Raw genomic sequence first — 134,108 nt, 5'->3', positions numbered from 1 at the left:
TGCTTAACCCACTTCTTTCAGTGAAGAAATTTTTCCTAATATCCAAACTGAACCCCCCCAGTGCAGTGTGTGGCCATTTCCTTTTGTCTTGTTACCTGGGAGGAGAGACTGGTCCCCATGTTGCCACAACCTCCTCTCAGGGAGTTGCAGAGCCTCCTTTTCTCCAGGCTGATCATCCCCAGCTCCCTTGGCTGCTCCTCACAGGATTTATCCTCTAGACCCTTCACCAGCTCTGTTGCCCTTCTCTAAACACAAAATACTCGGCATCATTTTGGACTTAAAGGAACTCCATGGCTGCCTTCTGCCATAAATCCTCATGGAGAATGTTCTGCTCTATCAGGAACATAGGTTATGTCTTCTCAAGCCATTTTTAATTCTTTTGAATAAGCCAGCTCTGCTACCCTGGTGTAAAGATGTACTTATTCCCAGGTTTAAGCCTGGAGCTTCTCTTCTATTCTCTGTAACATTTTCCTAAAGGAACAATCAGTGGTGATGAAACTAAAGATATGTTGAAATCAGGCATTGGCCCAGACATGCTGTATCTTCTAGTTTTAGTTTTCTATTTATACATTATGTGTTGTATCCTTTACACTTAAAGAGCTTGATTCACTTTTTTTGTTGCTTGAAAATCTTAAAAATTAAATTTGAAATGGCAATCTAGGGACTCAGTGACTTGCAAGTCTAGTATGTTATTCTTCCATTATATTCAGCACTGCCTGTATTTTCTTCCAAGAGCACTATAGCTTGTTAAGTTTCAGTGTGCTCATTTTAAATAAGGTTTCCTTTAGAAATCATTGTTCTAGGGAACTGTGGTTTTCAAAAGGAAAAAGGAAAGGACACCCCATATGATACTAATTTTCAGAGCAATTTTATTCTGCATTCATTTAAATCTGCAGATTTAAAAATTGCCTTTAAATAAATCAATTTGTGCCCTCTTACTCCTATGACAATCTGGTCTTACAAGCTAAATCAGGTTGGTCATAAACCTCACTCCAGTCATATGGGAGGTGCATGTAAACACACATACCTAAAACTTCCTGGAGCACCAATGCATGACTTTCTACGGGAAGAAGGGCAATGGTGGACATAATTTCTCCATATTGTTTTAATTGCATTGCATTTAGTCCTGTTATTTTTAGGTCTGTCCACAAAGTAATTATACAAATTTCTGCTGCAGGCCTCCCAGAACATGAGAATTCATCTTTCTACTCACCAGGGACCGAATCTGTCTCTGGTTGCCAAAGCCAGCTGTCTCATTGAGGTGAACAGGGCAAGCACTTGCTCACACCGTGCCCGAGCTCAGCAGCAGGTAAGCGAGGTAAGCGAGGCACCGACGTGGCAGGACAGCAATCTGTGTACGGGCAGCCCCGACCATCGGCTGCCAGCGAGATAAAGGCGGCGGGCCCTCCCGTGCTGGGTGGGAATGGTTCAGCTGAGGACACTGTGCCATGCCAAGTGAGCAGCTGCCTGGGAAGGCCACCGGCCTCGCAGCGAGCTGGCAGCTCTTGGGCAGCACATGTGCTCTGGTGGGCCGGAGGCGACTGCAGCGGGCAGGGAAGGCAGTGGGTGCCTGATACGGGGCAGGACGGACCCTCTTCCTGCCCGGGAGCTGTGTGCACACCTGCTATCGCGGCTGCGAAGGCACCAGCCAAGGGCTGCCCTCGACCCTGCGTGACCGCGGCACGGCCATCGCTGGGGTTGCGGATCCGCGCAGCCGGGCAGAGCCCTCCCGAGGAGCAGCTGGAGCTGATCCACCACAGCCGCGACTGCTGTGGGGCACAGACCGCAGGGCCTTGCCGAGGTGCCTGTCTAGGCCTGTCGCGGACGAAAGTGCCCGAGGCACAGCCCGACGGCCGGAGCCCCTGGAGAAGAAGGAGCCGAGGCTCAAGGTCCGGCCGAGCCCGGGAGAGGGAGCCGGAGCCCCGCTGCCAGCCCGGCCGGCGGCCGCCGGTCCAGCCGAGCGCGGGGCCACGTGCGCGGGCGGCGCCGGGCGCGGGGCAGCGGCGCCACCTGGCGGGCGCGGCGGGGACTGCGTTGGGCCGGGCCCGGCGGCGCCGCCGCAGCCGCGGGTACGGGGAGCGCCAGGCCCGGGCCGGCGGCAGTAGCGGTGTTTACGGGGCGCGGCGGGCGCCGCAGGCGGTGGGGTGCGGCGGACACGGGTGGGCAATATGCACAGATGGACGGAAAGAACGGCGGTGCTGCCCCATCAAAGAGGCCTGGCGGGCGCCTGAGCAGCCAGGCGGTAGCGTGGCCGAGTGGTCTAAGGCGCTGGATTTAGGCTCCAGTCATTTCGATGGCGTGGGTTCGAATCCCACCGCTGCCAAGCTTATTTTGTCCCCGCCGCGGCGGCTCCTTTTCTCCACCCGCACAGCGGGAAGGCGGGAGCCGCCGGCGGGGGCGGCCCGGGGCCGGCACGGTGCGAGCGGCACTGCCCGGGCCGGGCACCGCGCTTCGCGGACACTGCTGGGGCTGCTGGGGGTTGTCGCCACAGACATTAAAATCAATATTAGAAAGTTATGATATATGAACGAGGGAAAAGGGATTATCCACTGTGTGAGTCTCTTGATTTAAGAATGAAACGAGAAACACTGTAATTTTTCAGGCGTTCTGCTTTTCCCGGCTGCTTTTGGGTTACATCAACCCGACCCTCGGGCATGGCACGTGGGTTTTGCGGCCAGCCCTGGACTGAGGGGAGGTGGCAGTGTCCACACCCTCTCCAGAATTCTCAAATCCATCCATGATTACTCCCTTCCAGACTACGATTTCTCAAGCTTTCATCCCTAATCCTTTCCCAAACTCTCTACTGGTCGCATCTTACTCTTGGTTGTTCCCTCTCCATGTTATAGGTTAGAAAGATGCAGATGGGAAGGAGATTTCTCTGATAAATTCCCACCACGAGTGGTGGTTAGGAAGGAGCTGGAGCCTCCCCGACCGTGCTTTCGGTCCATTTTAGCTGAACAGTAATGTGAAAAGCACATTGTTCACTTCAGCTGCTGCAGAGATTTGCTCAGTACAACTGCTGTACTTAAGAAAGTTAGTGCCAAAAAAGACTTGTGCTTTAAGTTCAGCTGAGGAGCAACCGAACTGTGTTACTTGTTGCCCTTAACTACAGGAGGTGAAAGAAGCTGTGCAAAGAGATGTGTAACCCATAGTGGCAGATTCCTCTACTGTGACATAAATACACTTAACTAATGTAACTTACTTAATAACTTCCAATTTAACTAAAATACCCAGTTTTGACCTGTGAAAAACCCTACCAGCATGTACCCACAGCTCTTCACCAGGGCAGGGCAGGGAGCAGTTCTGGGACATTGCACAGAGGCACAGCACGGAATTCAGCAATGTTTCAAGTACTTTTATTTTCCCTTAGATGTGGTGCTAGAGCTAATTCATGAAATCACACAATGTGAAGTCTCTGTAGGCCTGGTGTGTGTTATTTGCAGTAATATGTTCTGTCTGTGCCTTTGCTTGTTCCTCTGTTCTCCAAGGTAGTGAGCCATGACAGAAGCTGTGGTCAGTCTTTCTCCTTATTTCAGCCATTTTTCTTCGCTAGTGAAGCACTGCAGGCTGTCTGCAGCTCTTGTTCTTTCTGCAGGTTCTCATTTACTTCAGCAATCAATTTGGAAAGTTGTTGTTTTGGTTTGAAATAAAGGCAACAATCTTGACTCTGGTTATGTTTCAGTGATTTGGCAATTATTCTTTACTGTATTTTAATTTATCAGGTCCAGCCACTCATCTGTTATGATTTTGTTTGTAAATTTAAAAGTAGCTGCCTGTTTGTTGCACTGTGCCAATTACTGTTGTGGAGGTTAGAATGATCTGGGTAGCAATATTGTGACCACGCAGTTTATGCAGGTCAGTGTCGTCTTTCTTTTAAAAAATGCGAAACTGAAAGGCTACAAAGTTTTAAAGAAAGAAGCAACAAAATTAAAATAACAATTAAAGTAAGGAAAACATTGAAGAAGAGTTGGTAATTCGAGGGTTGTTGTCTGGATTTTATGTAGTGGTCCACAGAATCAGCAAAATCATACTTCAGTGGGCGGTACCCCAGCTGAGCTCGTGCCTTGTCAATTCGAAATGTGTGAGTTACAGAAATGTTCTGTACCTACAGAGCAAAAGAGTCAACATACAAAAGTATGACTTAACAGGCAACTGGAACAAACTGCAAATGGTAGCAAAGACACAGTTAAAGGAAATGTAAAATACAAAAATCCCCACAACATTCTATCAATGTCCCATGAGTATTGCACACATTATTTTTAAAATTGTCCACTCAAAAGGAGATTCTTGTAAGCACAAAGAGACATTAAAAGATGCAAAGTAGAATCTGTAAAAGTCCACGAAAAATGTTCTGCAGATGTTCTCTTGCTTAGGTACTCAAAGAGGCAGATCAAAGCCATCTTGTAGTTGCCTAAAGGCCCAGCCAAGTCATACAGGATACTGACCCTTGGAAGAGAGGAGCTGAAGAAGCCTCTCCTAGATTGCAAGCATAAGCTCTTTTCAAAAATCATGACAACCAAGCACAATATATTGCCTAAATGGGACACAGTGCATGTATTTGCCCTGGAAACTGGAGGCTGAAGTAGCACTGCGTGGATTTTACTTTCTTCTGACTTAAAGTCTCCCTCATATTAACATGTATGGATCCCATGGGAATTAAGGAAAGTTTACAAACATAGACTTTACCTCATTTCTGGTCAGCAGTGGGGGCAGATCAACAACTGGTCTCAGAATCGCATGAAGATGTTCCATGAATGTGGCTGCATAACAAAAGATTTGGACTTGAGGTATGAACAGTAAATTGCTTTGCCATTGTGACTGTGACATATCTCACACTGTAAATGCTCATGAAGGACAATCACAGACCTGAGAGCTCAGGGCAGCATTACTAACACCATCAGGACTACTTGCTCACAAGTTGATCTTAATTATTGTACTTGTGGGAAAAGGGAAAAGGTTGGGTGCAGATCTAGTGAAAAAGCCATGAGGCTTCATAAAAAATATGGCAACAGAGAACTCAGTTGAATTCTGTTTGATCTGCACAGGGGGGTTGATTCTGGAGAAAGCAAGACATTTACCTGTGCAGCAAAAGAGTTACTCCAGCATAATTCATGAAATCATGGAGTTTTACATTTTATTTTTTGTATCATTAACTTCACAAAGTTATACATGTTTGGTTCTACATAAACCCTGTTTAGTGGGACTTGAATAAGAGATCATTCTGGTTTCAACATACTGCACAGAGGTGAATTTTACACTGCTGAACACTAGGTGAGCACACAGCATATTATTTTTATACATGAACATGAAAATTGTGGGCAAATAAAATAAAACAATAGTATATTACAGTTAGGAATGAGGGTAGCATGAACAGGTAAAAGAAATGTGGATAAATTATTTTACCTGATGCATAGACTAAGCAAGTAGGAATATGTATCCATGGCTTACTGCAACCTAATCTTTCAAACTGAAAAAGATTTAAAAAACAATGAAAACTGCAAAAACTTCAAACAAGTTTTGAAGTTTCAATATAGAAGATCTTTATAGAAATATTTATTATTAAAACAGAAGAAGAATGTCATGGCTCTTAGTATTTACTATTTTTAATTTTTAAGGAGATGCCAGTTAAATGTCACCCACCAATACTATGTCATTTCTGTATTTTGAAAGAAGGAAAAAAATTATAATAATTAATCTAAATGTCATGGTGTGCTGATACCTAATTTAACATCAGGATGTGTTTGTGGTTTTGAGCCCATCATTAACAACAACATGGTAGTTTGAAAAGAATGAACAGATGAATATTTAAGACATATTTTTTTGCCCACCCAAAATGCCCATTATTCCCATCTGCATGCCCCAAAAATGAAGACAATAGCAGTTCAGGACAGGGTGCTGGTGTAGATGGTCCTTTGGTATCAGGGAAGACAGTTGCTTTAATGTAGTATTTTGGGCTTTGTCACAGTGCTAATCACACTGAAATTCAAGCAGGAATTAAACCCACATTAAGAGATTTCCATGTGGAAATCTCACACCCAAAGCAAACATAAAAAATGTAGCATGCACACGAAAGTTGGAGTTGCATACAGTTAAAGAAATGAATGTACTTGGAGATCAGTATTGCACGTACAAGTGGAGTTAGCCATTCAAAAAGGTTGGATTTTTCTCCATCATGAATGAAGTACACCTGGCCACTCTGTTAAAGAGGTAGAGAAGAGACAAGTCAGTAAAAATAATACTGCATATATATTAACTTCTCTTTTTTTCTCTCACCCCTTATGAATAGCTTAAAAATAATACAGCAGCGTCAAATATGAGTGGATGCACACACAAGTCACCAACTCTGCTCGTGGTTCACTCAGTTGCGCTGTTATGTGCAGCGGAATTGGTGAGCAGTGGTTTGTGTGATTAGCATGCCTTAGATTAAATGGTTTATTAGAGATGTGCCTGTTCAGAGTGGCTGTGTGGACTGTGCAGAGACACCACTGGAGCCAGTGCTGGATCTCACTGGTGCTGCTGAGGGTGGGACATGTTCTGCTCTGGGTCTGGTTAAGGCTTGCTGGACTCCACAAGATTCCTGTGTAGCCAAGGTCTATGTTCCTGCTTTCCTTTTGCTTTCAGGGTTTTAGAAAAAGTAATTTAATCTACTTTGAACCCCTTTCTAATATACTCCCAGGACAATGCTTCTAGGTGATTAAAAGCCTGTATTTTCAAGGAAGAAAACAGTTGTAACTTTTTGAAAGCAGTGAGCCCAAATGAAACGTGCCTCTGTTGGCACATGATATGGGAAGAACTGACCACCACAGTTCAAAACATTAAATCTGTACAGGGGAACAGTATGAATCTGCCTGAACTTCCAGTTTCATTTCCAACACAGCAAGCATTCTTTTCTCATCTTCCAGAAATTACAAATATTGCATTTTAAAAATGCAAAGATGGAGATATTCTTACAGAACTGAATATTCCATCTCGTACCCAACACCAACAGCCAACACTGTGTCCCATCCCACATTGCTCATAGCATGTTTATCAGCTGAAAACACAGTCAACAATGTAAGCTGAAGGACAATAATTACTGCAGTGGTTACTATAGCAAAGGATACAGTGGCAGGATCCACTGTCAAGTGAGATCTGTAGTGGTTTTACTGTGTACTTACAGCTATGTAGTTCTTTTCAGGGGTGAGAGCTTCAGCAGCTAGAATATGAGCTTGTACAAAATTCTCTACATGTATCCAGTTCATTTTAACACTAGGGTCCGCAAAATTGAAGCTAAGTAGCCTTCTCTCAATAATCTTCTGTAGATATAAACAAACATGAAACCATAACAAAATGGGTTTTAGAATGAGGTAAGGTGTACTTTCTTGTCCAGCTGAATGTAGGTTTAGCTCTACTTTAAAAATGAAATAAATAATAATCTATTATTTCCTGAAAGCAGTGTATAACTTTGTATTACACTAATTCTTTTAAAATAACTGCCTCACAGAATTCTCTAGGGATCATGTTCTAAATGTCATCTGTTGGCCCTGCAGTTTAAAAGCAAGTGAAAAAGAGTAAAATGTGAACACCTCAGCTGCTGCCCTTCAGTAACCTGTGGTACCAGAGGGTGTTTCCAACTCTGGAATCTGCTTCATTGGACAGTGAAAGCTGTTAATAGTTGAGACTGGAAATAAGATATTTTGCTGTATCTCTTTTCATTAATATTTAAAACCATTTGGTGTAAGTTGCATGTAAACAGACATTTAAAATATCATGGATTGGCCTGAATCTTACAGTAATTAAATTATAAACCTGGATTTTCATGTGTTTGTATTTAACTAAAAGGCTTTTTAAATCTTTTAAATTACATCTTTGCAGATCTAATGCTTGTTAAAAAACTTTATAATATCCTCAGCAGTTGATTGAATTGTTGAATTGCTACCCAGTAAGATAAGTCAATTTATAATACAAGTAAGTGATGCTCCTTTCAGCTTTTTACCCATATCAAAGAAAACTTTGCTGATTAAAAAATACAAATTACATACTGCCAGCCTTGGCAAGTGTCTCTGCTCTTCTGGTCCATAGATTCCTGGTGGGCGAAGAACACACGTATAGAGTATTCCACCTCCTAGAAAATGGGGTAAGATCATTCTTATGAGACCTTCACATCTCTACATTGTATCTTTCCTTCTATGAAGGGCTGCGGCAGAGCTTACTCTAAATACATTTCACTACCTTAAAAAACAATACATACCAGAAGGTGCTGCATTAGTAGCTAGATATTAAGATGGGAGAATCAGAGCATGCAAAATAGCAAGGTAAGATTCAAAGAAGTCCTGCAAGCATAGTTGTATTCTAGAAAATACCAGATATTTAAAAATCTCTTTATAATCAGTCCCTTGTCCCTGTGCCAGAGCAGTAAATGGATGTGGTGATGAGTTTGCTGGAGTGAGCAGGTTGCTCAGAAATATATGGGATAGTGGAATGAAACCAACTAATCCCACACAAAATTATTGATGGGAAGCAGTGACCTGTTAGTAGTACAAGGCAGAGCCCAAAGGCTCCCTCAACAGCAGGTGCAGCTCCCACTGGAGTGAGATAGAAGCTCTTGACAATTTCAGTGGGATCATAAAAATCAAATCTTCCCATGTACATCAGTTGGCTGCTTCATCATCAGCTAATAACTGTTCTTAATGGTACTTGTAAACATGTAAAATACTCAGTCCTGCTGTGGCACAGGATCAAAATGGGATTTTTGGAACACTGACTGGTTCTATTTCATTGACAAATGCAGAACTGAGTATTGGTCCTGAAATTAGGAGGGGCTTTGACCTGAAGAGCTGCTAAGGAAATAAAAGGGGGAAAGAAACCCTTTTCTTATTTTAAACAAAATAATTTTGTTGGGATGGAGTTCCCATAATCGACTTTATCTCTTATAGCCCTCTGCAAGTATCAAGTGAAGAGTCTTTTCTGTAAGTTGTCCACAGCTAAATTTAGCTCAGTATCACTTGGTCACACAGAATCATGTTGCACTTTACATTAATTTGTTTTGCACTGGCAGTTATAGTATCTCACAGGTAAGTTTAAGTATTCAAGTGTATAACTGACTTCCTCAACATGGAAAACTTTGGGAAGCACTAATAAATAATTCCAGGCTTTAGGCTCAGGTAGCTACTTCAGATTTTAATAAATAACTTGAGGGGGTGTGTGGTATGTAATAATTTAATCAGCATTTGTGTTTTACTTCTGTTGCATGAGACAGTGACATTAAAGAATTATTTTTGTTTAATTTATAGCTGTCTTATTATAATTTTTCATTCACATACTGAACTTACTGCTATCATGCTAAAACCTTTTGCAAACATTGTGGGAACTTAAAGCAAATTAAAAGTAATTTTAAAATGAAAATATTTTAATTTGTTAGAGGGGGTTTGGTAACTTAATTTCCTAACTGCTAGGCAGTCTTGTCCTCTAAGGATTGATACAGGACACTGGATTTTGGGGAAGAACAAGAAGAGGAGGAGTAAATTCTACTATGAATTCATGCTCAGACAAAAGTACCTTCTAGTGAAGATCCATTAGCTGCTAGTACCATTTGTTCTGCAATTGATTTGGTTCTGGAATAATGGTCAACGAGCTACAGAGAAAAAGCAAATACATTTGTATCTGTTCCTGAAACGAGGGGACAGAGAGGCATCTCTATTCATTAGTTTTTACTTAGCAGATAGCAACAAATACCTCAAAATACAGAAGCTGTGGGGTATTAGGTTCGGGGTAAAACACATGAATATTTTAAGGTAAGGAAGCATTTTTGTGTATGCAAATCTGGTTAATTAATTTCAGCACATTTGAGAAGCAATAAATATATGTATGCTTTGAGTGATGCCAGGAATGTAATCGATCACTACTTTGTAATCGGGATTTCTTCTTCGGGTAACGGAAAAGTCAAAAGCCAAATTTTGAAGTCGTTGCACTTGGTCTGAAGTATCCTGCTCACTTCCATGTGACATTGTCCCAGAGAAAATATTTTTAATAACATTTTAAATAATATTCTTATTTTATCTCCATCTCTACTTCTTGAAAGACTGAGAAGTACTTGATGGAGAGAGGAGGGACACAAAAAACAGCTGTGTATGCAAAGCAGCCAGAAGCCTTTTTTAATTAAAAGCAATAAAACTATATAAAAATAGGCTACTTTTGTAGATCACCTCTACCTTGAATATGTATCATCCTCTAAGGGAAAACCAGAAAAATCATGTAGATAATAAATAGCTAAAGAGGCACCAAGCCATAAAACAGAATCCTCATGTCCAGATGGAATATCCCCGATATTAATGCAGCACTGTGGGAATTATTTTCCAAAATCAAGGCCTTAATAGGAAAAACCAAAACATATACTTTGATGTACATAAAACTGATGTGCCAAGGTTGTGAACAGCATCTTCAAAGAGTGTAAAGAGTTTTCTTTTTTCTTTCATAGAATCACAGAACGGTTTGGTTTGAAAGGGACTTCAGCTGTCATCTCATTCCAACCCACTCTTCTTTGGGCAGGGACAACCCCAACTAGACCAGATTGTTCAAACTCTTATCCCACCTGGCCTTTCTTGTGCCTGGATGCTTGCATCAAGTAAAACACTGTCATAAAAACTCAGGCTTTTACAGAAACATGGAAGTAAACAGAGGAATTTGAAAATACATTGCAACAAAATACCTTGTCAATTGGGAAATACGGCAAAGATTCCTCATCCCCGTCTTCAATAGGAAGCCCTCCAAACACCACATTCACAGAGCTGGTGTAGACCAGCCGAGGGATGTTTTGTTGTTTGCAGGCTGCAGCAATATAGAAAAGTCAATTACTTTAATGGAAAAATATACTGGAAAAAAGTTTGTGTGACTTTTTTTTTAAGAAACTGTCAAATCTTGAAAGAGAAAATCCTTCCATTCTGTGACTGGGTGAGTTGAAATGCAGAGCATATTGAAAGGGGAGACATCAGTGAAGAAGCAAGTGCTTTACTCTGTGGCACATCCTAAGCTGGGTGCCAGTGCTGTGCCTCAGGAGAGCTCCTCCAGCCTGCTGGGCAATCAGGACAGAAGTCCTGCTTCAGTGGCTGCCCACTGCCCATGGACAAGGTGTTAGCAAGCAGCTTAACTGCTACAACATACACAGGGAATTGGTTAACTCATTACATGGATACAGATTCCAACATCAGACAAACAAGGTGTTGAAAAGCTGAAGTAGTTGGGGAAGTACAGCACTGGCTCTCAAATCATACCTTGTGGCAGAATTGAGCATAACTGCTCACCTCCATGATGCGTTTCCTCATTTTCTGCCAACAATGTCAAGTACTTGGTAATAGAGTGTGCCAAAAAGGCAAACTGGCTTTCTCTAAATGGGATATGATGTTTGATATGCTGTACTAACACCCAATAGCACAGTTAAATACCTACCATTGAGAATGAATCTTGTTCCATTAATGTTTACAGTTTCAATCTCTTTTTTATGCAACTAGGAAAAGAAAAAAAAATGTGAATTTTTTAGTAATAATACATATTCAGTTCAATAGGGGAATATTATAAATGTCCCCAAATGAACATAATTTAGTGGTTTGATTATTAAAAATGCCATTTAGACTGCTGTTTCAGACTTAAAGAAGTCTAATCATTATTTTTAAACTATACCTGTATTTTTCTTGTATATTTTCAGACTAGTCTGCTTGAAGCAAAGAAAATTGTGGTGCTTCTAAAAATATATGTCCAGTTATTATATATCTTGTGGCAGTATGTTAAATATCTGTGTTTCAGTAGCACTTCAGTGACCAGTTGCCTCTAACCAGAGCAATTCCAATTATGCATTGCTCAGTGGCAAACAACTTTGAGTGAGCTGTTCTATCCAGACAGGGTAATTACTAAAGTTCCTCTTATTAAATAAAATAAAAAAAGGGGTGTGGATGTGTGTGTGTGTGTGTGTGTGTGTGTGTGTGTGTGCTTGTAATTATAAAACTGTGACTCAGAGTCCTACATCAAGTGCATCCGTAAAGCTTTTTATTCAATGGCAAACAATTAAAGACTTGAAATATTGTTATTGTTGTAATTCAGATATATGAAATAATTTATAATTTAGTTAAGGTTTTATTCCTTCTAGTGACCTTACACCATGTGATCCATGTGAAGGTTTAGGGAAGAATTAGGATTTTGGAGGGAACCAGCCTCCCATGTCCTTCCTTTTGTCTTCACAGTATTTCCAAATTTTCAATGCCATTTCCATCTCAAACACCTTCCTCGGTGTTTGAGGTGCTGGTGGAACCTCTAAAAGTGAGGTTCTCTCTAAAGACAGAGCTCTGCAAGCAGCCTGCTTGCAGCTGGCACTCCAGTTTGCACAGAGTAGTTTACCAAAAGACCAGGGCAATATGAAAAGATGAACTGTCTTGCAGTGTTACAGCATTGAAGTCTCTCACCCTCAGTGTGGGCAGTGATGCAGAAAAAACCAAAACTATGTGGACTCACCTGCTCTGTTCCTGACATTCCATATGAAGCTACGTGAAACACACAGTCAGCCCCTTCACAGGCTGCCAGTATGGCACTGTAATCCCTGATATCTGTCTGTAATACACAAGGAAAGATATTTGGACATGAAATCAAAGCTGCAGGTGAACATTTATCATACAGCGGTTTCATACAGAATAAATTCATATATATAATCCATGAATAGAACTGTTCTTGCTGTATAAGTATGCTGGGACTCAAAACTGGGCACACCTCACTACTTGCTGATAATTATACTTTTCTTCCATAGAACCCAAAGGAATTTAAAGATATTCATTAAGGTTCACAATAGTCCTGTGTTTATTCTACAGGTGGTTAAACTAAGGCCTAGATTGAAGGCAGGATCCTGAGGAGTCTGGAGAGGAACTGCTCTGTGCATTACAGCTTTTGCTGGTTTCCTCTTTTCAGATATACTAAAATCCATTCACCAAAACTCATGTGGGATGTTCACACAGTCAAAAAGATTACTGAAATCTGAAATAACTGGCAATTAGGTATTTGGATTCTGTGAAAACTAACAAGACATTATGGAAAAGGAAAATGGACTAACTGTTGGGAAAATATTATTTATCATACCTGGCTCCACACTACTCCAGTGGGAATCGCCCACAAAGGCTTGTGTATGTCACACAGAACAACAGAAGCTCCTATGTTGGCGAGAGCACATCCCAGCTTGTATCCACAGTAGCCACCACCTCCTGTCACCACAGCTTTCATACTGACTTTATTGAGTGCTCCAGCATTTTTGTCGTCTTTGAAGTCAGAGGTTCGGCGATAGGGTGTTTCTACTCCACTCATTTTTGGTTTTGTGTCCGTGAAACACTGCTCAGCACTACCAGATATATGTAACAATTCCTTCTACATGGTGAAAATTACTCCACAGCACTCCTGGATGCAGACAATTACAGGGAATTTCATGTTGACAAGAGCTATTCACAGCAGAAAAATCTGACTTTAATGCAGCCTGTTTAAGAGAGATAAAGACAAAAGCAAACCAAAATTTACAGTCCCCAGTTTACTGCCAAGACAAACATCTGAGAGAAGTGGTATTTCCAGCTTCTTTCTAAGTACCAGCAGCTAAACATAGATTAAGAATACACTACGTTGTTATCACTGGCAGTGCTGGAGTTGAGATAGATGAGGATTTCAGGAGGGAAGAGGGATGCTTGATCCTTATGTTATAACTTTAGAAGGTGTATCAGAGAACAAGGCTATCAAATCCCTCGCTTTCGAGGGGAACTCGAATAAAATAGCTGCTATATTATAGAAAAGGTTAATAACTGCATTAAGAAAAAAGTAACAGCGAATCACTTATTTCCTGAACATGGAGGTTCTTGCCCTTCCAGGGGTTCCTCACCGGCAGTGAGGAGGCGCATTTCAGAGGCTGTGGCTATCGACTCCCTCCGACACCCCCGTCCCTGTCCCGGCCGTAATTAAACATTCAAAGCTACCCGAGCCCCGCCGGAGCTCTCTGCATCTCACTTGCAAATCGGCCTGGCGGCAGCGCAGGGACTCGTGCTGGGGCCGGGCCCCGGCCGTGCCCCGGCCTCGGGCGGCTCCGTTGGGCTCGTTGGGTCCGCGGGGCGGCCGCGGGAGCCGCTCCGGGCAGGAGCGCCCGGCCCGGCCCCGCCACAGCCTCTGCAGCAGCCCCGCAGCATCTCTGACATCCCACCGCACCCCCAGGCTCCCACAGCACCCCCAGGCTCCCACAGCACCCCTAGGTCCCACTCATCTGGCAGCAGATTTGGGATTGCACAGCTGAGATATTGCTCATCCCATAGCATCCCTGGGATTCTGCTCATCACACAGCATCCTTGTAGCCCACACCATCCTAGGGATCCCACGGCATGTCCTGGTATTCCTGGGTTGCCAGAGCATCCCTGGGATCCCAGAGCATCCTATGGTTCTTACCTCCAAGTGTCTTCACACAGCTGTGACTGCTGCACAAAAGCATCCTGTCAGTAGTGAGGGCTCCGGCCACACGGAGGTACCTGTTGAACAGGTTGTTCAGGAAAAAAACACCACCTCCTGCCTACTGGTTGGACAGTCGGCGGTGGGACTGCACCGACTCATGGCTCACAGGCATGCAGAACTTCTAAGACACCTGCAAAACAGCAGGAGTTCCCAAAGAGGCACGAAAAAACAAATGGGCACTAAGGTCCCTTTCCACCTGAGCCTCCCTGTGGTCATTTGAGCCTGGGAGGATGTGAAAAGGGTCAGGAGCTGCAGAACTTCGGTTACTCATTCCAGGCAAAAGTTAAAGCTTTGAACACATTTATCTCTTTTGTTACAGCTGTGCTATGTCTGAACATTCATATTAAATTTTAATCACTTAAAGACCCACTGCAGTTATGTTAGAGTAGGAGTAACTCAAACAAGAGCCAGCTTAAACCGAGACTCAGACAGAAATAAGAGAGCTGGCTATTTCCAGATGGTAATGAGGATTGTTTTAAAATCCCAAATACTAAATCTGTAAGAAAGATAAATCAATGTACTGAAGCCAGTTATTGTTAATCAGTGCTGCTATAACAGTGATGTAAAAAAGCATCCTACCCAAAATAACAAACCACAGGTTTGGTGTTACAGGACTGAAATGATGGGACTCCATGGGGATTTACAACCACAAAGCCAGTGAATTCCTTGGTTAGTCCTTACTGAGGAGCATCCAAATGAGGCCAGAGCTTGCACTCTTGTGAAAAGTGTTGGTGCAATCCAGGATGCATCCTGAGCTATTAGTCCAATAAAAGTGATATGAAAGATTTATAAATAACTAATTTAGAACCAAATTGAATGTTTGCATGCAGCTAAAATGCTTTCATTTGGAAGTAACTTTACACTTGTGGTTTTCTATTCTGCATTTCTAAGGAGTAAAGGCTTCCACAGTACTGCCTGTTTGCAGCACTTGCTGGCTCAGCTGCAGCTCTGTAGTGATAAATTGTGAATTAACTGGTTTTAATCAAACCTGGATAAAGATCTCATATATACAGAGCTTCTTTAAGCTTCCTGTCAATTGCCAGGAATAAGAGAGAGGGCTGAGCAGTGCTCCTGCTAAAGGAAGGTGTATATGGGAGCTCATTTTGTATGGACAAGGACAATCTCCAAATGCAAATCCATAATCAAGCAGACTCTACTGCTTTCACTGCACACAGAACTGTTAGTGAAGAGGAAAAAAAATAGAGTAAAATAAAGTTTTGCTTAAACAAGCTGCAGTGGTAATTGTGGTTGTTCATATATTTTCCTGACACTGTGTATTGTCTTTTACCTGTAAGCTTTATTCTTCTAGGCTTGCTCTTGGCTCCTCTGCATATCCTATAGAGTGAGAGAATCTCATAAACTTACTGGTCTTAAAAATCCTGTAAAATGCTAACAAAAGGCAAGAGGAATACAGAATGGAGATAATCAGATGGCAGAGCTTTTCCAGCACTGTCTTCCACGACCCACCATGGCAAATCCAACTCTCCTGGTTCACATGGGGTGCAAGAGAGGGAGAAACTGCTCCCTGGTCAGAGAAAAGCTGGTTCCTAAGAAAAAACTCATAACATCTTCAAGGTTTGTCTGGGCTACACCTGGTGTGTACACATTGCACAGGTGGCTCACATAGTGCAATCCACCCAAGAAGCAACTGATGTAAGACTTAAGAAAGGAGAAAAGAGAGAGGTTGGATTCTCACTCCTGTCTTGGTGCTTGACTTCTCTGCTCACCCCAAAATGCAATTCCCTGAACACACAGTGTGTGCCAGCACTGCTACAGGATTGTGGACAATGTGACTCTAGGGAGCAGTAACAGCTGGCTGAATTCCACCTCCCCACAAGCTCCTTAAAAACAGTATTTGGTTCAGTTATTATTTATTATTGCATTGAAAGGATATTGTTTGATTTACAAACACACATAATTATATTTATTACATTTTTACAAAGTTTTAGAACAATAAAACTATTTTACATAAATATGATTTTCATTCCACTAAATCACCTATTATTTATAAATATTTACTTTTCATATTTTTTGCACTGTTTCCCAGGTCTCTGTAATTCTTCAGGCTAACTGACAGTAGCTGTAGCTGTGGCTTCATCAGAAGAGTTGTTTAGTCACCATTTCCTTCACTGGAGCTGCTGAACTTGTTACAGCATTGTTGTTCTGTGACAATTCCTCTTCTTCCACCTTCTCATCCTCCAAAATTATCATTTTTAGAAAATGCTTCCCCGCATGAAAAAAATCACTTAATGGAGATCCATTAAAACTATTCCTGCACCCATTTGTGGGGAATTCCTTTACTGTAACACTGTGTTGCTCTTGGGGAATGTTTCCTGATACATCCTATGTTTTCACTTTTCTAGTTGTTTTTGTTTGAGTTTTTTTTCTTTCTTAATGAGGTCAGAGAGGTGTCATCATAGTAATATGAGTAACAAAGCCCAGAGTGGCTGAGGAATGTACTATGACCAGATAATTAATACTCAGAAACAAAATGAGGTTTTCTGGAACAGGTGAGTGGCTATTTGATTTTAGAAGAAAGAAAGAATGATCAAACTTAACAAAAAGCCAAAAACAAACACCATTTTAAGGAATGTGTGATCTTCTTGGCAGGTAGGTCTTGTTTTTAGATAATGATCCACAGAATCAGCAAATGAGAATTTCTTTGGTTTGTAACCGAGTTGGTTTCGTGCCTTGTCTATTCGGAAAGTGTGAGTTACAGTGACATTCCACACCTAAAAGCCAAAAGGACAGTTATAGCAGTGACTTTAATATCCCATTTTCTAGAATTTGGATGAAAATATATCAACATTGATGCTACAATGGAAACAGAACAGGAAACAGAGCTGCAATGCAGACAATCCAAAGGGTGTATCACATCCTTAATGAGCATTTGAATCAGAAATATATAAACATTATATTTTTTTATATATTTACCTCATTCCTTGTCAAGAAAGGTGTGAAGCTAAAAACTGGCTTTAGTATCAGGTGCAGATATTCCATCACAGTGGCTGTGAAGCAGAAATTACTTAATGAGACATCTGGATAACAATAAACTGAGACAATGCTGACATTGTACATTCTGTAATTCCTACTGGTAGAAGGCAGTGTTTAATTTATAAAGTACATGATGAGTTTATGAATAGCCTTTAAACTTTATCTGGTATAATTAATACCACATGGCACAAGTGATTATACTCAATTAAAATAACGTTAAGTTAAATAATTCCTCCAATTTGGGCTCCTGCATTTTATAAAGCCACTATGTAGCTTCGTAGGAATAAAGAAATCAAACAACCCACTATAATTAAGAATATATTTTTTTTTTTACCTGCTATATGAGCCAGGAGAACAGGAATATGTATCCAAGGTTTCCTGTAGCCTAATTTTTCAAACTAAAAAGGGTATAAAAAGAAAGAATAATAGAGAACTTATACCAAATTGAGGGTGTCAATGAGGCATGAAAATGGAAAAAAATTAAAGAATGTTGATAAAACTTGTATCTAAACTATTTTTTCCAGCTAGTGTTCCTGTGTAAAAAGGTAGTAAGCAATTGAAGCCCACTACTTATTCTTTGGTGCCCATCTCCCACCCTTCATCTGCAATTGGACAATAAAGGGGAATAAAAGGCCATTTCTAAGGGGGAAATTACTCAGACTGGAATACTGAACTACACTTAAATACAGTCCCAGTTTTCTGCTGCAGTCATTTTCTGTGATGGCATTGCAGGATCAAAGCTTTGGCATGCTCCTAGAATCCCAGCCTGATATTTCTGAAAATATAGCGTTGTCTCTTTTTAGCTTCTAAGGCAAGATTCTGCATGGGCTTCCCCTCTGTGCTGCAGCTGATGCCAGGACAAAGGGGTAAGCAACAGCTGTAAGAGTCCTGCCAGATGCCAGTGGCAGAGCTTGCCATTCACTGTGGGTTTGCTTCATGAAATGCTCTGTCCTGCAGCAGGTTCTGGACCTCCCAACTAAATCTTCTCAAAGCAGTAAGACCAAACTCCACAGTTACACATGTTCAAAACTTCCCTGAACACCAGTGGAATTTTGGAAAGCAGGAAAAACAGGGTTGAGTCTAATGTTGAATAATTCAGTAATTTATGTGCACTGAACTTCATTTTGTTGGGCTGGTGTGTCAGTCAATGACAGGACTTGTGCCCATGCAGTGCTGGGAGCTGCAGGGCTGTGCAGTACGTACCAAAGGCACAATCCACTCAGAGAAGATGACATTCTCACCATCATGGATGTAATAAGCCTGACCACTCTGGTAAAGAAGCAGAGAAAAACAGTGACAAAACTGTGCATAGGATGGCATTTTCTGTCTCATACCTACCTGCCTGTCATGGTTTTGTGAACAACATGCCAGCATGAGCAAGGTGAATGTACACAGAGGAAATTGCCTCCACTGGCCTTCACTGTGGTAACCCCACAGTGGTGGTAGAGCTCATGATGATTAACAGTTTTGTAGTGTAGATCAGAGCTCAGTTTTCCCATGTAGTAGCCCAGCTGTTGGAGCATTATGTGAAGAATCATGATGTGCTGGGCATAAAATAACCTTTGTGAGCTCAATGGAAGGGGCAGCACTGATGGCATTTAACAAACACAGCTCTGAGGTCGAGTTCCAGCTGTGCTCTGGATGAGGAGTCTGCCCAGCTCTGAGTACCAGGAACACCTGAGCACCCAAGCAAACCTGGGACTCTGGAAATTACATAAATCTAAAACAGTTTTGTGGCTTCCAAGCACTGAACTAATGGAGAACACATGGTGAGGTGTTCACTTGTTGTCTGTATGCTCCTACCAATCTAAATTAATCTGGGAGCTTCAGGAACTGTGAATGCAGCAACTGCTGTGACATTGTCAGTTCTGTAATGCTTCACAGTCCTCAGACTGCTATTGCAATTATGATTGGTAGAACAGAAAGAAAAACCTTTAAAAATTGTCCATTAATTTTGTACAACTCTTTTTTGGAATTTTCAGCTATGAAAATTCAACTTGAATGCCTCAGAATAGTTGCTTTAAATGTTATGCATCAATAGTCAGAACCTATTTTCAAGAGAACAACAGGATATATAGGTATTTGTGTAATAGTGAATATATTAAGGTAGTTAAAAATACAGTTTCCTCCAGTAACCCAGGAAATCTGTTATTTTCAAACCAAACAAAAAAACCATCAAAATATGAGTGAAATTATTTGCATTTGCACTGACTGTATACTTGTGGAGCTACACACCGTTTTTGAGAATTTAGCATATGACTTTTTGGATACTCTTGGATCTCAAAACATCAAAAATTAAACCTGTTTGAGAACTCAAGCTACTGGGACAGAATGATTATATTGTTTACTTACAGCTACATAGCCCTTCTCAGAGGTGAGAGCCTCAGCAGCCAGTAAATGAGCTTGCACTAGATTTCCTATGTGAACCCAGTTCATCTGAACTTTGTGATTCCCAAACTTGAAGTTAAAAAGTCTCCGCTGGATATTTATCTGTAGAAACAGAAAACATGAGATAACTACATTATTCCTTTATTTTGCACTATAATATTGATTTTGTCTCAACCCAATTACTTGGATGTTTCTGTATTTGTGTACAATTACAGCACAAGAAATGTGTCACAAGAAGAAACCCAACTAGTGGGTGGTTTTGGAAATGAAAGATGGTTGCACTGATAGACAGTGGCAATATACAGTGACATCATGTTATTTGGCAGAAACTAAAGTGCATATTTAAAATATAATATTTCCATTAAATGATAGGGATCAAACCTAGTTCTTTTACCATGGCATTTCAGCCTTCCACTTTTCACTGAGAAGCCCAGCTTGATCCTGGCCCGCAGTGCTGGTTTCCTGTTATTTGTTACCCTGCACCACATCACCTGGCCCCAAGCTTTCACCACATTCCTGCAGGAATGGTTAAGAACTGCAATCAAGGTGCTACCACTTGTGTTATGCCCTTACAACTACTTGTGGTGTCCTCCAGAGCTGACTACAAAACACATACGGCTACTCGAGGCAGGTGCCGCTGCTCTTCTGGTCCGTAGATGCCCGGCGGGCGAAGCACACACGTGTGGAGCTTGTCCCCTCCTTGGAGAGAGAGCAACAGGCGACTGTCAGACAGCTGACACATATTGTCTGAGCTTTACACTGTCAAAATTAAGGCTCATTTTGACCATTCTGTGTGGCTCAGCTTCATGGGAACTTGATTTCATTTCTGTGTGAAACTGAATTCAGCAGCAGTGACAGACCTGAGCTTAGCAGCCTGAAAAACCTTCTTGGGGTTACGAGAACCCATTGGACAGTGCTTACAAATTGGTATTATCAGAACAGCTAATTATCCACTGAAAAAAGGAATAGAAACAAATAAATCCTTATTTCAGTTAAAGTGTACTATTGATAAATGAGGGACCAGAGAAAGGAATCTGCATTAGCACTCCTAATGATAGAAAAGCCCCAGATGCTTTATATGTACCTTTGAGTAAAGTTCCATTAGCAGCAAGAACCATTTGGTCTGCAATTGCCTTGGTTCTGGAATAATGATTAAATTGCTATAAGGAAGCAGAATAAGATAATTATTGAATCTGTAAAGGCAAACTTACTGTTTATGACTGACAACATTTGAATCTAGCCAGCTCACAGATAAAACTAGAAACAGTAAGATTTAGTAAACATATAGTTTGTTTATGACAAAAACCAGACTTACACTTTAGTAGCACAAGTTTAGCTTCAGAGTGAATTTAAGTCCATTTGTATTTACTTAACTCACTTTTTGTGCTGAATGTACTGAGAACATCTACAGTAAAACAACTTCTGCTCTCAGAACAGCCTTCACACAATCTACCCTTTGGAGCACAGTAAATGCCACACCATCCCATGGACAAAATACCTTTTCCAGTGGAAAATATGGTACAGTTTCTTCATCTCCTTCTTCAATAGGATTCCCTCCAAACACCACATTCACTGTACTGGTATATATCAGTCTAGGGATATTTCTTTGTTTGCAGACTACAGTGATACACAAAATATGTTATTTCAAAACAAAAATAAAGAGGGAGAAATAACTGAACTGGCAGATTTTCTTTTTGAAAACAAACATTACAATTATAGAAAAGAAGGTAATATTTTAATTTTAATGTTACCTTATCATTTAATATAATATTATCTTCCATTCAGCTGTTATTTTTCATCCTAAATTTGTGAATACTACACATTGTGGCCACCAAATGTTTCATGATGAGGTACCTGTAGCTATCATATCACTGGATTGCAATCATCAACTGGGTAGTGGAATTATCTTGGTGGGGGAAAAATTCCTCCTTGAGAAACCTTTCTTAAAACATGTTCACTTTACAAATTGAGTACAAAGGAGATGAGTAAGAACATTTGTTGTGGTACAGCCCTTGGGACAGTGCTGTGGGGAGCAGCCACTCCAAGGCCACTGGGTTACCCTCAGTTCCATGAGCTGCCTCTTGCACCCCACCTCGATGGAACATGAAGTCACACAGGAGCACGGGCCAGCTCTGCCCACATGCCACAAAACTGCCTTTGTTTCAGTCTGTTCATCAGTGACAAATGATGTGTTAACAGGAAAGCATGCCCTGCTAGTGTATAATCAGCCCTGCTTTAAGTACAAAGGAAATTAATGTTATTTGCAAAACAAAGACTTAATTATGGATTCCAGTCTTGTGTAGCTAAGACATTGTAGCTAAATTTTGCCGCATATCTGTCATTGAAAACTTGAATAATATAAATTTCCTTTTCATTTAACAATATTCCTAAAATTGAAGTGAATTAAAATGCAAACACAGAAATTTTTAGAATCTATGAAGCAGTCTGTCCTGCTGGTTCATTGGCTCATTTTGAAAATAATAAATGTTAATTATTGTTGTAAATATTTGGGGAAAAATATAATATTAAGGTGTATTATTAAAACATAGATGAGCATGTTCATGCTCCTCCTAGCATCATGGTTTGCTGGGAGCCTATGGAAATTTGACATGACATGATTCAGTGGGTTTGGAGGTTGGGGAAGGAAGAGGGGAATATGTGGCTACTCTTCCATCTAACTTGTTTAGAGTTTTCCTTGCCTACTATTCCATTTCTGCATTTCTTCAGTAATAACACACAGGCAGCATGACAATTAGTCTAAATAAAAACTGGTTTTGCCATTTTGCTGCCTTTTTTTTCCTATTTGATTTTTGAGGGAAACACAAAGAGGAGGAAGCTTTGTATTTACAATACACTCGGAAAATGTTCTTTCTGGAATTGAATATACTGAAAGAGATCTACTGGCATCTTCCAGAGACAGTAATTAAAAGCTAATGTATAATAAAAAGGGTAAATAAGATAAGTAAGAAGAAAAAAAATTTAAAAGATAAGTAAGCAGAAAGGATGGAAGGTTTTCTGCATTAATGTGATAAAATAATAGCTAAATACACATCTATAGTGCCTGTTACCAAATATTTATGACACAATGAACAGTACAACAGGTCTCATGTTATTTCTACAAGGAAGGAGGACAACACTTCTCCATTACGTAGAGTAAAGGGAAAAAATAACTAGTACATGGAGGAGAGCTTTAGTTGGACTGCCAAGGAATGAAGTCCAGGTTGAAAATCTATTCCCAGTTCAAACCAGTGGCAAATCTACCAGCTTTAATGGGACCTGCACACTCAGGTTTACATCATACTCTGACAGGAAGGAGAGAAGAGCCTCCTTTTACTGCCTGATCTCCACAGGAAACATCCAGTTAGAAAGTTTTTTAATTCATGATTTGGATCAGATGCAGAAAAAGAAAATCTAGGTACCTACCATCAATTATAATTTTTGTGCCTCCAACATTTATGGATTCAATCTGATCTTTCTTTTGAAGCTAGAAATAGAGTTTGCACAAGATTTAATTAATCAAACAAGTCACATTTACAATATGATGGTTACAATTGCCAGATCTAGAATAGCTGAGATTTTTTTATGATACATGTTATAGTTCTGTCTATCTGACATACAGTGATTTCTGGCAGTTCTCATTTTTATTGTCTTGTTCAGTGTATGAGCAAAGACAGTTGAAAAATGAAAGATAAAAAAGGAAATAATAATACTTCAATATTTTGTCACACCCCAGATATTCCATGATATAGAGACAAGAATTACGGGCAGGGGTTATGCTCCCTGAAAGCTTTCACAAATTCTTGTTCCAGTGGCAATCTGTCCTGTTTGTAGAAATAAATTAGTAGGTTCATGACTTTTTTGATAATACCTTTTGTGACTATCATTGTTATTCTGCATAACATATTGATTGTGGTCTGTTTCCTTGGGACTGAGTTCACAAGAAGAAAATGCATCAGTATTAGTTTTAGAGCAATGCCGTCACTCTTCTTCAGATCAGAGAAAAAGGCTATACCTTCTTATCCAAGATGTTAAAACTATGATCTCATTTTTCTAGAATATTTTGTAGTACATTACTTTCACACTTTGACTTTATTATTTAAAGAATACCTCCCTTATTTCCTGTATGGATGACCTGGCCTGTGTAACAACTTCTGTCTCACATAAATATTGAAAAATTACATTCTTTGTTATGTGCAGACAATTCTTTTCTTTCTCAAAAATAACCAAAGAAAACTTTAGGAAAATGGTACTTGCTTGTTCCAATCCTGACATTCCACATGCAGCTACATGGAAAACACAGTCAACCCCTTCACATGCTTTGAACACTGCTTCATAATCCCTCACATCACCCTGTAAAGTGAGAAAAGAATGGATTTTTGACAGGTAGAGCTCCTTACATTCTCTACAGAACTGTATTAACTATGGATAGTAAGGAAAATCTAAAGGCATTCTGGTCTGTTTTTCACAGTACTTAACAACAATTAAATAAAATATTATGAACAGGCAAAAAAAGCAATGACTAAGAATTTTGCCAGTATTTTGTTGCAAAACAAAGATGACTCTTGTTGGCTTCAATTATAATGCGTATTTTCACACTTAGTCCTGCAGCCTCCAGGCTGGCAAAACTTGTTTGACTTGAATGGGAGCAGCAAGTGCTCGAGGGCTGGAGAATCCAGCCCCAGGAACAATAAATCACAGTAGGAAGGGTTCAGCTGTTTCCCTTGGAATCACCAAATAAGAAAACCTCGTTTCTGTTGGCACCTTGACGTATGATCTGTGCTGTCTTCACAAATGTCTTTTTATCCATCTAAGGCTTGTTTGGTGCACTGTATGGTAACTTTAATTATACTTTTGTACAAGAGTACCCACTACAATCTATATGTATTTAATATTTTATCTCCTGTACATTAGTGTACTATAATCACATTTATGAAATTCCATGTATTACTGAGCACACCTGTGTCTAGTATTAAATCCTATGATGGGGTTAGAATATTACATTGCATTTTTGTATACCAGGTAATACTACATTAATAGTATTCCCATACATACAGATAGCAATAAAAATATAGTACTTTTGTTTTTCAGAATTTAGATATTTCAGAATATTAGATATTGTATTATTTCTTGTAATGAAATTGATGGAATAATCCTGAAAGAAACAACTGAAGGTAATATTAAGAGCTATTCTAATCAGTCTTTAACTGTCAACATTTTTCTCCTAAGGTTGCCAAAGTATTTCACAAATACAGCTGACTTACATTATTAATAATAATTACATTATTACTCAATGCAATACTACAGGAGCTAACCAGTATAAACAATATTAACCATCTCCAAATCACTGCTCAAGGCTCAAACCTCTGAAGTCACTTATTAATTAATTTACTAGGACTCCATAGTTCAATTTTCCAGATAACTCTCCTACACTTTATAATACTTATTCTTTTTTAATTGACATATTAAAAAATACTGTTCTAGAAGATCATTTGTGAGATCTTGAGTCCCCTTTAGAAGATGTAAATTGCCATGAGTCCAAAAACTTAAATTAAATTATTTGGACTTACATCATTAACAAATCAAGCTTGTGGTGTTTGAATGGTTCCTCAATAATACTTTATCCCTCTTCCATAGTCTGTAAAAATTGTTTATGAAATTGAACTTAAAAACATCCTGGGTCAGACAAGTTCTGGCTTAACCTGGTATTCTGCCCTCCCCAGAATCATCCATCTCTCTCTGCCTCCCTTCCACCTGCCCCAGAGGGTGATGTAGCCCAAAGGAGAAAACCTGGCATCACAATCACAGCTGGCAGGATCAAGGTCCTGTGATCCCTTCCAGCTTTGCCATCAACTTCCCAGTTCTAGCAGGGGTGGCAAATGCTCTTACACTAAATGCTCAGAAAGGATCAGCTGAGCAATGCCCTGGGTTTAGCCAGAATTTGTGTGGCATGACAGGAGTACCCAGAAAGTGCCCTCAGAGCCCAAATCTAAGCACTGGGAGCATGTGAGAGGTACTTGGGAATGTGTTCTCCACACATGGCAGCGAGCTGTCAAATACTGGAGACCTCTGGTGTTCCCCCTTTTTCCAGACACAGTAATTCCTTGACTTGTTCAAAATCAAAAAGAATCAGTGCTCATAAAGGGGTGCTGCAGGAAGAGCATGAATAGGGCAGGCAAATGTGACGCTCTTCCCCAGAATGCTCTTCTAGTCTTGAAGAATTTTCATTCAGAAGATTTCTTGAGTCTAATTTATCTATTCAGCAGTTTCCAATGGAGGTAAATTTTTCTTGAGGCTTTGTGCATGTCTTTTACCCACTGCACAAAAAGCCACATAATTTTGTTTGTATTGAACTGACTCCTCATTCCTGATGGCCCTTCTTTCTTGTACTGGAAGGACAGTGAAAAATGCCACTCACAGCCTGCAGAGCTCTCCTGCTCCCGAGTTACCTCTTTCCCAGCCTGGAAATCTCAGTTTCCTCAATCATTCTCTGCATGGCAGTCGTTCTGCATTTGTGATCCCTTTTATCGCTCTGTCTCACCTCTCACCTTTTTATTTGAAATAATTCCCTTGAGCAGGAACCTTTGTCCCTGCATTGTTCGCTCTTTCCCTGGGACGCTCAATGGCACCTCCCAACAGAGCATCATTGGTGACACCGAGACACTGGGACCCTGTTTGCCATCCCTTAATCAGGTACTTATGCATGCAAGGACCTTTTAGTACAGCTTCTTCTTGTCCTGAAAGGCTTTTCTGTAAATGTTGTAATCAAAGGTCATTAAGAGGAAGCCTTGATAATGAGCATTAGACATATAACTCCAACACACCTTGAAAAAATCCGCTCCGCTTGGAATTTCCCATTTAGGCTTCCGAACATCAAACAGCACAACAGCAATTCCCGAGCTAACAAGGGCACATCCCAGATTGTATCCCAGGTAACCTCCGCCTCCTGTCACCATTGTCCTGCTGCTCCTGGGAGCCAGCAGCCCAGCAGGCTCGGTCACTTGGCTCTCACAGGCTTGGCTGCTGTGGAGCTCTTCCGTGGATCCCTCTGGCATCACGACTGCAACAGAGAAGATCTCTTGAAAATTTCTGCATATTGGTTTGAGGTCTGAGTAGCTTCAATTATTCTCACACGACAATGCTCCCATACTAATTTATCATTTTAATATGTTTAAAATATATAAAGTAATAATTTTGGTGATGAGCTTTTTATGTCTAATGTTTAATGAGTCTGAATACTTTTATAGTCCAAGATTTAGTCTTTTCCTCATATGTCTAAATTTCATATTATATAGAAATGAAGAGATATTACAGGATTTTAGAGGCATTATAATTACCTAACCGTAACAGCTATGATAACATTTTTTAATACTTGGTTTAATCAAACATTTTATCCTTGAAAACTCATTAACTTCTGATATATTAATGCCAAATTGATGTTATTCTACTAGTCAGAAAAATAAACCAAGACATTAGATAAGAAACATAAGAAAAGATGCGTTCTACTTTTAAAATCAACTTTATTTCACATTTGGGTCTTTGGCAATGATAAAAGTTTGTTACCATTTTAAGCTTTTTTGGTTATACATTAAATATATTTAGTTTTCTGTCCAGTTCTCACTAACTTTTGACCATATTATTCTCAGTAGGGCATTCATAGACAGCTAAACCAACAAGGGGCAGAAGAGATAAGCCATCTGCCCTGTGGGTTCATCTAGTTGGGAAAACTGATTCGAGTATGATTCTAGGATAACTCCATGGGATTAACCCATCTGTACACCTTGTTCTGTACTGCAAATTAGTTTACTCTACATTGATCAGTTGTCCAAAAAATTTAATTCTCCCACACAGAGAGCCTCTATTGTCCTGATTCCATGCTTGGCCTTTGCACATTGGGATCTAGGTTCTTACACCCCCAAACAAAAATCCAGGAAAAATCTGCAGTCATGTCACCATAAAGTGGGAGCCCAGCTGGGTGCCTGCAATCTAGTACAGGAATATAGACCAAATCTCTGCAGATTATTTTGGTTTACTCATAGTTGGAGAGCTGCTCATATGAGAGGAGCCTCACAATTAAGTACAGTTTGCTCTCAGCCATGTACTCCAGGCTTCAGCAGAGCTCAGGCAGAAACAGGGCTCAGCTGGTAGCTCTCACTTCCAGGGTGACAAAAATTCTAGAAAAGTAACACAAAGTGCAGCCACAGCACACAATATTATGGACTACTTTAGCTATTGCTTACTTAGTATTTTACAATTTTGTTTGTGATATTCTTCTTATTTTATATGTTGGGTTTTAGATTTCAGACATCAGGAAAGGACGATATTCTCCATGCTGTTACGTGGTTTTAACACCAATGTCAGTTCACTCAATTCAGTAAACTGAGTGGTGTAACACTGTAAAACACAAACTCCTTATGTTGAAAAACATCCTGATATTTCAAAAAAGAAAAATAATCCATGTTTCCAAACAAAATTTAAATTACAGCTAATGTAATACAACTAAAACAAGTATGCTGTCCTAGTCAAGCAAGGAAACATAAATCTGTGTCTCTAGAGTATGCAATGCAGGAGTTTTAAGCCATAAAAAATTATTTTGCCTTGTCTTCTGAGAAAAAGCATCTTTTTATACACTGTAAGAAGAAGTAAAGTCAAGCTTATCACATATATTACAAAAAGATATTAGAGAAGTGGTATATATTTGAACATTTGTCATTAATATCTCCTAAAGGTTTATGTAAGCTGGAGGTTGCATTAAAAAGTTTAAAGTTTTCTAGAAATATTTCTTAAAAAGTACTAATAGCATTAGTATATTGATCTGCTTCATGGATTTAGAAAGTTGTCTTCAAATTTTGAACATAAGCAATTTTCTTTTTGAAAATTCTTCTTTTTAGAATCAGTAACTTTCTTTTTTCTCTGAATTTGTAGGTGCTATTCTTATTTATTAATGTATTCTGCTGATGAACATAGACACATCTCATGCAGCACATGTAGTGTGAGTTGCTCTTAGCTCCCCTACTGTCATTTCAAATATCAGAAATGTTCTAATTACTTCCCATAAAAAGTTGAAGTCAAACATATCAGGTTTTTTAAAATAGCTAAAGAAGTAGTAAGTACCCTTGGTAGAATCCTGCAGTCAGCGCTCTCCCAGGCCTTCCTGTCCAGGTAAGAGGGTGAGATGTCTCTGTGCTGGACAATTCGTGACTCAAGGGCATCAGGTGCTCTCAGGCAGGCAGAGAAGTTCCTGTGTGCTCAGGCCTTTTGCTGTTCCTGCTCCTTCGTAGCTGGTGGCTGGCTGGGAGCCAAAAAAGGGCAGGGCTTAATTTGTACATAATTTACGTTCCTTTTTTCAGGATAAAAGCATAAAAAATTCTCCACATCAGACCATTCTTAACAGGATGGGACCTCTCACATACCAGGTAAAAGTATAAGACACTACACAACACAAGTATACCATTGGTACCATCATTCTGTAGATAAACTACTGGAGAAGAAACAAAATTCCTCTTTGGCAATGCTACTCAGCACTTTCATCCTGACTTTTTTATCTCCATCCCCAACCCAATTTTGTATTTGCAGAGAGGCTTATCTGTAAGTACAAGGGTTGTTCTCTGTCTTCCAGGAGGAATGAACATAATAAACTACCTTATGCACAAGAGAACAGGAAAAGGTGATATACTGTTAAAGAATGCATTTAAAATGAATGATGAATTAATGAAATTATTAATATTATATATGTGCTCTATACTAAGATTTTAAAGCACTTTTAAAATACACACATGCTTTTGCAAATTAAACAATGAGAAATCAAAGCCAACATTTTTAAATGGGTGTGTCTAAAATTAAGTCTCAAAACAGTAGTTAAGATGCTAAAGAAACACTCCCACATCTAAATATAAATTACTACAATTTTGAATGTTTGCATGTTAGAAATATCTCAAGTTCATAGGTAACCAGTTGCAATTTAAATGTAATTTCATGTTCATGTGCTGACAAGAACTCAAACTGACACCTAGGCAAATATATTTTCATACAACATGTATGTTCTAAAGTCCCTATCGTCAGCATTAGAACCAGAATATTGAACCTGTCAGATTAATCTGCAATTCTTGGATTGCTGAGTGAGTGACAAGCTCAGCTCAAAGTAAAATCCCCAAGAACACAACACTATCTGTTTTGAGCTGTCCACAGCACTGACAGCTTTTACCATTTAATGCAAGAAATAAAGTGCCCATTCTATCCCTGAACAATTCCATAACTCTCTCACAATTCAAAGCAGCTTGTCAGCTTATTCAAAGGTTATCAATCCCTCACTCTTCAGTGAAATTTAACAAAGAGCATTTTAACTTGGCTTTGGTTTCTACGTTGGCAAGAAGGGGACACCTCAGAGGAGTTTTCAGAACTGGTATTTTGTACCTCTTCTGTTACACTTATTCTCTTACCTTTAGTAAAGAGGGATGGTCATACTTTATTCAATGCATCCTGCTAAATATTTCTGAAAGAAACAGAAGCTAAAGTTACAAGGAGAAAAGCTGCTGCATTAATATTGGAGCTTGCTTTTGGTCTTGAATCACAACTCTATACTGCCTTTTTCTACTTTTTCTTCTATGACCATTCATAATTCATGGAGGCACATAGAAACAAACAAAACATCAGTACTTGTAGCAGATGAGTATAAAACACAACAGGAAGATGTCAGGGAGTTTGTCCATTTATTTACATGGAGGAGGTCTACATTCCTGAAGTGTGTTGGCTTATCAAAATGTTGCTGACATCCCGACTGTAAAGCAATGTTGAAATGTAATTGCACTGTTTCATAGAGGAACCCAGTACGCTTACACAAGTTCATTTCAAATCACATGTTGCCAGACCCAAGGCTGAATTGAGTAAATAGGATTTGGCATAAGACAGACAAGACAATCTCCATCCCCAGCATACAAAGCCTGATGCCGGTGCTGGTTCTAAACACTGGACCCCAGAGGGGATTCAAACCATGGCCCAGAAGGCAGGTGTGTGAGACCAGGTCTATGTCCTGGTCACTCAGCAGGTCCTGTGAATTTCACAGCCCTGCACTCCCAGGACACAGAATAGGAGCTGTGCTCCAGCTGTGGGGTAACCTGAAGAAAGGTTTTCAAGTGTGGAAGATCCTATGCAGAAAAGAGCCTTTAACAGAGTAATCAGAGCATGAAGAGCTCAACAGAGGCATGAGTTAAGATGACAGCTGGATATTTGGCGTGAGTCACAGGCAGGATGGGATGTTCTGGAGTGCCTAAGGGCAGAGGAATAGCAGAAAATCAGAAGAGACTAAGCTCTCTCTTAAACCTACTCAAGGACAGGGTTTTGCTGTCCTTGAGTAGGTTTAAGAGAAATACCTGCCATACAAAAAATACCCCCTCTTCATCTGACTTATTAAAAATTTCTGTATCTAAGCCCTAAATTAGTAGAGCTGTCCAAGCTTGCTGTGTGTTTGAGCACCTGCTTATGCACTTGTTCACATGCAGGTGCCCCATCAGAGATACTGACACAGTCTGTGAACTCAGAGTGGTGAGACTCATTTGGACAGGGTACAGAGCACTGATCCCCTCTGCAGACCCAGAGAAGTCTGGGCAGACCTGTTGTAGGGTGCAAATACTTTTGACTAAGGGAACTTATCTCTTTGTGACTACAAAAACAACCACCTTCATAACAAGGACATCTAAAACAACATAGAGCTGACAACAGAAGGGAAGTGACAACAGTAAGATATTCACCCTATATGTGAGAGAAGTCAGAAAATGTTAAAAAGCATTTATATCAGGTCTTGCAATGTTAATGGAAGAGAAAAAGAAAAGAGCTCTCCTCTAATAATTATGTCTAGCTGGGCTTAGAATTTTTAGTCAAAAATATTAATCATGGGATCTGAATTTGGGAAAAGAAACTTCAGAATATTTTTCATATACCCAAATGCTAAAGATTAGGATACATCAAACATTTCTAAGGCATGAAGTCATCCTTTAAGAAGTTTACCAACACAATATTGATACAACAACAAATGCAATATAAGACATAAATTGTTATGGTAACACAACATTCTTCACATTCCTTGCTAAGTCAGAGGAGTAAGACACAGAGGCAAAGCAACTTACCCATGTAATGCTCCAAGTCCAGGCCAGAAGGGAAAAGAAGATGCAGATCCTTATTCCTCGCTGCAAAGCCAAGAGATCAGGTTCTTCTTAAATCCCTCCATTCTTCATTAACATACATAAATATTCTCACTCTATCCTTCCTTTTTCCTGTTTCTTTGTGTATTTGTGTTACAGTTCTGCATATTTCACTGTTTCCTCATGGAAGGAATAAAACACACATAAATACAGCCTTGGAATGTGCCCCATAAAATGCTTTTCAAATGACTTTTTCCTCATTTCCTTTGCATTCGTGGTTACTTTGCATGTTACACAGATTGATTTACAGGTCAAATGAAATGATAACTCTGAGCCTGCATTGCCAAGTCAGGATGGAATTACAGGAAGAAACAAAGCAACTTCTCACAGCAGCAATGAACATCCCTGTATCAGCCCTTAGGTCTTGTTAAAGAAGAGGACAGTTTATGCAGTAGTTGAGGAGAAGGAATACAAAAGCATCATAAATAAAAATATTGCATTACATTGTACTGAAAAAAAGCACATTTCTATACAATTAACAGAGATCACAGCTTTGCTTGCTACACATGGGAATCACAGAGAGAACAAAAGTGTTGAACTATACAGATGTGTGTGTGAAAGAAATTATAACAGCAATTCTGACAGGTTTGTTATTTGCTAGTTTTTACTCCATTTAGAAAAGCCTTGGTGCCACATTAGGAGTGGCCACGGTGACAGAGGCAGCCCATCCACTGAAAGGATATCAACTTGTGGCTTACAAAGTCTGCCTAAGGTACTTACCAAATTCTGGGTAGAATTTAAGATTCTAACTGATGAAGTCTCACGTGATATGAGTCAGAAATTATCAGACTCCTTATAAATTACTTTTGCCAGTGCATCCACTACCTCAAACTTAAATTATCATTATTGTACCAGAGACGGGGAAGGAAATGGGTATTTTCTGACACTGGCAATTTTCTGGAATTGCATTTTCCTTTCTTCTTCTCTCTTCCTATTACTTATTTATTTATTTAAACTAATCAGCAAGCAAACATTTCATAAGCATCTATTTCAGACGGTTTCACAAAGGACCAAAGTTCAATGGAATTAAATGTTCATCTGATATACATCTGATTTAGATTCATTAAAGTAATTCCATGAAAATTCCAGTGACTTACTTGTATTAACACTTCGGGTGCCTGAAGTCTTGGAAGTTTGTAGTTACATATTAACAGTAGCAACATGCTTATAAGGCAGATAAATTCTTACTGAACAGAATTCTAAAGGACACAACACACACTGCTGTTACCTTCCTTTGAAGCAGCATGAACTGCTGGGGGTGACTCAAATTCAGGCATATTTGGATAGAGGAATTTGTTACTATGCCAAGCTGTACCACCCTTCTCCTAGAAGCTGTCCCGTGATGCAGCTATGGCTGAACTATGCACAAAGGAGTTCCTGAACTGCCAGTCCTTGCTAAGGATTATGAACACCTGCACCAGTTAAACCTAGCTCAGCAGCTGGAAAATGGAAATTACGGCAGCACATGAGCTGCTCCACATGGCAGTTGCCACAGACACTCCCACTGTGAAAGCAGCACTCTCCTGAAGGGGGTTGCACACACACATGGAGGTAGCAACTGGTTCAGCCATTTGTCTTTAATTCATTGCACACAGATCAGCATATTCAGTGAGTCACAGCAATGGCATGAATTACAAACAAGCTGGCAGAAAAATATGCCTTTGGTCAATTATAAAACTCGTCTTTTATTATGTCTTGAATACAGTGTGTTCCAGCAAGCACAAACCAGGAAAGCAAATGACACAGCTGACAGATGGGCAGTGAAGTCACTAACCAAGTATTACTCAGGTCATCCCCACTGAAGCATCTCCTGAAAACATCTTCCTGGCTGAGCAGCCCTCAGCCTGAGGAGGAGAAGGTAGGATGGGAGTTTCCAGGTAGGTAGTAAGGAGATGGGATCTGTATTTTAAAGGAAGGAACTGCTCAGAGGAGGTAGCAGGGCTTGACCAGCCTGCGAGGCCACAAGGCTTTGGCTGCACAGCTAAACACACTTACAAAAGAAGAGAACTTGGATGGGGTGTAATGGCTCAATCCTGTAATACCTGACTCTTTTACAGCTTCTGTGCTTACACAGATTATAACATCAACATATGCTCCTTACTTTTCATTGCATTTGCTTGAACAGGAGGCTTAGAAGCCCTTAGCTCACACCACCAGCAAAGAGAAGGCTCCTGAGTTCCCAACACCTACTTGGAGTGTGAGATCATGCTCAGGGGAACCAGATAAACGCGCTGAGCTCTGCCCACAGAAATGAACGCCCAGTCCAAGCCAAAACAAACAGCTCAGTGATGAGTATTAATGTAGGCTACCCCAAATTTGGGGTTACAGATCTGCTGACAATCAGCCAAAGGAGACACTGTGTAAATGCAATTGTTTTGATAGAGTCAAACCTCTGAACAGCAAATATTATATGGAGGGGGGGAAGGCTTTAAATGAGAGCTTCGACAATTGCAGTCTAACACAACTGACTGAAATATTCTGATGCTTATCCACATTTGCAAAATCCAACATGTTCATTATGATCTTACTTCATAAAGAGCTTTTGATACCATTTAACACCTCCATAAGAGTGTTTCCCTTTAAATTCTTTAGAAGTACTTTTATAGGAATATAAGAATCTACGCTACAGTACTGTGACATTTCTTAAATCCTCCAAGAAACAAGTAAGAAACCCTTTTTGGCAATACAGAAAGTTCATCCTTTCTACCTGGATTTACTGTTTTAACATTTCTGTTAGTACAAATCCCCATTTTATCAGTGATCATCATCTATACCCCAAAGAGAAATGTAACCAATCCTATTAATTTACAATTAACATTTTCATATCAAATCATCTCAGCAGTTACACACATCCACAAATAAAATCACAGAAAGTGATGCATAGCACAAAGCATCAGTTTAACTGCAGCGTTCTAGTAAAGGCTGGCACTAGCATGGAAGGCAGGAGTCACCTGGTTCAGAGCATACAACACTAAATAGATACATTTATGACAGAATTTTTAATTCTCTATAGAGACAAAAGAGACAAAGGGACAGAAAAGACACAATCTCCCATATCACAGCATATCCAGTGGCACTCAGGAGATGCAGATGGCTCCTGAATAAATGCAGATCAAGTATCTTAATTTTGAAGTATGAATCCATTTTTATTATATTTCATTTATTAAACACCTGAGATGAACTTCTAATCCTCTAAAAAACAACAGTGACCATCTCCAAATACTAGTGAGCTATCATTACAAAAATCAGTAAAAACCAAGTAAATTTCTACTGATACTAGCAAACATATTTTTAATCTTTCTAGACAGGAAATATGTAAGAACAGAACTGCTCAGAAGACAGGCAGTGTCCGGTTATACAAACACAACCAGGCTACATCAGCAACAGGGTGTTACTTTCTTGCATGTATGGTAATTTCTGAGTCATCATCCAGAGCTGAAATAATTATTAGCAAAACTTCTTTGTGCAAAAACATGAATTACAAGCTTCGTTTTCTGCATTAAGGTTATTTCTTGGACTTGCTATGCAAAACTGGCATAAAGAATTCTCCTCCTAATATCACAGCCATCTGTCTCATCTGCTAGTGATAATAAGCACCAGTAAAGAATTCTCAAACCAACAGACAAAAAAGGCAATTTAGACATACCAGCAACTAACTGAAGAAATTATTGATACAATGCAGTAAAAGAGAAACAGAAGTTATGACCCTGTGTAACTACTGATCCATACACTTTTACAATTTGTATTAGCAATATTGAAAACTATCCTCTACTTATATTTAAACTTCATAGAGTTCGGGGCTTGATTTACTTTGTATCCTGCAAAATCTCCAAGTGGAGTCAATGCAGCACTTATCATCTGCAACTTCTTGTCTTGCCAACAGTTGTGACAACAAAGAAAAAACCTTTTCTTTCTGCTTGAAGCTGGAAGGTGTGAGCACACTTTGAAAAGAAGCAGGTTAATGGTATGATTCCAAATCTCTTCAGCACCTTTTCTTCGTCTAAAATTTAATCCTACAAGTGAAGCACATGAATACTTTTTAAAATACAACTCAAAATATATAAAATCCATGGGCTCAGTGTCACCACTGACAAAATAGTAATGGAAAAACAGTGCAACTTAAACTGAAAGTAATCAGGTTTCCTTACTTCAATGTTTGATGGGGCTACAGTGCTATGCACTTTCTTGAGAATTTTAACAGGAATGTCTTCCTATACACTTCACCAGCAATACAGTTTTCCTTGGAACAATGAGATACAGAGATAGTTGTGGAACACCAGCCTTTACCTCTGCATGCCTGTAACAACTTCCTTGCTCCTATGGGATGTATTCATATCTGCTCCCTCTCCAAGCATCTCTCGTGAGTGATCAGCTCTTAAATGCTGAATTCTGCAGACTCAGCCACACTCTGACACACTCTTGCACACCAGACTCCAGGTGTCCTCTCTCCATGAACCAGGCATTCTTCACCAGCAGGGTGGACTGGATTTCTTTATATTCTTATTTGAATGACTGGGCAATGTTTTTGAACCAAAATACAAACTACAGCTATAGAAACAAGGATTTTTAAAAACTCAGTCTTGCTCTGTATCAGCCTTACACAATTTCTTGATGAATATCTTGGCAGGCCAAGGTTCTCTAGCGCAAGTCTGCAGTTGTCTGTGTGTCCATTTTTTCCTCAAACAACTCTGACAAAGGCTTCTGTCTTGTTTAACTGTGAGAAAGTACTTCCACCCAGTAATTTCTCTTTTCCTGTGGATTTTACTTTGCCAATTTAAAGCAGCAGGTTGTCTCTGTGAGAGGTTCAGTATGCCCAGCTGCCTCTCCCACTACTCTGTAATGATAGTCCCATGTCTGTTGAGGATGCTTTTGATATTAGTGGGGTCTTTTTTCAGTCAGTCTTGTTCATTTAACAGATAAACCATGCAGCCCATGCCACAATTATTATTACAGCCATTACATCTGGTTCTAACCCTCTAATGTGCTTAACTGCTTGCTACACCATTAGTAACTACAAATACACATCTGCCTTGCTCTTTTCACCCCAAACAGTTTTCTTTGAGCTGTTCTTTGGTTATACGGGGTTTTACTCTGGACTATCTCAGCTAAGAACTAAAATCATTACAAATGTTTCCAACTTTCGGAAAAGTCACTGCTACAAACGAATATTTAATAAAATATTACCCTTCTACTGAAATACATGAACTATACATAAGCTATGATGTAAATGAGGTGACTGTTTACCTGAACACTTTTTTGAAAGCCAGAGTCATCTTTTTGGTTTGTGTTCCATTTTTCAAGCAATAATCTGTTTGAAAGAAAAACAAACCCTAAAGAATTACAGCAGCTTTTCACAGAGGCATAGAACACCTTGGAGTCTTTGTTTAGCCCTGATCTTAGGTGACTTTTCCATGTGGAGGTATAATGCATTTTAAAGGTCTTTTGCAGGTACTTTTGCCTGCCATTCCTATTGAACTGGTGCTTTCTGGCTCTGGATTGGCAGCTAGGAAGGGTAACAGTGAAGAAACATATGGGTCAATACAATTTAATTGTCCTTCACTCCTATCCTAGACAATTCTCTAGGTCTATTTTTTTATATAACAGACATTGGGAGTCAGATATTCTTGTCTTCATTCCACTAAATAATAAATACAAAGACTCTTGATAAATACTCACCTCCAAGATTTTGCCTGTTTTAAGAAACTTCTAGCTTTTGCTACTTCTTGAGTAAGTTTCTTTAAATCATCTCCTTCAAAGTAAGGGAAAACTGGATTCTGAAAACATAGTTAAAATATTTTAACTTGCACCTATTTGTTATTTTCTGTTTCATCAACTTTATTAACTGATCCTAAGCTCTAAATTTCCCTACTTGCAGAGGAGGTCTTGGTCTAGTGGTCCTCTACTAGAGGAGAGCAGAGCAGAGCAAGCCTGACTGAACCTGGTTCTACTCAGTAACATTGCTCTGCTGTGGCAATGCCTGAGGTCTCATGCCGGAGGACTGATGTGCTAAGTGCCGTATAAGGATTTTACAATTAAATGAAACACAAGATGGCAAGGATAAGAAGACAGTAAAAGCTGAAGTTAGCTTAAAAACCACATGCAGACACATGATACATTTTTTACTTCTCTTTCAAAACCTATATTGCACTGTGTATTCCTTTCATGGGCTTGGGCACACCACCAAGGCAGTTAGCAGAAAGGCAAAACTATGATTTCTGGTTTTGGTTTCAATATGAAATATCCTAGAAATTTTGTATTATTTTTTTTCATTCTTCTTTTTTAAATTATGTTTCTCTACTGATGAACTAAGTTGCAATGAAACAAAACAAAACAATTTATTTAACGTACATCTTCATCATCCAGCCCCTCTGTCAATATTCTGTGTGCTGCTAATTGTCCATCTTCACCTCCAGAACTGCAGTGGAAGCGCCCTCCTGTTTGGGAAGCAAGCTTCTTCAGGAATTCAACAGCTCCTCTGTTAGCATAAAGTAGAAAGTTTTTATGAAAATTATTTGCCAAAAGCAACAGCAAAAGAATTTCTAAGAACTCCTCAAAAATATGACATCAAAGCAAATAGATTGGAGGACATAATTATAAATTCCTGTATAAAATGTGGTAATTACCTGTGTCAGAAAAACCTTCCCTGTTACCATCTTGCCAGCACAGACCTCTGACAATAAATAAAGTAGTTATTTTAAGAGATTTTTTTTTCTTGAGAAGTATCATATACCTGTCTGCACAGCTAAAACAAATGGTGTGGATTTTAATGTCTTGTTTCTTTATCAATCTTTCAATTTCTTTCAAAATCAGACTGCAACTGGTGTCTGGTTTTCCATCAGTCAATAGATACAGTGCCTCTACACCTTGGAAACTGAGAGCCTTCTGAAAAGCAGAAAATAAGCTTAAGTAATCTGTACATTTATATGAAAAGTTATACTTCGGAACAAAAATACCATTCCAGTGATTTAAGATAGTTGTATATTTGCCTCATCATTAATCAACTTAGTTTTGTCTTTTCATTTTCATTCATTAGGGAAGGAGATCAAGGATATAAATTTGAAGATTTAAGTAGATAATTTGTAGTATAAGACAACATATTTATAAGCAGGACATTGCCAAAAATTGACTTTCTGATAAAAGAAGATTAACTGGTTTTGGAGAACTACTGACAAAAGATTTTTACATCATATTTTATGGTAGTTAAAGGTGTTTAATGTCTGAAAATCAGACTCACTAGGACTTGAATGAGTATTATGAAAATTTGCTGCAGTAATTGACTCAGTGGATATCTTTGTACTACACACGTGCCTCGCAGCTCTACAGGACTTCAGTCATGATGAATGCCGTAACATTTATAGAGAGATTGTGAAAGGATGTCTGGAAGAAGGATTGTTCATTAAAAACAACATTTCTTTTTTGATTCCTATTTTAAGTCTCGTGAAATTTCAAGTTCAATTTTAAGTTATTATTACTAGTTGATTTCTACACTGAGAATTTTTATAGGAGAAAAGTTTCTTTACTTGTTACTAAAGTTCAAGAATTGTACTCAAAACCCATAAAATTCCAACAAACACTGCTTATTTAAAATTGAGTTTAGGTCAGAGTAACATATTACAGCCACAGTTGTACATAAACATCACTTTGAGCAACTGGCTATTTTCCCTCTCCAGTATTCTCTGAACACAAATATTAACAAAACTATTGATATTTGGCTGTTTTTAAAAAAAACTTAGTATGAGCAACTAATATGAGTATCTATGAGCCCTGGGGCCAGAAACAGTGACTTGATTTCTAAGCTGTTCAGTGATTTGCATATAAAGATGTTGTACACTTGGGCACAACAATTTTCCTAGAATGTCACAATGCAAGTGTTTTACCACAAGACAGGATGTGTTCTCCAAGCTGTGGCACACCAACCTGTAAAGCTGCAAGGATGCAGGAGTTCCCATGAGCATGGCATGTGGAAGCCCACTGCACAGCATCATGGCAGCTTTCATCAGTTGCCTCTACAAGATGCTCTTTCCAACTCTCTATATTTTCTGCAAATCTCAGCAGGTTAAACCTGAGGAGAAAGATGACCCACAACATTGAACCCTAACCAATACAACAAGTCACTTTGGATATGACAGTTTTAAAATAAGTAAATATATAAATTTTTTTTAAAAAATAAACCAAACATTAAAAAAAAACAAACCCAAGCAAACCCCCTATCAAAGAGTCTAGTATTGGATGAAGATCTTCAGCCTTGGTAGAGTCAAAAAGCATATCTTCCTTTTCATGAACAGAAAGTCTATGGGAATGCTGAGCCTAAGAGGGTAAACAGCATCAGCCTACAGCAGAAGCTCAGGTCTTAAGCATTTAGAACTTAAAACTGGTAAAACAACAGAAAAAGCAGTTCTTGTTACATGCACATTATACTCTAACATACAATAATTACTGAAATTGTGTTTCAGTGCTGTATTACTATAATTATTAAGCAATCTGATTACATAATAATGAGTGCAGATTTCAGTCTTTATCAGTAATTCACCATACCTGACTTCATTTTTTCTCAGCTGTTCCCAGATAAGGGAGGTAAGTTCTTTCATGACGGATGGCAAATATGAGCCCATGGAACCAGATGTATCAATCAAAACACAGACATTTGCTTCTAAAATGGTACCAAACAATCTTCGGCTTCCTGAGCCAGAACATTAAAACTAATTAAGAGTTATTACATAGGCTTATTTTATTGAGCATAATGTAAATCATCAGTCTTTAGGGGGAATTCTGGGCACATTTCTACATAATTAAGTCTAATCTACGTGGCAATTAGGTAGTTGAAAGCTTAACAATAGAAAAGTCTTCGGCCATTTCAAAACTAGCACTATTAAGCATTAATTACTAGCTAATTGTAGGAACTTGCACTAAATAATTTGGAGCTCCTTTAGAACTCAGCAAAAAATTGAACTGTTTCCCAACAAAGATCTTTATGAGCAGCAGAGAGATCAAAATATTCTTCACCAATAGTGATGTTGAGATTCTAAGCAGGGCACATTCTTAGCAAAACATGCAGAAAACCTAATTTTGCTTGTATATGTTACTGTATGTATTCTGTTGATGTTGAAAAATTCTGCTCTGAATTCAGGAACACATAACAACTAAAAATGAATTATTTGTCAGCAAGTGAGATGTTTATCAGCTGCACAGATGCTGAATTCTCTTGTATTCACAAAAATAAGTTTTAAACTTCCAATGAAATTCAAGACAGAGAACCTTTATTCACATTGGAGGTTCAGATTCACATTCAGATCTATTTTACCAGAAATAGCACACAAGAAGGTTTATGTATATATTGAAGTTGTGCTTTACAGAAAAGCAGAGGCACACCAATACCTGAGAGAAGCCACTGCACTCTCTGGATATAGCGCTGCAGCACCTTCTCCAGTTGTTCTGTGTAGGTTTCCAGCTCTTTAGGGTGAAACTGCAGATGTTTCACAACCCCCTGAAAAAATTCAGTTTGTGCAAGAGCATCTTACTTGAGGAAATCTGAGCTCAGCTGCTATATATGCAATGATGGTATTGGACACCAGGGAGATTTTTGTCTTTACATCTATGAAATATGGTAAGAAAAATTCTGTGACTCTGCTGCTTGCACTTAACTTTCTGTGCTTCTCTCCAGTCATTACACAAACTGAAACAATCAAGATCCAACATTTTTCCAGTTTCCACTCACACATGATTTTGAAAAGTTTTATTTAAATTTTAAAAATGACTTTTCCTACTGTATGAGCAGAGGCGATGCTACACATTCTAAAGAACATGCAGTTTGGACTCCAAACATGCTAAATGTTTTTTTGTGGCGAATAAAAGACCTTCTCTAGCTTGATAGTGGAAGTATGATTCAGAAAGAACAGGGCAGAGTGGAGAGAACATCATACTAGAAAGCCATAAACATCAATCAACATTCACTAAACAAAGCTTTTCAATAATGTGGGTACGTGACATCTGCAAATACCTACATTGATTTCTGCACTTGGGAAGATAGAACAGTATTTTGCTGATACTTTCTTGTGCAGAGACTGCACAGTTTTCTTCTGGTGGGTACAGCCTGGACCAAACATCAGTCTGGGCAATTCCAGTTTAAGCTTTTTAATACTGTACTTGGTCAGCCACTTGTAAGACAAACAAATAGAGCAATTGATTGTTGGCAAATATTAGAAAAGTTTAAGTAATAAGCAATAACACATTGTACAGAATCACAATTAACATTTACATTAATTCAGATGGACAGTTCCAAAATGGCAATTTAATAGTAAGGAGAAAAATACCTCTTTGCTTGAACAGATTTCCTCATTCTCTGGCAATATGACAGAGCAAACAGATTTTCTTATGCACACTGCCTTTGGATACTTCTGATATATTGTACCTATTTAAGAAACAAACAAAGTACCTTAAAGATTCACTTATTTTAAATAAATTGTCACTTCAAGAAATTCTGAACCAAATCTTCTGTCATCAACTAAACCATGTTCACAGCGCCTTTCCTTGGAGCACCTTTGACCAAAAGATCCCAAGGGACTTTACAAAAGAAAAACCCTTTAAAAAAAAAACAAAACAAAACACACAGGCAAAAAGTGCCACCCACCTGCACCCAAAGTAAAAATCCTTACCACTATTTGGTAAATGAAACTCTCTCCCACTCACTGCTCAAAGCATACCGGTTATCAGTGACTTATCATCCTGCCAGTTTTATAATAGAAGTGCTGATAAGAAAAGGGCTTCACCCATCCCATCCTGATAACACATACCCACATTTCTTCCTTCTTCAGTGTAAAATACAGACACAGAAAGCTCTGGCTGCTTCCTGGGTTTGTGCTTTCCTTTATTCTCAGTCTGAGGCTGTTCTTTTACTGTTTGTGCTACAAGTAATAACAGATTTAAAAAACCCATTAATTTAGCTCATCTGGATAAAACTCTTACGTGAGAAGAATTCAACTCTGTTCTTCGTTTCATATTTTCCTATTACCACAATTAAAAATGCTTCATTTTCTTTGATACTGATTAACAAAAATCATATTATAGCACTACTTAAGAAACTTTAATAGAAATGAAACCTTTACAAATATAGAAATTACAATCAGGAAGGATGTCACAGGAGTTAGTCTGAAAAAAATTGGGGGTTTGAACAAGCACAGTATTTGCTGGAGGCAACCAGTTAACTTTGTAGAGAGGACCTCAGATGCAAATATGAATCCAGATGTGTAAACACTGCTACATATCAATATCGGTAGATTTGAAGACTAAAACTTAATTTAAAGAAAAATAAATTGCAAATGTTAGCAATGATACAAAGAAAAAACACAGGTTAAAAAAATGGAGGAGAAATGAATTGGGCTTTAAAGGACCACCAGTAACTGGAATCAGTTTAAGAGCTTTTCATGTACCAGAAGCAGTTGGAAGAATCAGCACTTCAGACAACCTGACACTGGTGTTGTATTTTCCTTCATTACTAGATCATAAATACATCTAGTGGAACAGCATATTAATTAAAATGGGATCTAACAGATTTAGTGGCAATGTATACATTGAACTAAAAACATAATAAATGTCTGAACTGCTGAGCCTTATGGCTTCAGGTATTGAACACAGTGGGGTTCTGCTTTCCATCAGACACATTTGACGTTTCCTGATAAAGGTCAGGTATTCAATCCTAGGACCTGGAAATCACAGCTGTGCAGAGTTCCTTCCTTGCACAGTGTAGAAGCAAACAAGATAAATAACAGCTAAAACTCATCCCAAAGGAATTCCAAAACAAGTACGATGGTTCCTATAAATCCGATTAAAGATTACAATTTCAGGCGTTTCTAAAATCTTAATTTAAATCTCTAATTTAAATACTGTCTTTTAAGCAAAACCCAAACGAAACTGAAGACAAAAAGTCCCTAATCCATACAGACCTGGTGGAATTCCTGCTTTGGTGCTAGGAGGACGCCATGCTAGTACTCTTACAGGAATATTTCTCTCTGCACCATGGTTGTCTTTAACATCCTTAAGCACCTTTAATAACAAAAAAATAAATGTAAAAAGTGTTTTAGCCAGATTGTAACTGCATGATTCTAATCTGGAACTATGCTTCTTTATTCTGTAATTCCTGCTTTATTCTAGCTTTGACTAATCCACAGACTGTCATGACAACACATTAATTTGCAGTTTCTTGCTGGGTTAAGTAACTAATTGCTCTGTTTTAATTATCTTGCCAATATCATCTGCTACCATAAACCTGAAGACTAACATCTACATGGAGAGGAGTTTGGACCATCTTTTGCCACCTGAAGGAGCAGTCTAATATGGTAATGGCCTTGCTTTATAGAATGCAGTATTTAGTATCTTCATTTTAATGACTATTGAAAATCTAGTGCTGACACCAGTAATTTCTCCTTTGGGTTTGGCTTATCCCTCTAGGGGCTGAGCAGTCTGCTAAACAACACATGCACTTGTTTAACCCTACTGTAGGACAAGACTTGCTGTGACACTGAGCCTTCAAGCAACTGACATCTAATTTAACACACAGCTCTACTATAAATATCACCAAACATCTACAGACAACCCCGTACCCGTTTCCTACAGGTTTAATCCCTGCAAAACTACACTCTATTGTTATCTCTGAGTAATTAGTTTCTCCTGCATTTGTGACGAGGTGTTGAGAACATGTCACCTTTGACAAAACAGCCTGGAAAACCTACAAAGCCTTTGCAATATTCCCACGCCTACATTCCCATTTCCTACGTTCCCACACCTACAATGCCGTTCCCATTTCAAAGATGAGACCTGAAAGTTCCAGTAAGCACTGGCCCTTTATGCATATTACAGATGTACACACCTACTCAAAACAGACATATGCACAGTTAAAATGAACAAACACTGGCAAAATCCCAAGGGATTCTGTAGTGCAGCTCCATGGAAATAAGCACAGCAGCCAGGAAACAAATCCTGAATCCTGTTCTTGTTTTATGATGGCTCTCTGTGAAGCCAGACATGCTACTGAGCTGCAGCTGTCTCATCTGTAAATGAGCAGAACATCATAATATCCTTCTAGAAGGACTTGCAAAATAGATGTAATTTGGTAAAGCACATTTCTGCTTTATCTTTTAAGGTCAGAGGAAGGACTATTTAGACACCTTTTGACAAGACAGTGTGGTTCCATGATAATTAATTACTTAGTATGATGCACTTTTTGGTATATGTAGCATTTTGAATGCAAATATAAATTCGAAGTACTATCACAGTGCTGCTCTTATTTCTTCAAATTTTCATCTGAGCACTTCTCTCACCAAGAGGAGTATCCAATAACTCAGCAGGATCTTTAATTAACACAGTATATTAAAGATGGGACCATTTCAAACCATTCTAGCCAGACTCACAGCTGTGGGTTTAGGAGATGGCACCTTCTGTGTTTTTTTTCTCTCACTCCTCATAAGCACATTTGAGTCTCCTTCTGGTGTGATGGGTTTCACAGACTGATTTACTGAGCGTTGCTTTAAGGACTCCACTAGGAATGCACACTGAAATGGAAATCCACATTGATTAGTAATTCATATACATGGAATTTAAGGAAATGATATTTCAAAGACAGGTATTTTGTATCTACTACTATAATAATAAATAAAATTCCTATCTGATAATGCTTAACACCTCTTACTGAACAGAAACCATTGAGTGCTTGCTCAAACTCACTGTATGGAAATCCTTCCTGCTCTGGGCAAACAGACTAATCCAAAAGGCAGCAGTGCATATAGACCAAGGCTAGAACAATGTGGAGGATGGTGAAACAAGTGTATACAACTGTTAAATGATAACTAATTATTTTAAGGTGTCATTGAATAGCCACCAGCTCTTTTAAAGAAGTCCAACTTTTGTGACTCAGACTTGCATCCAACAGGGTACTCAGCCCACTGGACAAGGTTCTTACTGCAGATCTCTTTCTATTCACACTTTTATAAGAAACAGCCACCACACTGCCAGGCTGGCTATACTGCCTCAGTTATTCTGTTAGATATCTTTGGAAAAAAGTCATGTGCATGGAATATGGTGAGATACAGTCTAGTTCTACACTCTCAGTACACTTGAGAAAACACCTGTTTCAGAACAAAACCACTGTGCTAATGACAAGCCCTCCCTATCCTGGGACTTACAAGAATGTAGCATTATTCATTTGCATGTAACATATATAACTTTATTATAATGAAGAATTAATTTATTTGAAAAGAATTCATCACAGGATTGGCAAAAAACAGGAGAATCACTCGAACTGTAAACTTGTATTTGGTATGGAATCATGGCTACCCCAACACCAGTCACTGCAGTGCTATTGTACAACTAGTTTCTATTCCATATTTACTCTATGGTCACTATTCTCACACTCTAGAACATTCCTACTCATCATAGAATGGTTTTGTTCAAGCTCCTGAATTGTCAGCTGAACAAACAGTGTTGAATTTTTTAAGGAAGAAATGTAATTTTAAAAGTTCTATGTAATTCATACCTTTTGGGAGTAGTTCTTTGCTTTTTCCATTTCAGATATAATACTAGTAATATCATCACTTTCAAAAATACCTGATAATCAAATATATTCTAATTAGCACAGGTTTTTTAAGGTGTACAAAGTAAGGATTTTCTAAAATATACAACGATTTGTATGACATGCTAAATACCAATACAGAGAACCAAAAAACCTTTGTTTCCTGCAAGCCTAATCATCTGGACTTACCATATCAATAACTATATTTTAAAGTGTCTTTAAAAAGGCTACCAGAAAATAGTGAATTCAAATAGAAAAAAAAAAACAACAACAAACAAATTCCTTAATTAAGGCTGCATTATAATATTCTGCAATGTGATTGAAAGTCCCAATAAAACTATGACCTGTGTTTATATATCAGTGCTAGTACAGCATCAGCATATCTTAAAAGAAGAAAACTACTTGGTTTGGGAGTTAAAATCATTAATGACTATTATTTCATTAATGAAAAAGAAGTATGTGTTGACTTTCCTTTGCTCATACCTGCTTCTCCAAACCAGTGAAACCTTCCACTGGCTGCCTGAACAATTTCTTTAAAAGCACAGGCAGTTTCCCTTGGGTTGGCGTAGCGGGCTGGAATAATCCCACTGGAGTCAGTGCCCTCTGTTACACTGAACAGGCAGACATGGAGCCAGAAATCAAAACCTCCACAAACCTCAGCCACATAAGCACTGATTGTGTGCTGTAAGAGAGAGGAAAAAGAAACATCAGGGGTGAGCCTTTACCTCAGACAAGCTACCATCTACTCCAGTGGTTCCTGACTGATGTACAAATCCTCAAATCCTCCCAGCTGGAGCAGTTCAGCACAGGAACCTACCCTGAGTAGTCCAATGCCTCCTCAGTCCATGCAGACACACAATTGGCACTATTGCTGGCTACAGTGGCAACAGCTCTACTGCAGGCCAGAGGTGAGCTGGGGTAGATTTGGGAACCAAAGGCAGACATCGTGGACATCAATTTAGCAGTGCACTGAAGCAAGGTAGGGATGAAACTGTCCATCTGTCCCTCATTTTCTTGTCAACCAAACAGGCTTTAATAATTTCTTAGGTCTGCCCAGAATTTCCAGAGGTTTGGTAACAAAAGCAGGAGACACCTCACTGCACACATGTAAAAACTCGAGGCTTAATAGCCACAGAGCACATTCACTATAAACATAGATCCAAGCAAGGGATTACTGGGATAAAAACAGGAACTGTTTCTACATAGCATGCTACGGAGCTCCACTGGAAAATTATTTGTGTCTTTGTTCCCATGAACTGTACAGAAATGAAAGATTACAAAAATCAGCTTGTTCAAATTCAGAAATCTGAAGCAAAATTATGTCCAGAGCTGAAGTGGGAAAGGAATCCTAAAAGCACATCTTGAATTTTCTATAATTCACACACAATAATTGCTACTCCAACACATGACTAACAATTGCAGAAATGGAAGCTTGGGATCCCCACAGTTGTGCTGCCTTAGGTATGTAAAGGAGAATATTCTGCCAATGAACTGTGATGACTGGCCACAAGGGGAAAAACAAGTTGGGGAAAAAGAGAAAAAGAAAGTTGATACTATTTTTGATAGGAACTTAAGAGGCAAATTGCCTGTGATGACACTCACTGTTTCCTGATCAGGTATTCCAGTAGTCAGCAGGTAGAGTCCCTGTGATTTGTGTTTATCTTTGTCTTTGAAGTCAACTTCCACAGCTCTTCTGAGTGCACTCATGAAATTCCTACTGCCCTTGCACTCCAAACTCAACACCCACCTAAACCAAGATGTTTACAGTTCAAAGAGTGAAGAAACAAAACCTCTTGTTTCTGCTCAAAGTAATATAGAGAACTAAGTATCTTAAATAACACTGCACTGGAGTCTAAAATTTTTGAAAATGACAGGGAGCAGATCCAGATTATATAACAAATTGTTTGTTCTGGTTTCTGTATTGCCAGCATGGCAAACTACTTTTAAAGTAAGATACAATGCATAAAAAGGAAAGAATTCTCTCCTTATTTTATGTGGAAAAATATTAATATAGTAGAACTTACAGAAACAGAAATAAAGCCAGAGGTACAGTGAGAACACAGTGTGACTCCACAAACAGAAACCTGGGATTTTTTTTCCAAAGCATGTGGGAAAAACGCTGTTGTTTAGCTCTCACATCCCAGTTGTATTTGAAGCAGTTTTCAATTCTTCATGTAACATCTTTACTCCTTACACAGACATTTTTGTATCTGTGTACATATATATTAGATATACATATGAAATACAAAGTCACCAAGCTTATTAACTTTTACAATGCTGTCTTCACAAGAAACCACTATGAACAAGCAGTGTGAAACATGTCAGCCTATTTATATAATATGGTAAACTTATACAATTTTTTAGATTGTTTGCAATTTTTCTCTGTGAAATTCACATACATGGGATAATTATTTGATCCTACCTCCAAGCCTTTTCTAAGTTTTCTGGTTGGGAAGGACACAGTTCCTGTTGCCAAGGCACAATATCACTCCCAAATCTTTCACAGAAAGATTACAGCAATTAATTTTCAGATTACAGTTTAGAGCAAGCAAAAAGATAAAATAAATTTACTGAAGAAGAAAAATCTCATTGGGATATTATAGTCATAAAACAGCCCAATGCCAGCTATTTTCTATTTCAAACCATTTAATTATCCACATTTATCCATCACCCAAGGTTTGTTTGATTTTCTTTCCTTAACAGGATCCTACATGAGCTGGGAAAAGCTCAGTGAAAAAGGAACTCCATCCCACAGCTGCTGCCTATATCTCTCTTGTGAGATAAGGGCTCTGTTCTCACACCATGTTAGGAACTCCAAGAGCTGCTGGCTTTTACTTTTACCTGCGAGACACCTGCCCAGCAGTTGCTTAGCAGTTGTGCCTGCCAGTGCTGAGTACAGAATTTTAACACTGTAATATTTAACACTTTAACAGTATTGGAGTTACTGTAAAATTTAAAGGGTGCTCTCAGTTATGGTACCTGAGACATCAAAATCCTCTTTTGGTTAGTTTTTGACAGGTGAATTAATACTGTTATGAACGATACAGCAGGATGAGTATTTGTTACAGGTATGATGCAATCAGTTCAAGTGACCCTCACCCAAACCAGTGATTTTTAATTACTAATCTGATTCATGAACTCACACAATAAGGACCAATCAGTGCCAGTCTTGCAAATACTTCACTAAAAACATTAAATACTAAAATATGCCTATTAGTAACTACAAGCTCTCAGCATACTTCTTTCATTGCAATGCATTACAGTTATTTTAAAAGACTCTTAAATAGCTACTTACGCTATAATATTGAAGTAATCCTTATTTGACATTTGTTCCTCAAGTAAAAGTCGCAAAGAATGTTGGATAAGAGTGATATAGGTAGAGTTTGTCACTGATATATCAACAAGTATAACCACCCTATATAAAAATATGATATTCATTAAAAAAAAGAAGCAACTTATCTAATTATGTATTCTTGTCTTTAGTGCGCTCTAACTTGTCAGGGAAAGTACCTTCTACCTATGTATCAAAATGTATAAACACTGAATCCGTATTTAGGAAAAGTTCTGCAAAACATTAGGTAGCTTTAAAAAAAATAGTAACAGTAATGAAACTTCAGTCTTTCCTAAACTATGGAATTATCAGGGTCCTGGCTACTTGTAGTGCTATAAGGGCTGCTGAACTCCAAACAGGTCTTCCTCTTTCTCTGTACTTGAGTATCTAAAGCCCTCCTGAAATGTGTGGATGTTTGCCAGCAAGGAGTTGATGGATGGTTCAGTCCTTTCCCAGCCAACACTCCAGGAACATATGGAATATTACTCCAAAGACAAATGGTTAAGGTTTTTCTCAGCTCATCAGTACCAGAGGGGTTGCTCAGGTATGGACTGTCTGATGCTATCAAGCACGTCACCTGCTTAGAGAAAAGTGTTGATGATGAGCTGCTCAGCACGGTCAGTTTTAAGTCTTGCTTGCATAGACAATGCAGGATAGCCACAGTTAATGGACAGGCATGATTTGGGAGCAGTAGTTTTGAAAAGACCCACAGGTGTGATGGGCAGTTGGTGGGATCTGAGCTGCCAGCACAACACAGTGGCCAGATAAACTAATTCAGTCCTAATCAATGAGCAAGAAAACCTCTAGTAACAGGGGTCTCAGCTACCTTCCTTTTGTCTCAAACTCTATATTCAAGGTTTGTAAACAGGAAAAAGAGCAAATGTGCAATTGAAGTTGAGGCCTCAGACAAGATGTAAATAAACATGGTCCTCAAATACATTAAGGCTTCAAACCCCACAAAAAAAAACCCAAAATCAAATACAATACCTTCTTTCACAAACACTTCCCCATATTCTTCTGCTAGCAACAGACAGCCAGTCAATTCGTTTCTCATAGATTCTTACCATTTCAGCAAGGATTTTCTATGCATAAATAAAGAAAATTTATGTTAAAAATAAAAAGTTCAAGTCTTTTATTGTCAAATTCTTAATACAGAAATAACAGCATAGTAATGAAAAAAAATATTTTCATTCATTTAGATAGTGACATTTCATTTTTAGTACAGATATAAGAACACAGACCATGAAAAGAACATACAGTGAAAAAAAAAGCAGAAAAGAATCTAGAGGCCAGTATCTCCACTTTTCCTCTTGCCACCATGTTCAAAATAGTGTTCAGGCATATCAAGAAAAAAAAAAAAGAGCTCTAAGAGTTTTTATAAGCTTACACTTTCTTCAACAACATTTTTAGGCAGTGTTCATCACAAAACACATAATTTAACATAAACACAATATTCTCAAACATGTGTAATTCTTTAACAGTGTCAATTTGATATCAAAGTATCAAATTTGTCCCAACTCTATATACCATGACCTTTCCAAGTATATATAGGTATTAAATGAGGGCATATCAAGCTAGAAAAGGGCACTGAACTCAGAACTATAATTTAGCATGCTTTTGGAGCACAAAATGCAAGCATCTACCAGTGAGCAAGGCGCCACAGAAGCTGATTTTCACTTCAGCCACTTCACACTCTCCATTTGGTCTGGCTGTAGAGTTCCACAGACTTCACATCACTCCCACTGTAATGAATTGTTTTCCCTGCCTGGAAATATTCCCATAGCCTTTTGTGAGGACTGCCAGTGAAGTGGGAAAGAAAAAGGACTGACAGACAACTATATAGCAAACCCTGGTTTCAAACATCCCCAGCTTCTCTTTGATTAAATCCATCCCATTCTCTGATGATCTGCATTCTGATTGTTATAAATACACTCGAGAGAGTGTTAAAGTTTAATCAAAGAAAAGTTTTATTAATTGTAGCAAGCAAGCAATAAGCAAAACACAGCGCTGGACAGCTGGGAAGCGATCCCGCTTCGCCGCGGCCGTGCTTCCGTTTTCCGTGTGTCCTCTTTTAATCGGTCCGGCTCTCCGATGACGTGTCCTTTCTCGGGTATTTCTGCGCCCGCGTCTCTAGCTGTTAGGGATCTTCTTCTACTTTATCTTCCTTAACCTTTCTTCACTGTTCTCTTTAAAGGCTTAGCTCAGTAACTTTCTGGAATTCAAGGAATCTTAGCAAGGCCATAATAATTATACAAGCGTCAGTAACAACCTTCAATATAATCTTGATTTTACAGAACATAGCATTACAGAGTATCGTATCTGCATGTTTAGTCGAACAAAAGGGCCTCTGTTTATCACACCTACCCTAACCCTTCTCATCCCAAATTTTTTGGTGTTCTAGGCCCAAATATTTGGGGTTTTTATTTTCAGTGTTTGGGGTTCCAGGCCCAATTTTTTGGGGTTCTCATCACAAATTTTTGGGGTTCCAGGCCCAAATTTTTGGGGTTTTTATTTTCAGTGTTTGGGGTTTCAGGCCCAAATTTTTGGTGTTCTCATCCCAAATTTTTGGGGTTCCAGGCCCAAATTTTTGGGGTTCCTACCCTAACCCTTCTCATCCCAAATTTTTGGGCTTTTAGACACAGAATTTTCCAGGTTACATACTCCGTTTTTTTAGTTCTAGACTCGGAGTTCTGGGGTTCCAGACACAGAATTTTCAAGGTTCCATACTCAGGTTTTGGGGTTCTAGGCTTGGGGGTTTCGGGGTTCCAGACTCGGAATTTGGGGTCCCAGACTCGGGTTTAGGGGTTCTAGACTCAAGTTTCGAGGTTCTAGACTCGAATCTTGGGGTTCTAGGTTCGGGTTCTAGAGTCGCGTTTTAGGGGCCTAGATCCGGTTCTAGGGTTCTAGATCAGGTTCTAAGGTTCTAGATCAAGTTCTAGATCGGGTTCTAGGGTTCTAGATCCGGTTCTAGATCCGGTTCTAGGGTTCTAGATCGGGTTCTAGATCGGGTTCTAGGGTTCTAGATCCGGTTCCAGATCGGGTTCTAGTTCGGGTTCTAGATCGGGTTCTAGGGTTCTAGATCGGGTTCTAGGGTTCTAGATCCGGTTCTAGACTCAGGTTCTCGGGTTCTAGACTCGGGTTTGGGGGTTCTAGACTGTATAGTTTTTGGGGGGGTTCAGGGCCAAATTTTTGGGGTTCCAGGCCCAAATTTTTGGGTTTTTTATCTTCAATTTTTGGGGTTCCAGGCCCAAATTTTTGGGGTTCTCTACCCTAACCCTCATCATCCCAAATTTTTGGGGTTCTCATCCCAAATTTTTGGTGTTCTCGGCCCAAATTTTTGGGGTTCCAGGCTCAAATTTTTGGGTTCCTACCCTAAACCTTCTCATCCCATATTTTCTGGGGTTCCAGGCCCAAATATTTGGGGCTCTCATCCCAAATTTTTGGGGTTCCTACCCTAACCCATCTCATCCCAAATTTTTGGGGTTCCAGGCCCAAATTTTTAGGGTTCTCATCCCAAATTTTTGGGGTTCCTACCCTAACCCTATTCATCCCAAATTTTTGGGGTCCCATCCCAAATTTTTGGGGTTCCTACCCTAACTCTTCTCATCCCAAATTTTTTGGGTTCCAGGCATAAGTTTTTAGGGTTCCACGCTCAAGTTTTTGGGGTTCCTACCCTAACCCTTCTCATCCCAAATTTTTGGGGCTCCCATCCCAGATTTTGGGGTTCTCATCCCAAATTGGATGCTGCCAAAGCCCTTGGAGCTGCCGTTCCCAGCGGCGCGAGCTCGGGAAGCTCAGCCTGAGCACAAAGGCATGGATACAGCCCCAGGAATGCCATCAGGATCCCGGGAAAATGGGGAGAGGAGACAGGAAAAGGGAATCAGGGACCCTGGGACAGAGGGAAAGGGATGAGGGAACGGGAGAGGGGATGGGAAGAGATTCCTGCTGCAACCGGGGGGAAATCCATCGAAATTCCCTCTGAAATGGGGGAAATCAGTGAAATTCCCAGTGAAATGGGGGAAATCCAGTGAAATTCCCACTGAAACAGGAAATCCAGAGAAATTCCCAATGAAATGGGGGAAAATCCATTGAAATTCCCTCTGAAATGGGGGAAATCCAGAGAAATTCCCACCGGAATGGGGGAAATCCATTGAAATTCCTCCCAGCATTTGGACATCGCTTCTTTGGACTTCCAAAAATTCCCCGAAAAGCCCAGCGGGGTTTGGGATCTGGGGCTGTGCTGGGCGCAGGGAGGAGGAATTCCCGGGATTGCTCCAGGTAAGATCCAGCTGATTTCCAGCTGCCACCGCTGGAATCCCAAATCCTGGGAATTCCAGGGATCCCGGCCCTTTCCCACCCCACAAATCCCGGGATTTGCAGCTGGGCTGTGCCCGCAGCTGGGGCCGGATCCCAGGAATCGGGAGATTCCCTCTGGAATTCGGCTCCAATTCCCTCAGCTCCAGCCCGGGAGTGGGAAAAGGGAGGAAAAACTTCCCCAAATCCATGAAATCCGCGGGAGAGGATGGAAACCTCCAAAGCGATGACGCCACCGGCCTGGAAGAGCTCAGCCTCCCCCGTGTCCCACCCCTGGGATTAACTAATTAATTAATTGGATTAATTAGCCGGATTAATCACAGCTGAGGCAGCGCTGGGACCGATCCCGTTTTTCACCTGGAAAATCCATCCCTGCCTTTATCCCAGCACCGCTCGGGGGGGAGGAAAATTTCTTTTCCAGCCCGGAAAATTCCATATTTTTCCCACGGAATTGGGGTTTTTCCCTGCCCTGCTGGGGGCTCCTGTCCCCCCCAGAGGGTGCCCGGGATTTGGATGTTTTTCCCCAAGAAAATTCCCAAGATTTTCCCTGAATTCCCAGCTCAGGGAGCCACCAGGCCTCGGACAGATGTTTTCCATAAATAACCAAACAAGGAGCGCACGGCAACAGGGAAAGCAGATCCAATTAGGCCGGAGGAATTCTCTGGAAAAGGGCTGCGCTTTCATTATCAAAATACCAGATTTTACCTCTGGATTTCAGGGTTTTTTTCCCAGAAAAAACCTGGCAGGGAGTGTGTCCCTCTCTCCCTAAATCCCGGCCCAATCTCCTCATCCCAACCCCTCAGAAAAGAGATCGGGAACAACTGAGCCAAAAAAAATCAACAAAATAAAAGCAGGGAGAAAAGGCTTTTGCCAAGGGGAGGGGAAAAGCCCCGGAATTCGCTGGATTTCCTTCCTTCCTTTCCTTCCTTTCCTTCCTTTCCTTCCTTTCCTTCCTTTCCTTCCTTTCCTTCCCCCTTCCACCCTTCTCTAGTTTTTGGGGTTCTAGACTCTGTTTTGAGGTTCCAGGCCCAAATTCTTGGGGTTCCTACCCTAACCCTTCTCATCCCAAATTTTTGGGGTTCCACGCCCAAATTTTTGGCGTTCTCATCCCAAATTTTTGGGGTTCCAGGCCCAAATTTTTGGGGTCCCTACCCTAACCCTTCTCATCCCAAATTTTTTGGCTTTCCAGGCCCAAATTTTTGGGGATTTTATTTTCAGTGTTTGCGGTTCCAGGCCCAATTTTTTGGGGTTCTCATCACAAATTTTTGGGGTTCCAGGCCCAAATTTTTGGGGTCCCTACCCTAACCCTTCTCATCCCAATTTTTTTGGCTTTCCAGGCCCAAATTTTTGGGGTTTTTATCTTCAATTTTTGTGGTTCCAGGCCCAATTTTTTGGGGTTCCAGGCCAAAATTTTTGGGGTTCCAGGCCCAAATTGTTGGGGTTCCTACCCTAACCCTATTCATCCTAAATTTTTGGGGTCCCAGGCCCAAATTTTTGGTGTTCTCATCCCAAATTTTTGGGCATCCTACCCTAACCCTTCTCATCCCAAATTTTTGGGGTTCCAGGCCCAAATTTTTGGGGTCCCTACTGTGATAAACAGAGGCCCTTTTGTTTGACTAAACATGCAGATACGATACTCTGTAATGCTATGTTCTGTAAAATCAAGATTATATTGAAGGTTGTTACTGACGCTTGTATAATTATTATGGCCTTGCTAAGATTCCTTGAATTCCAGAAAGTTACTGAGCTAAGCCTTTAAAGAGAACAGTGAAGAAAGGTTAAGGAAGATAAAGTAGAAGAAGATCCCTAACAGCTAGAGACGCGGGCGCAGAAATACCCGAGAAAGGACACGTCATCGGAGAGCCGGACCGATTAAAAGAGGACACACGGAAAACGGAAGCACGGCCGCGGCGAAGCGGGATCGCTTCCCGGCTGTCCAGCGCTGTGTTTTGCTTATTGCTTGCTTGCTACAATTAATAAAACTTTTCTTTGATTAAACTTTAACACTCTCTCGAGTGTATTTATAACAAGATCTAGCAGAAAATCCTCAAGAATCACTACTGCCTGTAAGAATTCCAGTGGCTGCAGACTTACATGGACAGCTGTCTGCACATGAATCCCCACAGTACTTAGCTAACAATTAGGAGGATTAATTAGATGGTAGTCTAGCCCTGCCAAGGCCACATCATGATAGACAACTCACCTGATAGTTGTACAATACTGGAAGGTCAACATGGATATTTTTTACAGTTCCATCATACCACTCAAACTGTATCATCACTTTCTAGAAGGATAAATAGAGTTAACTGTTTAGAGAGCTCAACATAAGATAGACTAACATGGAATTTTTTCCTGAGTCATTCTTAAGAATGACATTAAGTATTTGAGTTGAATCTGTGATTGAAATTTCAGCCAACTTAATTTCAGGCAACTTAAAGTACTGATTTAAATTAGAAAAATGTAGCAGTATAAAGAAAAAAACTCCACAAACCCAGGGAAAATGTTTCTCATCACTTGCCTCATGTAGAGTTGATGATACTGTTTTTTTAAGAACAGGTATAAAATTTTCCACAGGAGAGAAAGCATTGGGAGCCAGAACTTGATAAAGGTCTAATTTTTTAGCTATAGGAAGAAAAAAAATACATTAAATAAAACACATATTCTGTCTTTAATTCATATTTCATATCTGTTAAGCTTTTCCTTCTGTGGTACCTTTCAGTCCATATGTCTTTAACCAGTCTGCTGAGGTTTTGGCCAGGATGCCTGGTGTTTGAATAACTAATGGTCCTTTATTCTTTGGAGGCTTTGGGAAGAAGTTGGAAGGTGCTGTATTTACAAACGCTGTGGAAACCTAAAATGGATTTCAAGAAAAGCTCTTGCAAGTTTTAGCATAATTTATTTTTACTCTCAATTCAAAATATCCAACATGGAATCCTGGTGAACATAATTAAAACTAAAGTGCTCGGATTCCAACAAACGAAATGCTTTGAAAATAGCTATCATTGGTCCTCCTAAAAATGGGCTTTTACTGGGGATATAGAATCTTCTAAATAATTTCAGAGTGACTTCTGCTCCATAGGTAGTCTACACAGTAACTATGAAGTTGGAAGAGAGAAAAAAAAATGTACAGCATAGGAAGGTTGAGGGGAAAAATAATGAGAAATTTTATTCAAAAATAACTACTTTGCCTCCTGTCTGGAATGTCTCAGGTCAGATGACCAGCTACACAAGAATATGTAATGTGAGCTTTCAGCCCTGCTTTCGGATCAGACTCGTCTACATCACACAAGTACCTACAATGGTTGTGACAGAGAACAGACTATTTCACTAACAAAAAAATTCCTCCCAGACTTGTATAACAGTGCTACCAAGACAAGCCCTTATAAGTCTGCAATAGGTTTAAATGTCCAACTAAATCACACAGGAGTATCTTTTCACCAGTTTAAAGGACTGATGGAACTTCATCTATATGATTGTGCATAGAGTTAGGCTAGTGCTTCTTAGATTCCCATTATGGTCACAGGACAATGCTCTTTTTATGGATTTTGGAGAACATTTAGCAAAGTATCTCCTTTGCTGATTTTGTTCTTAATTTGCTCTTACGAAGGATGTTCAATAGAGAATATTCAAAGTTCACATATCAAAATACCTGATCCATCACACTATTTTTTTTCATATTGTGGACACTAAAAAATTTCTAACCTTAATTATTCAAAATACATCTGAAAATAAAGAGATACATACATCTGCTTTTTTACTACCAAGCAAGCTACCAACTCTTCTTTGAAAAGTCTGTTTGATGCTCTTGAGTAGGTCCTTAGCCTTCTGGGATTCCTGAAGTAGCAGATGAAAATCACTGCTATCAAAATTCTGCAATTATAAAAACAAAGTAAGTTAACTACTGCTCAAACTGCAACTGAAGGCAGCTCTCTTACTTTACTGTGCAAACATCAATACAAGACTGCCAGGCATAGCAGAATTGACTATAAATGTATCTAATGCTCTGCATATAAATTAGTAATCATTTATAAACAAGGCATTACATTATAACTTTGAATCACTCTACAGTAAGCCACTGCTTTTATCAGCAATAAATCAGTAAACAATAACTGCAAAATTTATTGCAGTTTTAGGAAATGTTTTCAGTTGCAGAAAGAATTAACCACAGGTTTATTGAGCACATCCTCAGCACCAATTTATTGAGACTTTCAGCACCAATTCTTGCTATCAATTTCTACTCAGGTGATAATTATTTTACTTTCTCAAAGTGAAAAATCATCAAAAAGAGAGAAAAACGCTTTGTCTCTCTTCCTGTCACCTACCTCTCCCTTGGAAGAGTAGCAATGGTAACGGCCTCTTACAGCTTCTGCTAGGTTCTTTAGAACTGCCTACACATAAAAAAGGGAAAAGAAACAGTTACTTTGATTTGATAGTCTCTTTTGATAATGTGGGTTTTTGGTATTCAGTTCTCAGTAGAGACAGAAAAATGGTTTTTGAGATATTGTAGTAAGAAAGCCAAAATAATTGTTTCCATCATTTGCTTACCAGTCTTGTTTTAATATGGCTGAAAAATTAACTCAGTAAAGCAAGTTACAAGATGATGCTCCAAACAATTTCTTCATGTGTGCAAATCTGCTCTGAAGAGAATACAACACTCTTGAATTCAAGAACTCTAATGATTAGGTTAGCTTCCCCACAGGGTTATGAGAGAAGGCATTACAGCTGAATAAGAAAAGAAATGACAGGGCACTTCAGGAAGTTAAGTATTAACACAATTACTTACAAGAGAAGCAGGGTTGCAATCATATGTAACAATGTGAATCTGTACTTTTCTCCCCAGTGTACACTGCTGAGCATAATCACATAGTATTTCAAAAGACTGATCAGGGCTGATTAAAAAAAGCAAAGAAAAAAGATCTTAAAAATGGCAGTAATCAAATGGGGGGAAAAAGTCCATACTGAAGAAGACATGGAAGAAAAGCTGGGAAAGAAACAATAAATAATGGGAATTATTGAGGTATTTAGCATTATCATGCTTTTGGAGGAACCTTCTCTCCCTCTTTCAAGCATTACTGAGATGTCACCACTGTAGTTTGGGTCTGTCCTGAAAATCTGAATGATAACAAACTCGCTAGGATTCTATTCCCATTCATAACAAATGTTTTGAAGTATCCCCTGCTAGCCCTGAAAGCTAAAAATCGGGAGCTGTGGCTTTGGCTGCTGTGATAGAAAACCTTTCAACTCTGGTATGAAAGGATACCCTCTGTTTCCAAAGGCACCAAAGAAAGTAAAACTTTGCTTGGTGTTTAGAACTTAGTGTCCTACACAGCTTTCATTTCCTAAGCTCTGATGGCTAGTAAAAACCTTTCCTTCCAGCTACAATTCTGCCAGGGACAGAAATTAAAGATTTTTTCACTTCTATTTTCTGTTCAGAGCAGATCTAAGCAAAACCTGGAACCTTCTAATCAACACTGTGTGTTCATTAAGTTGTCTGAAATTTAAGTTCAATTACTCTGAGTATCAATCTTGCCAAGCTTACACCATCCCTTTTTGCACATTTAAAATAAAATACAATTAATAAACTAGGAGTAAAGTAACACTCCTAGAATCCTTATTATAGTCTTTTCCTCGTAATCCCAACTCCAATATTGCAATTTTCAAGTTATGACAGTAGAACTGAAGAATTTAAGTCCATAATTTATATAATCTCATCTGGTTTCATTTCTTTAATCACACATTTTAAGTTCCCTATCAGCACTACTAAGATCACAGAGAGAAGAATCTTAGATTTTGCTATAAAATAGCATTAAGCATTCAATCTCATCCTCTAACCTTCCCAGAGGTGTGGACTCTTTCAGTGACATCTTTAATGACAATTGATGTAATTGAGAGCCAGCAGGCTCTCAATAGATTACTGTGATAAGTGATCAGCAAAGGAAAAACATAGCTTCATACCAGAAAAAATCTATAAATAGTAAAAAAGGGAAGAAATAAAGGAATTCAAAGGTATAAACTAAACATATGTAAAACTTGGATCTTAAATTTTCTACTTCTTTTTTATCAAGTTCAGTTGCTTGTAACAAGCCTGTATCCAATCTAAATCTGGTTGTTCAGACAGATAATGAACTTACCAGCTTCCTACAATAAGAACCAAGGAATTCAGTTCTTTCATTGGAAGGACATGCCTTAAGGCTTTCAGCAAATTACAGCCTCGACCAGGCTGCAGCTCTTGTATCCACTGTCTTGCTTCATGTAGCCTAGGAGAGGGAAAAAAAGGAAGAATATTTAGGTGCTAAATAAGTCAGATCACAAAGATTACTACAAACCACAGGAGCAGCTAAAATATTTTGTATGTGTAAACCATCTTGAAACCACTGACCACATGCCAAATTCATTGCTTTTCTCCCCTCTTAAAATCACTACAGGCACAAGATTAAAAACACTATTACCTACAAGAGATCACTCAAATAAAACGGAGACCTTGTTTGAAACATCTTGATTTTTGAGAGAAATTAACTTACGTACACATGAACATTGATGATTTTTGGACTCTCCCACAGCAGTGAAATTTCTGTACTGAATGAGAGGCAGTACAACTGCTTCTTATAACAAAGCTGCTCATCTATTAAGCACTAATAAACAAAAATAATAAACAAAAAATTATGAATGCATTACTATCCATGGTGCTTTTGGTAGGGTTATTACATAAAATACTAAAAATAGGAATTTCCTAAAAATAGTTACAGCGATATTTTTATCTACCACTAAAAATAGGCTTCTAAGAAAAACTCACAGATATTCAAATATTTGGTAAGGCTAGAGAGAAAACCTGCAAACTTATGGCATTCCAACTAATTTGTTAATGAGGCAGGAGGCAAGGATATTTGTTGTACTGGTACCAGTTTTTCTCTTCAGTTGATAACCACATGAAACAGCAGTGATCTAGAATGCACATACCCACCAAGCAATTTTTAAAAAATGGTTAGCATGTAATACTGGCTACGGATAAACAACAGTTCAGATATTGAGGCTAAGCAAACCAGACTATGTGGAAACTGAGTTTTCTTGAAGGAGTTTTATTTGAAACACACAAATGAAATTACATCTGTTTTTGTTATGCAAGTTTATTCCATAGAGAATGTGGATAGAATTGAGAAACTTTAACAATAACACTTCCCTTAATAATATTTTGAAGTATATATTGGATTTGTTTTGATCTGGACATTAACAAATACTACACTTTCAACAACATTCAGAGCATACTTTTCTACAATAGAAAATATCTATTTTATTTTATATTAAGATTTTAAGCAAATTTTTTTCTATTTGGTTCCTGGCTTCTAGTTTCACAAAAGCTTGATTAGTATGCTGAAATTGGCAAAATTTGCTTTATTATTACTTACCAAAAGGTTCTTCTGAAAATCCAATAGTCTAGGTCCATAACTCAAATGAGACACATCAACCAGAAGTCCAACTTTAGTTCCTTTTATAACACCGAACACCTTAGAAAAGTCACTGTAAATATTAGCTATCTACAGTTTAATAATTTTACTGTTTATTCTGTACAATGCCATTTTAAAACCAAGTATAAGGTATTTATTTTAATTTTAAATGTTTTAGCATGAAGATGACATGGTGCCCAGGCCAAGGAGGAAAAGAAGAAGAAGAAAATCAGTCCTACTGGCTCCCAGTTAATCCTTACCAGTGAATCATATTACCTTCTTCCCAAGACAGCTTATTCCTTGATTAAGAGGATAAATAAAAAATAACTTTGTCCCCTTCAGGCTAAATCAAGCAACTTTGTGGAAATCAGATTTTGGAATGCTGCTTTCCCCATTCCCTTCAAGGAGTTGCATCCTGAGCATTAGCACTGCCAGGCACAGTGTGACGAAGCAGCTGTGCAAGAGTGGGCACAATGAACTACAAGACAGCTCCACTCCAGGAAGAGGTTAAGCTCAGCATTATCTGCTCCCATTTAAATTGTGCTGAGAGGACCTGATGACTAAGACTGCAAAGAGAAAGGAAAAGACTAAATCTAGAAAGCAGAAAACTGCATACCAATGTGAGGTCAGAAAAAACAATACACTGTCAACATCACTGCATATGATATGGAACTTACAGTAAATAATGAAAATACAAAGGCTTTCTGGAATATACTTTTCACTAGTATTCAAAAGTTAATTAAGTCTTTAATGCCATATAGCATTTAATTCAAAAAATATACTGCAAAGTCCAAGTTACCTTTCTGCTGTCCTGCAACAGCCACTGAATTCGGTGCTGATAGAGTTCAATCACTCTGACAAAAGGCAGAGCAGACATTTAGCTACAGCATTCTCTCACACTGGGTTTCAATGTAACAATTGACCACCTGTCTCTTCATCACGTCCCTTTTCTCACAGATGCAAAATCTGCGAGAAACAGGCATTTTAAAATATGCTAAATATGCCCTTACACAATTGGTGGTTGCAGGGCTAACCAATTACATACATCTTTCCCTAAAGCAGAACAGCTTCCAACAGTTTAATATCAAAATAGTTAAAACCTGATAAACCAGTAACAACCAGGTAAAACAAAATCCTTCCTGTCCTCTAAAATAGTTTTACTTTAACCAATGGATTTTTAATTCCATGCACATAGTGTCCACAAGTTGGCAAACAGAAAGTTTAAGCCAACATTTTAAAGAGGAAAATCCATTTTGCTTTTTCAAAACATCAAAGCTGCTTCTGTTTTATAAAAGCCTGACACAGTGAGGTATGCTGAAATGGTAGCACTCTTTATAAATTGTGAAGAATATTCTATAGCTTATTTAATCTATAAATTAAACTATTTATGTTTTCTTGATTTTATACATTTAAAATTCCTTTAGAATACTTTCAACTTCCATGTCATGACTGCAGCCATGACTTGAAGCTAATCCAAGTTACATTAAGTATAATCCCCAAGTACACAGTGTTACATATGAAAACCTGACCATGCACTGGCTGCCTTTCTAAAATGAGCAAACTGCTTCACATCAACACCTGGTTGATAAGCATCTTCCTTAAAAAAACCCAAACCTCAGTTGTAGTGACATACAATTATCCCTTACTCTAAATCTCAGCAGAGAGGATTTAATGTTGAGATACTCTGAGGTGCACAGAGACAAATTAAGATTTAAGGCAGCACCTGCAGAAATAGTGATACAGAATCAGTTACACATCAAAACAGTAAAGAAGATGGATACTTACTCAGCAAGTCTGCATTCAAAATCAGTAACAGTCTCCTCTGTAAACTCCATCTCTTCACCACAATTTCCTGAATTCCTGGAGCACTATGCATGGTTAACATCAGAGATGCACACAGGTTAAGACTGACTAGAGAAAAGGCAGTGTTGTATTTACAAACTAATATTGCCCTTATTTACCAGATACTCTAATGTTAACTGCGAGGATTCCAAACTGTAGTTTCTTATCCATTCTTCTGTTGTTTGCACCTTTTGAGACTGAGTTTTCTTCATTTGTCCTCTCTACAGATCAAGTGAGAAAAAATTACATGTGGTATGAGGAATTAAATGTGCCGTTTAAATGTGACAATAATGTAAGTTCTCAGGAGAGTTTCTGCTATGCAGTGCATGTCCAAGAACATAATTTTATGTGCTGGAATAATCTTTTGAATGTGTGATACAAAGGAAAAGAAGTTTTCACAATACCCCCAGACTGTGAGCTAGAGGAAGGGAAAAGAGAGCATAGTTTAAAACAGACAGGAATGAAGACCAGAAATAGGAGAGTTCAAGAAAAGAATTAAAATAAATACCCCAGTTATTTACCAGAGAGGAATAAAAATAAGCATCTCCCAAATACAATTCAGAGTTTGAACTGATATATATTGGCTTCTGCCTTCTGGAGGAAAAAACCAGTATCAACAGTTGATCTCATTTACTGTTTTGCCCAATTTGTTCTCAGATTCATCTCTGCAGAGAAACTACATGCAGTTTCATTACATGAGTGATCACATCTATCAAACTGTCTGCGTATACATGCAAATGTATGTAAGGAAGCATATTAGCTGTCTATCAGTTTATTTATTCCCCACTGTGAATTTATATATGCTGTACTAGTTGCTCCATTTTGTAGGAAAACTCGCCTACCAGCACATCTTGTGTCTTGCTGCTAAGTGCTCCCAGCAATCCATTATCTGGTCCTAGCTGAGGCACAGCAGAATCTTGCTCTGGTGGATCATCACCCTGTTGATGGAATTTTGTCAACCTACAAGACAATTATTTTATGAGAACAATTCATTACCTGTAATATTCCTGTGTTGTCATAAAGTAATTTCAAGTTTTTTCTGCAGGAATTGTTCTATACTTTGACAGTTGTTTAAGCATTAATTTAATATATGATGTTTTGAAGAGATATAGTATATACTTTATATTAATTATATTTTCTATCTACATATGAAGTCTCAACTAGATTTTTTAAGTTTCCTCACCCATTTTTTTCCAAATATTGATCATTGTCCAACAACCATGCCATTTTCCTGATGTGTTTATCCAGTACATGAATAGACTTAGCCTTGTTAAAAATAAAAGTAAAAAGACATTACAGCAAAAAAGTTAAAATCCTCAGGAATAAACACTATTAGAAAGGTATTAATATTGTCAGCAACTTAAATGATAATTTATATTGTATGTGGGACAACAGCAGACTGAAAAATAAAGAGAAGTTACAATTATCCATGTACAGAAAACATATTTAGGAACTATTCTGCAGGAGCTGTTCGTTAAGGGATTTTATACAGTTAATTATATGTGTGCACAGCTGCTGGGAGACCGGCTACAGAGCTCAACCAGAAAAAGAGATTAACCACAGCAAACCCCAGAGCGGCGGCGGGAGCTGAGCCAGCCGGGCTGGCAGCGGGTGGGCGAGCTGCCCTCGGCTTTAGGCGCGGTACAGTCAAGCAAAAACCATTAAATCCCGGTTTTCCCTTGGCTGGGCTCCACCGCCTCCCCCCCGCCCGGGCCACCCGGGCCCTTCGGCACACAGCGGGTGTCAGCGCAGCCCTTCCCGTCCCCGAGACCCTCCTCACCTCACCCGTGCCCGAGGCTCACCTCACCCCACCCCACCGGGGAGAGGCCCCCTCGGCTCCTCCGACCCCGCGCCGCCCGGTCCCGTCCGCTGAGACTCACCTGACGGGGGAAAGGCTCTCCCTCCCTGGGCACCGCGCCAGTGACAGCGTCTCCCCAAACCCCTCAGCACCTCCCGACCCTTCCCTCGTGCGGGACCGGGTGCGGCGGGACCCAGCCTGATCCCTGCCCGCTGTTGCGGCGTTGCCGGTGGAGACGAGGCCGGCCCCGGCGCGCCGCTTCCCGCCGCCTGAGGGCGCCGGTGGGCGGGAGGCGAGGGGACCCCTGAGGGGGGACACACCTGAGGGGGGGGGGGGGGGGGCACACCTGAGGGGGGGGGGGGGGGGCACACCTGAGGGGGGACACACCTGAGGGGGGGGGCACACCTGAGGGGGGGGGGGAGGGGGCCACACCTGAGGGGGGACACCCCTGAGGGGGGGGCGGGGTCGGTTCCAGTCAGTGCAGCCGGAGCCAGTCGCTTTAGTAGACAATTTATTTTGATAAACTTGCTCAATAACAAAAATACAAGTGAAGAAAATTATGTTCATTTTATACAATATTAACATTTGTTCGGAAATCATTAATTGAAAAAATGCTCTAACCAATAGAAAACAACCCTCAGTAAAGGCCGGCGGGCTCAGGCGGTGGGCCCAGCTTCAAGCCCAGGCAGGACAGCCCACATGCAGACACCATTTCCTTCATTATTTTCATCCTTCACAAAGGTTTTAAAGGACAGCTTTCATTTTCCCGTGTGTGTGTGTGTGTGTGTGTCGGGGCAAACAGGAACCTACAGTCGTGTTCTGGAGTGGTTAAACAGTGTCTCGGAAACACAGGGACGGCAGGAGGGCCCGGCTCTGGAGGCATCACCTGAGCCAGAGGCCGGGGCTCGGAGTGTGGCACACTGACTGTGCTTTGGGACACTGGCATCGCTCTCCAGCCGGATTAACAGCAGAAAAACCACGTTAAATTGTTAGGCTGGTGTGTTCTGCGAAGCACACCCTCCCCAGGTCTGAGTCAAATAGCTTCCAGGCGATTATTTCAACGGAGCTCCATGGTAATATTTATAGAAAAATTTACTAGTTTTTCCTTCTGAAAATACTGTCAGTTTCCAGTCTTACATTTTGTTAGCCAAAGAAATGACAAAGTGTGCACAAATTACATTATGATGGGTCATCAAACCTTTGGGAGGATTTAGAAGCAAAAAAATAAATGGAATTCTCTAGTGATGTATGAAATGAGCTGTCCTTCAAAAATTATAAAATAATGGCTGGCAGAATCAGAAAAGTTTATGTAAACACTCAACACAAATATGGGATTACCTTTGGAGAAGATTCATATGGAAACATTTGTTTTTCATGAATTGAAAAAGTCTACAGATGTTTAGGCATGTTCAATACGAACTTCCTGTAGCTCAAAACAAAACCTTGTGCAAATAAAACCTATAAATAGTCTTCAGCAGATTTTACAGTGATGCTCTTAGGTATGAAAAGAATGCACACAACTTTAAAACAAAAGTAACAGACATAAGTTTGACAAATGATTGCACCATAAAACAGTGTTTTATATACAGTTTACAAGATATGATTTTCTGCTATAAATTAATACTGTACTATATAGTACTTAGTGACTTTATTAAAAGCAACTGTTGACAGCTGTCTCTTCAATTACTGGGTTGGGTTTTTTTAAATGCATTTGGCTGCATCTATTTCTGGACTTGAAATGCTCAAATATTTAATAAATCTATTTTTTAAACCTTTGCTAACATTTAATAATTCAAAGCAATAGTACTGGCAGATCAGATCACTTTCCAGTCAGCCAACCACAGTCTGGGTATGCTCCAAGGTAAGTGGGTTTTTTTTTGTTGTTGTTTTTTTAAAAATTATTATTATGATCCATTTAATCAAAGCCTCAATCCACATGATGTTACAATAACTGAAATAAGTAAGTTGGAGGGGTGGGAAGGGAAAGAAATCTTAGCAGCTGAGAAACTCTCCCCACCCCCCAGCTATGTTCCAGTTACAAAAATCTTGAACTATTTACAAGTGTAACATTTCTGAAAATGTAATTTATAATCCAAGTTTTAGTGAATACTTTATGTTAGGACACAGTAGTGATAACACCAAAATTTTGACACATATCAAGCAGCTGAACCCTGCCTTTTACCTCCACCACTATCACTAGGGGCCTCTAGTCTAGGGCCTCAGATTGCCCATGCAGATGAAGGTTTAAATCAGGAACCAAATTATATTTAGACCATGACTTCCAAGTAAGTGCTTGGCTGTATTTATTAGATTAGTATATTTTGGAAAAATTAAATGATCCATAAACACTCCATTCTACCTGTGAATAAGCTGACTGGGAAAAAAAATTACTTAGAAACCATTCCAGTGGCAAGTTTGGTCAAAAATTTCAAAAGAAAATATACATCAACAAATAACCTTTTTGTATTAAAATACCTTGGGAAGGGGAGAAGGAAGAGATGGAGAAAGGCAGGGACCCATTATGGTCTGAATGGCACAGAGTTTAAAATAATTGTGCAAACTGTGTTATTTTTAAACACTCCAGCTTATCTGGTGATTATTTTGGAAACTGCTGGTTTTATTTTAATACAGATCTCATCCTAAAATGACTGTCTATTCATTAATGCAGTTCCTCCAGCAAGCTCAATGAACTGGTGCCCAAAACAGACAATTTTTTTGTTTTCAGAATGAATCTCAGGTAAACTATGTATTAACTGGAAAACAAATACTGACAGTGCAGGCAGCTTCCCTGAAACACCAACCTAGTAGTGAATTAAGATGTCTCTGGCATCAATGGTTTATCTTTGTATTGAAAAATAAAAATTATTTTAGTGAGGAATATGTACTCCAAATTTGGGTGGTCATTAAATCTACGTTTAAAATAACAACTTTAGTAAACAAGGCATATATGTTTAACAATTATATTGCTCGTTGTATTTTTTTGGCAAAGATGAATTAATACTCAGCTGAAAATAAGTTCATCCACCTTTGCAGAGAATAGTGTTTGCATTACTTTAAACATTGCATTTTGTATGTGCTAGAGAAATGCTTACCTATGGTAAAATGCTGTGCTTGAACATGTATGAATGGTAATGTAAGAAAGCAGTAGAAAAAGAGATTTTCTGTACAACAGTTGCTAATAATTTAAATAGTGTCAGTTTCCCAAAACTAGGATTTTAAGGTATGACATGATCTCACCTTCAACCCTCATATACAAATAAATTACCATAAAAAGAATTTTAGCTTAACTTAAAATTGCACCTAGAAAGGCATGGGATTGTTTGTACCTATTACAAAAAACTGTTAAAATCAAGGGCTGCTACAAAGAATGAGGTAAACTGAAGACTCTCAGCTATGTGGCCTTCAGAAAAATGGCTTTTCTCTATTGAGTTCTAGTTTTGCACACCACAGTGTTTTGCTAGCAAAGCATTCTGAGTTCTTTTCCAGGAACCATTTGTGTGTATATACATATATATACATATGTGTATATACACACTCACATACATACACACACACTGTATACTGCATCAGCAAAATATATATATATTTATATATATATTTATATAAATATAAGGACGAAATCCCCCTCTAAAGCGTTCCTTAGTGTTTCCTAGAGCTTATGGGGGAGCAGGGCATGTATGTCTTTTTGCTGTTACATACATTGAGAGAACATGTTTTGATCTATTGGCTTCTTGGTGCAGTAATGCAAGATTGATCCACATTGGTGCCAAAGGCTTTGCTCATCAGAAGGAAGATGTAAAACACTAATCTCCTAAACAGCGAGGCCAGCCTCACTTGAATTCCTCTGCAACCCTCTGGTTCACCACAAAGTTCATAAATACTTTGACTTCCAAATTGTTAGACGTTAAAAACAGGAACAGTCCAGTAACATGGAGTGTTATGCTTCTCAGTGTAAAGCATTCTTCACTAGTTCCTATCACAGTGCAGACCTGACTGCATTGAAGTATGCTCAGGAGATTAGTCAATGTGGTCTGTATTTGGTTATGGGAAAGGCTCTCCTTTTTTTCATCCAAAGTGCATAGTGAGAACAAGTCAAAGCATTCCTCTTTTCAGTCAGTGTTTGATAGTCCGATTTAGGCATCCTCCTGAGAATGCAATTCTGATGTCTTGTTCTTTTCCAATATAAAGTCCTGCAGTCCAGACATTCATCAGCCAGGTAAACAAACTTTGCCAGCAAATAGAAGTCCCACTATTGTAAAGAAAATGGATAAGACAAACAGTACATACGAAGACCCAACCACTGTGTTATTGGGTAATTTATATGGTTGACCTCCAACTTCATTGATGTAAAATCCTATTGGAAATATTAGGGCTGCCATACAGAATAGAATCACTGCAAAGAAAAGAGAAAAGAAAAAAACAGTCACTCTTGTGTTAAAGTGAAAATATTTACCTGTTCACAGAGCCCTCCAGAAAAACAAGCAAAATATCCTGTTGAACTGAAGAGCTGAGATCAGAACTATCTGAGCTGATAACTTGCTTGAAATTACTGAGTAGGCTTTATGATGCTTTCAAAACATCCCTCATCTACTCCCAAAAAAGACTAAAATTTTGACTGTAATTTCAGTTCTGCTCACTAGATCATGAACTTCTTTACAGAATAAAAAATTGGTAGATATACTTCTATCACCATCTCAAAGTTCAGTCATTCCTTCTCCAGCTATTTTAGAGTAATTTTGCCCAGTCAAGATAAAGTAACATTCAACATTGAAGAAACTTTTTCTATTATCAGTTGTCTTTTTCCAACTCTAGTTGCCCTTTCTCATTCTTCACATATTCCTTTTCTGTAAAAGCTTTGCTAAAAATAGAAAACACTCAAGATTGTCATTACAGTTTCTTTTAAGATTAAAAGATACCAGTTTCCTAATGTTATATGAATATTTCCTTAGATAATGAAATATCCTCAGAATTTCCCATTGCAATACAATGAAATAAAGTTTTCTGATTCAGTATAATTCAAGCTTCTTAGTGAAAAACTAAATTCAGACTCTGTGAACAAAGAGATCAAGCAATAAGGGTTTTTATTTCACTTCAAACTTATGTATATGTTTTGTTCTTGCAACTGACTCTGTGTGAATGTACAAGAAATCCAGCATTCCTGTTAAAGAATTGCATTATGGATTTCACAGTACCAATAGCGGCCAAGATTCCCTACAGCACATTTCGATACCCTGATCAAATCCAGGAGAGAACATCCAGTGTTGTTTCCTGGACAACAACTTCAGTGATTCTGTAGCGCACCTTTGGGAAAGTAACCCTGTTTAGTTTGGATGTAGCTGTGGAGGACTCCACTGTCAACCACGGGAATGAATGACTTCTAAATATGTCTCCTCTGCAAGGCAAGATATTCTCCACAATAAAAAGGAATTAATTATTATAATTATAATTTCAATTAACTTTTGAATTGATTTGATTGTATATGCAAGAATATACAATTGGTTTTTTAAATCAGGATAAAACAGAATTTTATCTGATTCTACCAGTTCTGTCAAGTATTAGTGCTTTATTCCTATTTCATCACTGTGCTTTAGTGCTGTTTCAGACATTATTTACTGTGAATGGAACATGGCACCACAGTACCTGAAATTCAACCAAATCTAATTAGATCTGGGGGGAGAGAGGAGCTGAACCTGCTCTGTTCTCTCACCAACCCCAGAAATCCACATACTATCATCTTCTAATATGAAGCACGGCTCACACTGAAGCCTCTCCTGGTCCTCAAACTCTAGCTATAACCGGGCCACATACAAAAAAGAAAATTCAAGCCAAGTTACAATGCTCCTGCCTGAATGAAGTGCATCATATGCCGACTTTTTCAGCATTCTCTTGTTAACACAGGCTACTGCTTTTATTTTATTAATAAGGGACACAGGTGCTGTCCTTGTCTCATCTTTCTCTTCTCCACCACTGCAAGACAGAGGAAACCCTGGGGATGCTGTTCCCTACTTAAGCCTCCTTAAAAGTCAAACAAGCAACATCAAAAAACACTGGCAACAGTAATAACCATCACCTTAATCACCAGCTCCACTGCAAGAAGTGCTGCAGATGCTTTTGTTTCCAAAGGTTTATAGAATAAAATCAGGAGCTTGCCTGTCCCCTTTGGCCTCACCAGAACAAAGTTTCTAGTCTTTACAAATGAGGAAATGACTGGCTGGAGCAGCATCAATATTTTTTACTGTAGCTTCACTACTGCTCTAAATACAGATGCTCCAGTTTATCCAGCTACAGTGCCCAAACTAAACCCATTTTTTAATGGACTCCATGTATATCCAAGACAAACAGTTTATCACATATTTTATATCTCAGTGCTTATGATTTCCATAGCACAGGTCTCAGCTTTGAGAAAAAAACACTCATCTTCTAGAAGATACTGGGCATGATGAATTTGAATTCAGAGATTGTCCAAGTAGGACCTGGGCATAAACAAAAAAGATGCTTTCATAACCCATGATCCCCAGCAGTACATCAGCTGCTCCTTGCCTTCCAAAACACATAAAGCAGCTTTGACAACACCTTGAGCCAAGAGCAGTCAGCACCAGGATCATTCCTTCGGGTGCCAGTGCCGAGCAGGAAAACCCAGATGTTCCACTGGAGGGGGCTCGTGTCTCGCTCTCACTCTGCCCGCACTGCCGGGTTATTCTTCAAAGGGAAAGGGAAACAGCACAACCACAAAACATCTGGCAACTGCACGGTTGCCACATTCCTGCTCAGTGCCACCTCGTTAGGCCATCTATTAGAACAGAACCAAAGACCCAGACACCAGACGTTAAACATTAAATAATGAAGAAAGTTTTCATCTACATGATTATTGGTCCATGTAATTCCACATTACACAATCTAATCTTTAAAAAATGTTTCTTTTTTTTAATTGTATCTTCAACGTCTGAGTCCATCCGAGGAAAGCATGGGTATGTGTTTCTTGAGGAGATCTATGTAAGCACAGAAGAGCTTTCTAGTCTGCATCTGAATGGTGGCTGTCAAAAAACTCAATTAGCTCTTGTGATTCTTTAGCTTGAAATTGTTTTGAGCATCTAATGAAAACTTCAAAAGAAATCTGGTCTTAAAAAAATGTTTAGTCTTCAGAGGGCTAACTGTACTATCTGCTTGCCTCTGTAGAGTCACGTAATGTAGAAAGCAGCACCTGGTACAAATCTTTAATAACTCAAGAAGCCCTTTATTCGCTGGGGAACACCAGAAACAGACATTCACAGGATAGCTACCGTTAGTTAAGGATGTGATTATCCTGCCCCACTTTTACTTGCATTCTGAAAAGCAGTCTATTACTGCTCATGAACTTTTAAATCCTCAGGAAAAAAACCCAAACCAAATCCAGACTCTCTGGTAACTGCTGGAAAAAAGGTAGAAATATGATTTTTCCATCTAGCATCTTCTCCCTTGATACATCTCAGAGAAGCACCTTGTTCAGTATTAGCAGACACGGAATTCATCCCCTTTCTAGTTGCAGTAGATGGTAAGAGACCTGAATCTGTAGGATGTAAACAGATCTTGAGGGAGCTCTGTGAATTCCTGCAACAGCCAAAATTGCAATAACGTACATGAGATCACCTGCATGGCCTCCATGGGGAATAAGCTCTGGACATTGTTTCTATATCTGGAACTTAACAGTATCTGTCTGAAGGACCATGAAAATGACAACATTTGAGATTTCCACACCTTCACCACATCCTATCAACCAGAAGATGGAAAACAAGCACCCTGAAAAAGCAAGAGGTTTACATAAATCTGAAGCAGAGGTAGCAGAATAGGAGCAGTGTAAGAGACATATGGAAAAATACCAAAGCCAGGTCACTTTCTGGCTACCAACATGTGTCCCTTTGTCCCAGGGCATAATTAGTGATGAGATGGTAGAGAAGCTGGGATGGCAAAGGGCAGTTCTGGGATACAAGCAAAGGAACAGCTGATCAGAGCTTTGCCTGCTACCAACACAGGAGGCACAGCTATGGGTTTGTAACACCCTGTTTATTGAAGAATCACACAAAACCTGGGCAGTGCACAGATGAACACTGTCAAGGAACCCACTCTCCATTACACTCCATGAATGTGGTACTACTGAAACACCAGTGATAGTTTTCACGGTATCTATGCCCAGAGTGACAACACCTATCACATCAGTAGGAATACTGATTCCTGCAAGACTCTTCTCTACAAAAAATGAAGGAAAACCTTCACATTTACCTGTACAAGACTTTTGTCACTCATGCAGTATGACATGGAAGACAGCAATATCTCTTCTCTCCACAAAGCTGTTTACAGAGATGTCAGAAGGATAAGTTTCTGTGCAGTAAATCCACCAACAACTGGGGAATCAGGCAAATGCTGTGCTTGTAAATACCCTCTGGGGTATCCCTTCAGAACTGTACAGAAGAAAGAGAACTGACAGATTCAACTTCTGTCTTCTTCATGTCTCTTAGCTAAACAAGATAAACAAGACCACTCTCAGCAATAATTCATATTTATAGGTATGCAGATGAAAAAACATGGCTATAGATATGTACTTGAAAACACCTGGAACCATCCAAGATGACAAGATTACAAGCAAAAATTCCATGAAAAATATAAGTTCTACAACTATATATAAATTCCATCATGAACTGGGCAAAAGTGACCTCTTACCAGGCTTTCCTTGCTGCTCTCAGAGTTGTAAAGAAAAGGCTGAGCAAAAGGATTCCTTAGCCTCAGATATTTACTCCAGACCCCCTTGCATTTGAAGGAATGGAGCTGGCAGTCCCAGAACTTCCCTTGGAAGCCCCAGCAGACCTCCCTGCCTGCCCAGGATAGCACGTCCTGCGTTGTGTTCAGAAAGTTCTGTGAGAAGAATATCTGCTAGCAGCGTGCACGAGGCCACTGAGTCTTGAAATCACTTGCAGATGAGAAGTAAAACAAATATGAAGTCTTCCTACCCCCTTCTAATGAGTTACATGTTTTCATCTAAACAGCACTGGTACTTCACAGGAAGGATCTGCTCAGAGTATTCCAAGCTGATTCCACATGGCTGCATATTTCCTAATACTAACCTACAAATAGGTTACTAATTTGTGTTTCATCCAATGAACCACAGAAGTCACTCTCAACAACTTTTTGAAAAATCTAGAATTTTTCCTTCCATTCACTTCTATTTTTCAAAATTAATTTTCCTAATAAGTGAGTTCAGACTAAAATTCCCCATCATCTTTGTTAACAGGAATGCAAAGGTCACAGAGTTGTATGTATTGGAGATGAATACCAAAGACATTGAATGTTATAATTTCAGCAACGCAGAGATCATATCTTAATAGAATTATGAATAATTCTGACTTTGCAAAAGAACAAATTAGTGTGTTTCATTATTAAACATCTCATACCATGAAGACAAATGCTGAAATAAAAATGTCCTTCTATACTGAGACATCTAATAATGAACCTGTTGCAAGCCTGAAGAAATCTCTAGAGAAAAAAACAAAACTAAAAAGCTTTAGGGTACCACACTTTTTGGCTGAACTAATCATCACAGCTGCAGAAAACTAAAGCTGCAGAGATATGATGATTTGAGATATTAAAGAAAAACATTGATTTCTAGAACACAAACTCCCCTCTTTACCCAAGAGCTTTGACTCTGGCTCACTGTAAGCATTTTAATTTATACAGCACTTTGACTTTAAACACCCCCCCTTCCCCCCCCCCCCCCCCCCCAATATATTAGATACCCATGAAATATGTATAAGATAAACAACTGCACTGGAAAAGTTGGGATGGAATATTCAGTAATACTCAGGTCTGCTATTTTAATCATTCACCGGAAAATAAATGAAAGTCAATCACAATGGATACAGCATTTCAATAGCTCCATTGTCTGCAAGAGCTGCACTATTAATTTAATATGCTGTGTAGCAACGTTGTCAGAAAGATGGCTTTGATTGTACAAGTGCCTCAGTGAAGTACCTTTGTTGAAGCCGAGCACTTTTTAATATTATTCCCTTCCCAAAACCAAGGTTAAATCTGACTTGTATTAGATATCATGAGATGTCACAGAGTTCCATTAAATCTTATTTATGCCCATGTAAACCACAAACTTGCATTTTCTAGTTAGTGTTCACACTACCTTTAGTGGTTTGTCATAATTCAAGTCAATTTAAAAGCCCTCAGGTTTTGAGTTTTTTCATGCTGTCATCCCCACCATTAAGGCACCATTTCTCAGTTGGGCTAAGCCTGTAACACATACCAAGAAAAGGAAGTTTGAAAGTTATTCCCCTTGTTCACTGTACCTTTTTTTTTTTGCACTGAAGTAGCCAGCCATAGGACATGTTTCCCTGTATGCAAACACAGGGCTGCTGGAGAAGGCTCAGCTGTGAGGAGTTACACTGGTGATCATGCAGAGCACAGTGAAGGGAGGCAGAGAAGCACTGGTACTCCTCCCTCCAGCTAAAGCACGGCTGCAGGTCACTTCTGGAAGCAGAAGTCTCGGTGCTGTGAAGCACAGCAGATGCTCTGCAGTGGGCAATCCTCCTGCATAGCCAATTAGGATGCAGACATTCTGAATAAAGCAGCTGCTGTGAGCATGAAGCAGAAATGAACCAGCCTCAGTCCTGAATGAGGTATTCACAAGACACCTGAGGAAGGGACAGGTTACCTCAGATGTACCAACTGCCTCCTCTGCCTCCGAGAGGGCATTTTCAGTAATTGCAAGCTACTAGGATTAAGTCCTGGATATATGGAAGTGGGGAAGTATGAAATACTACAGCCACTCAAGTCAGGACTGACCTCTTCTATCCCTGCTCATTTTCTTAATTAATGGCACTGCCCAGGGAAGGTAAAGGGCTCAGGCTTCCCTTCTTTCACACCATTATTCCCTCTCGATTACAGTCACTTAAGATACCAACCCCTTTATTTCTCAAGACTTATTTTTCCCTCAGATGTGGTATTCAAAGAGAAGGAATGTTTTGCATAGCAGGAGCCCTAAGCACTTGCTCCTTTCCAACACTATGGTGTTATTTCAGACTCCACCAGTTTATCCTGCATACAGGTCAACTGTGTAGTTGAGGTCACTTACTTCCAGTGAAAGCTATCCAGCGGGCATATTTAGTAGCTTCTCTTCGCCAGTGGGAAGCCACCAGCAAACCACATGTGACAGTTAGTGAAATGATTCCCATTATGATGAAAAATAACGTAGTGACCCACTCAGGAGGCAGCCGTGGAGGAATACAGGTCCTGTCACGTCCATGGATGGTTTGACACTGTCGCACAAGGCCAACTGTGAGAGCACCTGAAAACACATAGCAGAGAGGCAAGTAAACTTTCAAAATCCTCTCTGAGGGGCGCTCAATTGCAAACCACAGCTCAGAATTGCCCCAAAGTAAGGGATTCTTTCTTTGATGAACCTTAGTAAGCCTTTCAAACATGGAGGATGGGGGGCATGCTATAAACATCTGTCTTCATGTTCCTTCATCACATGCTTGCACAAGCTGAAGTGAGATGGCTGCAAGCTGTATCTGGTTCCTGAGTGGCAATCAAGGTCTAATCAAAGAGATAAAGCACTCATAATAAAGCCTGCTAATATCTGCTAACGTGGTAGCTGACTTGCGTAGAGGATCACTCCCTCATCTGTGCAAGATGAAGTACTTTTACAGTCTAACAAAATGAGCTGTTGCCCCCCTAAAATGCCTTTAATTATCTAATATCTTTTCCCCTCATATGTAAATATAGCTTTAAGCCTCTGACTCTTGCAGCAGAAACTGCATTTGATTCATGTAAGATTTAAAAAACATTGGAAAAACCCCACTTCTTGCCAGTAATGCATTAAAAATAATCCCTCCATGTAAGATTGATCAATCCTTTTGATTGCTAACAAGGGTTACTACACTCAGAAACTAGGATATCTACACAAAAGATCTATCAAAAAGATCCTAGAAAAAAGATAAGATTGGTACAGGAACCATAAAGATTTAACCAAAATGATGTATTTTCTGTTAAATAATAATAATGAAAATAAAAAAACTTCTTCTAAATCCAAGTCAGTGCTTTTGAGACTCATAAAGAAGTGAGCTTTAATAATTAAGTTATCTTTCTGACCCCAACTTAACATGCAAGATTAAGATCCATTTCTTCCAGTGTCTCTTAAACATTAAGTTCTAGATTTCTCAATTTTGTTCTTTCTTCTGAACTGTTGTCCTATAAAATCACAATTATCCCATATCTACATTAGGACCAAAACCTAACACTGGACAGCATTAGAGTCAACATCTTTCTCCACAAATTACTTCAAGTAAATATTGTTTCAGCTGACCTGTTTCAAATAAAAAGAGGACAACTTAGGCACAATTGCAAATTGGGAAGCTTAGGTTTAGCACATCCTTCAGAGGGAGAAACATCTGTCATATTTTCTAGCCTCTTTTTGGGAGGAAAAAAAAGTATGAAACAAAGGAGAAAGCCAATAGTCAAATGAGTAACCAGTCCTAGCGTGCACCTCCTGGCACCCTGGAGCCAATTTCTACAGATCCTCGCTGCTGACACCTCAGCAAAGAGTACCAGCATAACCAGCTTCTGAGCTCAGAACTGTTGGGTTAGGAGGCAGCATATCATGTTTTATTAGATGTTTAAAGTTTTATTAATTGTACTGCTTCGTATCCCAGGGTATGAGAAGACCCAAAAACAAAATCACTACTGAATAATTTCTGTTGAAGTATTCTTGCAACACTTGTTTAAACTACAAAATTTCGGTCTTATTCAAATATATCCTTTTAATTACACATCTACTGACTGAAAGATTCAGGGGTGAATTTTCTGCTAAAAACTGAACTACAAAACCAATGAAGTTGGCATTTTCTACTCCAGACACAAAGCAATCACACCATTGCTGTGCACCAGGATCACACAAACCTGAGCCAGGGTTACACAAGCACCCCTGCCCAGCTCCATGCCTGCACAGTACAGTTTTACATGAACTTTTTTTTTTCTCTTTTTTTCTCTTCCATAGCTTGCAATGTTTTCGTTGCACATCAGCTGCTGGGGCAGAGGGGAGATGTGCCAGTGTCCTTAAAAGTCAAGCTCCCTGGAACACACACTGCAGAACCTCATACAAAACGCTGAGCAGTTTCCTGTAGTTTGGGGATAAAGAGGCCATTCACTGTGGCATCATAGAACAGGAAATTAATCCAAATCACTCTGCAAGACCAGGATTTAACAACAATTTTACTATCCTTACAGAAGTCAGCTTTTTCTAAACTGCAATTCTAATCAAAGAATGACTTCATAAAAATGACATCATACAGTCAATACATGTTTTCTGAATTCAAAGACCTCTCCTGACTTCAGTGGCAAAAATTTAGTGCACTTTTAACACTGGAAAAAGCAGTAGTGATAAGAGTCACTCTGCTGAACTTGGTTCCATTTTGTGTCTTAACTGAAATGGAAAAACAGCTGCTGTAGATGAGCATGTATTAGAGAGAGACAACTATTTAATTTTGTAGATGAAATTTGCAGTTTATATTGAAGATATTTTTCAACTAACAAGAGCACATTTAACATGTCAGATTCAGAGAGAACCAAAGCTAAGCCCAGAAATGCCATATCTAGAGGAAAAAGAACTCTTGAACTATTATTTTTAATGCAATTTCTCTTACTATCAACATCTACTACTCCAGAAGGTGATTTTCTAAAAAAAAAAATACCCACCCAAACAAAAAAACCCAGAACTGAAAATTAAGAAAATGAGAAAAAAAATCTCTGAACTGCGGGTACCACAGTACCATTCCTTTTTAATACACAAGGGTAGTTGCAAGAAACTATTCAGAGGATGGCTTCCTAAACATCACTTCTAGTGCCCAAGTGTATTGGTTCACTCTGGTGGAGGTTTTTTGTTTTGGTTTTTTTTTTGTTGTTGGTTTTTTGTTTGTTTGGGTTTCTGGTTTGTTTTTTTTTTAAATCAGAGTTTTAAGTGTCAACAAATTTCAGAATCTCTCATTTTGGAGGAAATATACTGAGCTTTATGGTTAAGATCTTGCTAGCACATAGATAGTATTTTTTCTTAACTCTGCTTTATGGACTACAAATCTGAAGTGGATATACTCCATATTTAAGGTTTTGAACCTTGAGTGTGCAGCCTCTAGGGAGTCAAATGGAGGGCAAGAGGTCTGTGAACCATTTCTGAAGGTTTCACAAAGGTAACTGGAAAATCAACCTCATTATGTGCTCAGTTAAAGTTCAAGTTGACTACACAGGAATACCTCACTTGTGTGCATAACCTGGGCACAAGGAAATGAAACCTCAGGGCTCATCCCACAGTGACAAATCTGTTGAATTCAGACTTCAAAAGAAGTCTCTGGTGTGGAAAAACTGTATTAATTTGCCATGAAATTCAAAAGAAGAGCGTGTTTATATGGTATTTAATTCTGTTGGTCCCATTCTGAAGCAATCAAGCAAACAGGGAATGGCAAACAAACTTGTTATAGAAAATCTTGTTTCCCCTTATCTAGGCTATTATTGAAAAGAGGAACAGAGATATGAAACTGTACAGAAGCCTTCTGCCTATAGTTAGAGAACAGCTCAACAGCCCATCTCAAACCAATCAAGTTCCACTGAGATCCATAAGTAAAAGGTTTTTAAGTCATCCTCTCAGAACTACTTCAGCATAATTGCTGAAAACACCTAATGCAGGTATGGAATACACAGCACAGCTAATGGCAGGAGATTAGGCAGCTGAAAGATGGATCCAGCCCTAAACATTTGCAGTGGAGTAAACACAGCTGCCCACCCACCTCCCCCTGCCTGCATGGCTCAGCCCTTGGGAGCCACAGTGACAACCCCGAGGTGCAGGGGCTGCTCCCCTGCTCTCACCTGCCTCTCTCCCCAGAGCTTCCATGACTGGCAGTATTCAGGTCAGTACAGCTACAGCAGGAGGTGATTAGGACAGATATGCTAATTACTAAAAATGAAATTCGACCTTTATCAAATCAGAGAATGCTGCACTGAGTAAATGTTACTGAAGTGATCCTTAGTCTTTTCCAGTAAATCTATTCCCTGAAGTGCCAAAGCATTTCTAACACATTAAAAAACCTCTCAGTAGTGACAGTCTGTATATAACCAGGGCTCCAGTTAATTTCAGAGAAAGATTTTGTGATCATCCAACTCCTCCAAACCACCAGTAATGCTCACTTTTCGACACTGCATATTTTTACTAGAATCAATGATAAAAAGGCTCTTCAACAAATACACCAACGCTGGGGAGCATCATGTAGGTAACAATTAAGTTTCACAAAACCATAGAGGAAAAGACAGGGAAAGGCACCAAACTGAAGAAAAGCAAGCCCTCATTTTCCCCCCTGGTGCAGATGTGCAGCTGCCAGGGAGCCGACCCCCAAGTCCCACTCCAGCCCCGCGGTGCTCTGCCATCCCTCTCCTGTTTCCCTGGTAACTACAGAGCCACCAAGGAGGAATCACACTCTACAGAGAAAAACAAAGATTGCTGCAGCCCTTTAACTCCCCCTCCTCTACATCACTTCTGAATTATTAAAAGTGGCACAGTGATAGCACGGCTGGAAAGCAGCAGCATAATAATGGCCACTCAGATGTTCACTGTTCATCTGTTATCTGAGTGCCAAGACATGCAGGATCAAGTGTGCCAGATGGACACAGGAGAGGTGCCACTGCCATGAGGCACAAGAAACAACTAATATGCTGAAAGCAAGATGCAGTGAATGAGGTGGGGCTCAAATGTTAGAAGGTCCCAGAGCTCAGCAGCTATGCTGGCACATGAACATCCAAGGCACAAACCCTCAGAACTGCTCTTGCTCAGCCTGAGGTACCTGCTCCTCCTCTGCAGTCCCCTACTGTCCCAGCTTGAAAATGAGTTTAGTCTTTACAATCACTTTAGACAAAATGCTATTCCTTGGGTTTAAATGCATCTGAACCCCTTATATTCCTTGACAACAGCTTCCTAACTTCTACCTCCCATACATTAACCACATCCTTAGCAAATGCTGAATGCTAACATTAAATAAGTATTACAGGCCAATATGCCTTGTGAGGGGGCTAAAACATGTAACTGCCCCCAGAGAGACACCTGTTCTCTCTCCCTCCTTGTCCTGCTGAGATGGGGTGGTGCTGCTGGAAATGCCAGTTGTGACTGGCAGACAGCTTCTGCTCAAAGGAGAGACTTTTCTTTAGTGTACTGTGGACTTGCTAAACCATCTTTGCTAAGTGAAAAGCACAGTTTAGAGGTTTCTTAATGAGGTGCTGGTGACATAAATCTTAGAGCACTGCCAGTGTGGAAAAGACACTGATAAGTTTTATGTTTTAGTAATGAGCACAGTACATGGAGCTGTGTTATTTGGGCACACTAAAACATTCATTGCTGCTGGTTAGGTAACAGTCACATGCCAGGGAATGACATATGTGAAATCAAGGGCAGCTCAGTTAAGCCATTCCCTGTAACTCTCACTGGGCCACAGACAAGGACAGCTTGGTTTTGGAAAATTTGTAAGTTCTGTTCTAAACTTGAATGGGAAAAGGTGTAGGTCTACCTAAGAGGAACAGGCTCCAGCAATGAGCAGAGTTGTAGCTTGTTGCCATTCCAGGTGGAAACTTGAAAGATCTAAAGAAAACACTGTGATTTGGTCATGGCAGACTAATTCTATGCATCAGTGTTAAGGATAACCCTCAAGCTGGCATTGGCCAGCTTGCCTTTAACATGTTTGCTGCTCCTTGCCTGCAACCAAGCTCTCTGACAGAAGATTGCTTTCAATGTGAGCAAAGTATAGCCAAGGAATTTCTGAGAGGAACAAACAACACAGCACGGAAAGAATAATTCCAATGCACCTACCCATACAGGAAACAAGAAGGAAGGACTTCCAAGAAGAAAATTTTCAAAGTCATCAAAGGAATTTGGCAGTTGAAGTGGGATGTTTCCCATTCTTACATATGGAATTTATTTTCCTGCAACAGGCACTTGAAGTGATGTTGCTATACAAAGGGGGAAGAAAGAATGACTTCTTTAGATTTATTTATATGTATTTTGTTTTGGGTAAAATTTGTATGAATTCTATAGTCTAGGTAGTAGCTCCTTAGAAATAGAGAGCTCTCCCTCCTGCCTTTCCCAAAACTCGGGGAGCTGACAGTACTGATCATTCCCGACCACAGTCCTGGAGGTACTCTATACAGTTCATTCTACTTATTCCAGTGCAAAACTCCATTAGAAATCAGGCCCTGTACCCTCTTATGCGATTAGCCATGCTCAGAATAAGCAATGCAGAAGGTTAGGGGAAAAGTTATGCCTTTGTAGGACAAGCACCACCTCAGGTGTGAAGGGGAAAAAGATAACAGCATCCTGCTGGTTTGCAAATCCAAGGAGGAAGAAAGAATTAACAATGCTGGGGAAAACTACCAGATCCTGTATGGCAAGGCCCATGTTGTAAGAGTCAAACAGAATCATGGGGCCTCTGGATGTCAGGTCCCACAGGCTGTCCTACAGGCACAACTCACAAAATTGCTCTATATCTACAACTGTTCACAGTTACAGCCTCGTAAATCATAGTCCTCATCTCAATTTTCAACCTTGACCCACTAAAAGCAATTTTTAAAAGTTTACAGCCTCAAAAAGCATCATATCAGAATTTTTTAAAACAGCACAGACACATAATTAACTGCAACTAAGTAAGTACAAGCAAGTTGAACACTTTGTCTCCCACATTTGTGCTTCAGTCTTTGTAGAACACACTGTTATGCCTAGATAGGTATAAAGAGTATATAAAAGAATCAAAATATAATGTAAGATCAACTGCCAGTCTCTAATCAAGTATGAGAATACAATGTCTGGTACAGTTCTTACAAAAAGAATCACTTCTTTTGTAAGGAATGGAGGTAGTTTGAGCAGATGCTCTTTAGCACTTATGCTGCTAAAATAACTTTGAGGTTACCATGCAAGTACAGTATTCAGGATGTATCAGAACAGATTGATTCTTTCACTGCGGATGTTCCAGTACATTGTTCAGGTAGTAAATTAACAGGAAACCAAGACTCACTAAAATAAGATTTATGAATGTTAAAGGATGATCTACAGGAAGGCTGAAAAGAATGAGAGGATCAGCTGCAAAGGCACAGAATACAGAATAGTTCAAAACAAACAGATTATAAATTATCTTTCCTGCTTTTGTATGCCAAATCTTATGCTTTTGGCCTTCAACTCCAGTTTATCTCTCAAATCATCTAATAGGTATCATAACCCTGGGAAAAAAGCTTTGGAGTTTCTCACTTTGAAGAAGACCAGATGCAAGATCAATTCATACACCCACCGGATTTCTATCGGTATGAAGCAAACAGCTAAAAAATATTTATACAATGTTAAAAAGTCAGTTTTTAATAAAGACCTAAATTTACTTGTCAAGTCCCCGCTGTATCTAGAGGGCCTCTTTTAAGAACCTTGTTTTAAGAGTCCTTGTTGTAAGAGTTCTTATTGTAAGAGTATGTTATATAATCTGTTATTTCTCTTCTACTCCATTTATCCCCTTCTCTCAAATCTGATGCTCTCTTCCTTCCAAACCAACTTTGAAATGCATCATCCTTCTTGCTCTACAGATGTAAAGGATGTTTACTTGCTTCAGGAACAAAGTATTCTTAAAAATATTCATACAGGTGAGGTAATATATCTGGCATCAAACACAGCTTATGTCAGCTATGAGGAACCTACCCATTTTATTATATTTAACAATCTAATTTTCAGAGAACTGAACTTATTAGGTACCATTTTTGGCACTCCTTAGAAATCTTACTGACTTTTAAGGAGAAGAATGCAAAATTTTAAAGTCTAAACCCAATGTCAAAAGAATTGTGGTATATTAACAGAAAAGCCTGTCTTGCTGCTGAAGAACATCTGGTGCCAAGTTGCCTCAAAATTTTTCAATTCTGTGCTTGTATCATGCCTAATGCAAACCAAATCCCCCCTCCATAAAACCCACAGTCTTCTCCCTCCCTCTTCCTTTCCCAAAGTGAAAAAAAATCAGGGGCCATCTATTGGGAAAGACTTACACATATTAGAAAAGTTTATTACTACAGATGACAATCATTATGATACATTAGCTCTAAGAGATGCCTAAATTGCAGACATTTGGGCCAATAAAAAGTGAGTTTATTTCTGAATTCTAGTAACTTCCAATGCCCTGCTGCTTGTGTATTGAGTTTACTTAATGTTTTTTTAATTTTCCAACCCCTCTTTTTTATTTATTTATTTTTTTTTTTAGATGGACCACCAGACTGTTGAAGAGCTACCCTCAGGCACTAACACAGGAACAATTCTCCTGACACAACAAAGTCTGTGTGTTCTCACATATCATATCAGAGCCAAGAAATCTGCCTGTGCTGAAGGTATTCTTTCCTTCAGAAGAAGGTATTTATTCCTACTTCAGAAGACAGCATTAATTAAATGTTGGTTAAAAGGATCTCTAATAAGCTGCATCCTTCTGGTTGTTTATTTTCTAACACTGTAAGCATTTTCACAATGGAACAGTTTTGTCAGTGACTATCTTTACAGTTTCTGAAGTGGTAAGGGCCTGCAAAAAAACCAGAACTGTCCTAAAATAAGAAAGCAATGTTTTATTTAGTTTAAAACACAAACAAGGAATCCAGTTATTTCTATTTTTCCTCCAACCAAAGTAGAGCTACTCGAAATTGACAAAATTCACTGCCTAAAAAAAGAAAGATCAAAGGCAGTGTCAATATTTAAAAGTGATTTTTGGAGTCAGCCACACCATTTTACGCCATATGTTCAGCTGAAAGCCACAAGCTATGACACCCACAGCTGTTCCGCCATTTAACATCTGATGAGCTTGTGTTCTTTTTAACAGTTAGTTATATTTGGCTTCAGTCAGAGCTGCAAAATGATACCTTTTTATCCAATACACCACACGACCCTACCCCAAGCCTTCTCAGAAGTGGTCTGCCCAGCACCTACAACTGTAGGGGTGATGTGCAGGTCTCTGAGGCTGCATCACCAGAAGGAGCCAGCGACATGAGGTGGCTGGGCTGGGGCAGTAATGGCAGCACCAGGGTTTGCCACGTGGTACACCACAACCAGAACAACACAGAGATTCTGGATCTCACAGTGCAGTAGATCACCCTCCACACAGGAGTCTTATAAGATGGTCTGTTCACAGGCTGGCAATAACCGGGCTTCAGAGCCCTCCATTTTTAACTCCTGCAAATCCAAAAGCACAATTTCACCAAGTTAGCTGTGTTACAAACTTATTGGATATACTCAAGCAGATCAGGATGGATACACCAAAATTCCCAAACCACACCAACTAAAGTACCCTATTGTTCTCCCTCTTTTTATTCATGGAGAGAAAATAAGTATCAACCTTCCTGGTTACAGCTTCAAGCAGTTTTTCTAAGGTAGTGACAAAGGCATTCAGCGTAGGGGGAAAATTCAGGTCCTGTCTCTGACTTCAAGATTGCTTGTGCATTTTAAGAAATTAAATTCATGAGGAATAAGGATCATCTTCCTCTGTCAGACATAACTGTTGTGCTTTGCACTGATCTCAGCTTGCATCAGACATTTTCCAAGGACACCTACTGATCTGGCTCTTCCATGGCCTCATGAATCACCCAGTGTTGAAGGTGAAAAGAGAAGTGTTGAAATGCATTTTGGCACTTACATGGTTAGAAACACATCTGCAAAGTTTCGGTGTCTGTTCTGCAAACACTCAGCCTAAATACACCTGATGTGCTTCAATGTTTGCCTGCACCAGAGCATAACTTTCTCTTGGTCCACTACTGACAGAATATTTTCAGCCCAGATTACCTGAAAGTACAAAAGACTATGCTAAATAAAGAACAAAACATTCAAACCCCTAACCAAATGTTCTAAGAATTGTGGCAGTTTCTTTACATCACATAACTGATTATGTGATACAGGATTGTATTTATAGCAATGAGGACATGAGAAGGGAGGTTTGCAGGTAGAAGTAATCTCCCATTAAAACCACTAGAAAAACTGGAAAGATTAAGCACCTTTCTGGTCTTGCAAGTCCTTCCTTGGATACACAGGTTACCACCACTGTACTCAGTGGGGATATACAAGATCCTGTCTTTGTTTGCTAGTGTTGCTTTATTCATAAGGTACTTTCATCAACTGAAGAACAGCACATATTTTCCCAAAGAACATATTTCATTGCCACTAGAATAATATTTCAAGTAAAATAAAACTTAACCCTAGTTTTTATTCCTAATTATTTTTATTCTGCTTTTTAACTGTTGCCAAATCTGTGTATGACATGCTTATAACAACTGGGAATACAGGTTAAACTGCACTTCAAATAGGGATTATCTACAGGGCCAACATTTTATTATCTACAAGTAACACTTCATGTGCTGAAAGACAGACTGAGATACAGCTTAACTACACACAAGTTGTCCTTCAGCACTGCTGGCACACAGTTTCCTGGCTAATTAGCATTCTAAGTCCCCAACAATATAAAAGGCAAACTGGAAAATAAACCAAACTAAACCCCAACCTTCTTCTGTAGTAATAATTCTCAAATTTAGGCATTTATTTGCTGCTCACATCACAACAAAAGCATTAAAAACAAAGAAGAATAGGAATGCAGGAAGCATATTCAGGATTTATCCTGAAGTATGTATTTTCTTATTGCTTTTGCTAGGGCACGTCCTTGTTTTAGAAGCTTGCATAATTTAAGCCTGAATTATTTAGGCAATTAACAGGTGCTGTCTGTGTGGTGATAACACTTTCTTCCTTATCACAAATTGGCATCTACATAAATAGACTGTTAAGAGTCTGGAGAGTTCTCTTTTAACTTTTAACTAGTATAAGAGAAGACAGACCATTCCTGAACAGTTAAATTTGCACTTCACTGAAGTAAAATACGATTTTTTTGAAACAGCAAGGCTCAGTCCTTTCTGAGCATGTAGGACTGCTGTTAAAAAGCAACCAAATGTTATACAGTGCTCCAAAGAACATATCTGTTAACAGATGTTTATACAGTTGTTATATTGACATTCTGAAACAAATTCACTCTAATTTTATATTTTATATAAACAACCAAGAGATCCTCTGTTCTTATTACCAACTTCATCTTGCTGAACATCTACTTACAGAGAACATTTACTTCAGATTACATTGGGCATAAGTCAACAGACTTCTGTTTGTGAAACAGCAACTGCTACTTCTGGCCTTTACTCTCTTTATTTCACCATTTTTCATGTATTAAGCTTCAGGGTACTTCTTGAAATTGGTGAGTGACCCAGTAATATTCCACTGAATGAATTCATGGGACCACATTAGAAATTCCTGGCCTTTCAATCTTTTCAGGTTTCCTGTACAATCTTGTTGCATAGTTTTTAAATTGAATTAAGTGTGGGTTTAAAAACAAAGTGAAACATGCTTCTTCCCACGAGTTTCTACGATGGAGAGCACACCATTAACGCATGCATTTAGGTGCACAATTTGTTTCAGAATGCAATTCAACCTAAGGAAAATAAAAAAGTTCTTTCTTCACCCTTGTGACTTCTCTTCCCCCACAGCATGAAACGCCTACAATGCTCCTCACATCAACAGGCACAGAGGAAGCAGCAGTGCCTTTTCTCCTCTACAAGAAAGAAAATCAGATTCTTCCACTGCTGCAGTTCTGGAGCTGACACTTCCACTGATCGTGGGAATACTGTTAGATTACTGTCTATGATTAAGAAAAGATATCTCCTAATGCTCTATTTAGAGTATTTCTATTTTGTATAGAGAAAACCAAACATATCAAAACAAATTTTCAAGTCAAACAAGTCATCCACTATTACAAAAGTCATCCTTCAGGAAACTTGAAGCCCATGACAACCCTTTATGAGTTTTCTTCACTTTTCTTCAGTATAAAGACATTACAATTAGAGGCTGTTAATGTCTGATACATTATGCTCACATAGACAAAATCATTCCCCCTTACTTGTACATTTGGCCTGCTTATCAACAAAGTCGGGACCCCTCTAATTTCTGTGTATACAAAGATTTTATTGCAGAAATTAGTATATATGCCATCGATTTGAGAAAAGTACAAAGAATCTAGGTTCAAAGCAGCCCTTCTGAAGTATTCATAGCAAAGCAATTCTGAGGTACACTGAATGATCAGTTGTCCTGTTCTGATCCCACACCTATTCCTTAAAATACAACTAAATTACATTGCTGACAACAGCAGAAAGTAGTCACAGCAAGAGAAGTGGAAACCACACAAAAACAACCTGGGCAAAGGAAAGGAAAGCCCAGGAATAAGAACTGCAAGAATACAAACTGGGAAGCTGGCTCCACCATGAGCACTACAGAAATAACTTACCTGACTTTACAATCTATAATCATTGTAATTTGATTATTAAATTCTTGGATGTACCAAGCACAGAGACAGCCCAGTCCTCCTAATGCAGTGTGCAAACAATGGCACAAAGAATTGCTCACCATCAAGTAAGCTCAAGGCCTAATGTGAACTGTCTTCAACTGGACCAGTACTTAAACATCCAAGCGGGGTATTAATCACTATACCTTGAGAGACTGTCACCCTTAATGACCCCAAAGTGCTTTGTAATTTATGGCATAAAACTGCAGCTACCATGAGGTTTTTGGGTAGCAGCCAACTGTTGCTTATTTCACTGTGCTGTGCTGGCTTTGAATACTGCAGTGAATTGCTGGGAGGCTTTCGATGCCCTCACAAGGGAGCATTTTATATCATCCCAAGGACCCAGATGTAACAGACTGAGTTTTGCTCAAAGACAGGAACCAAGCTCTTCGCACACTGTGAATTTTGAACCTCAAACTCTTAGCAGCAAGTATTTGCTACTGGATTAGCCCACAGACAAACCATCACAATCAGACATTTCCCAGGGTACCAAGAGAGACCAAACTCTTGTCATCAACTGTACTTACAAAATTTAAAATATGTATACAAGACAATACATCAGACAGGAAATAAAATATATCATAGGAAGAACCCAAAAGCTTCCACTGAGAAGGGATATAACCTATGACCATTGATTCCATATAGTTCCCTACAGAATCAGGCCAATATGAGTGCTTTGACAGTCTAGCTTGTTTCCCTTCTCCTTAAAACAGTCACGTACCCTGCACAGATCCTCTTCTCGGCCATATCTCCAGTTTGTCAATTCTGTGTATATCTCCATCAGTCAGAGGCTTAGGGAAGAAAAGTGAAATTGAGCAAAGCAGCTGGAGTATACATAAGGGGATTGCTGCAAAATTATCAAAGAACGTTTTTTCCTGCATGTAGCCCTTACTAATAAAAACTCTGTTAATTACTATATTTGTAGGCACTCTGAATAACAATAATAACTTACAACTAGGTAATAAGAAACTTATTTTTAAATTTAAAATTGCATGAACTAAAAAATTTAAATAATGTTACAGGTTTCCCAAATTACTTTGTAGAAGAATAAAACAGCCTCCATACTGTATTTGTTCCACCACACTACAAACATCATTTTGTATCTCCTTCTAAAATAGATAGCAGCATTTATTCTCTGTGAAGTTCAATATATTTCCTCATCCATGAGTCACTCCAGTTACATTCTTCTGAAATACAAAGGTCTCAACCACTGCTGGAAAAGGATTCAAGAACGAAGTGAAGAACTCCTGCCTAAGATGAAAATCCTACACACTGCACTGCATGAAAATAAATGGGAAAGAGTTGAGCTGTTGTGAAGTTCCTATGAAAAAAAAAGTAGGTCAAGCTTAAAAGTTTGACCTACTGATCTTCCTTGCTTTGGCAAAAGTACAAATGGAGTTTACATAATGCTGCTCACATGTAAGTGCTGGATGGAAACTAAATGATACAAATGTTTTTAATAAGCCCCAGCCATTAGCAGGATTTCTTTTTTTATTATTTCAGACAATTTTAAATCTTTGTTTTGCAGCACACACTATTGAATCCTTACTTTTAAGACTCATACATATAAGTTACTCTTGTGTTGATTTCGGTGTAAGTTTGTGGCAACAAATGTAATAAACACACCTCAAATCAGATCTAAGTTGATTTTGAAAAAAACAGAGGAAACTCAGGTAACTTCCTAAAGCGGCAAAGCTGAAATTTCAACAAGGCACCTTTCCCACAGACAAACCATCTGTGTATAAAGCAGCTTTACATTTATGTACTTCTTGAGTAGGATGGACAGAAAGCAAATCTGTATCTGTACACACTGAATAGAATTAAGTTCTGTAGGAACTGTGCACACTGCTAGTAAGTAAATAAAAAGGTTATTTCAAATATCTGAAACTCAAGTACCTTATCCAAAGCACCTACTGCTAGAAAAGACAAATGAAATGCCTGTTATTCTGTGATTTTTTTCCCCTCAGTTTAATAAAGTAAATCTGTGATATAAAATAAAAATTTAAAAAAAAAATTAAAGCTTTGCTGCTAATGCTAATAGAAATTACTGTGATAAAGATACCACCTCTGTTTTACAGAGGAAGAAATTGGGGTACTTCCAAAATAACTTGCCAACATCCAAAGTCAACCATGCCAGATGCTAGATTTGAAAGTTACTGGCTCCCAGATCTATACTCTATAATCAGGTATTTCTTACCTAAATCTAATTAGAGAGTGAGGAATTCAAAAGGATTTGGTGGAAGGCAAACTGACAGTTTTGTACCTTCACATGATAAAGAGAAAACAAAATGTGCACCTAACTGGAGCAGCATTAGTTTGTATTTGTTAAAAAGCAGATGTAAAACATCAGTTCCTCTATGGACAAAAACAATTGGCTCTCTCATGTCTTCTCTGGCAGGCTCAAATAATCAGGCTGACACAGCTCTCTTTCACGAGATTCTTCCTACACATAAAATAGTTCCATATGTTTAAATGCTGGGTGGTTGAGTAAGCACAAAATTAATTCATTACAACAATGCCTTTCTATTGATTTTTCTTGTGCCTTAAGGCCTGGTCGATTGCAGAACCCAAGCACAATTCAAACACTCTGCTTTGTCACATTTTTACATCCACTTGAAAGACATCTACAGACACAAAGTGGAATGGAAATATTCCTTTTAAAGATGGCACTGACCCTCCCAGTCTAGGCAGACCCATTAACAGGCCACTCATTATAGTATTCAGATTATATGGGGTTCAGAATCTTGTTCTTGTTTGGGTTTGGTATTGTTGTTCTTAAGGCATTGGCAACATCTCTGAAATGCAAGTGCTGCTGGCAGGGCCTGCATCTTAGAGGCAGGAGGTCCTCATCCCTCACTGTGGGGATCAGCAACACATCACAACCCACCACCACCTTTCCCTCCTTCCTCACACACCTAGGAACATCCATCAAAGAAATGTGTTTTCCTGAAAATTATGTCCTAGAATCTAATTTTAACACTCTGATGTTTCAGATGGCTTTGGAGATTGCTTTTCAGCACTCACCTCTAGGACCTGATGGTACATAAATCTTCATTCTCTGTATCATCCTCCTTTTTTTTGTATTCTCAGCATGCAATCCAAACAGGTTCATGAAAGGGCAAATAACTTCTCCTGTCACAGTCACTACATGATAGCACAAAAAACATTAGGAAAAAGTAATATCGTAGAATTGCTTCCTATCATGTCCCATCACTTTCTACTGAGAAGAGCTGGGAGATGCATACTGTGTTTCTTGAGTATATTGCAAGGCGCTTAAAAAATGACCACCAGAACTCTTTTACAGACAGTTTTTGAAAAGCCAGCTATCCACACATCACAGAAACAACACTATCTCCTTCAGAGGAGACCACAATGGCTGCTCTACACCACGACTTGTCCTCAGGGGAGCATTGTACATGAACAGGTTCTCAGCACAGGCCCTAAAGGGCAGAAGTCACTGGTAATATGCCATACTGACTTTTACATATCGCTACTTTTTGAGCAGACAACTTCATTTAGAACAATAATGCCAGCTGGAACTCAAGTTTACACCATCTTTAAATTGTGGATACTTTATTTACTTTATCTGTTTTATTCTATTTAGAAGTACTGTTTCATTTAAGCACCTTCATGTGGTTAGTCAGTGCTCCAATAAGAGAAAAATATTTCAGTGGTCTCAAGCTCAGCAGGAGCCAGGAATCACTGCTTGGTTGTACTACCTGTGATAGTTCATTAAGCTGATCCCAACAAAGCTACAGTTCCTGTTGAAACTGTGAAACAAAATTCCTCAGGAAGAGCTATGACATGCAGAGGAATAACACTGAACATCAGTAATTTTCCACTAAGTACTAGACAACTTATTCCACAGGAGCAGCGAGTTAACAGCCTCAGGAGGAATGGCCTGCTGCACAGAGCCTGCTCTTCTGTAGGAGCCTGCATCTGAAATCATCCTTCACAAATAAAAATGCAACTGAGTGCGCAAACCCCAAGAACTACGCATAACACTTTAAAAGATACATCGAAAGGCAGAAGTAGTAAACAGACAATTTTAAATAAATGTCATATTCTAGATTTACAATTCATTCTCATACTGTTACTGCACAGCAAGATACAGAAGGCAGTTTAAATAAAAAGTATAATTCCTAACACGAGTGACCTTGATCCTTTTGTCATAGATGCAAGATGAAATTGGAAGCTCTGCTGAACACAAATATGGCCCAGGTCAGCTCTTTTGGGCGTATGCAGAGTAGCCTGGCCATAACATTCTACTGTGTGTTCCCTGGTGACCTATGGATCAGCATAGGATGTGATATATCCTTGCTTTAGGAGTTACCCATCACTTAAGCACCCCTAAATCCTGACATCCATGTTAAATTAATGACTGCTATAAAAAGGGTGCACGTTGTTCTGTAAATTGGAATCAAATGAACAATCATGCTACATAGAAAAGGATGACTAAGCCACATAAACAAACTCATAGCTTAGCTTTCTGAAGTGAGATTTTACTTGATTAAATTATTCCCTTGAATTACTTGACCTATCCTAAATCCCATAAAAGCATTTCAAATTGTCAACCCCTCTCACATGTACAGCTTTTACCATCTCTAATTTCAACTGTGCATACTATTCATACTCTTTTTCCTATAAAAGAGTTGAGAGCTGAAGCTAGAGCTGCTTCTATCCCCCTTCCTCCCCTACCGAAGACAAAATATCAAAATCATTAAAGACCCTCCCACACAAAAAAAGGAACATATGGAGACAAAACTATCAGCTTATAAAGTTCTTTGCAGAAGTGTAGAGATACAGGAGTAAAATTCCTTCCTACTGAAATCAGTGTCACTTTAGGCACTGGTTTAAATTAAAGCCAACTCTGTCCTTATTTCTCACAGAGTGTCAGTTTGATAAGAAAAGGCAGTCAGTGCAAGAATACTGAGCAGCCACTGGTTTCCAGACTGGAGTTATCAATGTTCTGTACTTGCACAGCACGAATAACAAAACCTCACTAAGAACCCACTGTAAGAAAAATCCATTTAATTTTCATCTTTCCTTTACCATCTTAAAGACGTGTGAAATATCTGAAACCAAGTTAATGAGTGATTCTTACAAAACTACTTAAAGAAAAAGTGCCCAGCAGAGACTTGGACCCATGTTCACAAAGGTGTAATTCCTCTGGCCTAAAGACAGATAAGCATCTAAGACCTTCAATAAACTCAGCTGCAATCCTTTCCTAATAATTGCTGGGGAGAAATTTTTATAGCCAATATTTTTCAAATGACTAAAAAACTTATCTTTAAGAGTAAGATTTAGGAGACTAATCAGCCCTTCTATATTGATTTAAAAAAATATTGAAACTACCTAGATTTTTCAGAGAAGCATTAAAGCCAGTGATTTATTTTGCTATCCAATTTAGCTCAAACTCATCACTATCTCTGGAGTAAGAGGTACATATTGTTTAGTGTCCAAATCAGAACAGATTTTTCTCATCCTGAAACATAAGCCCAGGTTCCCAACCTTAACAGTGGCTGTTAACAGCTCTGAATGAGCTAATGCAGCGCTGCCTTCCCAGGTTTGCCAAGACCTCTGCTCTCTGCCATCCTCAAACAGCTGCAGTATTGAGGGGACCAGGCTGTTCCACGCTGCCTTTCAGAACCCCAGGACAGCAGCCAAGCAGAGAAACTCTATTACTCCCCTTCCTCCTCACTACTAGGCTGACTTGGACAAGCAGAATCTAGAATAATACCCACAGGAGATGAACCCAAGAACACAGAGATAAAGTGAAGAAATATTTTCTTTTGCCAACTAGCTCCTTTCACCAGCTGAGCACAGGATGCTCCGCATGAAAACCTGCTTCTTAGTGGCACATATGGAAGCTGGATGCCTTGGATGTGCTCCAAGCACAGTAGTCTGCTGAGAGTCCCTGAATGTCACCAGCAGCTGGGACAGGTTTTACCATCAGGGCTGTGCACTCCTGTGCCATATCTCTCCCCAGCAGTCAGTGGGTAATGAATGGCACTCACAAAAGCATTCACCTTAAAATTCAATACTATAGGAAATCCTTGGTTCAGTGGGAATCTCTACACTTCCTTTCTTTACAGTTTGGACAAACAGCTCATTTCAGAAGAAATACAGATTTGTATTTCAGCAGATTTGTATTACAGCAGAAATACACATTTGTATTGCTTGTAAGCACAACTCTTATAATAATGCATTGAATTCTGTATCAATAAAAATCTACGAAAGAGTCATTGAGGGTGGCTGCTAGCTCTCCTTTATGGTTTTATCATGACAACAATTTGTTTGGCTTCAAAATAGAGCAAAGGAAAAAAAAAAAAGGCTTAGGTCTGTCAAAACATTCTTTGACTGGTGAAGTCCTTCAGAAAAATCCATACAGATTTCATGTTTGCCAGCCTAATTAAAAGTAAAACTGTTAGTTGCACCTCAGAAGTGGCAGATGATTCTTAAGTAATCATGCACTAAGTAACTAAGAAAATTTGCTGCTTAAAATATTTTAGGAAACAATTTTTGTGTCACAAGGGATCTAAAACATTTTTCTTTACAAAGAACATAATGGACTGTGCTTAGTTCCCAAAGGACTGGTTTTTCCATGAGCACTTTTTTTCAGAATAGTTTTTGTTATCTCCTTTCTATACATGCAGAGAGAATCCAACATCCTACACATTGCACAAGATCTGCTAACGTGAGGCAGGACTTTAGAAAGACATACTTAAATATTTGAAATGAATACTATTTTATTTTACTTTAAGCCCCTGAAGAAGGGCTCATTACTGCAGCACTGCTGTTAGGTGGAATTGTAAGAGGAAAGAACCAACTATTTTATCTAGCCATAGGCAGGAAAATCATCACAATTAGCTACAGGAGGAATGGTGAAGTCACCCAGGGAGTTCCTGAAGGCTGCACTTTGGGAAGGGACTCGTTCCTTTCCTCTGGAAAGTCCAGGTTCTAGACCAGGTAATTAGAAGCAAATCAAATAAGCCATAAGTACAGTCTGGTCAGAGTATGGTGACTAATGCCAAACAGTTTTTAATACTCTACTTAATTAGAATAAAGGAAATATAACACAATTTGAACCAGTTCAACCGTTCACATGCATTAAATATTAAGCTTGGAAGATGCAGGCCAGATGAAGAAAATTTTTCAAACCCTCTGCAAGAATTTATGAAAAAAGTCTTTACAGTCAGACCACTTTTCTCTGTACTAACCTGTGCTTTGCTTGGAAATGATAAAGTTTAGGAGAAGTCACAGAATCTCTTGAGCTGAAAGGGACCTAGAGAGATCATCAAGTCCAAGTCCTGGTTCTGCACAGGACAGCCCCAAAAATCACATCATGTGCCTGACAGTATTGTCCAAACACTTCTTGAACACACACAGGCTTAATGCTGTAACCACTGCCCTGGGGAGCCTGGTCAGTGCCTGATCACCCTCTGATACCCAACTTAACCTCCCCTGACACAGCTTCATGGTGTTCCCTCGGGTCCTGTGACCGGTCAAAGTGGTTAAGTTAATCTGTTTGCAGTAAGGATGGTTTCCTTTCCTGACAGGGAGCTTTGGGTTCCTCTGGGACATGAGATCAAAGAGCTGCCCTCCTCCTGTTCTCTTTCCCTGCTCCACTGATCAGAACATGCAGGTCTTTATCAACAGACTGAAACAAATTGTTCATAGATAATTACATCATAAGTAAAAAGACAGATGCCCAAATCCTTTTTCTTTTAAAGAAAACAATGTCACACTCTAAAATAAAAAACACACGGGATCTCGGCTTGAAAGCTGATAAAAATCAGCATGCAGGAAATAATCTAAGGGAACAAAAGACGATGAAGGAAAGCAAGAACTTCTCCACAACAAACGAAATATCAGCGTAGTACGATAGACTCCAAACCTGCTGCAAACTAAGAAGAGACAGATCTCAATTCCCTGTCCAGGGTGATGGCACCTGGGAAGCCCAGGCAGGGATACTGCCCTGGCCCTCAGTTTCCCAGAACCAGAGCGGGTTCGGGGGCTTTGCAGGACCCCTCGGGAGATCGGGCTCGGCCGAGGCGGCCGGGAGGCACCGCCGCGGGCTCTGCCCGGGGCTGGGGTCCCACCAGCTCTCCCTGGCCGCCTCACTCGCCGCCGCCCCGGGGGAGCAGCCCGGGAGCCCCCGGGAGCCGGCCCAGCCGCTCTTCAGCCCCGCGGCCAGCAGACCCCAGGCTGGCTTCCCTTCGGCGCCTCACGCCGGCCCCACCACCGCCCCGGGCCCCGCAGCCCGCTCGCCCCCGAGACCCCAGGGCGCTGCCGGAGCCCTCTCCCGGCCACCTGCCGCACTCCGCCGGCGGGTCCCGCCGCCGGCCGCCCTCACCCGCGGACTCGCCGGTGTTGATCCAGTCCGGGTTCGCCAGGCTGGCGATGGCGAAGATGTCGGCAGCCAGGAAGAGGCATCCTGAGATGATGGTCAGTTTGTCCATCTCCTCCGGCTCCGGCGGCACCCGGCTCCGGCCTCCGCCCGGCTCCCACAGCGGGCCCGGGCCGGGGGCGCCTCACGGCCGCGGCTCCATGGGCCCCGCGCCGCGCTCGGCGGCGGCGGCAGGAACGGACCCCGGACGGCGCCGGAAGCGAACCCGGCGGGCGGGGGGGCGGCGGCCGCTCCGGAAGGGGAACCCTCGGTCCCCGGCGCGCGCCCCGGGCGGGGCTTCCCGCGGGGGCGGGGTCGGATCCAGGCGGGGCGGGGCAGCTCCGGGGCCCCGGCGGCTTTCTCCTGGCGGCGCTGGGAGGGGCGGGGCCTGTCTCTGATGGGCGGGGCCGAGCGGGAGGAGACAAGGGCGTGGCTTACGCCCGGTGGGCGGGGTTTGCTCTGGTGGGCGGGATCAGCCAGAAGGCGCGGGGAGCGCGGGGCGGGGCCGAGAGCTGCCGGTGGGTGTGGCCGGGGAGGGGGCGGGGCACGAGGCGAGGGTGGGCCGGGCGGTGCCCCAGGGCGGGTCTGTCGTGAGGGGCGGGTGGTGCCGCCCTGGGACCCCGCTGCTCCTGGTGCCTGCCCCGCTCTGTCCAGGGGCGCCCCAACGCTTGCCCCGCTGCCTGGTCCTTCGCGGCCCTCATGCATCGCGATCCCCAGAGGTGTTTTGGAACCCGAGAATGAGTCTCTCGGTCAGTACCAAGGGCTGGAGACTAATCACAGGTCTGTGCTCACCACAAAAAACTGCCTTCTGTTTCTCGAGGCCCTGCTCTTTATCCCTTTGCGAGGCTGGGAAGGAGCTGAAATTCCAGAGCTGCTTCTGTAGCACTGATGAGAACAGGAGTCTTGGAAGGACTGAGGTTTGGCGGTTGTGCAGCCTCTCAGAAACACTACACAGTGTTGTGTCTGTGCCTTGTATTTGGAAGGAAGTCTAATTGTGGCTGGAAGTCTCACCCAAATACAGCCATTTTTGATGGCATGCTTTTCCCTGGATTCAGCTATACAGAATGTTGGAATCTGTAGCCAGAAAATGAACAATGCACCAATGTGGGAAACCAGCCTAGTTTTGGCCACAATAGCTCTGTGCCTTCGATACTGTCATTCTGGTACGGGAATGTTGAAGTAAATGAACCAAACAACCCCCACATCTACAGGTACTTGGAAAATATCTAATTGTTTGCATTTTTTTCCTTCCAATAGTGAACACCCACCTGTTTTTTCCAGAGCAGCACAACTGGTCTATACGGAACATACCGGGAAGCCAAGTGGGCAATTGCCTGTGCTGTTTATTTTTATGTAAGTATTTTATGTAGATGGCAGACTGTACAAACAAAATTGAGGTATCAGTAATCTTAAAGTGTTCAACGGCAATCAATAGGATTTGTTATTTGGAGGACAAGCCCTGTACTTACCTCCCACTGAAATTGCCTGAACCTGACAAATTTTCTTAAGGGTGGAGAAAATTGTAAGGCTTTTGATGAAAAATAGCTGAAATTATTCCCTTTAAACCAGAAAAAATTGGTGCATGGAAGAAATAATGATTTGAAAAACCCATTTGCTATAGGCATGCAGTATTTTCTTGAAGTCCTTAATAGCTGGAAATTCCTCTCTTCTGTTATTTTGTGCCCTGTTCCCTACCTTCTCTGAATATATCACTGTTAGTAATGAATACTTAAGTAACAACAGTTTCTCCTTCTCTTGGCAAAATGTGTGACTTTTTAATAAATAAGTTTCTAAGTAAAAACCACTTTAAGTATATTTATTTGTAGAAAGCAAGTTTATGAGTCTTTTGGCAGCAACTCAGCACATAATGCCAATCTAAAGATGTAACTAAGGATGAGAGGTTTAACTCATAACTGTTTGTATACTTAAGAATGGGGAGAGCACCTTTTCAAATGTCTCCTTAAAACTTTTAATGAAGAATGATATCACACTTTCAGCTAGTAAAGTTCTCCTGTCATTTTTCAAAGGGCAGTTGACAGCACTGAAAAATTCTCAACACACACAGATTGCAGAATTGATGGCAGAGATTGGGATGGATGAACAAGGATTAGCCCTCACAATGGTACGGGATGGGCCATATCTCCAGACAACAAGCCCTGTTGAAAAAAATTCTGCAGATAATGATGGAAAGCTGAAACCAGGTAAAAGGAACCAATAGCGATATTAAAATTTAATTGAATTGAAAATTCCTTGTTCTGCATTTATGCTTTGAGCCTGTCTCTGATTTATTTACACTTACACAGATCAAAAGAAACTGAATTTAAAATTACAGAGAAAAGAAACTAGCACAAACACTATAAAGCTCAGTGCCAGCATTCCACTGTAATGAAATACCTGTGATCTTAAAATAGCTGATAAGGTGACTATTCCATAATCAGATCAAAATTTAAGTCTATACATTGCTCTCCAGCAAAAAGATTTCCTGTTCACCAGCAGATTTTTTCCAAAAAATATCTTTACTATTACCTTTATGTAGCAAATAGACTTGAATAGTATCATTCTTTATTCAGTGCATTATTGTTCAAGTAATTTCATTACACAAGTAACACAAATATTCACAAGGCTTGAAATTAATTTGCCTTATTGTTTGCTTTTTATTTCTCTTTATTACACGGAGTAGTTACAAAGTGGCAATAGAGCAATCTCTGTGCTTTAACAATCCACACAGGTGTTCATTTGCTAAATGTTTTAAACCTGAAATGAACCGTATCAGAACTAGCAGACTATTACCAGTTATTAAAGGTTTCTTGTGGAACATCTGACACCTGTATTAAACTTGAAATTGAAAGCTCTGTAAATGTGAGTACTTCACATGGGTCCTCAGCCCAATTACATTAAGCTCATGAACTACAGTTCAGGGATGACACTGTGCTATGGTAATTCCCAGCATGAAATTGTCTCTTAACATTAAAATCTATGAAGCGAAGAGTGGAGCGTAATGAAGTAATTTAGAAATTTACTGGCTGTACAGTGAAAATGCATATCTTTAAATTAGAACAATTTTCCTAGCAGTGCCTTTATAGTTTGGGCAGTCCTTTTTTTCAGAATTGCAAGAGCCAGGAAGAAATACCCATTTGCCAGGTGAAATAAAAACCATCAAGTGGAGTTCTTAGCCTTTTCTTAGAAAAAGGCTTTGCACTTTTGATCTGTGTATAAAAATCAGTAGAAAAATCTGGAGCATAAATTTAAACTAAATACTTTCATATGATTATTTTCTTAGGATGTGATAGCATTCATACATTCCCTCAAAAAAAATCTCTTTGATATATAAAAGTATAGATACGATACCAATTTGGTTGTTGGTTTGTTTGGGTTTTATGGTTTTTTTTGTTTTTCCCCCCCCATCTATAATTAGAATACTAACCATTGAATATTAGGAATATGCACCACTGAAAATAAGTAGTTCTATTTGCAACAATTTGAAGAAGGCAAGCTGCAAAAGCATTTTTAATAAAGGCTTTAGGGAATCAAATTATTTACAGCATGTGATGTGTTTGATTTACTGCAGCAACTACAGAAAGATTTAAAGTGGGTTGAAGACTTATTACATTGTCCCTTTGCAGCTGATCTTAGTTTTTGGAACCAGAAGAAACAAGTTGAGCATGCTTCATGGAGCACCTGGATCTAACTCAGCACATGCCCCATGTGAAAAGAAACCCCACCAAACAGCTGAATTTGTTCAATTCAAGTTTAGGATGAACTTGTTTAGGACCAAAGCTATAAAATTTTGCGTAAAATTTAGTATTTTGTAGAAGTTTCATCTCTTAATGATACCACAAACAGCACGCTTATTTTGGCATTAATACCAATGCACAGAGCATGGGGCTGGGGGAAACTAAGATGCACAAATGCACTACTTAGGAGCTTTTCTTGCAGTGAATTAGATTTTATCTTTATGGACTTTTTTTTCCTCAGCTGATTAAGATGAGTATAATCTGTAAAGTTTCAAACTGGAATTCAAAAGAACAATTTTATTACTGCTTGTAGCATGAAGAAGCTGGTGCCACTCTGTTGACTTTCGGAGGAGGAAGAAATTTACAGAACTAGTGGGAGGTACCAATGTCTTAAAATCCTAGTTACTCACCAAACTGGCAAGGAGGCATGCATGTGCTCATCTCCATGCCAGCAAGAAGAAACAGGGCTGCATAGTATGTGCGTCTCCTCAAAATACAAGTGCAAGTTATCTCCATAAAAATCTTCAGTGGCTGCTTTCTGCTGGGAAGCCTCAGCTCTTGCAGGCACCCCTGGTGTCTCCTGACAATGTTTCGTAAGGTGTGCATGTGTTGGTTGTTTTGACATTCCCCTTCCAGCCTCCTCTGTGAGCATAAATTCTGGCTGGCAATAAAACCCCTCAAGTCAGAGGCCATGTCCCTTTGTAATGGCCACACATCAAGACTATTATTTATTACAAGCAGCTGATGATACCAAGATGGACCTCTTGCTACAATCCTGTAAAAAGCTTATTTGTTTCTTTATCAATTGAACTCCTTATAGTGATTAAAGATTAGGACTTTAAACAGGAAAAAAAAACCACCTTTTGTGAGAGCCATGACATACAGCTTTTAAGAATATATTGCTTCAGTCCTAAGGGTCGCCCATACACTCAGTAGAATCTAGATGGGTTACAAGGCAGTTCCAAGTTGTCCCAAGGCAGAGTTTTAACAGAAATAAACCTCAGAGGTAGGGGAAGGAAGTATTAAAATGAGGTAATTAGGCAAGAACACAGAAAGGAACCTCACACAGCAAGGGGCTTTCAAAGAGATTAAACCTTTGTGTTTATATAAATCATTTACTTTGCTGAAGGAACAGAAAAAGAGCTTGCTTTTCTGTTGACTGAGCAAAGAGAAAGACCAAAGGAAAGAGTATACACTGGACAATAGAATGTTTCATACTAGAGGAGCTTCAGAACTGAAGAACTCAATTTTAGAACAAGCATTTGAAAAAAATAAAAATTCCATGATCAGCTAACTAAATGGCTATGGGAATTTACTGCATGTTGAAGTAATAGCATGCTGTGTATTTCCAGTATGAGTGAAAACATGAGGATGAAGATCACACTGGTTCCAGAAGTGATGATGATACAGACTTGGACGCTTTGCAGTATAAATCTTCATAGTTACAGTGTTGAGCTCACTCATGTTACCAGCAATATCCAAAATTTGGCAAATATCTGATACAAGCCAGACACAGAAGCAGGCACAGTGAGATGCTGTACTCCATAATGATGGTGGTGCACTGTGCAATCCTATGTATAAAGCCAGAAGCATTTGCCCTCCTTCGTGCTGAGAGCCCTTCCTGTTCCTCCTGCCCTTCTGTATCACATGGATCCTGTAAGACTTTGCTTTACTTCAGAATACCTCAAAACATGGCTTCTTCAAACCCTAAATTTCTTATGATGTATTGTATCTGTTTTCTTTTAATATATATGCCTAGACTTCAAAAAATTTATGTCCTATAGCTTTCAAATTATGTATTAGCTATATATGGCAAATCCCCTCAAAGACTTCTTCCAGTGCTACTTGTGGAGAAGTCATGGAAAAACAAAATCTCTGCTAGTCCCAGACAAGTAGGAGCTGCAAGCTCTAAGAAAGTCTAATACATTCAGCTTATTTTGAAGGCAAGTTTCTTTACTTAATTGATGTAAGAATGGTAGAGACAATCTATCAAGAACTTTTCCTGAATACACAAGAGTACATGGATAACCAGTGGTAATTACAGCATTTGTTTTCATTACAGTGATAATTTTTTACACATTTATTTTTTTTTACACTGACCAAAACTCATCTTATTTTCACACAGTGGTTTTTACATCCAGTGTACAGAGCCAGATTTATCAGCCTTTTATATACTGCTTTCAGTGAAAAAAACTTCTACACAAAATGTATGAACTCAGCACTTTATTTGATGAGTGCAAGCCCACAATTACTCCAGATTAACTTTCTGAAAGAACTGAATTCATAAATAACAAATTAGTAGTAATTCATTTAGAACATGGGTGACTTAGAGCTCAGGTCCATCTTGACTCAAATCCATCCCAGATTTGTTTTTACAATTCATCAAGAAAAGGAGTACTTCCCAAATCCCCAGTAGCTGCCATTGATTTCTTCCCACTGATGAACTTCTTTGCAGCCTGAAAAGAAATCAGGAAAGTGGTTACGAGGAAATACTTACTACAACAGAGTTGATGCTACTCATAGCATCAGCTTCAAGTTACCCAAAAAAAAGAACAAATCCTGGCACTACTATAATATACCATCATCTAAACAATCCTCCTTTTCCCATATAAATCTAATTGCTTCTAACGCAGCTGCTCATTACTTTATAATCTAAACAGAAATGGCAGATAGACAGTTGGATATAAAAAGTATGAACTCTAAAAATGGTTATTCCTAGTATAATAATTACACCATAAGATAAAGTGTATCTCACTACTAGAACTATTGCTAGTTGCAGCAATACAAATAAGCAATGATTGTGAAAAAACAAATTTTGTATCTCAGAATTTCTCTTTATGATGGATTTTTAGAAATTTGCTTCACATATAAGCAACAAGGTAATGTGCAGTAGCAACAAAGTTACATCAATTTATCACTGAAAGCTTAATTGTTTTATTAAACCCACCCATTATTCTAGGCTCAGGAATCCTAAAAACATTGACACAGAATCACCTGCACTGGAACTGATACGAAGTTTTCTGTGAATATTAGTTGGCAGTTTTGGTAAATTTAAGTGAAGAAGATGAGAATTTTACATAATTCCCAGCTACACTAGTTTTACAGTGTATTGGATTAAAGAGTCTTCTGTTAGTGAAGACATCAAAAGATACCCAGCTGGGATTTGTAAATGAGCTGCCTTCTCTATTTTTAAAGATAGTATATGTGTGTTTATAAACACATAGAAATGAGCATCAGTTTTCCATAAAAAACCTGACACAGTGATTAAGGAACACCTGTAGATGCTGACACATACTTACATTCACAACATCAGCAGTGGCTACAGAGTCGATTTTTTGAGCAGCAGCAGATGGGGATGTGTGTGTGCCAGAAATCAGGGACTCAGAGCCAATTTCATTCAGCAACCCTTTTGAAGTCTCCACTGACATCAAATAGTTGGCTTTCAGCTGATTTCTGCCATCAAACAAAGCATCAGGAATGAGGAACCTTGTAAGTCCTGCTATATTACCTTTCCTACCACCCCATAAATACAATGAAGTTTCGGTCCTTTTAAACTTCTCAAGATTCCATTTTGAAATGTCAATAAAGGAAAAAGAGGAATATAAGAAATGTATGAAGCCATTCCACAAGGGAAAATAAAAATAAAAAAAAAACCAAAAAAACCCCTAGCTACAGCAGCACTGTGTGTAACTCCCTAATACTAGGTGGCTTTGTTAAAAAACAAACAAAAAAACCCCAACAAAATACCACAAAACCCACAACACACAAAACAAATAACGCCCAAGTTTAAAAGTCCAGAATCCACCATTTAGCTACTTGGGGACTAAGGTGGAACCAATCATGTCTAGACTATCCTATTTTGTGCTATATCTATGCTTTACATGAAGTCTTGTGTTTTATACATGCAACAGATAATATTTTCATTTTGCTACTTGAGTCTGTACTATATTGTTTTGCACAACCAGTTTTAAAAGTGCAATGAAGTTTAACACTACTTGGACACCCCCTCCCACAAATATTCCTAGGGGCACGTACTTCCAGCACTTGGGGTACCATCACTAATTCAGTGCTTTACACTTGCAGACCCTCATTACTCTTTTTCTTTGAAGATGGCACAGATTGCTTATTATAATTGTTTGGGGAATTGCTCAGTGTAACTGTAAAGGGAATTCCCTAAATAATGCAATTTAGGATTCTAATTCAAATACATCTTAATTCTACAGAGTATGATTAAAACGAACGCATCTGCTGACGCTTGCTAATTGCTTATATTGAAACAGTCTTCAGAAAACATTAACACTTCTCTAGCAAGTTTTTATTAGGAAATAACACTACTGGAGAATCAGTGAAGCTTTGAAAAAATATTGACAGGGGCTCAGTTTTTATGCAGGACCATGAGTAGCTCCCCATGGAAATAATTAGAGGATAAGCTCTGCTGTACAGAATGGTCTGCATGTTTGACAAGTAGCTGCATGTTAAGGAAATTCTCCTTAGAGCACATGAGAATTATTTACACACTTACTTTGCCATTGTGACATCAGCATCAGTGACACCACCCTGAGCAACTGCCTTTACCTGGTTCAAAGCAGCTTTAATGACCTGAGGAAAATTAAATCATTTAAGATTTCTTCCCACATAAGATTTCAACATATTATTTCTATTATCTGGTATCTTGGAAACTTCAAGAGAAGAGCAGCTGACAACGTGAGGATTGTCTGCCCGAACACGATTCTGAGCGTTTTTATAACAAAACTAAAAACACTGTAATGAATGCCCAAAAATGCACAAAAACCACTGTGGATTTTAACTGCACCACAGCATTAATTTATATGGTCTCACTGTTTTTCATGGAAGTGCTCAGTTCTGCCAGCTTCAAGAGACAGCATGCTCTTCATTATATACTTAGGCTTACAAATGTAAATCAGCAATTACAGTCAGCAATTCAAGGCATTTTACTAACTTCAGTTCATATTATGTATCTGTCCTTCCCACAAAGCAAGTCTCATTCCCAGCTTACAGAGCTAAGTCATAACTTAACATGAGCATTCTTATACAGGAAATCAGATTAATTTCCTTTTTTTTTTTTCAGATGAATCAGTCACTATCTCAAACAAAACACTACTTTAAAGGTTATGTTGTTAATGCTTAAATTCTAATCAGCAACTCACCTCCCCAGCATTTGGAGCCTTGGATATGGTATAAATCCCAAAGAGCCCAGAATCAGAGTAATTAACATTAAATGCAGAAGCCTGCAAAACAAACATCATCATCAACTGTTTTAAGTATCAGAATAATTCAGCATCAAGCATTGAAAAATAATTACTACTAAGATCTAAAATACTGTAATTCAAGAAGCTAAACTCCATCTGTGCTGAGGAAATATCAGACTGGAAGCCTTTCACTGATATACTGTAATACGTGCAAGAACAAACCAATTAAGATTCCAGCTGAAGGTAGTAACCTCCCAATGATAATACACATTTTACTTAAAAGTCAGAATACAGTAATCCTTTGAACTTACATCAAATGGCTGGCTGGTTGCTTTAGCAATACCCTGGGTCAATTTGCTGGTAACACTGCTTCCCCTCTTGACAAGGGGCCCAGCACCTAAAACATACTGAAGAACACTGAAGGCATTTGCCTCTGGGCTCCCAACAACAGCTCCTTCTGCTACAATAGCAGCATGGACAAGGCTATCACCAGTCTGTTTCCTGATTTCTCCTAGAAATACAACAGAATAAAAGGTAATACAGTGTTGAATTAGAAACTACTGTACATTCAGAAGCAAAGAAAAGCAACATTTTGCTTTAACAAGAGAAGAACCAGGGCCTGAAGTTACTGCATATCCACTCAGGAAGGCAGCATGAGGCTGAAGGTAATTTTAAAAAGTCCTTTATATTCAAAATTTTTCTTGCTAGCACAAAACCCAGTACCTTACTATGCCTTGTTTGAACCTGACCCTAAACCATACACAGTGTGGGATGATAAAACTCAAAGAGTCTCCACAAAACAAATACCCAGAAAATAGTGTACCTTCTGTTCATAATAATATTTATGCTGGTTTATAGAAACTGAAGTTATTCCAGTCAAATATTAAATGCTGGAAGTTTTCCTCTTCATGTCTTTACAGAGATATCTGATACTCCAGCTAAAGAATAGCTGTTGGTAATGGTACAAAACACTGAAAAAATGGTAAAAAACACTGAAAGAGCTAAGCCTCGCTTTGACTTACAACACTTAACACATCTCTACATAGGAATCCTACCTCCACCTGACAGCCCTTAACCTACTCTTACAGGAATCTTACCAAAACTGCCAAGAGAAACCATATGTCAGCTTGTTTTTCACTTTATAGAAAATATTATGTCCCAGGTAAAACTTAGTTGAAGAGTTGGGTGCAGTTTTATCCCCCAGCTTTCCATGGTGGAATCTTCTGCTTATTTAAATGGAATATGCATCTGAATTATCACTTCCAACGCCCAGCACTTCATGTAACTGTAGCGCTTCCAGTTGTAACTTTGAATACTGCTACATTTATAAACAGAAAATTAGTCACTCAGAATAGATACAAGAAACATCCTTACCCCCTCTATAAACAGCCTTTGCACCAGGAGCACCAGCTCCACTTCGGATATTTAGGAATTGCTCTGCAACTTGCTTCAAGGTAGAGTGCTTTATACCTGCAATACAACAGTTACTCCAAGTAATGCAATGACATTGAAAAGCTACAGCAGTAAAATGAAAGTGAAGCCTATGTTAACAGGTTCTCTACAGAGAACTCTAATTTCTCCAGCAGTTTTCCAAAATGACCTACGGTATTCATTCAGGAACATACATACCTATTCCAACGAGAGCCATTCTTGTACTTGTGAAATTGTTCTGTACAAAATGGTGAAGCTGCAACAGTAAATTCACATTTTAGGGTATTTGTTTAAAGAACAAAAACCGTGTGGGTTTCTGACATAGGCTCTTACACTTCTTTAAGCAAATTCCAAATCTTCCAAAAGGAACTGTCTATAGAATGCAATTTTATTGCATTCCCCAGTGACAACTACAAAACACTTTTATAGAAGAACAGCTGCATTTCACTGACAGCCTTACTGTCAACAGAAAGCCGCTGACAACCATCTTTTTAAATGTGAATGTGAGTTCTGTACCCAGTATTAAAAGTTGCATGGAAATAAATTATGTCAACACCAGATCAGTAAGGTCGTAAATACTGACTATATGTATACTAAATTAATTTGGTCTCAAAAGTGTCACCACCTATTCCTGACAAAAAACTGAAACAGATATATAACACAATAGAAAGAACCCTACCTGTTCCGAAGTAATTTTTCCAATTCTGTAGTCTGGACAATACAAGGGATTTGCCAGAGCATTTTTATAAGCTGCAGCATGCAAGTTTTCCAGCACTCCTGAAAGGAACGAAGTTTCAGATAGTTAACATAAGAGCCACATGTAATGAAGGAGATCTGTGGTCCACTTCAAGGACCATAATATTTGCAAAAGCAGGTCTGGAATAATCCAATTAATAGGGAAGTTTCTAAATCCTTGGGCTGGAGCAATCTGGACTGAGGCCTTCTGTTCTTCTGTAACATTAAAAAGCAACCAAAACAAACTTATTATACAAATAACTTACATATGCTCAACACTTTTTGGCTTCAACAGCAAGCTATAAATGCAATCAATGTTTAGAAGAAGGGTAGCAGCATCCTTGTAATTATCATCTTCACTGTAGGCATCCCTTGTTCCTAAGAAAGAACAGGCTCTCTAGAATAGTATTTGTAGCTTTGTGAGGTGTCTCCTCTATCTCCCTGCTCAGATGGAGGATGCCAGTGTCTTCAATTCCCTTCTCATTAATTTTTTTTTTTTTGCATTCCAATAGCATTCTAGTAATTCCTGTTTTATATTCTCCTTGTATTTGCTCACACTTTTTCCTCAAGAGAAAGATTCCTTTCTTCATAGTTCTGTTTCTGAACATAACTGTAATGTAACTAAAAATATTACATTACTATGAAAACAAACCTGCAGTTGATGTAAGTTTAAAAAAATAAAAATTACTAATTTAAAAAAATAGTAGCACTTCAGTATAAACCAGAGATTTTCCCAACATTACAGTGTCACCCTCAATGGGTTACAAAGGTAAACATAGTTCAGAGTGGTACAAATTACGTTTATTGAGTAGAACTACCTGCATGGTCTTGGATGACAAGAGTTAATTACACAAGATATACTGGAATAAGCTCGATTTGACTGAGGCTTTGTGTTGTGTTGCCTCTTTGTTTTCCCTTAAACACAGAAATCTAAATTTACAACCCTAAAGCTGGAACCCATTTTCAGTATGATGAAAATGCATATTGTTTTTATACCAAAATAACAATACAAATTCAAGAATTCTTTTGTAGGATACTGTTTTCACACCAATGAGTAATATCTAAATATGGTTTTCAGAACACAAGCTTCTGCAAATACATTGTCAACAACAGTCACGACTTGCACATTCTTTGGCTGTACTCAAAAAGAATTAAAAATGTAGAATGGAAGCTGTGAAGGAGAACGGTGTAATATATCTTCAGCATGTTACTTACTAAATGTAAGGCTGGAAAAACATGTGTATTAAGAAAAATTCTATAACACCAGAAAGACCATACCCATCATTAAGCTGAAAAATTCAATGTTCATCTGACAGAACAAAAGGAAAACTATTTTTTCCACTTTTTTTTTTATTTTGAAGGAACTCCTGCAGATGCAATAAATGAATCAGAAAATACACTTACCAACTTGAGGACTCTGAAGTGCAATTGCTTTATCAACTTTTAATTGTGGCTGAAGATCAGCTACTTCCCATGGTCTGAATTCTGGTGCGGTGGTAACATTCAGGAGATATTCCATTACTGTATCACTACATTAAAAAAGTTACAAAAACATTAAACACAAGAAACGTACTTCTGCAGTTGAAAGCAATTAAAATTAATTTGTAAGCAGCACATTAACAACAAAATGCATCACTCAAGCCAGAGCAATTATTAGCACTGCTGTACAAAGTAGGATAATACAATTCCGCAACATTTGTATGCTCAGTAACATGACACAGAAGTTGAATATTAATATAGTAATTTACTGATTTATTACAAAACCATGAGAATAGATATTCCTCCCACCCTGTAAAATGACAGGTCTTCACTACCAAGCAATTTTAAAGAAGGTAGTAATTCCCTTTATAGCCCATCCAGATACCTACACATAGTCTCGCAGACATTCAACAGAGTAAGCCATTTTCTCTCTTGTTGCGTGCACACTGCATGAGAAAAAAACCAAAATCCATTTCAGCAAAAAACACAGAAGTAAATTTTCACACATATTTCCTGCCGCTCAAATTAATCAACAAGACACAGACTGGAATAACTCCTTAACCTTAAATCTGTCTGGGATGACTGTTTAAACATATACAGAGCAGAAACAGGCATAATTTAAAGTCACATCTTCAGTATTCAAGTAATAACAAGTGCCCTGTGACCATCAGAATTTAAGATACCACAATAATTCAAGGTTGAACAGTGAATAAGGTTGAATAGCAAAACATGAAAAAAAATGTATGTATTAAAGCAATTTAGAAATTACTTCTTTGGACAGAAAACAGTTGGTCCTGTCCTTTTCCTTCAACATATTTGTTACTGACAGGATCTGAAAAGGGTAGAATCACAAAACACTATTTTTAACCAAATTCTAGATAAAAACATCTTGCTGCATGATTTCAAGATACACTGAAAGAAAGCAGGTACATTGAGATCTCTCTTTTGTTCCTTTTAGCCTCGTTTTCTAGGCTTGAAACCCTCAAATCACAAAAGCTAACTACTGTCTGTACTGCTCCCAAGGTTGCAATATGTTCACAAAAGATGAAGGAAATAAAAAAATCTACTGATTTCAGGAAGTTTATTCTCAAAGTCTGCAAAAGCAGAAAGAAAATTAAGCTTCTCGACAAATTATATTTCTTCCATGTGCACAGTATTTATATTTTGTTTATTGAAAGGTGTTTTTAATATACAAATCATGAGTACACACTTGACGCTTAACAGAACAAAAAGCACAAGATCTTCCTTGACAACATTCACTATTCAAGTACCACTTCCAAGCTGAGTTTATCCACTCAAACACTGTTGTGCTTATTGTCTTATGTTTCATTTAGTCCTAGAGCTCATTTGCATCTCACCAACACAGATTATCTTTCTATGTGGGTACAAACCTCAGGCTGCCACCAACAGCTTCAATGCCACGAGTGATCCGGAAGGAGGAAGCTCCTTTGGTAGTCTATTAAAACAAATAAAAAAGGCAACTTACAATTCTAACTATTTAAAAAACAGATATTGAGTTGATGGCAGCAGTAAGAGAAACTACTTAGAAATATTCCACACATGCAATAAATTGAGTTTGTATCAGCCACCTGAACTAATTTTTACCACAGCTTAAATAAAATGAGTTATGTATATATTTGAATATAGATCTACTAAATATACATCTAGTTTAAGGCATCAGAGGAAAGAATAATTATAAATGAGCATTACTTCCCATCTTCCAGGAAGCAGTATCATTTCTCCTGCACTGAGCCACATAACCCAGTACCATGGCACATGGTTCTCCACATTGCAAGATTTCTTACATTAAATTTTACTATACCATTTACTTTTGCAATAATAAACCTTTAACCATTTCACCTACTGTCAACATAATAACAAAGGAAATAAACACCTACCAAATTAGATGCAAGACGAAGCAGGTGAGCAGTTCCCAGGTTACTGGTGGTTTCATATCTGCTGCCTGTTTTAATAAATACACCAATTCTTGAAGCTGGAGAAAAGTTTTCCAGAGATGCAATAACTAAGCCATTTGGTAATTTTGTGATCTGTATTAAAAAGGAAAAAAATCACTTTGTTTTCATTCAGTGGAAGTACAATCACAGCTCTGCTTTGACTGAGTTTTAAAAAATAAATTAAAAAGAGGGGAAAAAACCAACCTGTATTTTTATACTGACCTCAAGATCCTGAGACTGTGGAGATAATTTCACTTTCTCTGCAGTTGGTGAGGATGAAACTTTAGGAGCTGTTTTAAGTGAGTAAAATCTCTTCTAGAGAAGAAAGCATAAGAGAATGGTTTTCCTTTATTAGTTCATCAGGTTTCTTTACATACTGAAAAAGAATCTGATTTAAAGTAAAAGTACAGTGAAAGACTTCAAACACTAGAGTAAAAACAGTGATTCCCTTGTAACTCCTTTGATTATTTTTTACATCAGTCAGAACCTGTGCTATGACTTCACAAGGACTCTGGAATTTCAAGAAATTGCACTGTAAGAGTTTTTCCTTCCCTCCTTTCCTTGCAGCTGTGCAGTGGGTATCCCTCTCTATCCCATACAGTCTCTAGGACACCTGAGAGCAAGTGCAGAGCAATTACCTGAACCAAGAGCCATAACAATCCACATACACAGCACAACAGCTTGGAGGTAACCTTAAATCCCTTATATGTAGGCAGTTCAGCTCCTGAAGAGTCACCTCAGAGTTCCAACCTGTCTGCACTGACTGCTGCAAGCAAAGAGGAACTGCAGTCTGGACCTGTTAAAATAGGTCCAGAGGAGGCCGTGAAAACGATCAAAGGACTGGAACGCCTCTGCTACACAGGCAGAGAGAGCTGGGGAGTCCAGCCTGGAGAAGAGAAGGCTCCAGGGAGACTTCACTCCAGTCTTGCAGTACCTTAAAGGGGCTCTTTTAGAAGAGACAGGGACACAGGCAGATAGTGACAGGACAAGGGGGAATAATTTTAAACTGTTAGAGAGTTACATTAAATTTTAGGGAGAAATTATTCCCTGTGAGGTGGTGAGGCACTAGAACATGTTGTCAAGAGAATTTCTGAATGCCCCATCCCCATAAGTCTTCAAGGCCAGGCTGGATAGGGCCTAGAACAACCTGATCTAATGTAAGATGCCCCTACCCATGGCAGGGGGCTGGAATGACATGATCTCTAATGTCCCTTCCAACTCAAACCATTCCATAATTCTAGAATTTTAATAACCAGAAGCAGTCCTTCACATGAAAGAGGTGAATATCACAAGAGCCCTGCCTTCAGCAGCTGGCAACAGAAATGACAAGACTATTGATTTCAAATCTGAAATGCTATTGCCTTCCACCCACTTTAGAAGTTGCTTATACTAATTCATTTACATATTACTCTTGCTTTCACATTAAAAGATAATTTAATTCCTATGCATTTCAAGGTGAAAAGTGAGTGACAGAAACACCACTACGCTTCAGCTGTACGGATGGCCAGTGATGTAATTCCCATTGCTTTACCAGAGACTATCCATTGTATGAATGTAGGAAAAACTCCTTTCCTCTCTCACCAAGGGCTAGGTAAGACACCTAGTTTTAAACTCTAAGTCTAGCCATTCATGAACTACTACTTCATATCTAAAACTGAGTCACAAACACGCTGTCACTCAGAGGTCATTCTCCATCCCACTCGAGCGCATTTCCAGCGCTCATCCAACACAGGTTCTACCCGGCTGCCAGCCAGCCCCAAGAGAGCCTTTGGGCAGGACAAGCCCTCTGCCCCCTCCCCGCTTCCAGGACACGCCAAGCGCCAATGCCAAGGGCACCACCTTGTCTCAAGCAGCTGACGCTTCTCCAGCGCGGCGGGATCCCCTCGCCTCCCTTCTCTCCGCGCCCCCTGGGCCGCTGCCGGGGCGGCTCTGGCAAAGCCTGGGGCGCCGCGGGGAGCTCCGGGCCCGGCCCGCGGCCTGCCTGACCTTCAGCCGCTGTCCCGCTGCGCCGCCCGCCGGCCGGCCCGGCCCGGCCCGGCCCCGGCACCCACCCCGACCCCGCGGGCAGCCCGGCAGCCCCGCTGCCACGACCACCGCCCGCCGCCCCCTGCCCGGCTCGCCGCCCCGGGCTGGCCGGGGTCAGCCCGCCCGCAGCCCCCGGGCCCAGACAGCGGCTGTCACCGCCAGTTGCGCCTCTCCCGCACCGCGCACGACGCGCCCGGATCCCGCTCACCGAGAGGGAGCGCGCGGCAACCGGGAACCCCTTCATCGTCCCGTGCCCCTCGGCTCGGCTCCGGCCAGGACAAGATGGCTGTTCCGGAGGGAGACCCCGCCTTCCCGGCGCGCCCCGCGCCGCGCTGACCTTCCAGCGAGCGCACCCCGAACTCGACTGCTCCGCCGGGCGGCAACAGCGCCACCGTGCGGGCACCGCGCGCTGTGCGCCGGCACGGGGCGTCCCCGCTCCCGGGCACTGGGGACAGTGACACCCTGCCGCGCGCGGGGTCCCGGGGGCGCCGGTCCCTCGGGAATGTCCTTCGGGAATGGCCCTCCGGAATAGCCCTAGGGGCTCTGCCTCGGAGCGCGGGGACCCGCTAGCGGCCGTCCCTCGGGACGCAGGGTCCCGGGGTGGCTGTGCCCAACCTATGTTAGGGCCATTCCGTGGAGTTCGCAGCCGCCTGCCCCCCGAGCTCTGCCCGGGTGAGGCGGGAGCACCGGTGTCTGCGGGCACGGCAACTCCCGGGGGCCGGAGCCGCCGTCGAGCAGGCTTTTAGCGCAGACATCGCGGGGTGCCCGCCGCACCCGAGAGGGGCGTGGGGCGCGGAGGCGGAGCTGGGACCGGCGGGGCGGTTCCGCGGCGGGGCCGCCCCGGCGAGTTCCTAGCGGCGGTGCGGGCGGTGCGGGCGGTGTGCCGTCTCGCACTCTCGGAGTGCCGTCGTCCCGTCCCTTGCTGTCCTATCCTGTCCTGTCCCGTCCCGTCCGCCCGGCTCTCACCATGGGCTCGACTCCGCCCGTGTTCATCAGCGCCGAAGAGGTGGAGAAGCACCTGCACCGTGCCAGCCTCCTGCTGCCGGCTCTGGAGGCCGCCCTGGCCAACTTCTCGGCGGGCGCGGCGGGCGGGGTGGTGCAGCCCGTGCGCACCGTGCTGCCCGTGCCCCGGCACGGCGGGTGAGGGCACGGCGGGGCTGCCCCGGCGGGACGGCCAGCGGGGATAGCGGCAACGGGGGGCGGATCTGGAGCTTCACAAAAGGCCCTTGGCACCGGGTTAAGCGGGCGGTAGCGGCGTGACGGTCGCAGCCCGCTGGCTGTGAGCTCCCCTGATAACGGGGTGTGAGTAACGCGGGTAATTCTCCCCCCAGCTACCTCGGGGTCATGCCCGCGTACAGTGCTGCAGACGATGCGCTGACAACCAAATTGGTGACTTTTTATGAGCACCTGAAGGACTCCTCTGTGCCTTCTCACCAAGCGACTGTCCTCCTGTTTGAGCCCAGCAATGGTACTTTGAAAGCTGTAAGTCTCGTGTGTCCTGCATTCTTTTCTGCTCATGCTGTCAGTTCTCTCTTCTGTTTCTTTGGTGTAAATTGGCCTGAGTTTACCAACAGGATTTGGCGTAAAGCTGCCTATCTTTCGTTAATGTTAAGTTGTACTCACTGTGCTATTTACTGCTGCTTGTGATTTGAATCTGATCGCTCAGAGGGTAACTGGAAGAGAAAAATGATAAGGAGAAGTTTATCTTGCATTTGAAAGCAAAAATACCCTCTACCTTGCTGGGTAAAGAATGGATCTTGAGCCATCTCAAGTTGAAAGAGATTTACAATTTGCACTGCAGGGAATAGTATTCATAGTCTGATTACTTTTTCTTTATTTAAATAATTTAAGATTTTTTTTTTTTTTAAGAATAGCAATGATTTGCATTTCACTTTAGTAATAATGATTTGTTAAAGGGACAAAACTGGTCAAGAAAATTATCTTGGGTTCTTCTACCAAACCCCTTGGGTTTTTGGCCCCATTATTAATGTGTATGCTGTAGCTGTTGGACATCGAGGCAGGAGTGTCACATGTGTGACAGGCACATTAAAACAAATTCCATTTGAGGAATTCCATGGTTCCCTGTCATCCCTCTGTACAGACCAGGACAGTGCAGACTGGGGAACCACTCTAGCTTGCACTGGTCCCTGGTCTTCCTGGAGTGCAGAATATGGGAGTCATATCCATGCATTCCCTGTGCTGGAGAGCCAAGGAAGTGCAGTGCATCAGAAGCTGGGTGAGTTAGAGGTAGCTCTTCTCTGACCATTTTCACTCCTTTTGTGCTGATGTAATGATATGGAAGAACTGGAATAAACAGAGAATCTGCCCAGTTTAAATGTGACTTTGTACGGTTTGTGGTTGCTATGATAATAGTTGCCAACTTCTACATGTGTTTATCTTTTATATCTGTAATATCACATTATTCACAAAGTGGATGAAAATGTTTAGTATTTATCCAATTTTCAGTGTTCTCTTCAGTCTGTTTCAATTTTTTTAAAGGTCTTGGATGGCAGTGTCATTACAGCAAAACGAACAGCTGCAGTTTCTGCCATTGCTACCAAGGTGTGTCTTCTGTTCTCTTAAGTGGGGTTTGTAGAATAACTGGAACAAATTATGCAAATGGATTTTCATCTAATACAGCTTAAATTATATTTATCATAACATATGCACTTTCAGGGAAAACTTGAACTCACTGTTTTGAGTCAGTCGTGTCTGGCTTTAATACTTTGTGTGTGATTGGAGAAGGAAACTGAGCTATATTTTTGTGCCTTCTATTGCACCCTCTTCTAGAAATTTACTGAGCAGTCTTTCACTGTATTTTCTTTCTTTTGTGCTTGTGTTAACATGCCCCTTTATGGCTTTTAGTGATGGAGCTGGGGTGATATATTGAGTTTTATTTAGATAGATGCCTTCTGCTGTAGGGGCAGGACAGGTGGGGTGCACTGGACCCGTAAAAAGAGAGAAAAAGCACATTTCTATTTCTCTTAAGATAGATGATGCCCAGTATAAATGGATAACTTGTCCAGAGGCGTCTGTCTGTCAGTGTCTCTGTTGTCACTGGAAGGTGCCCAGATAATTGTCTCTGACCACGGCCATAAACTTCAGCGTTTGAAGACAAGTAAGGTGTATCTGGCTGTGTGTTGCTTTATGTCACTTCAATTTCAGTTGGAAATTGTTGAGATTCTTTTTTAAAAGCTATTTTTTTGTTGGGCTGCTAACAGCAGGAAGATAGCAAATGACCATGCATTACACAGCAGGTTTTTAGCCTTCACCTCAAAAGCTGAGGCAATAAGAAGAGGGGAAAAAATAGAGCTGAAAAATACCGTTGTTTGTTGCTCCTCAGCTTTGCATCAGAATGAAGGCTGATCTCACCATTTTGTTAGGGACAGTCTTCATGCCAGGGTGACTCTATCCATGGCAATGGAGCTACACTGGCATAAAATTGAGTGAAGGACCTGTCTCCAAGAGCTTCTCCTGAACCAAAGGACAGAATGATTTACAATGAACTCCTTGGACAGGAGGTTACAGGACCTCATTCATTTTGGCCAATCTGTATTTGGTCAGTTCTGATGGTTTTTATGCAGTCCAGGCTGGCTTCAAAGGAGCTTGGCTGCCGAAGGTACTTCAAGATCGGATCCTTCATTGTCATCTGTTGTTTTGGAAATTTTCAGGAGTGTTTGAGTTTAGCTCATATTAGTCATCTTGTCTTCTTTAAGGCATTTGCTTTTCAAAGACCCCTGCTCTTATGCAAAGGACCTTTGAAATTGGTGCTTCATAGTCTTTAAAAGGCACATTAAAACAAATTCTTATTACTGAAAAATGGGATCAATGAGATTTTTTTTCCATTTGTTTGCAGCAAACTAAACCTTGAGAGCCTAGACAATTCTGAAGCTTTTTAGACAAGAGTGAGTGGCCACAGTAAATGCATAAACAAGACACAAGGATAGGTTAGGGCTGGACTCCAGCAGCTCTGTCTTTCCCTTTGCCAAGTACTGGTGAATCACAGACAAGAAACCAGAATGCCAAAAGCAATTGTAGAACTGAATTTTATTATTTGCTCCTCAGAACCATCCCTACTTTTACAATGTCTGTGTATTATGGTTCCTGCAAGGCCAGGATATGCTTGTGGTGTGTTTTGTGGCTTGAGTAAATTCAGAGGTGGGTTAGTGTGGGGCTGCCAGGACTAGTTTACCTGTGCAGCTGCCACTCACAGTGCTGATGGGTTTTGGGATTCTGAGCCCTGCTTTCAGCCAGTGCAGAACATCAGCACTGTGGTTTTACACTTAATCAGCCACATGGATGGTTTAATATTGGAGTGTGCTGAGGCCCCAGAACTTGCTGTTCATGCTGTTGCATCTTAAATCTGAATTTCAATTCTGACAATTCAACATTGGAATTAAGCAAAGTTGTACTTTGGTGCTACTGATGCTTGCTTTTGCATAAAAAACCAACCCTATATATAGTGATTATTGAATATTTATTTATGTATTTTTTGTTGTTTAAAAGGACTAACAATACTGCTGTCTTTTGTAGTATTTTGATATATATTTGTAATACCTGTTAATGTATTGTCCTTACTTATTCTCTTTCATTTTTTTTTTTTTTTTAATTTCTGATACTCTTCAGTTGTTAATGCCAGCTTTTGCAGAAGTGCTGTGCATTTTGGGAGCTGGTGTTCAAGCATACAGCCATTATGATATCTTCACAGAGCTGTTCACATTTAAAGAGGTAACAGACGCATCTTAAGAGGATACATTTATCTTTCTCTATTATGTTGCAGGATTCATGATAAAAAAAGTACAGCCAGTGAAGTTGTATGAGGTCAGGTTGGGATGGAGCTCCTGTTCCCCAGAGCAGCCCTCCCAGTGCTGTGCACTGCCAGCTCAAAGGGTCTGATAACAACCCAGTGTTTTGGCTACTTCTGAGCAGTGCTCACACAACATCAAGGCTGTCTTTCCAAGATTTGTTTCTGTTTTATTAAACTGCCTTTATCTTGACCCACAAATTTTTCCATTTTATTTTCTCTTCCCTCTCCCAGTGCTGCTGTGGTAGGGAGTGATGAAACAGTTTTGAGGTCACCTGGTATTCAGCCATGGTCAGTCCACCATAAAAGTTAAGGTTAATCATATTTTGGTTCTGTTCCTACAGAACCTGAGAACAGTGAGCAGCAGAAGCAGCAAAATTTTCTTGCTCAAATGTTGGTATTTAAAAAGGGGTTGGAATCAAAGTTGTTTCAGATAGCTGAGATCTGAGAAGATCCTACTGTATATGGCATACTTGGGTAAGCTTTTTGTGACTTTCCTTTAAATGTATTTTTTATATGTTATTTTATAACATTTTAGGATACAAGCATAGCTCTACAACGAGGCATCACAAAACAGGCATTCAAATGTAGGTGAACATTCAGGAAATTTACTCACTTGTATAAAAACATTAAAGGGGAAAAAATTGCCAACCTTTAGGGAATGTTTAACTCTCTACTGAAAAATTAAGTGTTGTGTTTCAGCAAGGAGAAATTCTCCGAGTTAATCTTTGTTTTGTTTTGCCTTGTTTTTCTCCCTGAAGGTCAGGATATGGAATCGCACCAAGGAGAAGGCAGTGAAGTTTGCCAGTTCTGTCAGCGGTCCCGTGCGGGTCTGCTCCTCCGCCCAGGAGGCGGTGACAGGGGCTGATGTGATTGTGACAGTCACTATGGCAACAACTCCCATCTTGTTTGGAGACTGGGTGAAGCCAGGTGCCCACATCAATGGTATGTTCTGTTCCCATTGTGTACAGCAGGTGGTTATTAGCACATTGTTTGGCATCACCATCTGTTGGAAAGCAGTTATCTGTGCTTCATGGAATGAATGTTCTTTCCATTTTGACTTTTCCTCTTTAGTGAGGATTACTTTTCCCAGCCCTATCCTTCTGGAGCCAGAATGCCTGCATAATCCAGCAGGGGATTTTTGCTAGAGCATGGGATTTGCTCTTTTCCCATATGATCTTTACTCTTAGTGGTGCATCATCTTTGCCCTCATGTTGTCATTATTCTCACCTTTCTCTCCATTTAAATAACCCACACAAATGTTCTTATTTCTAAGTAGTTACTACTCCTTGTAACATTGTCCTGGTGGTGTCATCTTTTCTTCCACCAATTTTGTAGTCTCCTCTATTTTTTCCTTTTGGGGTTGATAACACTAATTTACTTTTTTACTGGATGAGGATACAATAACTGAATTAAGAGCATTATAATTTAACCTCTTAATTATAATGAGGTTTGGAGGGGTGCTTTTTTTTGTTGCCCGCCTTGTAATGATGTTGCCACACTATTGTTTGGAGTCTCTGGATGTGCCTTTGTTTGTTTATTTTTATTAATTGTGGGCCTTGTTCAGATGACCTTGTGCACTTTCCAGATAGCATAGTAATAAGACAAAAGCAAGTTCTCAAACGGAACAATTTAAAGGAAGGTCCCACATTCCAGCAGCATCCTACCAATTTTTCAAACTCGATTTAGTCCTTTGTCATTGAAAGTTGTTGTCTGTGTTGTGTCATGGCACGGAAGCCAGAAATAAAAAAAATCAATTAAGGTCCACAGTCACTGAGGCGACACAGACACAAAGACCTCTCTCCTTTCCTTGCCTTTTTTTACCCTTCATTGAGGCATTTGTACTGTTTGAAGAGGCTTTTGAGCAACGAATGCAGATTTATCAGATGCAAATGTATTGTTCCTTAACAGTTAGACATATAAAGAATATCAGAATATAGTATAGCTGGGTAGTCCTTTTAGTTTTTGTTGGTTTTCTTGTTTGCATGTTTTAAAGCTCATAACCAGTTGATAATGATCTTGGTGCTGTGTATAAAAATTAAGCTCTGTGATTTCTCTGGGTAAGTGATAATCTAATAACGGTGTGTAAAATTCATTTGGCAATGGTCTGATGAAAACAAGGGTATAAGAGATAACAGACAAAGGGAGAGGACTTTATTTTGCCTCAGCTACTCAGATTCTTCTGACAAGGATATTTTACTGGCATATCAAATCTTGAATGTTTTTTTGTTGTCCTATCAATCAGTATTTCTCCAAGGCTAACACTGGATTTTTTGTACATTTCCATAATAGCATTGATTGTTGCTTCACATATGTCTTTTGAACAAAATGGGGCTTAAATTTGTTTTAAAAATTGCTCCCAAGTTCATCAGTTTTGTTCCTTTAGCTGTTGGAGCAAGCAGACCAGACTGGAGAGAACTGGATGATGAGCTGATGAAGAATTCCGTTCTGTTTGTGGATTCCAGGGACGCTGCCCTTAAAGAATCAGGAGATGTTATGTTATCCGGGGTAAGACTTTATGAAATGATGGGATTTATTTTTGTGGCAATTAGTTTGCATTCAAATTGAGTTGGTATTGATGATGTCCTGCACTGAAACCTTTAGGGCATCAAATGTAATTGTTAACACTTTCCAGGCAGGGGTTGAAAGATAAACTGGTTTCAAACTGTGACTGCTCTGTCCGTGACCAGACCATGCAAACCAAGTAGTGTGTTTTCAGCATTGGCTTTTGGTGATAACAATGTATTGCTGTTGAAAGAGCTACATTTCCTGCAATGTTTGGTTATCATAAATATTCTTCAAATATAGTTATGAAAACCTGTAACTTTCTTCCCATGAGATTTCAGTGTGATTGACATCTCTTTGGGCACTGAATGGACCAGCCCAAAGAATGGACCACACAAGGAAAGCAGACAATGATCTGCACAGATTTGCCAGCAGGGACTCGTTGAGGTTCAATGGAGTCTTCTTTTTCTCTTTTAATGTGTCTGCAGAATAAATATGATTTACACTTTTGAGGTTTAACATAGGAGCTCCAGATATGGTAATGTGTGAGGAATCCCATGTGTTTTGTTGGACAAGTAACAAGCTATCCACTGTAAAAAAACCTACTGGCTGAGGAAAGTCTGCCAGCTGTTTTTCTTTGAAGACTATTCTGCTCCTCTGATTTCTGTCCAGTTTCTATATAATTTGTCTGAATGTTGATCTGCTTCACCATGGAAAGTAATCAGTTTTGGGATGCATCACTGGAGGAGTTCTTTCTTTTGAAGTCACTTAGAAGAAAAGGTTTTTTTTCCCTCTCAATGTATGTATGGGTATTATGTTTTTGTATAAATATGTATTTTTTTTCACAGGCGGAGATTTTTGCTGAGCTGGGGGAGGTATTGAAGGGTACAAAACCAGCCCTGCCTGAGAAAACAACAGTGTTTAAATCATTGGGTAAGAACAGCCCCTCCTGTGTCCAAGTCTGACAGAAAACAATGCCTTGTTCTTTGTTAGGTCCCCCATGCGTGGGAAAGCTGCTGATCATCTTCAGATCCGCTGTGGCAAGGCACTATCCACAAGAAAGTAGACTGTGATTTGCATTTTCCCTTTTTATTTTCTTTCTTATTTATCTAGCAGGATTGATGTAATGAAAAGTGATAGGAAAGCAGGCAAACAATAGAAGTCCATTTTCCATTTCACAGTTGTTCAAGACATGACTGCAGCATTTATTAATAGAGCTCCAGCCCGACTGCCCCGCTGTTCCACCCGTGGGGTCTGTCTGACCTGAGACAATGTGACAGTGTCCTGTGGGGCTGGGGTTTGGGAAAGGGTGGTACTGGCGATGAATTACCATGCTCTGAGCTACATGACATCTCCAAAAGGGCCCAGTTGTGATATGAACGCTGAAAATTAGAGTCCTACTGTTACATTAACTTCTTACAGCACACCCAACACCGCGTGATGGTTACGGACTTTGAATGTAACACTGTAGGTGTTTGGGATGGGAAATAATTCCTGTTCCTGTCCAGTTAGATAATCTCCTTAGTCTTCCTGTTCCCTTCTGAAGCAAAATTATTCATACAGCTGAATAATGTTTGAAGGTAACTTCAATTATTTTTCAGGGATGGCAGTTGAAGACACAGTAGCAGCAAAATTTGTTTATGATGCATGGTCAGCTGGTAACTGAAGAGAGAGGTCTACAATGCCAGTGAAGCCAAGAAAATCGTTTGCACTTAGTTTCCTTGAATCCTGTGTTAACAAGAAAGGCACCAATCCTATCTGAATGTGGCCCTTCTAGAACATTCAAGAAGGAAAAGTAAAATTTCAGCAATAGACTAATTTCTAAAGCCTTCTAATTTCAAGCATTAGACACTTGCAGTATTGCTAATAAATATCTCTCTTTTGTAACAGCAAGTATTGGATGTTTGCAGTGATACTAACCAGGGTATCTTTACATATTTTGGTATCGTTCTGGAATCAATGCCTTTCCTCCCTAATTATTTATGTAGCAGAAGCCTGTGTGTAGATTTCATGGTTTTTAGAGGGATAATTAATTCTGGCATAAAATACATCAGTTTGAAGAATGGACTCTGGCATCATATCATATTTACCTGTGATGGTACTTTAAATGCAACTGTGTGTTTCAGTGCTCCAGTGAGAGTGACCTTGTCTTCAGCCTCCTAGGTGCAGCCCACCTCTAACTCCTGGACACACTTTCCCTTCCAGCTCACACTGGAAGTCACCATTTTTTTTCACCCCTTGCAATCCACCTTCCTTTGCCCTCAGACTCAGTGGGTTTTTTCTTAAGAGCACTGTTCTGAGTGGGGGTTTATGTAAATAACCATACCTCCATACAGCTAGATTTCTGCTCAGTACCTCCCTTAGTACATGCCTTGCTGGGATATTGCTGTTTTCATATTGCAAGGAGTTGCACAGAATATGAGAATATGTGTTTTGATTTAACTTTTATCTGTGTTCTATAAGGAGATTTTGCTATTAATCTATGGTGCCTCTAAGTTGTTTTTCTAAGCTGCTTGAAGGCTGTAACCACACAAACTGATTTCAAGTATACAGGCAAATATTTTAAGTTTGGCTGTATTATGCTTCAATTGCTAATTGTTCTGTTATCGCAGATATTAGCTGGGGCAGGAATTTTCATGGACCTTTCCTGGCAGAGGAGCCCAGTGACATAAGGAAAAGTTCCAGTTTTGTGCTGTTATGCAACTGCCTTGCAAAAGAGTGAGCATCTGCTGAAAATCAGCTATTGCCCTGGAAACAAATTCGTGTCTCAGGCTCACAAGTTGTGCCTTGTGAAATTTTATTTCCATTTGCATATTATTTCATGCAGGCTATTAAGTGTTTCTGCATGCTGTGCAGGAGTTGGATGACAGGGCATTTTATAACATGCCAGTAGAATAGAGCTGAGCAACAGGAAGGAGGGTCAGGAGCAGCTGGCACTAAAGCCCTGGAGGGTGCATAGGTAAGTGCAGAAGAGGTTAATGAGTACAGTGCAGGTGTGATGTAAATAATACTCCCAGTTATAAGCCTTGTGTAAGCTAGTTGGAAAATGTACTAAGTGGCAGAGGTAGTATAGAAAGATAGCAGACCACTAAGAGGGCTGAAGGATATTTAATGTGAATCCAAACTGAACTCCACTGATCCTGTTTATTCCATCAGAAAGAACAACAGACATGTCTATGAGCTTTTGTGTTTTAATTGTAGCAAAATTACTTTTCTGTTTTTACATGTCTTGTTTCTTTGTCATTTCATTGAAGTGTTCAGAAGTTTAAGTGTTGACTTAGTTTGTTACTTCAGTCATGCAGAACTACACTAACCTGAGGTAAACATGAAAGTAAATGATGCTCCATTACTCAAGAACTCCATGGAAATTTGCAATAAATAATTATGACATTATTATCCCAGTTCTGTGCCAGTGTTATACCAGATTTGTAATTTGAATTGTGAGACACAGTGTTTGGGAAGAAGACAAGTCCAGTTTATTTTCACACGTAGTCCCCTACAGACTATGCACTTTAAAAAATAAATGGAGCCAGTCCAAAGACCTGGTTCTGAAAACCCACATTGTTCTCAGCTCTGTTGGCTGTGGGAGATCTTGTGAGCCTGGCTTCAGTGTTGTATCTCTGATGTCATGAAGAGGATTTGGTTCAGTTACAATGGGAATTACTTGGATGCCACCTTTAGATTTTCTGAGGGGAAGTAATTGCATCAATTTCTGTGTTTCCTTCTCTTTACAAATTAGCGGATCATGACATTGTGTAACTTGCATTTATATTAAAATAAAATAGATACTGCTGTCTTTCTTTGACTTCCATTTTGTTGTCCATTTCTTTTCTGGTTTATGGTTGATTTATTTGAAGAAATAAAGTTCTCAAGTTGTTGCAGTGACTGCTTTCTCAGTAGATGTGATCAGTGAATGTAAATGGAAGAAATAGGGAGTGCTCTGTTCCTCTGTGATATTCAGTTTTGCAGTTGTCCCATGCTGCACATTTCCTTCATGTCTGTGCAGTGCAGAGTATTAAATCCTTAAGGAAGGAGAACCTTGTACTTGGCAGGGCTGTGCTCATGTGAGATTGCCTGGTTTTATGGTTTGGGTTCTGCTCTGGGATTGCACATGTGATACATAAAGCCTCTCCAACTGAACTGAGCTATACAAATGTTCCTAAGGAGTCTCAGCTAGGATTCCAGTGTTTTCAAACTCTAAAGGAACCGAGGGCTTGGTAAAAAAATCTGAAAACAGCAAAGCACATGAGTGGAAAAACCAAAAAACCATGAACTGTGAGTCTTCCTTTCTATTAATCTTTCCCCCAATTATTTTCCTGAGGGCTGCTTTATAGCATCCCATAAGAAAAGGGCTAGCACTCTTGCACTTTTTTTTTAATTAAAAAGAATAAAAATTAAAAATTTATTCAGTTGCCTAAAAGTAAGTGTCATATGGGGTGCCGTAGGGTTTCTTAGTCTCTTGATGCAGTTTCTGGAGATCAAGGGCCTCCTACAGGTCTGGTGCTGTTCCTTGTAGCTGCACAGTCACTGCAAATACCTAAGGAGGTGCCTGAGCACTGAGGAGGCCTGTGACAACTGAGTTGTTTATGTGCAGATGGTCCCTGCTGTTCTCTCTGGCTGCCACAGGCTGCAGATGAGGAAGCACAGAAGCAGATTTTTCAGTGCAATTTGTCAACCCTTGGTTCCTGATTCCCCCTGCAGTGCCTTCTCCTCTACCTGCAATAACCTCCCACTGGTGACAGGCATTTTCATGCTTAGAGTTTTTGAAAGCACTTCCTGGACAGTGAATCCAACCCACTTATTTAAAATCTGGCCTGAAAAAGGTGCATCATGATCAGCACTTTGCAGCAGAGAGGAGTCACTGGAGCAGCACAGACCTTGTGTCAGCCCTGTGTGCTGGGGGTGTGGAATTCAGCTGCTGCAGGGACTGGAGGATGCAGAGGCGGATGAGGCTGGGCTGGCCTCAGCAGGAACGGGAAGCATCTGCATCTCCAGCAGGTGGGGATTGGAAATCCACCTGTCATATGCCTTCAAATATGAAAGGGTAATTGGTTCCTTCTTGATTTGTTAAACATTTGGGAGTTTCTTAGCCAAAATGGAAACAAGCAGGCAGAGTCTGGGGGGAAGGTGTCTGGATTGCTGAGCACAGCAATCATGGAAGGTTGCACAGAACAGGACTTTGATGTGATTGCTTAATATAAGAACATATCAGCCTGCCGTGTACAGGAATCCAAGCAGGGAAGAATGCAGTATAAAGTCCAGCCAAGAAAAGATATTATAATACACAAATCACAGTCACAAGATGATACAGAAAGAAGAAACATGAAAAACCAGATCATTAACCAGGATTAGTGTCCACAAATGCAGCATACCCCTAAGAAAAAAACATAGCTGGCTAATGGAAAGCTATAAAAAGATCTTTAAAGAGAAATATTCTACTAATAAATGTGCATCTAAAATCTGTGATCTTAGCCAGGGCATGGCTACTACAAGCACTTTATTAGATTCACAAAATTCAACAGGAGTGATTAATTTACATCTGATAATGCTGGCTTCCCAAAGGAACAGGGGAACCCTGCTGTGAATGTCTCCAGATAGATTGTGAGGAGCAGAAGCTTCCACAGCAGCACAGCTGTCCTAGTTTAGGGACATTTTTTATTTTCATGAACTTATTTTCAGAGTGTGTGTGTGTGTGATGCACAGCTCTCAGGCTAAGGCTGACAACAACCCACAGAAAATGGTGTGTGATAAGAATCCTCATCTCTGGGACTTTGCATGGAAAATGCAGCCTTATAGGAATCAAGTTGAGGGTGTACCAAAATAGATCCAAAATTTTGAAAATTAAACCTCTGCTTCTTGTAGTTAAAAGTATTGCAGCCTTGATGATATTTAGGACATGATGGGTCCAGGCAACTAGATCCAGTCTAATGAGATGAGAAAGGAATATACAGCTGACACTGAACATCTCTTGGGAAGATACTCCATGTATTTTAAAATTACTGTCAATACAGAATTACAAACTTTACTAACAAAAATATGAAACTTGATGTAAATTAGTCTTATTTACATTAATTCAGAGGTGATTAGGGTCAATAAACCACAGCTAAAATCAAGATTCAGATTCCTTTTCTAACATATCATCAGTACCAGGAAGAGTGGTTTTACTGATCTTACAGAAGCAAGCTTTGAGAAAACTCAAAGCTCTCAAGCTCTGAGAATGCTCTTTGCATTGTGGTTTTGGAGAAGAAAGGAAGGCCTTTATTAAGGAATGCAGTGGGCCTGGCCTCCACTGATGCTTGAAATTATCTGGACCAAAAGAAATCCAATCCACATAAACAGTAGGGAGAAGAAGGTTTTGGGTTTTTACCTTCACATTCTTGCTTTTTGGCAGAATGATACTTTACTTAATATCCTGTTTACCACAAGTACCTATCCAGAGAGAAAAATGTTATCCCTGCTGTATTTCCTAAAGCAATTGGTAACCTCTCTGCCTTTTGCTTTAGCAAACTTCTGGGAAGAATTGCACGCTCTTTGGAGAGGGAAAGGTAATGAATCAATGTGTAGGTTACAACAACAGATATAATAACTTATAAACAAGTATCTACTGTTTTTCCAGGGTTCTTGAGTGCCAGTTTTCTTTTATTCACAGCATTCAAGACTTTCTTTCTTGGCCCAAGCTCCATCTGAATGCTCTGTAGATCTTCATCAGAACATAGCATCAGAGCATCTAAATCAATTTTTTCCCTCATGAAGACTGGAAGAAATTCATCCAGCATCTGTGATGCCAGAAATACCTCAAGGGGCGTATTCTCTGTTTCCTCATCATCCCAAATGACTTCTTCCTCATTCCAAGGGACACCAGCACTGTTTTCATCATCATCCTCCCTGCCATTCTCAGCATTTTCATACTGGAAGAGCTCACTGGCCATTGTAACTCTCGTACCTTCTTTCTCAGAAGACACTGTTTCAGGATTTACCTCTGCAGCCAAATTCCTTCCAAACACAATCTTGCCAAGACCTGGCCTCTGAAAAATGGAGAGCTGACTGTCATTACCAGCAAGGTTTTTCTCTTCAAGGTCGTTCAGTAATTCATCCTCCTCTTTCTCATCAAACAAATGCATCACACTTCTCCTAGGGGTATCATCCTCTTGGTCATTTCTTTGTGTTTCCTGCTGTCTTGTGCTGTTGGCTGTCTTTTTTGTCTTGAGTTTCAAGGTATCTTTCAGGTTTTTAGTTAAAGTACTTGTGGTATTTGAAGCAAATAGACTGGGCAACTTTACCCTGGAGTGTGTTCCTTTGGAAGAATCCATTGTGCCAACCTTTTCTTTAATGTAATTTCGGTTCATTTCATGCTGGTGTTTCTCTTGGCGCTTCTCACATTCCTTGACTTGTCTCTCCACGTTCCTCTGGGCCTGTGCCTTTTGTTTGGAGACCTTCTTTGGATTCAGCAAGTTCTGCTCCGTGGCAGCTTTGTCCAGGATCTGGACACACTCCTTGCGGTCCCTGCTGGCAGCTGCCTCCAGGGGAGTACGCAGGTCATTGTCCAGAGCAAAGATGTTGGCACCAAAGTTGATCAGAAAAGAGACACAGTGGATGTGGCCATTGTAGGCAGCGTGGTGCAGGGGCGTGTTCCCCCAGATGTCACACTTGTCTGGATCACCCCTGGCAGGGAAAACAGCACAGAGTGAGCTGGGCTACCCACACTGAGCTCTGCAGTAGCGCTGAACAGACACTAAATGTGCTCTGCTCTGAGGAGAACAGCCCAGGGACAATGGCTCAGCTTGGCTCCAGCACAGGGCTGCACTCACTTACACAAGCCCTGAGCGTGGCTGTGTGTGTGGCATGAGCTCTAATTCCTGCCCCGTGAGTTAAACGAGTTCACAGGGCTGACTGTGACTGCATCTCCCCATAAGGGAGCCAGGACATTTCCTTTGTCATCCCAGGGTCTGGCAACTCAAAGTGGGCTCAGGCTTTGACTTAGTGTCATTGGAATTACTGGCAAAACTGTTTCAAGAACATTTGTGTGGAATATTTTAAAGTGTTCTTAGTGACTTGTTCCTTTTGCATGCCATACAGGGCAATATTAGGAGGTTTCCTCACTGACCACAGTGATACACACTTAGTGAGCTCCTGTAGGTTTTTTTTTGGGTAGGTAATAGCTAAATGATCCAGAGTAAAGCCCTGATTACCCATTTGTTTCCCTTGCTATTAGTTTAAGCCCAGATAGATGCCATTGTTTTTCAACTCTTTTGTTCTCTGTAAGATGCTTTTGCTCATGAGGGTTTGAAAAGCAGAAGCTCATTTGAAAATAAAATGCCACAATTTTCAATTGAGTTTAAAGCCAGAGAAAAGTATTGCTTGATTTTTAACTCTTGCATTGACTTCACACTGAACTGCTGCCTGCAGGTAAGAATCAGCTTGAATATTTAGATACACATTTGGCAAGGTCAGCCTTAGCAATGTTCAGAACAGAGCCTGTGCCCTCTTGTGACCAACAAACAGGGTGGCCACAGAAGCCCAAAATCTTTATTGACCAAAAGCTGGGGACCAAATTTACAAGAATTTCCACTCTTGGGGGCTCAAGCATTTCAATGACTCAGAGGTTGGTGCCATGGCAGCTGCACTGTGAAAGACAGGGTACATCCTGTCACAAAACGTCCTTCAGGCACTGATCTCTGGCTTTGGGACTCTGAAGAGAAGCACCACCAGGTTTGCTGAGGGCCAGATCTGAACACATCCTTCATCCTGAGCTGCCCCAGGCAGGAAGGAGGTCAGGGAGTCTGGACCGTGCTGGCTGTGGGAGCTCAGGCTTTGCTACAAGGAGGTGGCAGCTGAGGATCAAAGTTTCCCCACTCAGACATTTGGAAACCATGTGTACATATTTCTGCTTCTGTGGCTGTGCCCTGGGGAGCTGCCTGGCTGCGGCTGAGCGTGCTGGGTTCCCGAATTCCCACATTAGGGAGCTGGCTGTGGCACCCTGAGCCTGGGGAGTGCCGGCTCAGCCGTCCTCCCCCAGGTCCCTTCAGAGCTCTTTGTGGTCTCTTTTCCCCGTGGAACCTGCCAGCCTTTGAGTCTCAAACAATTGACAAACTCGAGTGGCTGTTCCCAGCTCAGTGGGATTTTGGACAAGGTTTGACATCTACTCTGGGTTCTCATACTCCTCCTTTCCCAGCTTTCCCAAGGAAAAGGCTCACACAAAAGAGAGCAGATTCTGCTATTTGGTCTTGCCTTTCTTTATTCATGTACCTGCAAGGCAAGCAGAGAAAAGGTCTCCTGACCCCTGAGAAGATGAATTATTTCAAGATGAAAGGGGTTTATTGTTAGTATTGCTACATTTCCAAGGGCCAAAGCTTGAGAGTCCTAAAATCTGCAGCTACTCTAAAGAAAATTGCCTTGTACCTCAGAGCCTCTGTCAGGAAACCTCTTCAAGGGAAGGATGAATTTGTTAAAAATAATTAAAATACTTTCTCACAAGAAAACATTAACTGACTGGAGAACAGCTCAAACATCTTCTAAAATTCAGCTTCTCCCCAAAAAAACCAGCGAGAATTCAGCCTCTCACAGACACATCTCACTGATTGTGTTAAGAAATCTTAGATTAAATAGAAGTAAACACATATGTTTGAAGATTTTGAGGTGATACTCTCCCAAAGCTGTCCTCTACCAAGAAAAAGACTTAGAAATACATGAAATAACAAATATAAAGAAATTTTGATCTTTATGTCATCTGCTGTGATTTCTGTGAGTTTATGTGGTAGGAGATATATTTTTCACTCAAATTTTGAAAAAAAAATAATTATTTTCTATTTCTTCCTTATCTAGTTGTTCTGGCTCGCAGGTGTTCAGGGACAAACCTTATTGACAGGTATTTCCTGGGAGCTGCCTTAATTGCACAAGTTGAAAAACTGTCAATCTATTTTTGCTTCTCCTGAGGACACAGCAACAACCACGCAGTCCAAAGGTCTTTTTCATATCACAGCCACACCTGAGCCCAATGAGCTATAAAGCAAATCTATGAAAAAAAAATATTTTCAACTCAATTTTTAATAAAACTCAGATACATCCAAATAGTTATTCAACTGTTCCCTGCAATCTGTTTGCTGTTCTGCAAAAGAACATTTTATTAACTGTCTCTCTACACAAGGGCATATTTTCTTTTATTAGATGTTATAACAGAATCACAGCTTAAAAGGTAGGCTCTGAGCAAGACAGTCCTGATGGTGGAGAGGTAATTACCATTTCAATAAGACAATTTAACCATGTAAGATATTTAAATGATACAGACATTTTATTACTAGAAAATAAACCTGTAGAAAACCTTCCTTTCATTTTTTCCCCCTTTTTATCTTTTTTTTTCCTTTATCGTTTACAAGGGTCCTATCATAGCTTCTGAAACAGTATCCTCAGTTATAACATGATGGTAGAAAAGTAGAGAAAATAACCATTAAAAAAGCAGAGAAATAACCATTTTAGATGCTACTGGCTTAATGCTTTATGTTGTGACTTGCCTCTGGACAGCGCTAAATCTTCACAAGTGCCTACTGACTGCACTTTGGAAGCAAATGGAAGATATTTTTTTGCTAAAACTGTTTCAAATTAGGGATTTCTCTATAAATCCTGTCTCAAGATATCCTCAAAGGTTGTTGGCAACCCTCTCCAGTGAGGAAAGGAAAGGTCCCAGGGCCCTGCTTCTACGAGCTGCTCTCTGCAGGCTCCACACACGATGTGCTCCTGTGGATGCTGGTGTATTTTCACTAACAGACCAGCTGAAGAACTCTTCAACCCCTGCCTGAGAAAATAATGAAGAGACCAGCCTGCAGGCTCTGGACCTAAACCACTGCCACTGAAGAAACAATTCTTGGCAATGCATTGAAAGGAATTACTGTGATTTTCAGCCTTTCAGGCCTGAGGTCATCGTGGCACTAGAAACACGACGCAGTAGTTGTAGTTTTGAGGCCCAGGCTTTAAGCAGTGGAGGCTGGCTGACTTACCCCCTCCGGCAAATGACCTCCAGAGCTTCCAGGTACCCGTGGTAGGCTGCCAGAAGGGTGGGTGTCATCCCATCTTCATCAGAAGTGTTGAGGTCTTTCCTAGTGGCCTCTTTCAACAGGTCCACGTTGCCATCGGCCGCTGCTTTGTGGTACCTGCTCGACATTTTCAGCAGCTCCTGGCTTCCCAAAGCAGCTCTGGGGGATATCTGGGCTGTACAGTCACTCTTCCATTACAGGGATAGTTCATTAATGATTACAAGCAGAGACGTCCCTGTGAGGAGGGGAACGGGGAGGCAAAGTTCATCCTGGCAGGCTCTGGAGTTCTGCATAGGTAACGAGGCTGTGGTGTGACGAATGCTTTCATTTCCTGCAAGGTGCCTCTGCCATGTACAGTTTATTGCATAATTGACTACTTATAGAGGGGATCCAGGCATCTTCTGTGTGTCTTTGCATGGCTGTTCTGTGGGAATTGCAAAAGGACTTTGAGCTACAAAAAGAACTTCAAAAAAACCTTCAGAAGGCCATGAATGTCAGTGTGACCAGGTTTCAGTCCAAATAATAAAATATCCCTGAGTTTAATGGGAGGAAACACGTGAGCAGTTACCTTTCCTGGTGGAGTCCTTTGTATCCCATCTTTTTTCTGGAATGCTGTATTTGAAAAAAAAGTCACTCCCCTGCCCTGCCCAGGCCCTTCCATGGAACCGTGCTGTGTACAAAGTCTGGAAATGATGAACAGGGTGATGTTTTGGATAAAATCCCCAACAAGTCTGCAAGTCACAGCTGACAAAGCCACAGCTGTGTAAATTGCAGTTCATCAGATCTTCAGGAAATTGGCAAATATAAAACTCTTCTGACAGGTATTGTAATCTCTGTCTAGATGCAGAAAAGATGTACAGGATATCCTCAGGATACTGTGAAATTCCAGAAAAGGAAACATGAGGGGCCTTCACCCACCACCCCACCTGGGCACTGTGGTCCTTGCCTGGGAACAGATAGGTCCATTCCCCATCACAAATAATGATTTCTTGATTTGGAAATAATTTCCCTTGGGTTAGAATTAGACTAATCATAACTTTAAGTTCAAAAGAATTACTAAGAGCAAGGCATATAAAAATCCAGTTTTCAAACAGCAGCTGAAAAGTTGGTAAGAGGCTACTGCAGCTTCCTGCAGTGCTGGGAGCTCCGGGTTCTTCTGGCCACGCTCACAAGAGCTGCTACATAAACATTATTTTTGCCAAGCTGTTTTCTGTGGCTCACTGAATTAACCTGGATCTCAGAGACTCTACCCTCAGCAATTAGCAGTGGGGTTTTGTTGCTTGTTGTGCCCCCATTAGAGAATCACAAACCAACTCCTTGCTCAGCGTTGGTGCAATCCCCAAATGGAATTCTGCCACCTCATTTACATCCCATAATTCTGCCCCTGTGACACACAAGAGACCTCTCAAAATGGGCTTTCTCTCTTCATTATTTTCTCAGACAGGGATTGAAGAGCTCTTCAGGAATGAACTTGTACCAACCTTTTTCTTCCCATGAGGACAAGGAGGGCCAGTCAGATCCTCTGACAGGTTTGAACCTTTGAATAAACAACTCCAGGTCAGAGTAAAGGAAAGCCCTTGTTGTCCCTCATGTCACCCCCAGACACAGCTGTCCCTGCTGCTATCTGCCATCTCAGGGCAGTCAGGATGGGCTGTGCTTCACCCAGGAAACCTCCATCCCCACTTTAGAAGACAGTTTTACTCTCAGCCATTTCTCAGGTTCCTTGCACTACATTGATACTTTTCTAATAAAAATGCAGCCATTTATTCTGTTTTCTAGTTAACCAGGCTCAGCATGGAGCTAAATTGACAGCTGCTGGAAAAACTAGCTGTTGCAGGAAAAAGATAGGTAATACATGTGTATGTGTATAAATATATATTTATCTTTTATATATATATATATATATATATATATATAAAAGATTGGCTGTTTCTTAATGGCATCAAATTTTATTTCTTTTACTAGGCCATATTTTCAGGGGTAAAGTGATCACCATTCATACTGTATATACCACCAGTGCCTG

The 134,108-nt window shown here is 40.0% G+C and overlaps 6 protein-coding genes, 1 non-coding gene and 1 pseudogene across 11 annotated transcripts; 2 read left to right on the top strand and 6 right to left on the bottom strand.

Annotated features, from left to right (window-relative positions):
- Window positions 1–2,241: 2,241 nt before the first annotated feature.
- TRNAL-UAG (transfer RNA leucine (anticodon UAG)) lies at window positions 2,242–2,323 on the top strand. Its single transcript has one exon. It is a non-coding gene; the product is annotated as a tRNA-Leu (tRNA).
- Window positions 2,324–3,856: 1,533 nt separating this feature from the next.
- On the bottom strand, window positions 3,857–13,437 carry LOC131584637 (putative short-chain dehydrogenase/reductase family 42E member 2; annotated as a pseudogene).
- Window positions 13,438–17,021: 3,584 nt separating this feature from the next.
- On the bottom strand, window positions 17,022–26,927 carry LOC131584716 (putative short-chain dehydrogenase/reductase family 42E member 2). Its single transcript, XM_058850093.1, has 11 exons — window positions 26,697–26,927; window positions 24,130–24,225; window positions 23,299–23,359; window positions 21,374–21,492; window positions 20,960–21,035; window positions 20,492–20,574; window positions 19,840–19,977; window positions 18,691–18,756; window positions 17,822–17,885; window positions 17,428–17,501; window positions 17,022–17,225 (listed from the first exon to the last, which is right to left on the bottom strand). The coding sequence occupies exons 1-11, from the start codon at window positions 26,925–26,927 to the stop codon at window positions 17,022–17,024; spliced, it is 1,212 nt and encodes a 403-aa protein (XP_058706076.1).
- An 8,328-nt stretch (window positions 26,928–35,255) lies between these two features.
- Window positions 35,256–66,302, bottom strand: VWA3A (von Willebrand factor A domain containing 3A). The gene is made up of 34 exons (XM_058849971.1): window positions 66,167–66,302; window positions 65,439–65,676; window positions 64,401–64,518; window positions 63,655–63,779; window positions 63,502–63,576; window positions 62,516–62,570; window positions 61,678–61,776; window positions 60,800–60,906; window positions 60,406–60,531; window positions 59,058–59,163; window positions 58,597–58,662; window positions 58,019–58,144; window positions 56,987–57,125; window positions 56,793–56,896; window positions 56,478–56,558; window positions 50,948–51,042; window positions 49,925–50,044; window positions 49,052–49,126; window positions 48,232–48,376; window positions 47,113–47,311; window positions 46,594–46,664; window positions 45,455–45,613; window positions 44,009–44,099; window positions 42,860–42,970; window positions 42,380–42,477; window positions 42,071–42,223; window positions 41,445–41,553; window positions 40,605–40,749; window positions 39,987–40,131; window positions 38,800–38,951; window positions 38,418–38,544; window positions 37,746–37,843; window positions 37,314–37,377; window positions 35,256–36,082 (listed from the first exon to the last, which is right to left on the bottom strand). The coding sequence occupies exons 1-34, from the start codon at window positions 66,300–66,302 to the stop codon at window positions 36,077–36,079; spliced, it is 3,864 nt and encodes a 1,287-aa protein (XP_058705954.1). The 3' UTR covers window positions 35,256–36,076.
- Window positions 65,851–97,465, bottom strand: MOSMO (modulator of smoothened). Of its 4 annotated transcripts, XM_058849939.1 has the most exons (5): window positions 97,148–97,279; window positions 91,816–91,935; window positions 89,513–89,582; window positions 76,464–76,676; window positions 65,851–69,749 (listed from the first exon to the last, which is right to left on the bottom strand). In XM_058849939.1, the coding sequence occupies exons 2-5, from the start codon at window positions 91,834–91,836 to the stop codon at window positions 69,565–69,567; spliced, it is 489 nt and encodes a 162-aa protein (XP_058705922.1). In that variant the 5' UTR covers window positions 91,837–91,935; window positions 97,148–97,279; the 3' UTR covers window positions 65,851–69,564. The 4 variants fall into 4 exon arrangements, with proteins under 4 accessions (XP_058705922.1, XP_058705920.1, XP_058705921.1 ...); XM_058849937.1 differs by lacking the exon at window positions 89,513–89,582 and having other exon boundaries at window positions 97,148–97,465; XM_058849940.1 differs by lacking the exons at window positions 65,851–69,749; window positions 89,513–89,582 and adding an exon at window positions 75,445–75,622 and having other exon boundaries at window positions 97,148–97,465.
- A 5,655-nt stretch (window positions 97,466–103,120) lies between these two features.
- LOC131584511 (cytochrome b-c1 complex subunit 2, mitochondrial) lies at window positions 103,121–114,115 on the bottom strand. 2 transcript variants are annotated; one of them, XM_058849723.1, is made up of 14 exons: window positions 113,958–114,115; window positions 111,947–112,039; window positions 111,668–111,817; window positions 111,161–111,225; window positions 110,159–110,215; window positions 109,695–109,819; window positions 108,235–108,332; window positions 107,754–107,811; window positions 107,499–107,594; window positions 106,436–106,635; window positions 106,083–106,163; window positions 105,437–105,513; window positions 104,214–104,367; window positions 103,121–103,370 (listed from the first exon to the last, which is right to left on the bottom strand). In XM_058849723.1, the coding sequence occupies exons 1-14, from the start codon at window positions 113,991–113,993 to the stop codon at window positions 103,287–103,289; spliced, it is 1,374 nt and encodes a 457-aa protein (XP_058705706.1). In that variant the 5' UTR covers window positions 113,994–114,115; the 3' UTR covers window positions 103,121–103,286. The 2 variants fall into 2 exon arrangements, with proteins under 2 accessions (XP_058705706.1, XP_058705707.1); XM_058849724.1 differs by lacking the exon at window positions 103,121–103,370 and having other exon boundaries at window positions 104,231–104,360; window positions 105,429–105,513.
- A 511-nt stretch (window positions 114,116–114,626) lies between these two features.
- CRYM (crystallin mu) lies at window positions 114,627–124,610 on the top strand. Its single transcript, XM_058849957.1, has 8 exons — window positions 114,627–114,889; window positions 115,081–115,231; window positions 116,249–116,311; window positions 118,376–118,477; window positions 119,315–119,498; window positions 120,940–121,061; window positions 121,907–121,991; window positions 122,660–124,610. The coding sequence occupies exons 1-8, from the start codon at window positions 114,717–114,719 to the stop codon at window positions 122,722–122,724; spliced, it is 945 nt and encodes a 314-aa protein (XP_058705940.1). The 5' UTR covers window positions 114,627–114,716; the 3' UTR covers window positions 122,725–124,610.
- Window positions 124,611–124,857: 247 nt separating this feature from the next.
- ANKS4B (ankyrin repeat and sterile alpha motif domain containing 4B) lies at window positions 124,858–132,288 on the bottom strand. The gene is made up of 2 exons (XM_058849956.1): window positions 132,050–132,288; window positions 124,858–128,720 (listed from the first exon to the last, which is right to left on the bottom strand). The coding sequence occupies exons 1-2, from the start codon at window positions 132,211–132,213 to the stop codon at window positions 127,646–127,648; spliced, it is 1,239 nt and encodes a 412-aa protein (XP_058705939.1). The 5' UTR covers window positions 132,214–132,288; the 3' UTR covers window positions 124,858–127,645.
- Between the last annotated feature and the right edge of the window lie 1,820 nt (window positions 132,289–134,108).

This window comes from Poecile atricapillus, chromosome 14 (genome assembly GCF_030490865.1).
Source record: "Poecile atricapillus isolate bPoeAtr1 chromosome 14, bPoeAtr1.hap1, whole genome shotgun sequence".
NCBI classification, from domain to species: Eukaryota; Metazoa; Chordata; class Aves; order Passeriformes; family Paridae; genus Poecile; species Poecile atricapillus.
This window is presented reverse-complemented; position numbering and strand designations above follow the sequence as displayed.

Coding starts and splice junctions, on each gene's coding strand:
- LOC131584716 (XM_058850093.1), bottom strand. CDS start 26,927: ATGCCAGAGGGATCCACGGAAGAGCTCCACAGCAGCCAAGCCTGTGAG. Junction 23,360..24,129: donor GAATGTCAGGATTGGAACAA/GCAAGTACCATT, acceptor CTCTATTTCTAG/CTTCAAAAGAAAGATCAGAT. Junction 17,886..18,690: donor CTGAGTGGATTGTGCCTTTG/GTACGTACTGCA, acceptor TACCCTTTTTAG/TTTGAAAAATTAGGCTACAG.
- LOC131584511 (XM_058849723.1), bottom strand. CDS start 113,993: ATGAAGGGGTTCCCGGTTGCCGCGCGCTCCCTCTCG. Junction 111,226..111,667: donor TTCGTCTTGCATCTAATTTG/GTAGGTGTTTAT, acceptor TTGTTTTAATAG/ACTACCAAAGGAGCTTCCTC. Junction 107,812..108,234: donor GAAAAATTACTTCGGAACAG/GTAGGGTTCTTT, acceptor TTACTGTTGCAG/CTTCACCATTTTGTACAGAA.
- ANKS4B (XM_058849956.1), bottom strand. CDS start 132,213: ATGTCGAGCAGGTACCACAAAGCAGCGGCCGATGGCAACGTGGACCTG. Junction 128,721..132,049: donor GAGGTCATTTGCCGGAGGGG/GTAAGTCAGCCA, acceptor TTTCCCTGCCAG/GGGTGATCCAGACAAGTGTG.
- CRYM (XM_058849957.1), top strand. CDS start 114,717: ATGGGCTCGACTCCGCCCGTGTTCATCAGCGCCGAAGAGGTGGAGAAG. Junction 115,232..116,248: donor GCAATGGTACTTTGAAAGCT/GTAAGTCTCGTG, acceptor ATTTTTTTAAAG/GTCTTGGATGGCAGTGTCAT. Junction 116,312..118,375: donor TTTCTGCCATTGCTACCAAG/GTGTGTCTTCTG, acceptor GATACTCTTCAG/TTGTTAATGCCAGCTTTTGC.
- VWA3A (XM_058849971.1), bottom strand. CDS start 66,302: ATGCCAGTGTCCCAAAGCACAGTCAGTGTGCCACACTCCGAGCCCCGG. Junction 56,897..56,986: donor AAAGACATATGGACTGAAAG/GTACCACAGAAG, acceptor TTCTTCCTATAG/CTAAAAAATTAGACCTTTAT. Junction 38,952..39,986: donor GCATCCTTGCAGCTTTACAG/GTTGGTGTGCCA, acceptor TCTGCTTTTCAG/AAGGCTCTCAGTTTCCAAGG.
- MOSMO (XM_058849937.1), bottom strand. CDS start 97,253: ATGGACAAACTGACCATCATCTCAGGATGCCTCTTCCTGGCTGCCGAC. Junction 91,936..97,147: donor CAACACCGGCGAGTCCGCGG/GTGAGGGCGGCC, acceptor GCTATCATGTAG/TGACTGTGACAGGAGAAGTT. Junction 76,677..91,815: donor TGTACCATCAGGTCCTAGAG/GTGAGTGCTGAA, acceptor ATGTGTTTTCAG/GTGCTCTCACAGTTGGCCTT.